At 40.0% G+C, this 144,179-nt stretch overlaps 4 protein-coding genes across 8 annotated transcripts in view; 2 read left to right on the top strand and 2 right to left on the bottom strand.

The window, feature by feature from the left end:
• Window positions 1–4,073, bottom strand: part of TOMM7 (translocase of outer mitochondrial membrane 7) — a 4,969-nt gene extending 896 nt beyond the window's left edge. Inside the window, exons 1-2 of the mRNA XM_082044662.1 lie at window positions 3,880–4,073; window positions 584–632 (exon numbers count right to left, since the gene is read on the bottom strand). Coding sequence (XP_081900788.1) covers window positions 584–632; window positions 3,880–4,060 — 230 coding nt within the window. The 5' untranslated portion in view covers window positions 4,061–4,073. The remainder of the gene's footprint in view (window positions 1–583; window positions 633–3,879) is intronic.
• Window positions 4,074–29,566: 25,493 nt separating this feature from the next.
• On the bottom strand, window positions 29,567–76,156 carry HYCC1 (hyccin PI4KA lipid kinase complex subunit 1). 3 transcript variants are annotated; one of them, XM_082046957.1, is made up of 12 exons: window positions 76,077–76,156; window positions 52,700–52,778; window positions 51,870–51,971; window positions 48,446–48,625; window positions 46,049–46,129; window positions 45,506–45,621; window positions 45,079–45,174; window positions 41,908–42,024; window positions 41,081–41,168; window positions 40,388–40,547; window positions 32,925–33,139; window positions 31,838–32,001 (listed from the first exon to the last, which is right to left on the bottom strand). In XM_082046957.1, exons 2-12 carry the CDS (start codon window positions 52,748–52,750, stop codon window positions 31,987–31,989), a joined length of 1,221 nt encoding a protein of 406 aa, XP_081903083.1. In that variant the 5' UTR covers window positions 52,751–52,778; window positions 76,077–76,156; the 3' UTR covers window positions 31,838–31,986. The 3 variants fall into 3 exon arrangements, with proteins under 3 accessions (XP_081903081.1, XP_081903083.1, XP_081903082.1); XM_082046956.1 differs by having other exon boundaries at window positions 31,864–32,001; window positions 32,845–33,139; XM_082046955.1 differs by lacking the exon at window positions 32,925–33,139 and having other exon boundaries at window positions 29,567–32,001.
• Window positions 76,157–98,766: 22,610 nt separating this feature from the next.
• KLHL7 (kelch like family member 7) lies at window positions 98,767–125,989 on the top strand. 3 transcript variants are annotated; one of them, XM_082044239.1, is made up of 12 exons: window positions 98,767–99,114; window positions 102,880–102,982; window positions 104,301–104,394; window positions 105,538–105,662; window positions 107,442–107,617; window positions 112,057–112,231; window positions 113,657–113,799; window positions 119,003–119,243; window positions 122,165–122,366; window positions 122,654–122,751; window positions 124,711–124,785; window positions 124,957–125,989. In XM_082044239.1, exons 1-12 carry the CDS (start codon window positions 98,995–98,997, stop codon window positions 124,992–124,994), a joined length of 1,590 nt encoding a protein of 529 aa, XP_081900365.1. In that variant the 5' UTR covers window positions 98,767–98,994; the 3' UTR covers window positions 124,995–125,989. The 3 variants fall into 3 exon arrangements, with proteins under 3 accessions (XP_081900365.1, XP_081900364.1, XP_081900366.1); XM_082044238.1 differs by having other exon boundaries at window positions 124,711–125,989; XM_082044240.1 differs by lacking the exon at window positions 98,767–99,114 and having other exon boundaries at window positions 105,576–105,662; window positions 124,711–125,989.
• Window positions 125,990–127,062: 1,073 nt separating this feature from the next.
• Window positions 127,063–135,314, top strand: NUP42 (nucleoporin 42). The gene is made up of 7 exons (XM_082045696.1): window positions 127,063–127,225; window positions 128,539–128,785; window positions 130,048–130,142; window positions 130,421–130,497; window positions 132,625–132,711; window positions 134,422–134,506; window positions 134,639–135,314. Exons 1-7 carry the CDS (start codon window positions 127,108–127,110, stop codon window positions 135,205–135,207), a joined length of 1,278 nt encoding a protein of 425 aa, XP_081901822.1. The 5' UTR covers window positions 127,063–127,107; the 3' UTR covers window positions 135,208–135,314.
• The last annotated feature ends 8,865 nt before the right edge of the window (window positions 135,315–144,179 follow it).

The following is a 144,179-nucleotide window of genomic DNA, read 5'->3' as shown; positions in this document are numbered from 1 at the left end:
CATAAAACTCAAGTACCACGAGTATTACTAACGTCACAAAGATGCAGCACTAACAAACAGTCCCACAATAAATAGGCAACATGAGAAAATACATTTTGCTTCATGACAATGACAAATATTGAAGGATATAGCCCTTTACTTCATGTAGCACTTACGCTGCATTACTGTCCTATATGCTAAGGCAGAAGGAGACTGGGTTTTGTTTTAAATTCATGCTGGAAAGATGAAATGTTATTCCTCAGTGCAGAAACTTGCATAAACTAGGTCTACAACAGATTAGCATGGCAGCTTCCACTCAAAACATACAAGAAGTCTCATATATTAAAAATCATGCAAGATTAAGAGAAAAATTCTAAGATCCTTCTAAGAACTTGTGTTTTGCTATCTGGATTTCTTAAAAAAAACAAGCAAACAAAAAAAAACAAGAACCACAACCAGCTATGCTTCTACCCTAAGCAATTAAAAACACTGGATGAAAGCAACCTTCACAACTGTTGCTGTCCAGGGTGGACAAGCAGAGATTATAGCCAAAATGGCAACTACCTGCATTGGGCTTGCACGTACCTCTGGAACGGATACTTACCTCCAAATATTTGGCTCAGGCATTCCAGGATCTGCACCTCTCTTAAAACCTGAAGTGAAACATACATTACATACATATATATAAATATGTATGTGCAGACTCCTATGTAGTTAAATCACTATAAAATTATTCCAGCCCATTAAATTGCAACAAAAATAAAACCCTCTGAGTAGAGAACAGTGATTCATTAAGTTGTATACTACCTTAACAAAAAGTATGCATTCTTATCAGGGTTAGATAGTAGAGAAAATACATATAAGTGTACAGATTTGTGTATATATTTCTTTTTTTTTTTAAAAAAGTCTTACCTGCATCTTTATATGACTTAAAATTCAGGGACAACTAGCTATGTGAAATGAAGGAAGTAACCTATCCCAAAGACCAAAACATACAAACCTATACACACACAAACATGCAGATTTTAAATATTATTCAGAAAGCAACCTAGCAAGGCAGTATCAACAGTGACATCTGTAACTGGTATAAGCGACCACCTGGAGTCCTAAGGGGCAATGTTCTGTAACGACATCTGAAGCAGAACTTAAAAATAGAACCATTCACCTGGTTAGGATGAGAGAAAAGCTACCTGCTACTAAAGCTTACAAAGAAACAAGACATATGTCAATCTACTAACACCCAGGAAAATTAAAAGAAAGTTAATTACAAAGAGTGCATCCCCAGCTAATGCCTCAAACACTAATTCACTGAGGAAATGTATGCTAGAGGGGCAATTCAAGGTTCAGTATATCAAATATCCTCACCTACTTGACAGTAAATTTAAAGTCTTGAAGTAGAATCATACAATTCATGCACTGTTCAACACACCCTCTCCTACACTTTCTATCTAGAAACTGATGTTATCTGAAAAATATATTCAATCCCTTGTTTATAGAAAATAAATAATTAATTACAGTTTGCCTGAAACAGAGGTCATGAAGGTTAATGGAAAAACTCCCATTAACTTCACTGGCACTGGGTTAGCTCTTTGAAGATAACCTTGTGTGATTTGAGACTATTAAACATCCTGACCCAATTTCTTTGCTTACCATACTTCCAGCAAAATTGCTTCAAAAGTAATGAAGTTGTATTAGGAGTCATACTCCGCGTGTAAATGTTTCTGGATTCATGCCTCCACATCTGTGTCAATCTCCCACCCATACTTTTAAATAAGCAAGCCAGGTTTAACAAAACTGTACTGATTTAATTTACCTACTTGAAAGAGGGGAAGACACTTCAAAGCAAGTTTAAAAAATATGAAACAAAAAAACCCGACAAATGACCTATAATTGCATTCACATACCTGGTTCCCTCTATATCCCCCAAGCATCCCATCTTGACCTAGAAAGTCTTTCACAGAAGTTAAAAGCCCAAAGTTTCTGATAATTTCCTTGCCTGTGTTTAGTTTAGCATGTACTTCATACACCCAGGGGTCAACACAAAAATGTACCTTGAATCAGTGATGACAAGGATTGTGTAGCCTCTTGCCATTCCACTGCATCACACTTTCCCTCCCAGATTCAAATGTAATCCCAGTACAAAAGAGGCTCTTCCAGCTCTACAGACTTTGAGTGTATGCCACCTCCAAATGTTTATGGCAAGCAAAGGTGGCACCTCCATGTTCCCCTCCCATCTGCTTCCACTTAATGTCCTTTCATTACAGCAGAAAAGTTTATAAGGTGGCAATGTAGATGCAGAACAGCACACTTATTTTCTGGAGGTATGTACTACTGCAACTTATTTTCTCACTGCTATTTAACAGAAGTATACTAGGCACCCTGATGTTAGTGCAACCATAAGCGCAATAAGATGGCTTTATATGACTTGTACTTCAGTAACTTATGTAATTTCCTCTAGTGTCTTTCAGAACAAAGACTATATTTTTTGTACTAGCATAGAAGTAAATTCAAAAGAAAATTTCAGCAAGAGCAGAAACAGGTCACAAAACACTGCTAGAATTCCCCCACGAAATAATCAATTTAAAATAATTTATAAACTAAAAATGGAAATGTATTTGAACTTGAAGCCTAATACAGCTGATTAGTTTTCGCCATAATGTTTGAAGTTACTTCTTTTACTTGTAGTTGTTGAAGTATGTATGTAACTGTTGAAGAGACCAACTTTTTCCTGATTGTTATCTATTATGTGAACAATCAAATCCCTTCATATTGGACACTGCACTCCCCTCAACTAATTAAAACAACCTATCAGCTTTGATGTAAACCCATCAAGGTCCCAACCCTCCTTCATGTTTCCATTCAAGGCAGAGACACCTGCCTGTTTTAGATGTTTTTCCCAAAAGGCCCAACAGAGTTGGGGCAGAAACTAAGCCAGATGACCCCCAGGGATCACCCTTCCTGGGACCCCGTGTCATGAAAGAAGCAAACAAAAGTGTCCAGCCGATTGCACATGTGCCTATCTTAAGTAGGTCAGTCTCTTCAACAAGGGCAGCTGATGGCATGGAGCCCAAACTCAGCAGGAGAAACAACCATGTGGTAGCAATGCCCAGCCAGCCCCATGACAAGACCAATTGAAACACATCCTTTCAGGCATAACATCAAGGCATCCCTTGAATGCTCCCCAGCAGTTCAGAAACAGGAGCCACGCCATTTTGGGGGAGGCTGTAACCTGTAACTAGCTGGAAATCCAACATCAGCCAGAGACCGGCAACCTCCTTAGCGCCACAAAGCAGAGCTGCCAGCTGCAGCCAGCCTTCTCCTCAAACCCCGACTCCCTGCTGCAAGAAGCACTCAGGCTAGCCTGCTAAAGCAGTCAGTCACTGATGGAGGATTACAGCTCCGTTTGCTGTTAAGCTGCTCCACTGCATGCTCAGCCTGCTCCCCAGGGAGGCCTCCTCTCACTGGGCACGCAGGCCCAACCCACACTTCAAGCGCGGGAACAGCCTCCAGGACGGGAAAGGGGCAGAAAAACTTTCACAGAAAAAGGAAATAAAACCATCTAGCAGTGCTGCCAAGTGCAAGTTCCCACCCGTGCTCCGTGGGGCCCACAGGCCGCCACACCGGGGCCCAGGGGCCTCTAAGTCCCCGCCGGCCCCTCAGCGCTCCCGGGCCTCGGCCGGTGGCGCATGCGCGGTGCGGGCCGCCGAGTCCGGGTCGCGGCGGAGGGCACGTGCAGTTCCTTCTGACCCCCCGCGCCACAGGGAGCCCACGCGCTGCCAGTAACGGCCCAGGCGGGATGGAGGGCGGCGCGCGCTCCTCCGGTTGCAGGTTCCCCAACGGTCGCCCCGCGCGCCCGGGCCGTCGGAGCGCCGTGCGGCCGGTCCCCCGCCCGGCACTGACCTAGGTAGAGCACGACAGGGATGAAGCCCCAGCGGATGGCGAACTGGCCGCCCCTGAAGAGCTGCTGTAGCCGCTGCTTGGCCTCCTTGCTGAGCTTCGGCATTCCGGCGGTGGGGAAGAGAAGAGGAGGAGCCCAGTCGGCCTCGTAACGCTGCGCCAGCGGCAGTGGGCGGGACTCCATGGCTCCGCCGCCGGGTTGCGGGGAGGAGACACCCCCCTCAGCAGAGACAGCGGCAGCAGGCGGTCCTTCCGTGAAGAGGGCGGGGAAATGGCGGCCGCGGGGCGGCTTCCGCTCGTCACCGCCCGGCGGGCGCGTGCAGCGCGGAGGTGGTGGCTGCTGCGGCACGCGGCTGTTAAAGGGCTGCCCCGCGCCGTCACGTGAGCCCCGCGAGCCGGAACCGGGGCGTTTGTCCCAGGGGGATGGGGTTACAAAAGCTGTGGGATCTCTTCATCTGCCTGTAGGTCCCGTATTTATGTGTTTGTGTTTCTTTCCTGGAGCTCTCGAGGTATGCGCACACTTGGCATTCCACCTCTGGAGCCTGGGAAGTGCCTTTTGGTAACTGAAAACTAGAGATAAAGAGCGATTAAAAAAATGTTTCTGCGTGAAATTGGAAATGCCTGGCAGCCAAGAGGGCCAACCGTGTCCTGGGTGCAGCCAGCACAGCATTGCCAGCTGGGCGAGAGAGGTGATTGCTCTGCTCTGTCTGGTGCGGCCTCACCTGGAGCACTGTGTGCAGTTCTGGGCAACCCAGGATAAAGAGGATGTAAAGGTACTGGAGAGTGTCCAGAGGGCAGCCATGAAGTTGGTGAAGGGTTCAGAGAGAAAGCCATATGAGGAGCAGCTAAAGTCACTTGGTTTGTTCAGCCAGGAGGAGACTGAGAGGAGACCTGATGGCAGCTACAGCTTCCTCACAAGGGGAGGTGAGGCGCAGGTGCTGATCTCTTCTCTGGTGACCAGTGACAGAACCTGAGGGAATGGCAGGAAGATGTGCCAGGGGAGGTTTAGGTTGGACATTAGGAAAAGGTTCTTCCCCCAGAGGGTGGTGGAGCATTGGAACAGGCTCCCCAGGGAGGTGTCACAGCCTTACAGTGTTCAAGAAGAGACTGGACAACGCCCTCAGGCACATGGTGTGAACTGTGGGGCTGTCAGATGTAGGGACAGGAGTTGGACTCGATCTTTGCGTGTCCCTTCCAACTCAGGATATTCTATGATCCTTGAAACCAGACCATGTGATGTCTTCAGTCTGTGGAAATGTGGAGTTCTGGGGGTGAAAGCTTGACTGGGAATATGGGGAGAGGTGTTCTGGTTTTAGACCTAATATCTAAAATATGCCAATACAGAGCTTAGCGCTTGTTGCCATTATGAACTCTGAGCCAGATGGGTACTGAGGCACTTTCTTTCCTACCTTCTATGTGAGTAGTATTTAGAAGAACCCCTTGCAGTGCCCTAACCACCAAACTATTGTCTGATACCACTGCTTAGTAGTCATCTTACTGCATGATGTCTGCTGCATTGACTCAGACAGTCATGTCATGTCTACTGTGTTCTCCTCCTTTCTGAGGTAGTCTGCTGCCTTTCGCTGTAATGCCAGATCCAGGTCTTGAGGTTCCTAGTACCCTGTTTCCCTGAAAATAAGACAGGGTCTTAAATTAATTTTTGCTTCAAAACTTATTACTTTTTTTACACGTATAGCTGCCTGGACACTATTTACATTGACTTTTTTATGAAACGTAACTAGGGCTTCTTTTTTGAGTAAGGGCTTATATTTTGAGCATCCTCAAAAATCCCAAAAAATCATGCTAGGGCTTATTTTCCAGGTAGGCCTTATTTTGGGGGAAACAGGGTACTACTAATGTGTCTGCAGTATTATTTAATGTTGGCAGTCTACATCATGTCTGCTAACTATATCAAACTCCTGTCATAGTTTGGAGTGAATTTAACTGCATATGGAACTCAGGAAAATCTTCTTAGGAGTCATTTCTTGTGACAGTGCAGAAATCTACACAGTTTTGTTCATAATCATGATTTACTGACCAGACACAGTTAAAGTTCTGCATGTTATTTATTGGTTTGCCTAAGGCAGTTACTTGCAATTCTGTAACTGTATTGTCATATTAGGAATGACAAAAGGTCAGTGCTTTTAGGTTAAAAAAAAATCCAGGACTACAATAAATATCGATTTTACAAATATCTAATTTTCTCTTCCAATGGGTGGATGCCTGATCCTGCTGATCAATATATGAGTTTATAACTTGCTCCTTGCTTGCCAGGTATAGACAGGTAGCAAGCTTCAAGCCTCCTGAGGGATTGTGGCAGGCCACAGCTTGCTTGTGCTACAGTCTACCAATGATTAAAATGTGGGAGATTGCCGCGATTGAGAGACGGGGACGCGACTTGATGCATAAAATGTGGGAGATAAGAGAGTATTTTGGTGATGTAGTGGCACAAATGTGCTGTCATGCTACAGAATGCAGAAACTGCCTTTCCTTATGTAAACCATGTGCTTTCATATGCATTAAATGTGTTGATGTGATACAGTATTTCTGGTCGTGAGACTGACACATCTAATAGTATCTAACAAGTAAAGCTGAGGTTTAGAATATGTGAGTGGCTGCTTTATAAACTGAATAGCTTATCCCTAAAGAAAGGTTAGGCACCAGTGCTGTAGTTCACCAGCAGATGAACATTAGTATGAAGCTTGGACTGTGAGTCTACACATTTGCCAAGAGAATATGCCTTCATGACAAACAGCACATGACATGATCATATGTCATGTTTTCTTGATACATTCTCAGCCATTAGGGGTGACAAAGCGTGCTCCAAATAATGACACACAATAATGGAAGCACTTGTGCAAATTGTCTTTGTAAGAGTTAGTTTTGCTTGATGAAGTTTTCGAAGAATCAGTTTTGGCTTACTACAGTCTTTCTGCAGCAGTATTTCTGGTCCTGAAATTGAATACCATATAACTATTATTAAATTATTTTAGGGATAGTATTTTATTTGAGCTGGGAATTCCAGCTCGAAAGTGAGGTAACAAGTCTTTCTATCCTTAGGTTTGCATTAGCTTTCCATTTTTGGGTATGTCACTGTTGTCAAATTTTTCAAATTAGTACTCATGAGTAGAACTGTACAGACATTCAAAATGACAAATTTACTATTCTTCTAAACAAGTGTAGTGCAAGAGGCACATTCATTTGTCAGTAATGACTTGTCTTACTCAAAAGAGAAAAATCTCAAACCAATGAACCTTCTTTTCTGATCCTTGCAAAGGAATAGAAGTGGTTGCTGCAGGAACCTGTTTTTCAGCAGTTTGCATTAACTCAGTTTTTGTTTGTAGATGAGACAAAATCAGATCTATTTCCATGATGTAGTTACAGTTACAGCTTGTTCTTTCTAAACTTGCAAAACCAACTGCTCATTACAGCACACAGCTTGTTAATGATCTCTTGAAGAAATTACAATAAAATGTGACCCACTGTATTGGAATTAAATTCAAAAGGTATTTTCCTTAAATCTCTTTAAGATTTAGTGTAAGTGGAATTCAGAAAATCAGCTGATTGAAATAGTTAAGCAGTTCTGTCTCCTTTGAGTATAAATTAGTTTAACAGTGTCAGTTGTGGTACAGTATACTCTTATTATGGATGTTCTTGAGAAAGGGTGTTCACAAAAGTGCACTAGCTGCTTCTTTACTTCACACATCAAGTGTAGGAATAATTTTCAAAGCACAGAAACTTGCCTTGAGAGCTCTCATTTTCCATGTCTGCTAATTCTAATATTTGACTAAAAGCTTGTAGGTTATTTCCTTTATTTAACTTCAGAAGCCAGGAAATGAATAGCAAGAAAGTTAGTACTTCTGTGCATGGTTCTCTTGCAAACAAAATCAGTGCTGTGGCCTAGAAGAGCACAACCACGTGTTTTGTATGCAAATAAAACAAAGTTGATTCTGTATAGCTAAAGGTCTATATTTATATAGTACTACAGACTGAAGCTGAGAAAGGATATATGTAAACCAAGAAAAGTAACTGGAGAACAGCACTTCTTCCATTGGAACACACACCTATAGACTCATACTGTCCAAAGTATCATATTTGCAGTAAAAAAAGAAAAAAAAAAAGAAAAAAACCCCATACCCAAACGACACAAAAAAAAACCCAGAGCATGCCAGCATTGAGGGTTTGTACTGACTCTAAAAGTTTTCTGTGCCCTTCTTTGGCTCCTGTTGCACCAAGGATGTCAGGTGGCCTAAGGGTGCAACACTCCTTTGGTAACCTGGTGACTCAACCCAAGGGCGAAAGAGCATCAGTCATCTTCCCTGCAAGTTCCCGCTCGTGGGACAGCTCTATTCAAATAATTGAAATACTGAAAATTGGTCCCTAAAAACAAAGGTGCCTATGACTGGGCATGAAACAGTGAGCTGTTTTGAAGGGAGAAGGACTAATACCTGAAGAAATGGGCACTGTAAGAAATTGATGGAGGCAGCTTTGCCTGGAGAAAACAGGATGATGCAGGCGTGCTGTGGGTACTAGTTTATGTTTGTAATTTACTGTGGTAACACTTGCATGAAAAATATCTATTTTACTTTATTTTATTTTTTTCTTATGACTGATGATGAAGACAAAAGCACTCAGAATGGTATATCCATTAAATAAGAAAATCAAGAACCCCAGTTGCTGGCATGACAAAAGAAAATTAGTAATACCATACGCGTTGGAACTTTTTTGTTACAAAAAACCTCTTTGAATTTCTTTTGTCTGTTAGTTCAAGTGATCAACAGCAAAATAAACTGAAAAAAACTTGCAAATACGAATACATACTGTTTTATTAACTTGATTAGCAGTAATTCTGCACGTGCTGTGTTATCATAGCAAATAAATACCACTAAGACTCATCGTAAACCAGCCAAATGTTTCCGTTTTATGAGTGACGGAGAGAACAGATTTTTACAGACAAGATTGAATCACTTAAGCACCAGTCTCTGGTTCAGCAAAATAATGTCACTCAGTCTGATGGCTTTAGCTTGTCTTTGCTGTTCAGTGCGAAGGGTACATTTCAGGTCAAAGAATTCCAAATCTCTGGAGCTTTATCTCAACACACTGCAACCTAAAGCCATGCAACAGTGCATGCAACTCAGAAGGCTGAAGGAGACAAAGTGACATATTAAAGTCTTGTGAAAAATCACTGTAAACTCTGCATAGGAAATCCATGCAGATGTGTTACGCATTTGCCACTCTCACTTTTGACATTTCTCCTTCAATTTACTCTCAAGAAACTGCACTAAATTAATCTGCTTTAGGAGGATTTTCCTCTAAAGATGTTGAATGTAAACCATTTATTTGTCAACAGGTCTCAAATAGATTTTTGTTGCTGAAGAATATGTCATAACAGCACACATCAAAGTTTTTAAAGGACTTAAGTACACTTGTTTTAGGCAAATTTTTACTGTGAGAAGAAAAAAAAGGCAAAAAGAAGGACCTTTGAGTTGAAATATTCCAGGTGGATGAGGAACAGGTCTCTGCGGGTTTTCTGCTAGAATGTGAGTTCGTTCTGGTTTTTATCTTGTCACTGTTAAAAAAATATATTCTTTCAGTTACTGTGTATATCCTTAAGTATCCTTTTCCTTTGGTGTATGCAAAACAGGAAAAAAAACTATATTTTCCAGCTCCTGAGCAATGTTACCTAGTCAACAAAGGAAATGTATCATGTGAATGTATAAACTGAATCTTCCTCAGTATATCTAAGGTTGAACAAATTAGTTAGATAAACTGAATGTAGGTATTAATTTATCTTGATTGTTCACTCTGGGTGAATTCACTTCAGCAACCTAAGGACAACCCTTTTGTCATATTCCTAATTCAGCATGGCCTAACCATGACCAAAAGGTGAGGAGCAGCTCACACCTTCTCTTGCCAAGCTCCTTCAGAATGTGTTGCATGAGCTTCCTACTGAAGGTCATGCTCTGCAAAGAACTGCCTGTCAGAGCTTAAAGTCAAACCAATATTGACAAATGTATCAGTATTTGTTTGTCTTCATTTTTCCTATTTCAGTAGTTCAGTTTTCACTGAAAATTCTTTGAGATCTTCAGCACATTCAAGATTAGAATCAGTAATTTAGTCTTACAATAAGGAGTAATTAAGGCCTCTCATAGATACCAGAAGGTGATCAAGGAAAGCCCTTTTCTTCCTTTGCAAGTCTTGTGTAGTGCTAGCAGGATTAAATGAAGCACAGCTCATGGTTAGTGAAGTTTTTACTGTTCAGTTAAAATAAAACTTACATCTCTTAAAAATGCCTTTCATATGTAATTTCTGTCTAGACTTTGGCTATTTTAGCACAATCATATGCCATATTTAGCTCAGACAAATGTTTTTAGATTTTGTTAATTTTAAACTATTGTCAAGTAGGTATGGGTATGCAAAAGTGTCTTCTCTAGATATTGACAGCCTAATTCATGTATCTGATACTGGTTTTTTGATGCGCAATTTAATATGGTGATTTGTAACAGTACAAGCTGGAGTGATCAATTATATTTCAGTAGGTTTTTGCATTGCTTCCTACCTAAAAAACAACAACAACCACCAACACAAAAACAAACAAAACAAAACAAAACCAAAAACAAACAAACAACAACAACAACAAACACAACACTAAGGACAGATTAGATGTGTGTCTTTCACTGTTTCCTGTAAAATGTTATATGAAGTCCTGAAAGTTTTATTTTGAATGATAGCAATTTCAGTAAGAATTTTAGTAGATGTAGAGGACATTAAAGGAATTTCTGAAAGTTCCTATGAATCTGACCCTGATTTTCAACCATTTGAAAGGTCCGAGTGACATGACATTTCTGTAATACTTTTCCTCTTTCCTTTTTTGTTTTTTCCAAGTGTACACATCTGAAGAAATCACATTTTACTCCTTTATTTTAGGTTTAAGTAGCAGTCACAAGAGAATAGACACTATTAAGTGTAACAAAGCATGAAGATGACAAGATAAATGAAGCAGAGGCTTTTCAGCTTGATCACATCCTGCAATGCATAATGGTACAGATTTTGTATTCCAGACACAAATGTCACCTTGGGATTGAAATCTTACTAGATGAATCTATGTGAGCAAGTATAACTACAATAGCTTTATTTTTTTCTCCCAGATACCTTCCTACTTTAAATATAGAAAGGAAAATGAGTGCTCCTGAGCTAAGAGATGAGTTAATTGCCTGTGGGATTCGTGATGGAAAGTTCTCTCTTAAATAAACACAGTAATACAAGTTGTTCTTTCCTTTCACATGTTAGGAGGAAAGACTACTTCTAGTGACATAAGACTAGACTAGACTGATACCGTTCTCTTTTAGGACATTAGTACTTGATTAGTACATATGGCACCACGTATTAGAGTTGTTCATTGCATCATAGCAAAATATTTTTCTGTAGTTTTTTTATTACACATCTTTAAAACCCTGTGCAGAATGTTAGTTCCCATATTGTATGTTAGTTCCAGCAACTCTGATATGAATGATATGCTGGTGGGCTTTGGAGATCCTGAGAATAAGAATCTGTCAGGGAGCCTAGATGGGATATTCAATAAGAAATTTACAAATTATTTAATCACTATTAAAAAAAATAAAAGGAAATTATGACTAAGGTTTTCAACTGATAAATTGTATCAGCTTCTATTAACTTAGTTCTTCCACTTCATTACAAAAAGACGTTATTGATCCAGAATTTATTAGCAGTGTTTCATTAAAGCCAGTGGAGGGCAGACTTGAACCTCAAACTATTTTTGCTACTTCAGTTGAACTTAAAATACCAGATAGTCCCTTGAGCTCAAAGCTGATGACAATCTCATCACTTCTCTACTATTCTAATTACACTTGTGCTGGATAAAAGCTTCTCTACAATTGCTGTTTGACAAAATGAGCATTTTACTATGTCGCAGTAAGAATAGTGAATGTTTAAATAAACATGCTAATGTGAAAGTGGATAAGTCAGTGTATTAGCAACTGTGTGTTATTCACAGGGGACAATCCACACTGCTTAATAATTAACCGTGTATATCATAAAATGGTTTTTAAAAGCTAGTAAATATCATTACCCCCACTTCACAGAGGAAGAAACTGAGGAGTAGAGTGGTAGCCTTGCAAGTTATCCATCTAGGTGATCTACAGAAGCAAGAACAAAATCCAGATTTCTGAGATTTAGTCCAGTGCTCAAGAATATCGTTTGTACAAATAAACCATGACATATCTAATTCTTTCACACATCATGGAAATGATTGCTAGCAGCCCCAGTTGCTGGATTTGAGGAGCTTACACTAACAAAATAGGCAGCTAAGCTGACAGGCAGGTTTTTGCTCTTCTGAAGAATATTCTCAAGAAGATGTGTGACAATGAGATTAGATGGCCAAAGATCTGCATTAAAATAGGGATTTATTATTAAAACAAGTACACTGTATTTTTTAATATATTTGTCATTCTTTAAGTTAGGTTGTACTCTTTCCAAGGAACAAAAAGCCTTTCTATCTAGATCTGTAAAACCATTCCAATCTCAGTACTAGGAAATGTATGGTTAAAGAGTCAATTTGCATACAGGTAAAGCACTAAGATACTAATAGTCTGTTCCCCCCTTCCTTTCATCTTTAATTACAAAGGTTTCAAATTATGAGATACAATAGACCTCCTATTAACTCACCGAGTCCACCCTATTTACTGTACCCATGGGTCAGTAACATGCATGGGATTAGTGTGATTCATCATTAAGTGCCCTTCTTCACTGACACTAAGTTGAATAACTAAACATCATCACTAATTTTATTTTATTATATCTATTCCATTTTATTTAAATGCTTAGGAGATCACTACCCATTGTAACAGCTTTTTAAATTACAAAAATACACCACATTTCTAATCAATAGATATCAGTATAAGCTGTTTTTTCAGTTTCTAGAAAAGACTGGAGGCATGCTGTTACAAAGTTTGCTATTCCTGAGACTTGTCTAAGATATACCACTGAACATTTGGTGCTGCATATTGAAAACTCCATTTGTAGAATAAATGAGCACATTGCACAATGCATTTTTTTCCTTTTTTTTTTACTGCTAATTTGCGGTGGACATTTGTTGATGGCAGGAATTAATTATTGGTTTATATGACTCCAATGAAAAGGTCCACATTGAAAATGATAAATTAGAACATGAATGAGTGGGCACTTAGAGTTTGTACTCAAATACTGTATGACCTATTGCTGTGTAATTGATTTTTGGTATATTTCCAGAAAAATCATGTTAAAATAGGAGTCAGAAATATCTGGCAGTGATTTAAAGTAAATTAAAACAATGTGGCAAATGTTCCAAAACTTATTACTGTAAATTCAAGCAATGAATTTCAGGTTACCCTTCAAAGAAGTAAGTTCAGATACGGGGACTTTATAATTCTATACCTCATAGAGAGCTGACATCTCCAAATATTCATCACTTTCTCTAAATTACAGAGGCCTGAAAATGTGATTGTCTCAAAAGGGAAAAGATTGATTTTCTCTTCTGCAGAGGGTAAGCTCTCCTCTTCTCAAAATAACCACTAATTGAAGGTGTTTATTTACAGACTGATTTTTTAGTAAACCACTGTATCCCTTAGCTCAAGAACAAGCAAGAAAGATAATGATGTAATTAACTAAAACTGCTGCTTTGAGAAATGTGCTTCCCAGTGTTAACCTTATTTAATTCATCCCTGATTATAAATTGCTACCTATAAATTTAGAAGAAAAAAAAAATCATACTCCCAGGGCAAGTGCTAGAATTTTGGGAAGGATACATGTAATATGCCATATTTTGAGTCTATAATTAAACCTTAATTCCAGTATAGCACCAATGTCTTCCAGAATTTTTTAGAAGTGCTGTACTTCAGTGTGAGGAGGCTTTTGGTCTCTTTTTAATCCCCTCTCTGAGTCTCTTGGAACAGCGCTAACATGTTCTTCAGTCTCAGTGCAGAAGCGCAATATACTGGAAGAACAAGTGCATTCTCCAGCAAGAGAGGAAAGGTGTAGGTTCGTGGGAAGGACGACATCCATCTGCCCCCTGGATAATTCTAAGCCCACCTTCCCAGCCTGTAAAAGGCTCTTTTTACATTTTGCTCCATGATAAAAACCAAAACTCTCCATGGTAAAATTCACTTAAATTAAAACCATAGACAAACCCATTCTGCACTCTTGAGTTAAATTAAAGTATTTTTGCAAATAGCTTGTGACCTATAAACATAAAAAATAATGTACAAATAATGTTGATAAAGCAATTATGTGAAATAAGGTGTATATGAAAATGAATATTAAAAATGTCCTGAATATGGGGAAAAATGAGAGGAGAGTTTCACTGTACTGGTTACATCTGTTTAATACGTAGAGATAAAAGAGAGTTTACCTTGTTGTTACCTGTGTAACTGATTGTGTCTTTCAGTTAAAACCATGAATAGTTATTAAGGAGAAATAAGCCTGAGCTTTTGGGAGCAGAGCAAGTTTTTCCTGCTGTAAACTCCACAGGTTTACAGCTCTACCTCCGTGATGATCTTTTCTTACACTAATCCTAGGTGGTGTGTATTCTATTTTGTTTGTATCCAGCTTTCCCTTTTATTTGTAATATATACATGAAATGTTCAAAATAATCATGATTTAAGAGCAGTTAAGATATTACTACCTCACAAGCATGTCATTGTTATGTACAGGTGTGTTTGTTCTGCTGAGCAGGCCCAACTCAGCTACAGAGAGAGTTGCAGATAAATCAAAATAACTGTCTTGGAGTAGTAGCTGTTGTTATAGGCAGACTGGTCAAAAGCCTGTTGTTATATTGCTTTACTTGGAAAAAAAAATGGCTAGGTATATACTGCCTGAATAAAGAACATGACATTGTTGTGTGTCTGGGACAAAAAATAAAATAGTATTTTATTGGCTAAGGATACTTAGTTTAGGAGGGAAAAGAAATGGAGTATGCCATGTGTAAAGCTTGTACAATTGTATTTGATTCAAATCACTTACTCTGGTAATGCACTTTCAGACATGAGAGTTTTAAAGACAGTGAAAAGATACTTCTATATCTGTGGAAATTAAAGCTTGCTGCTGTCAAGCTGCCAGGACCCTCAAATGTGTGAAGTGTCTTTCTCCCTTCTAGTAAATTAAGCATGTTTATACTTATTGTCACAAGTAGCAGAAAAACACCAGCTATTGCTTCCATGTTTAGAGCTCTGGGGAGTCTACTACCTGTTAGCAGCCTCTGCTTAAATTGTCTGAAACTACTAATCACTAATCTCATTCTTGACTTACTTCAGCCTACAACAGTCTGTTGCAACTTCTGTTACACCTGCTGGGAATCTATGTATAGCAATTTCTTGTTCTCCCCAGCTGGCTCCAAGCCAGAAATAGACCCATTTACCCAACTGCTTCTTAACCTTGTACACATTGCTGATTTTCACTTTTTATTTCTGATGCTCTGGTTGTTGTATGCTTTTATAGTAAATTTAGTACTTGTGGGGTTTTCTCTCTAGTAAACCAGTGCTTACGATGAATTTCCTAAACTACTGTTTGTTTCACTTCAAGTGCACTGAATAAAATTATTTCTCCATGCTCATTTTATGGAAGTGTTACTGTAACATAAGAGTCCTAAACGTTAACACATTTAATCAGCTATCTGATAAGGTTGTATTCTTACTACTCAATGGAGCATAAGGCCCAGTTCACAGAGGAGGTCTTCAGCATTTGCAGAGCAACCAGTGCTTTTGAAGACTGAAAAACTCTTAAGGCTCAAACATTTCTCACCAGCTGCCTGGCAAGTTGCAGTGTCCCTGCCATCAGTAACCTGGTTGTAGTAACCCTACCTCATAGGGAAGGTTGTGCTTGCTGCAGGAATGGTGCTGGTATCCACACTAGCTGTCCTTAAGTTAATTCTGAAAAACCTGCAGCTCACACACGTTTGTACATAGACACTTAGGCATGCATTATATGTACATAAATGTACATTTACACTATAGAACTGTTGGTTTATCTGAATTCATTTAAAATGAGCCAGCTTGGATGTTAATACCAACACCATTACTGAGCATATATGTTTATGCAGGTACACATATATGCACATATAGAGAACCTCAGCTGCAGCTTGGAAGTACTCAATGTTTCAACCACCTAGAACCACATATACCAATATTTGACATTAGAAAATTAGGACCATCGTTAGCATTTTGATTGGTTAGGTTGATACATTGAATTCTGTGGTAGAGCCATTGACAGTCCTCTTGCATTTTCTGATTCCACCTCCCACAACAAGTTAAAAAAAAAAGGTCTTTCATGCAGTTACTTTACAACTGTGATGAATACTGTCACAGAATCACAGAATGGTTGGGATTGGAAGGGACTGCTGGAGATCATCTAGTCGAACCCACCTGCTGAAGCAGGTTCACCTAGAGTAGATTGCACAGGAATGTGTCCAGGTGGGTTTCGAATGTCTCCAGAGGAGGAGACTCCACAACCTCTCTGGGCAGCCTGTTCCAGTGCTCTGGCACCCTCAGAGTAAAGAAGTTTCTCCTCATATTCAGATGAAACCTCCTACGCTTCAGGCTGTGTCTCTTGCCCCTCATCCTATCGTTGGGCACCACTGAAAGGAGTCTGGTCCCATCCTTTTGACATCTACCCTTCAGATATTTATAAACATTGATAAGATGCCCCCTCAGCCTTCTCCAGGCTGAACACACCCAGTTCTGTCAGTCTCTCCTCATAAGAAAGGTGCTCCAGGCTCCTAATCATCTTTGTACCCTGCCACTGGACTCCCTCCAGTAATTACTTGTCCTTCTTAAACTGGGGAGCCCAGAACTGGATGCAGTGCTCCAGATGTGGCCTCACCAGGGCAGAGCACAGAGGGAGGAGAACCTCTGTCGACCTGCTGGTCATACTTTTCTTAATGCATCCCAGGATACCATTGGCCTTCTTGGCTACAAGGGCACATTGTTGACTCATGGTCAACCTGTTGTCAACCAGAACTCCCAAGTCCTTCTCTGCAGTGCTGCTTTCCAGCAGGTCTGCCCCCAACCTGTACTGGTGCCTGGGGTTATTCCTTCCCAGGTGCAGGACCCTACACTTGACCTTGTTGAAATCCATCAGGTTCTTCTCTGCCCAGTTCTCCAGCCTGTCCAGGTCTCACTGAATGGCAGCACAGCCTTCTGGTGTGTCAGCTCTTCCTCCCAGTTTGGTATCATAAATATCTATCATAAATATCTACATCAGAGTCCAAGCCAAACTTTGAAAAAGCCAGAAAATATGCGGTGACAAAAATAGTCAAAGATGATGGCTCTATGACTGCATTCTTTGTGTCGAACAAGTATGCTACATTAAGATTGTAATGGGACAACATGTGGCTTCTCTTTATACTTTCTTCTGTGGGATCTTAACTACATTTAACTTCACTTTTTAATTAGATCTCAACAGTAGAAAAGAAATACAAATTCTAACTTGTGCAAAATTTGGTTTATCTCCAACTCAGATAAATCCAGCCTTGCAGCTTTCAGTCCTCTGGGCTGTACAGATACCTGTTCCAAGACAACATTACTCTGCATTAGTAACCGCGAAGTAAACGTATCAGTGAAATTTTATTCTCTTTATGGTATTGCATAATGCATCTGCCATGTTTTTTCTCCCTTTAAGGAGCTTTCAGGCTATCCTGCTTATCTGCATCCCTGTTGCAAGTCACTGACATAGGAAACACATCTCAGCCCCAGTGTCACAAATGTTACAGAAAGAAGAACAAGGTTACTGAGAGAACAGATCTCAAGATTCTACTTCCAAGTAATGGCAAGTAGCTAAAATAGGGCTAAAAGGCAGGAGCGTGCAGGCTCCTGCTGGTCAGGTTTCAGCTGATTGCCATTGGTTTTTAATAACTAACTGCAAAAGACTAATCAGTGACTTAACTGTGCTACCCTACGTTTCAAAGTGCCTAATGCTACCATGTAGCAGCATACTCTTAACATTGGCTGCTGAGTGCAGAGTCACTTCACTTGCCTCTTTAGTCAGCACGGACTGAGACTTGCCAACAGCTTCAAGATTTAAGGTAAAGCCAGGATTTCACCTCCTGTCAGTGATAACATATAACTTCCATTGCTGGGCATAAGCTAGAAAATATTAAGCCACGGATGGTTTGCTTTTCTCTCACTAACAATAAATTTAGAGCAGTAACTTCACAACGCCAATGGGAGCAGTGTGTTCAATCCTCCATCACATGTCATGAGAAATACATGGTATCAGATTCCCATTCACTATTTTGGCAGGCATAATTTTGTTATTTTGCAAGGTGTTTATATTGGCCACCTCAGTGTTTTAATTATTTCACATGTACTTCAGCATTTTAGTAAGTCAGTGGATGGGGGGATGTAGCCCTCCCAGATTTTACAGTTTTCTTTCACCGAGTATGATACCTGAACGTTTACAAGCTTCATTTACATTTCAATAGAGCATTCATCTATGTGCTGTCAAAAACTTTGTGTAGCATTAAATTATATATTTTAGAGAGAAGGAATATACAACTGTTGAGATTTGTAAGAGAAAAAATGAAGACTGGTATGAATGGAAATGTGTGCAAGCACCAGCAGGAACAGCAGAACAGAAGATTGAGAGAATGGACTGTTTTGTTAACAAAGGAAACCATTCCCAGCACTAAAATTAGGAAATTGTTCTGTTGATGTCAGGGCTGAAAGGTCTGCAGGTCGAGAACAGCCACAACACAGCTGACCTGTCAGCAAAAGACCCAGCATCCTGACCCCAGGAGGACGGTAACAAGGCTGCAGCATCAGGTGCATTTTGCCTTTCCTGTTAGCCTGTCAGGAAAACACATACTTTAATAACAAGGAAAAACAGGCAATGGGCAGCAACCTGAATTATCCTTCATGGAGACCGAAGCAAGCAGGATTCTGAGGTAAAAGATGACCTCAAACCAGCTGATGCCTCCTACATGATATGAAAGATCTGTCCAGAAACTACTTTGTTGTCCTCAGTAAAGGGGAACCTTGGACATGTATTGAGGTCTCAGCCACTGGCATTCCTGCTCCTTTGTGTCAAACTAGGGGCTCCTGGCCAGGCCACTTGGACACATATGTCTTGGTGCCCGTGAGTGTGTGTGTCAGAGTGTGAAATAATCAAATCTATAGGAGAATGAGTGTGAGTGGATAAAATCAACTTGCTTAAAGATTTTGTGAACAAATACCCCCTTCCCCCTTTCATGAGATCTCATGCAGAACTTTTTCACACTCTGTTACAGCAATTTCCAGCAATTTCTCAGTGACATCAGTGCTGTCATGTCTTGCTTTAGCCTCTTCACCTGGGATATTCCATTTCCCCGCTCCACAGGAATTGTAAATAGCAGCTGTTCCTTATGCAGAAGGACTCCTTATGTCTTTGTTTTCTGTCACTGCAGTTTCCAAGAAAGTCTACAAACAACTAGATGGAGACAACCACCATTAACCCAAGAACAGTGACCAGGAAGAGCGTATTCCCATGTAATTCCGTGAAAGATACCTACATTGCAAAACACTACATTTGACTCATGAGTAAAATGGAAAAGGTGGAACGTGTTGGTTTTTTTTCCTGCCTGACAAAGCAGACCTGTACCATAACTACACAAAGACAAACACAGGAATTGGGATGCATGAACACTTACGTTTTTAGCTCACATAAATACCAACATTTCTGGGCATGCTGCCCCGAACAGTCTGGTGCTTGAGTAGATATCAGCTCTTGGACAGATTTCTGTACTTTCAGAGATAAAAATGCCTCTCAGAATTTATATTCATCTTGGCCCTTTGGAGCAGAGCACCCCAGAACAGCACTCATTGGGGCCCTAATTTTCTGCTTGTGGCTTCCTATGAGGGCAAAGGTGAGAGGCAGCATCCAAGGCCAACAGCAGTCAAACTACAGAAGGCACTTATGCCGTAGAGGATGTATATATATATATAAAGCAATTGACCTCCAAGTAATAATCTGCATGCAAGGGATGCTTATTTATGAAACTATGTACCCAAAGAAGGAAGGGTAAGGTAGGTGCAATAAAAACAGACAATCTAGGATGAAGGACAATGTTCTGCTCTCTTGGGCATCAACACCACCATTCTTACTGAATTCAGAAGTCAAGATGTTTGCTGACAGAAAAAAGAACATCCACTTTTATTTCGGGTGAGTGGAAATATTGTGAAAGGGTACCGGAGCCTCCAGTTACATGGTGTAAACACTGACAGAAGAAAGCAATGCTGTATTTGAACTATGCTGTGCCGATTTGGCTAAGTTAACAAAATGTGTTTTTTCTGCCTTACATGGCACACGCTGCAATGTCTTCAGCGAGACTCTGATCTATTGATATCAGATCAATGCTGTGCTGTCCTTTTGGAGCAAACCTGTCTGGCTGCAGCTGTCCTGAGAAGAATGTGGCACCAAGGGCTGTGGGCTAAATGGACAAAGCATTAAATAACCTTTAATTTTCCTTCCATGCTTTTCAGTCCTTGGTGTAAACTAGTGTGAACATTTAGACAGGTGCCTGACTGCCTGTTTTCCAAACGCAGGTGGATAAGCGAACATTTAAGTGGTGTGCTTTTTCCTCTAGCTGAAGGTAGCTGGATCCTTTCTCACCTTCAAGCAACCAAATGTTGTAAAGACTACTTCCCTCTTCAACAAAATACCTCACGTTATACACCAGTTTTTATTCTAGTTAATAGGGAATAAAGATGTTTAAACACACTGGCTATGGTATGCGCAGTCTAATAAACTGGACTAATAATGGTTTTCCTAGCATCACAAAATGTCCCATTTTTGAATGCCGTCCAATATTGAGCTATCTGAAGCAGAACAGAGGACATGACCGATCTGTGTTGGGAAGTGCTTCCCTTTCACAATTAGCCTAGCGAGCTTCATTATGCCTGCTTCTCTACCACGCTATATTGTCCTTTATTCCAAATACATACTGTTACATTCTGATTTATCCTCACAGATGAGAAGTGCCTACACAAGGGAAAGTTAGAGGAATGTCTGGGAATATATTCTTTATTATCCTTTATAAAGATTCTGGTAACTGTGCCATTACCTCTGGTTCCCAGTGCCTGCAGCTTGCAGCCCCGGGCTCTATCACCGCAAACAACTGGACTTTGCCTTCATTCCCACACCTGTTTTTGGTACCTGCACCTACACAGGTCTACAGGCCTGAAAAACCATCAGGAGAGGTGGGACACTACTTTGAAAACCACACTTAGTTTCTAAGCAGTAGTTTAAATCAAGCACAAGTATATTATCAAATAGAAAACAAACATTTGAGAAAAGCAGTCTTTTAGACAGCTCTGCATTTTTCAGTGGGCAATCAAAGCTGCTATACATTAAATGTAGCCAATTTCCAGATACTTTGAGACATTAAGTCAGTTTGGGACAGCTCTGCATTGCTTCAAGTCTACAGGAAAATTGTACTTGGCAATAGCTCTTTTCTCAGTAAGTTTGTGCCTGCTCATAGGGGATATTTCTACCACTTCATCTATTTTCTTTCATATTTAGGTCTATTGATAGTAGATAGCAGTAGTAAAAAAAAATCATGCACTAATATAACACAACAAATGTATGTTAGTTTCTGGTAGGATATTTGGTGTAGTTTTAATTCCTAAACTTCAAATGAAGATTAGTTTTGTGCAACACTGAAACCAGTCAGGCTTCTGTAAGGCATTTAGTGCAGGGGTATCGCAACTTCCAGCTCCACCAGTGCAGTGATCAATAACATGACACATCACTGTTACGCCAGAGCAAGTGACACACGGCCAGGTAGCTGCACATTATAATTAACCACTGATTTACAACAGAGAGAGGATAGACTGTTACACTCAATTAACTCACCTTCCTTCAGCTGACAGGCAGCTGAGTGCTGAACACTTAATATACTTTTTTGCAAATTTCCTTCTCCACAAGCATTATAATTGCTGTAATTAGTACGGATCAACCATGACAGCAGAACTATAATTTCATCTGTACAATGCAGCAGCTTATAAGTTAGGATTTATCAGTTTTATTAAGTAGCTAAGCAGCATTTCTCTTTTATCATACTTTCTCATATAGTATCACTTAGTTTTTTCAGGTAGTTTCAGGTAGTTCAGTCACCTTCTATATAACTTGACAGAAAAAGAAAAATTGTCCAAGAAATATGAATTGGGATGAATTCCCCTGTTGGCACTCACAGGTACATGGGAAGCGGTACGAAGGCTCCAGGTTTGCTGTTGAATGTGAGTCCGTATTTTCTGTCACGCTGTTGCTTTTCCTACAGACTGTGTATTAGTCAGTATCTCTGCTGCACAAGTGGTCTGTTAGTCTTGCTACAGAAACTCCTTGCATTAGTAAAAAGGAAAAAAACCTTCTAAGTCGTGTCACACTGGCCAAGCCAGTGAGACAATCTACAATTTTTCAAATTGGAATCTCTCGTAGAGTCGGGTGAGCAGCTCGGTCTTTCTCTGGGTGGACAGATGAGCTACAGCATACCACATGGACAGCTTTGCTCCTCCACTGCACCAGACCTGCCATTTCCATGTACCTCGTGAACCACAGGCTCCTCATTCTTCTCTTTGATAGATATCTGATAATTTTTAGAGGTCTTCACAGCTTCCAACCCCCCATCCTTATTGACTCCTCCTTCACACCTTGTCAGGCTACATCTGACCAAGGGCTGCAGCCTTTGCATTGTCTCTTCTATGAACTCCCTCAGATATCCAGCTGATAGCCAGTACATGCACAAAATCTTTTAATAAAGTTTCTTCCAGTTTAAATGTCACCTCAATAGCCAGACTAGTGGCCACCCCCTTTAGGAAAGTAAAAAAATTCCTCAGATCACTCCTTGTCTGTCCTCCTTTTCTTCAGCCCTCTGACAGAAACAGCCCAGAAGCTCCTGACACTTTGGGTTCAGGAACCCCTCATGCATTTCTTGACACCAAAGCATGGCAAGAAAATCATCAATGCCTAAACCTATGGCACAGAGCACAGCTGCCAGTTCCACCCACAAATAGCATCATTGTCCTGTGTCTGTCACTGTGGTAGTGCCAGCGCTCAGGTTGCTCCCCAAGAAGGAAACAGAGGCACAAGTTTCAGGTGGAGGAAGGGAAGGGGCATAATACGGTAGCACAAGCCCTGTCCAGTGGGAGGATCCCTGTCCCTGGGGGCAGGTGGGAGCCATGGGGAAAGAGGTTTCCTCCAAAAGCTCCCCCTGCTTCCGTGAACTCCCAGCTTGATGCCTCTTCCATTGGGTGCGGCTTCTTCATTCATTCAAATCTGCCAAGCAGAAGCACACTAGACATTCTGAACTGCTTTTCAAGCTTCTGCTTCAGTCTCCCATTCACCTGTTTTCCCACAGCTTGGTACAAAGGGTGCTTTATACAACGTGTTCCTCCTTTCAAGCATGAAACAAAACTGTCCCTCAGTATTCGTGCAGTACAGCACCTGCTCTTATTAAGAGTAGGAAGGAATAATTACAGGGATTATGAATGCGGTACTGAACATCCAGGCGTATTAAAGCTGTCTGTATCTCAAGATGGAACAAAGATTCTTCCCCTTAAGTCACTGCTTTTCTGACTGAAATTAAATTATGGCATCAAATGCCTTATAAGTGGATCTACCAAGTAAATAATTTTGTTGGTGTATTTAAGAAATTACTCATCTCACCATTACCAAGATGCTTCACTGAGCTGGAGAAGACTTGAACACCTGGAACACAGTCAGGTTGATGCTAGATTTAAGGGCAACACTTTTGCACCAGGGCTTCCTACGCTGGTAGCAGGAAAAAGTTTTCACAGATAACCAGAGTTCAAAGTTATGAATTTGACACGGTCTGTGAAGCAGTCAAGAAGCTCCTTCCTAGGCTGAAGAGTTAAGAACCAAGCCTCAGATTTGTCAGATGATTCAGCTAGAGCTTAATAAGTACTGCAGTTATAAGAATGCTTTAACAGCCTTGCTGCTATTCTACCTTTAAATCCAAAAGCTGCTAAAGCTATTACACAATTTTAAGTGAGATCCTGAACAAAGAATGGCAGAAACAGGAATGCTATAAAAAGATTTGTGCCCTGGTTCTTTTCTTCTTCCCTGCTTTAGACATTTTGAAATGCAACTACTTTGTTATTACTCAGAGAATCTGAACAGATACAATTTGAATTATAGCTCTCAGTACCCATCCCCATTATTTCAAGCAGATCTTTACATCCTGACCAGCAGAACTACTAAACCAGATCTGTTCTTCCTAGACGTCTGCCTGCTTGTGAGGCTTTCGGTACAAATAGGGCAGCTGCTGACATTCGGAGCTGTGCTGAAGTGACTGATGTGATGCTAAAGCTTATTTAGACTTTATGCAGCAAGAAGGGGGATGTGTGGATTCAGGTCAGTGGGAGCAGTAAGGAGATGGCAGTGCTAAGCTGGTCATTCAGGATGAGAAGCGAGAGACGGAATGAACCCTTTCCAAGTGTCAGAGAGGATCTCCCTGCCTCAGGATGTGCTTAACCAGTTTGACAGTGCTCTTTGTCCAGTCAGTACAGGGGGAGCTGAATTTAGTAGCTTAGATAAATAGCTGTTGAATTGGTTTTCTTTAATTGCTGAAATGAGTAATGTAAATCCCAGTGAACTAAGCAGTAAACAATCTTCTGGGGAATATCCATGCTGTTACCTTTCGAAAATCTTTCCATTTTGTGATTTATTACAGCAGGCTTTTCAAACATCACCATCTTAGGGGTAGGACAGTCTGCTGAAAGCTGACATTTGGTATGACAGTTGGCTTGCACTTCATTCCAAAATGGTTTTGTATATAACGTTATCCCAATTCAATTTTTCAATCTGAATGATTTGCAAAGTCTGAACTGCAGGTTATTAACAATAATGAAACCACAATGCATTTTAAAAGCAAACAAAAATATGAATAGTGTGATTTTCTTTTGACATATTTAAGCAATAAGTGCAAGATTCTTTACCATTCATATTCAAATGTTTGCTCTTGGCAGATAATACCAGAAGGAAAACACTCCAGTGAGAGCACAACTGTTTAGTACCCAGCAGTAATATGTTTATTTTAGATGGTATCATAGGTCATCAACATCAGTCCTGGTCCAGGTCTTTGTCAGCTCCAACAGTCTCCCCAACAGTTCTACAACCAGCATACCTTGACTAGCTGAAGAGGAAACCATGTACATGTGTATATATGCATAAATGTATATACACCCACATACATAACTTATGTTTTTATATGTATGTTTTAAATGAGTCCCTATTCTGTTCCTACTTTGATAGGAATTAAAAATTATGTTCAAGTTGCACACTTGAGCAAAGTATCTTTTCAGAAGAAGCACAGAACGTTCATTCTTTATTTTGGTTCACTATTTGTATTGCGGAAATATCAGAAAAATCACACCCACGCTGAGGACTCCTTGTGCCAATGCCTGACTCTCCTTCATTTACTTTGTTCATCTACTTCATTGTGTGTTGTGGAGGTAAAAGCTGCTATTTCTTCTCACCTCTGAAATCTGCCCCCTCACACTAGAAAAATCCACCATCATAGTCCAGGCCAGGGGACTCTGCACAGGGCACTGCCAGTATTAGTCAGCACTAATGACAAGAACAACCAGGCAGCTTGTCACAAGTATGGTGTGACTCAGGCCAACTTCCACGAGTCTTTCCACACCATTAAATTTCAGTATTGTCCCAGCACATTTAGAGTAACAGATGATTAAACACAACCTCATTTTAGGGATCAAGTTAATGAAGCGAGCACTGTGCAATGTAAAGGCTTGTTTCACAAAGGCTTCTGGAGTCACAGTGACATTTTTCCCCACTATCCTGAATTAGCAGACATATTTATTACCCGGCAGCTGTGGGTTGGGAGAAAACCCCCATACTGAAGTCATCTTTAATACAGAGCTAGATTAACATAAAACATGAAAAAATTATCGCAAGCTTAATGCAGGCAAGTAACTGTAAAGTCTGTAGAAACAGACGTAATTTTTGTAACTGGTTACTAATGGTTTTAATTACCTTCAAACCTTCTTCTTACTGCGAGCCATCCAGCGGTGTCTCAGGTCCTCTCAACCTCCATTCAGGGCTGTACTTTGGGATACCATTACTTTCTTTTGTACTCCCTACCACATTTGGGGAAGCGAGGAGGTATTCAAATTCACATGGTCTTTCACTATCAACAACACTTGCAACCTAAAAACATCTAAGAGCCTGTTCTAAGCATGGCCTTTTACCCACTGTAACTGAAATAGCAGGACAATCACAGCATCAAGACTAATTTGGACTCTTTGGAAAAGAAATGTTTTTTAAATTATTTAGATGAAATATCAATAATCTGAGATTTCCGTTTTCACTCATTCATAAAGATAAATTGAGTTCTGCTCATTCAAAAGAATAGGTTTAAGATTGACATTTGAGCTTAAAAACAAAAAGAGAAAATGCACAGTCTACCCAAAACATAAGTTCTCCCACTGCTGCCACCTACAACAGCTCTTCCATTCATCCAGATTTCTCTACAGTATTGCACCAGAGACTGCATTTGTGAGGGGAAAGAAGGAAAGAAACCTTGAATAAAACTCAAAATCACAACCTTGGACCTACAGAAGAACAGAACTTGTTGCTCAGGGAATCTGCTCAGCAGCCGTCCAAGGGAGACCACCCTAGAGAGAAGAGGGGCCCAGGAGAGCTGGTTGATGTTCATAAACCACCTCTTCCAGGCTCAAGAATGGTCCACCCCAACACAGAGAAAATTAAGAAGAATCTGTAAGAGGCATGGAAGCATGAACAAAGAGCTCTTGACTAAAACATGAAAAGGAAGTGTACAAGAGGGGGAAGCAAGAGCAGGGGACCCAGGTGGATTAGAGGCACTACACAAGCACACACAGATGGAGTTAGGAAAGACAAAGCCCAAATGAAGTGGAATCTGGCAAGGGAGGTGAAAGACAACAACAAAAACATTAGCAGACACATCATCAGCAACAGGAAGAGTAGGGGAAAATAGGGCAGCCCTCAGGAATCCCAGGCCTCTGAGCACAGGACATGGCCTCAGTCCCCAGGCTCAAAGGGCTGTGACCAGTGGCACAAAGCCCAGCTGGAAGGCCTGGCCTTACTGGTGTATGCCAGGGGTCAATACCCAGGCCAGGACCATCTAACATCTTCCTTCATTAATGAAGACGGATGACAGGACAGAGCTCACCCTCAGCACGTTTGCAGATAACACAAACCCAAGAGGGAAGGTCGATACAGGCACAAGACATGAGCCAACACGTGAATCTCAGGAAGTTTACAGGCCAGCGCCAAGTCCTGCCCCTGGGGACAAACCCCCCAGGCACCAGCACACACAGGGGTCAGACAGCTGGAAAGCAGCTTTGCAGAAAAAGCCCTGGAGGTCTTCACGAACAAGGGGAACGTGAGCCAGCGACACAGAGCCTTGCAGCAAAGATGCCCAACAGGCCGCAGCTCACACACATGCAGTGAAGATTGCTGGATAGAAGATCTAATAATAAAGAAATAATGCAGATAATGGCTCTCTATCAAACCACCATCAAAACTACCCAGTTGCCCAAGTAGTGCAACATTACTGACAGGACAGACACCTACTTCTACCATCAACAAGTTTACACATCCATCTGCTTGAACTCACCTTCCTCCTCTCAGTCAGTGTTTCTCAGACAAGTGGTTTATGCATGGTGTCTTACCTGACAAGGCTGCATTTGCAAAGCCAACACTGTAAAATGGGTATTTAGCAGATTTTAAGTAATGTGGTCAACCTTACTGTGACTTCTAGATATGTACAATGAAAGCTGAACAAATTTGTTATGTGTATTTCAACAAAGCCTATAAAGAAACAGTGAAATTTTCTGCTGTATGAAGTACTTACAAAAGCATATGACTTCAAAAAAACCCCAGTTTATTTTACTGCCCAAATTATTAAACACTAAACAAGATAACCTTGTAGTTCATACATTAGGAATGTAAGTTTTCATGTAAAATTAAGAGAACACTTCACTGTAAAAAAGGTAGAATACTGCATTACTAAAACACAGAACAGTGTCACACAATGAACTGAAGAAAGTGAGAAAGTGTGGTGCACATTTAAACTTGGGCTTTCAGGTGGAGACAAACTTCTACAGACTGATGCAGCTATTCCACAGACTGGTGAACATTAAGAAATGTACACATCCAGTCTGCAGTCTTAGAATTATACAAAAACAAAAGGCAATATATTATACACCTATATACAGCACTGTAAGTCTTAAACACTGACAAAAGGTATCAGACATAATAATCTAGAAATTTCTAGAGTCCTCACAGAAATCAGAAGAGACTTCCTCAGAGATGTGTGGCTCAAATAGGTATTTCTGTACCTATCTGTCAGGTATTCAAAGCAATTCAAGAACATGTCACACCCTTCAGGAGTCATTGCACTTCTGCAGCAAGTGGCTAGAGGCCATACACTTTTTGCACAAATATTTTAGATTCTCACAACAAAAATAATTCTTTTCAGCTTCTATACAGTTTTGAAAATGTTGCTGCTCAAAGCCATCATTGAAAACAGTGCTTTTTTAAAAAATACAGGTCAGTTTTAAGGGTGAGCATTAAATTAACTTCTCTTATTATGACTTGAGATGATTAATAACATTTTTCCTGCAGAATGTTGCAGCCGTGTATGATGTTTGGAGCATATTTACCAGAAGTACCCACTCCCGGGCAGACTACAATATGGGATGTCTTAATAGGTTTTCCTTACACTGTTAGAAGACCACTACTTCTTTAAATATACATTTTTCATTCATCAGTCTAAAGTGATAATGCTCAAAACCCAAGAGCTTGACAGTTTTAGAAATATTGTGAAAGAATTAATATATCTGCTTCCTGCCCTACTACTTCCTCCCTTTCCACCCCTAGTACTGCACATGGTATCTGGACAGCAAATAATTCTGCCCTCCCCCTCCCTGTTCTGGTGGGTTTTTTGTGGTGTGGGCTTTTTCTGTTGTTTTTTCTTTCCAGTTTTAAGAAAAGAAAGAAGCACAATGGAAAGTCTGATTACTTACATTAGGAAAGAAATTATTTAGACTCAATCGGTATCAAGGTGTGATGTCAGTTTACAAAAAACACACTCATTGTGTAAGTTGCTCCAGAGACCAATACATACATATTTATATGAAGCCACACAGGTATAGAAACAGGAGTGTCTAGTTCAAAGAACCTTTTCTTCTATCACTTTCTCAAAAAAGTATGAAGCTTTATGTAATTTTATTTGTACCAACATGAGTTTGAAGTCTTGGGTTCCAGTCAGACCACAGTATAGAATAGTTAGCTGGATAAACTAACTTTACCTTAACATAGATTGACTTCTAGTCAACATTGTAAACATTATGTCAGAGATCTACATTTTATGCTGGTTTAGATACATCAAAATTCTAATTATTTATAGGTCAAGTGACTAAATCTTACCAGTATAATAAACGCCTTTTAAACCAACACCCACTTGAAAAAGCATATACTGTGGAGACAACTGAAACACTAATGGACTAAATTAACCAAAACAAAACCAGTAGAATTACTTACAAATTCTAGTTAGTGAAACAAATGTGCCGTCTAATGCATATTGCAGAAAAACCTATAGAAAAAAAGGCAAAATTTTCTGCTGTACAAAGTTTTTACAAAAACATACAACTTCAAAGAACCAGTTTATTTCACTGGCCAAAGTATTACACGCGAAACAAGACAAACTTGTCGTTTATACATTAGGAATGTAAGTTTTCATGTACAATTAAGAGAACACTTCACTGTAAAAAAGGTGAAATACCGCGTTACAAGGAATAGAACAGTGTCACACAACAAACTGAAGAATGTGACAAAGTGTGGCACATTCATTTAAACACGGGTTCTCAGGTAAAGACAAACTTCTACAGACTGACGTAGCTATTCCACAGACTCTGGTGAATATTAAGAAATGTACACATGTAGTCTGCAGTCTTAGAAGTAGAATTATACAACTGCCTTGTCTCTATCAACTATTTCTCCTCATCTCTCTTCATTAATTAACCAGCTTATTAATTTCTATGAACCTGAATAATGTTAGCTGCTTAAAAGTTATTTGTGCTTCAGTTTAAGTCAAAAAGGGCTATCTAAACTTTTCTGCAGGTAAACAGGAAAGTCTACCAGAATTTTAGTGTTTGTTCTGTTACAAGGTTCTTGACAATAAGGGATCACTTGCTGCAAAAACCTGGACAGCTGGGAATGACTATTTCTTCTGTTTCCCCACTCATAATAACACATTGTCAGTTTAGCAGCTATTCACTGTTCTGGAGTGGTTTTGTCAGCTATTGCTTCTCCAAATTTCTGCATAATCAGTTTTAATGTCTATTTTTAATTAAAATCTTAATGTTATAAAAGTTGGTATCAAACAAGGTCACCAAACTACCCGAAGGTTAAAGGTTAAGTAACTTTGAACAGGCTGCTGGTTTAGAATATTAAACTAGAAAAATAATGGATATAAAAGACTAGCAATTAGAGCACTAGTTACATTTACATTACAGTTTCCCTTTGTGCTTGCAAGTTACTGAAAGTACACATCCTTTGGTAGTATTCTCTTAGTTCCAAGTAAGAAGTTCTTGTTAAACACATTCAGACACTCCTGATTTTCTTGAGTCAGTGCAAAGGGCTCATAAACTCATTTTATACATAACGTTGTTACATAAGCACAGCTCTTCTTCATAAATAATAAAAATACTGATGGCAGCGACTTTTCAATGAGTAGCTTTGTGCCTGATATTTAAGAATCTGAAAGACAGTCTGTCACACAATTTATAAGTCTAAGGAGCGACTGATAACAACTGATAAGAACTCCCATTCACAAGTACTGCTGCTGTGTGACTTTTGGCCCAGTTTTAAAGACTTACAGAAAACCAAAAATGCATCTGTAATTCAGATTCATACAGGTGGCATGAAGAACAACATTGCAACATGTACTAACTACCATTACAAAACCTGCCAAAACATCAAACACTGAACTGATGCTTCTAGTTTTAACCTTACACGTAAGCACAGCTTTCTCACAGGTAACATAACAGAATGTTTATGTTCTTACAATGCTGTTCCACAATTTCATGCCCATACTGCAAGATTCCTCTTAAATAAAAGTACTTGCAGTTTTGCCTATGTCAAGTGGTAGTAAAAAAGCAGGTTCTGGGCAAGAGGCTCTATTTGTTCCCACACTGTGCACTTATAAAAAGCCACATCTCGGTCAGTGGCTAAACAACCGATCAGTGCTTGTTAAACTGGTGAAGTTGGAAACTTCACATGAAGCCATAAGCAATCAGGTGTACAAATATAGTAAGTCAAGAAGAAACTTGATGAAGTTGATGCAGAATGATTACAACTGTTGTCTATTCACTAATACTGTCAAATGTGAGCCAAATAAGAATTGATGGGCTTGACATTCAAGAAAATAATGTGTAGCACATTAAGGAGCCTCATGTACCAGTGTACCAACATCAGCATAAACCCTCAATGTTTTATTTTTCATACTTGTCAATTTACAGTATCAATCTGTTGACAAAGTTATGCTAATACTAGGAGGTCGCTGCTGATTAGGTTGTTTGCTTAAAATTGGAAGATCTGTTCTTTCTGTTCCATATATCAGTTTTTCCTCCTGAAGGCTGCAAGCTGAAAACCTGTTTGCTTCTGTACCAGACACACCACCACGATTATTTGGAACTGTGACACCACTGACCTGTTCAAAAGATTTACTAAACACAGTAGTGGTCGTTCTGGCCAGACTATGGCTGCCAGGCTTAGGCAGGGACTGGCTAGTTGTCAGTGTCAGTCTTTTCAGAGAGACCAGCTCTAGATTCTCACTCATGGCTCTCTGAGTTTGTTTTCGGGACAAGTGTTCTCTGCAGGTTTCTCCTTCTTTTTCTTTGCCTCCAGCTTTGTTTCCTCCAGACCTTCGTTGGCTCTTCCCTAACAGGTTCTTACTGCTCGTGTTGCTGCTGTTAGATAGGGCAGATTGACTTGTACTAGAAGTAGCCCTAGAGTAAAACCCTTCATCAGTTTCAGATATTTCTATCAGTTCATCTTGAATTGCTAAATCGGTATTACCTGCATGGTAGAAAAAGAAATAGTGAATTAGCAATTGACTTTCTCACATTTATTGATTTTATGTATTGCTAGATTTTTATATTTACAAGCATGAAGCCATAAAGCAACAGAATGAAGAAGACAAAACACTTACCTATTCCATTATATTTTGGAATTAAGGTTCATTAGGATATAAAGTTACAGCAAATAGTGCTGCATTAACTAGATGAAAGAGCATGCCCACAATCTCATTTTGCAGTGATTTTGAAAATAAAAATGCAGTCTTGTTAATTCATGCAGGAGATTAGAAACTTATAGATTAGAAGATACCACATAGAACAAAGAAAGTGTAAATCTTATTTTGAGCAAGTGCTCCAACATACGATTTTGTAAAGCTCGTTGATTATAAAGATATGTGATCAATGCCCCAGGACACCCAATATAGCACCTGCCCATCTAGCAACCCAAGAATGCTTTAGGACTGAAAGGTCACCTTCTGCATCACAGGTCTGGTGATACGAGTTGGAAATTCAAGCACAACATGAGATCTCCAGTATACCATGAAAGGTAGAATTTGGTAAATCTGAGGTACACAGTGAGATACTTTTCACATCCATTTTGATGGATTCTTCATACCATTGATCACCCAATAAATATGCCTAACAGACTCAAAGGTATGTTGAGTCTCACAGTGTATTTTCTCCAGATTAGATGAATCTACTTGTCCGTATGTAGCCATTGTCTGTGGCACAGACAGAGCTGTGTGCAATACATGCATTTGTGTTATTACACATGCAAATATATTAACTGCATACTTTAATTGTCCGAACATGCAGCAGTGAACCTTTCAATCAACAGTGATACCTTCGAGTGCAGCTACAAGTGCTCTGCTAAAACTGCACTCTGCCAGATGAGTTTAATCCATCCTCCATCATTTTTCTTACAGATTTTTGTCTCCTGATTTCTGGCATGCCTTTGCTGTCAGTTCTAGGATCTGTAGCTGTCTCCTGTACTCCCTGTAAATGCTGAACATCATTCTCTGCTAGTGCTCTGCTCTTTTCCCCATTCCCGGTCCTCTCTCCAGCCACACTTGTGACACTAATCTCAGGTATGATAAAGTTGCCCAATTCAGTAGCATCATTACCATTCTCTGGTTGTTCTAGAATTAAAGATGGATAAGAAAAAAAAAAAAGTCTGAAACAAAACATGAAACAAAAGCCAATACCATACAGATGACTAAAGCATTATGAATTAAAGCAGATGTTCACACATTAACCTCTTGTTAATTAGCAACAATAGCAAGTATGGAATTTTGCTTTATTTTTAAACTGTAGGCTTCAATCTTCAAATTATTGGCCTGCACACACATACTGGAAAAAAACATGTTTGATCCTTCAAAACTGAAATTTCTGAGGATTGTGAAACAAACGTTCAGAGAATAACAGAAATCAAAGAACTCTCCATAATTCACTTTTACAAATATATTACCTGGATCATCATGCTAAAGTAAAACTTTTTTTTGCAATGAAATGGCACATCAACTTCATTTGTTATCATGTAAGACTAGAAATTCTACACATACAGTGTCACGATGCTGCACAGTGGTCAGCCCAAAAACTTATAACGGAACAACTAAGCCAACTCAAGCACACTTTGACTTCCATTTTCTTTTTCTGCATTACAAAAAAATCCCTTATTTTCAACCAGAAACGTATTTACAAGTAGGAAAATTCTCCAGTTACTAAAATCAACTTACTCAGATAAAATCTATAGTATTTTACTGCAGTTTTTACCACTTACTAATATTATAACATAAATGTTGATCTTCTCAGCCTTTCTAAGCTTCTTGTATGAGCTTGTAACTACATTGGTTTGGAATGAACTTATTTGTGTCACACAATTCAGTTACTAAGTATAGTTGAGAAAACAGGGATGAAGCAGCTGGGGGGAAGGGAAGCACCAAAACTTTCCATAGCACTGGGTGGCGGGGAAAAAGGCAAAACCCAATGTAGCTTGGTTCTAAGATTACTTCTTTTCATCTGAGTCATCAACAGCAGATACACAAGTGCCCAGCCTGGCCAAAAAAATATTTCAAGATAGTCAAAGATTCTTGCAGACATTGCCAAAAATCCCCAAGCAAACAGAAAACTCCATTGCTACTCAGAGTGTGAGAATGATTGCTGTGAGTACAAGAGATTCAATAATGATATTTAGTGAAAAGAATGCTGGAGATTCTAAAAGGGGTTGGTAAAACAAATCCCAGCTCAAAAGACGCCTGTCCACATTAGATGAAGACAGGTTTGAGAAGGGTAAACTCTTGAGAGGAAAAAAAAAAGGGAAAATGAGAATTTAAACTTAATGGAAATTCCAAGTACATGCAATTAAGAAGTTACAATCCCAGCAGCCCGTCAGCTCCACAGTATTTTAAGTATTCTCAGTGACTGAAAGTTGTCTAAAAAGGTATTCAGAATTGCTTTATCAGCACTAGCTCTAAAACCACAAAACTGCATCTAGATGACCTGGAGAAGAAAAAAAAGCCATCAGTCGCAGACAGTCACAGCACACCCTCCAGCAAGATGTATACCATGCAAACACAAGTGAAGAAGAGCAAGACCTACACTATATGCTATATAGTTATTTTACATATATACCATACGCAAACACTATGGCCGCAAACTTGACAAGACTAAAATTGCACTAGAAGTACTGCTCAGAATAAAGCTTAACTGAATCCCTGTGCTTTATTCATATCACAGCTCATTCAGACCTGAGGATTAAGTAAGGACCGCTCAGATGATGCTGCCAGTTTGCTACTGCACATGACACAAGCTGGCAGCACAGACATTTCACTGACAGTACAAAGTCTAAAAGCAGAGGACTTTATGATGAGATGATTTTTCACAGCAGCAGCTCTAATGCTTTTAGCTGGAGGGGATCCTCTCCTTTCCTTTCCCTGGGCCCCACTGAGAACTCTTGTGCAGCTACAGCGCTGGGTGTTTTGCTGGCATTTGTGCTATCTGCACTTAACAGGACAATGAAATCAGCCTCAGAGCTGGAAGGTTATTGTGGCAGGGACAGACACTACTGTCCACCGGTGTAAGAGCTCTCCCTGCCAATGCTAAGTATCAACTAGTCAGCAACTGGTGAAAGTATCTATTTAACAATTTGTACTATCCAAACAAAGTTATATTAATAATTGCTGCTATGAGCCACTAACTTCCTGATATTTGGCAGGAAAATCAAGTTAGAACTGTTTCCAAGTGTTACTCCTTCTAACAGCGCTTTCTGCGAAAGCCCTCAGTCGTAACAAAGGAAACAACTGAGCACCTTGAACTGCAATAGTAATAATAACAAATAAAACAATACCACAATCAAATAAAGTATTTTGTTCCTAAGAACACAGGAGCAGAAAGGTTAGCAAGGAGAGAAGATCAATGCTCTGATTGGCCTCATTGGTCTAATTTTACTAGGGTGAGGTACCTGTGCCTTCCCTATGGCAACCTCAAACCCCCTCCTGCTACCATCATGCCAGTGCAGCTACAGGCATCTCTTGTCAACAGAACTTCTTCCCAGGATCCACTTATCTCCATATGCACAAGTCGATTCTGCTGGAAACTCCATTTAGAGCCAGGACACTAGAGAGAGAAGAGGGAGCAACAGACCTTGCTGTCAGTCCCTTCCCCACCCAGAGCAGAAAATCACCACGTAACCTCACCCAGCTCCAAAGAAAGGAGGCTCAGAGTGCACAGCAGAAATCGGAGGAACAGGGGAAGAATTTTTTTTACAGATTTTGTATAATAGCTGTACTTATTGTTGTTTGGTGGTGTGCATTTCTAAATGTAATATCACATTTCTAAATGGGATATCAGCACTTTACCCATCACTGCTGCATTCCCATTGCTGTGTAACCATTACCACAATGAAAAAATGTGGAAAAAAATGAAAAACTTAAGGGTTTTACTCAGCACAATTACGTCTAATCTTTTAGTTAAATGCTATTAAGTTTGTTTAATGAAAGGGAATATGCCTTTCTCTGAGTTTAACATTGAACTACAGGAGGAAATTAATGAAAAAATGGGATACTGGGTATTCTCAACTCCTGTTAATACTGTCTACTAGATCATCTACAATCTTGTAGCAAGGATAAGACCACACAATCCATGTTCTTCATAGTAGCATCCCCTCCTCATTTTAAAACTTTCAGTAACACCTAAACCAAACCTTTCTCTTCGTAGTGCTTGGTTTTGAAGACAATAATGCTTCAAGCTGGACAACTCTGGGGGTCTATCCTTTGAGAAAGAGATATAAATACCCAGTGCACAAGGCAACATAGCAAAAGAGAAAACAAAGGACACCACTAAACAGTGTAGAGACAAAACCAAATAATTATGTCAGTTTGAAAGTAAATATAAATATGCCCACAGTAGATGAAGGAAAGTGCACTTGGAATCACATTTCTGAATGCTTTGGTTAGTACAACCAATCTTGATAAATGCGTTTCATGATCACTCACTAAGAATTGATTCAAAAGATATTTCAATCATAGTTTACCACATTGTTACAGTTGACTACATCATATATCTCAGATTGCACAGGCAAACTGCCTATTTGGATTGTAACTCAATTTTAACCACCGCAAGCTCAAGTTGCATTTCTTGCACAATGTTTGCATTTGGAATTATTCACAAAAGCATCAGCCTTTTATCCCAAAATTAACATTCAGTCCAGATTCCTAAAAAAAAAAAAAAAACAACTTTTCCAGAGATTAACACTGTTTCGAAAAAAGTAAGACGACTCTCTCCAAAGAGACTCTAAAACGAACCTTGTGTACTACATGAAAGTCAGTTTCTGCAAAGAGGAACAAAATAACACCTTGTGCTTCTTCTCTAGTTGACGTCTTTGGTTTTGTGTTATGTATCCTACCAACATCTGCTTTGCTCTTCTTACTCAGTCTGTTACATCAGAGTATTTCACTTACATCCATTACCTCTACACACAGGAGTTTTTCCCCAGCAACCCTGGGGTGTTCAGCAGATTTTACATTAATAAGGAAAGCATTGCTTTCGTTTTTGTCCTACTTTCTATAAACACCTAAATGAATGGTTATTTATGTCCCTTACACACTGTATGATTTTTCTGGTTTCTTCTATTTGTGAACGGAAATGGAGATGCCATTCAGGGCTTGTTTTTAAAACATGAATGCTACAAAAACTAATACCAGACAGAGGAGCTGGTGCTCCTCTTTTTAAAGCTTCATGATTGATAGGCAATTCTATTTAACAGCCCTAAATAATTTGTTGGCAAGTGGTGGCTAGTGTCAGCTGACTCTATAAATACTATCATTTTGTGATTAGATGGATCCATTTTGCAAATGACCTTCACCTTTAGTATATCTAAAGTACCTACCTTAGAAGTCCAAATTTACAATACAATTTGGTTTTAAAAAAAGTTCTTCTAAGTAAGAGTTCTAATGAACTACCTCTCAGCTGTCTCCTCTAGCTTCCTAATACATTTGTACAACTCATTTTTATTACACTGAAGCACAAAAATAAAACTCCCAAAGACATTTTTCCCCCTTACACTGTGTGAGAAAAAACCATGGTCAGGAGGTACAAGGTCTGTCACCTGATTTCACCAATTCAAGTATTTATTTTAATTCAAACAAGTATCTGTAAGCACAGGCCTCACTCTTGCTGCATGCTGACCCTGAAGATCTACTCCATATCTTTCTTTCACAAGGAATTATAAGGCACTGAATTAGGTTGTTAGGAATTTTCAAATCAGACGACCACTCTGACTTTAAAAGGCTTTTCAAGTCACAAACAACAATTTTGTTAGTATTTTATAATGCAAATTTTGAGGAGATCAGCTGAAGTGGTGTATACATGGAACATTTACCACTTAAAACAAAACAGTTGGATAGTCAGTCAAAGATACCATAGACTCAGTTTTGGCTTTTAAACTAACCTAATGTTTACATAGCCTTCAAATTTTCAAGTACTCCCATAACCTGCTATAAAAGTTGCCCTACACCAAGTGATTTTCTTTCTCTTCATTAAATCCTGTACCGGCGAGGCAAATCCAAGTAAAGTTTTCCCAAAAACCCAAACAACATGTTGACAAAAGCTTTTTTGTAAAAGCCTTTAACCTTTCAATCCTCATCCCTAAACACTGACTACTCACTTGGGTCATACTATCTAGATTATCACTGTTTCTGACAACTTGTCCTGCTTTATGAGACTCCCATAAAACACAGCATTCCCCCCATTTCTGAATCCTGCCATTATTCTCATTTCCCTTTCACCTTACTTTTATCTGTGGTAGTGCACACTTGTACCACCCATTTTCCTTGAACTTCACCAAACATCTCCCCCGCAAGAGGACAATAATTCTAAAAACTTCCAGATCTCTGTATTTCCTGAAAAATTTGCATTCTTATAAGGATGGTTCCAATACCAATTCTTTAACATTTTTATTTCATTTTTTTTCCTTAAATCTAAAGATAAAGGGAATGTTTATTTTAATACATTTTCAATTCCTCTGAACTAGCACTCACTAACCCTAATCTGTGTTCCCCTCCACCACCTCATCTGAACAAGCATCAGAACCACTCAAAAATAATAGCTGACAAATTTGCCAAGCTTCAGAGGGCATTTGGCCATTTAAAAGCTGAGCTATCATACAGTTTTCTTGCACCTGGTCAATAATCCCTGCTTAACTGTAAGCCTCAAGAAAGGAAAATAAATAATAAAGACTAAAATGTTCCTTACCAGTCTTGAGATTTCAGTAATGACTTGCTACTGGTCCTCACTCATGTTGTTTTGCTGCTCAGCTTTGTCTGACAGTTTTAAGCAGTTTTTAATTAATGGAAAAGAACTTGGGTTATTTTACCTTGCTTCGCCCCTCGCCTCCTCTGGCAGCTTTCTATTGGTACTACAACCACCAATGTGTACCATTGCTGCTCTATGGTTGTTTCAAAGTCATCTTCTACCAGCATATTTATAAATAATTTTCTCAACACTTTCCTGAATTACCTCTTGGTCCTTTACAATTAAGCCTGGCAATATTTTTCTAACCGAACTGTCCATATGCTACCAAAAGCTCATGCAGTACACATCATACCAATTTTTTTATGATACCATTTCAAAATCTTTACTGAACCTATTAAAAGAGCATTCTTGTCTATGCTCACTTGCTTGGTCTGTCATCAGAATTACAAGCCCAGCAGTACAGGCCATTGCCAGTTTTGATAGCTGGTCCAGCATATTTTTCCTCATCTGAAGAGAGTAGAAGAAGTGGAATATAATGCTTTTCCTTTTGCAGTACATTCAGCACCATTTTTTCTACTTCTAAGCCCAGACCTACGTTCTGCTTTGTGGAAGACCTTATATTGGTTTGCCCAAATGTGCTGGTTTTGGCTGGGATAGAGTTTATTTACTTCATAGTTAACTAGCATGGGGCTATGTTTGGGATTTGTGCTGAAAAGAGTGTTGATAACACAGGGATATTTTTCTTATTGCTGAGCGGTGCTTACACAGAGTCAAGGTCTTTTCTGCTTCTCACACCACCCCACCAGTGAGTAGGCTGGGGGTACACAAGAAGCTGGGAGGAGACAAAGCTGGGACAGCTGACCCCAGCTGACCAAAGAGATATTCCAGACCACACGACATCATGCTCAGTATAGAAAGCTGGGGAGAGAAGAAAGAAGGGGAGGACATTTGGAGTGATGGCATATGTCTTTCCAAGTAACAGTTACACATGATGGAGCCCAGTTTTCCTGGAGATGGCTACACAACTGCCTGCCCATGGGAAGCAGTGAATGAATCCCTTGTTTTGCTTTGCTTGTGTGCGTGGCTTTTGCTTTACCTATTAAACTGTTCTTATCTCAGTCCACAAGTTCTTAACTTTTACTCTTCTGATTTCCCCATCCCTCTGGCAGGTGAGCGAGTAAATGGCTGTGCAGTGCTTAGTTGCTGACCGGGCTTATACCATGACACCAAAACATAATAATTTATCCCTCTACTCTTAAAACCTATTTTTATTTAAGTAATTTAAGACAGATGAGGCTCTGCAGTAAAGTTGTTAAATATTTCCTTTGTTTCAGGTACTATACACTACTTTTCAGAAGAAAACAGGAATATTGGCCTCTTTAAAGAATCAACAACTTTCTACAGCTACCTTTAACAAAAACATTTTGTGGGTTTGTTTGTTTGTTTTGGTTGTTAACATGATTAAGGAAATAAAGAATATACTTCATCTGAACTGCATTAAGATTCTCATTCACCAGATAAGAAAATAACCTCCAAACTGCCGCTTGTTTACTAACAATGAAGATGTGCAATAGGACAATTCTCAATATTAAACACATGTAAAAACCTGAGAATTCATTGCAAAATGGGTTTCTTACCATGCCTTTTCCACCTATGCCCTCGGATAGACATGCTAGTAACAGCATTTCTTGATATTCTGGATGAAGTAGGTGTAATTTCAACTTGAATGCACCTTGTACCTTCTTTACTAGATGTCATGGCACCCTGAGGCAGTGAAGCTTTTATTGCATTAGCAACCTAGAATAGAAAAGATGCAGTTAAGTTCTTAACATGAAAATCCAAATTTTACAAGAATTCTGACAGGGGATTCTTATTGCTCCAAGAAGAATACTGTGTACAGTTCCAGTTTAAGGTCAAAAAGCACCCTAGCGTTTTGCATGGGTTATAAAGAAGGCTGGTTGCAATTACCTCTCAGAACGAAGTTACTTTCAATATGTGCCACTGTGTTTTAAACAGCTTCCAGTTTAAAGTTGTGCTATCACTTAACATGAACTGCAGAGTGCCTCTGCACTATCATCTATGCTTCCAAGTCTTAGAATTGTTCTATTGAAGATAGGCTGTTCACTAGGGAAGATGACAAAATGACGAGGTACGTTGAAAGTATCTCTGTGTGCATGTGTAGACTTGCAGATATAGCTATTCACACAAGCACGGCCACATAGACTCCATGGGATTCAGGTTCCTGGTATGATGCTGCATCATGCACATTGGCAGGAAGGATTTCCTAGACTAAAAATTCTACTCAAAAAATGATGAAATATAACACCTACCAGCAGAGGTTCTGGATACAGTTCCAGCTGTGCTCTATACAAAATGTCATCCATAGCTTTACGAGCCAGATCCCATTCTCCATTATAACTACAAAGGTAAATATATACATAATAATAAGTATCTAGATCAACAGATGAGCCTTCTTGGTTACATAACCTTCACGGATTTGGGTATTCCTTGAGAGCATAATTTAAAGGAGTGGAACTACTTGTGCCCATTAGCAGTAAGTCTGCTATTTAGAGAACCTGTTCTGAAATAGCATCTATGGAGACAAATTTTATTTTCATTTGCCACTCTAAGCAGTTTAAAAATTATGCAACTAGTTATTGACCAGGTAGTCATGAAATATTCTGAAATTCAAACAGGATTGTTTTAATATTACTCTGCTTTTTGAATATTCCTGTGTTACTAGTCTCTTAATTATTTCAGTTAAGAAGAGAGGTTCATACATTGACGTGACTATCAAAGGTAGATGACATCAGCATTTCACAGAAAAAATTAGAAAATCTTTTTTCCTTAACAAGACTGATGTCAAAACTAAGCATGCAAAAAAACCAGCAATGGTTGGAAGAGGGTTTTTTGAAAGATTTTTTACATTAGCTGTTATACCTATTAAGTGCTGTTCTAGCCCTCCTTCTCCAATATTAAATAGGTAACTTCAACTAGCTGCAGAACTATTTTCTCTTCCTGAGGACCTGATTGCTAGACACAGCATCTGCCCACTAGAAAATAAAACATTTCAAAGGTAGCATACCTAAATGAGTGAGAAAATCAAGCTGACATTTCTCTTATTTTGTATGCATATTAAAAAAAACCAACAACTTACAAGGCATAATAAATCCCTGTTAGCATTTGCACCATGAATTCAGATGAAACTGGAATCCTGCTGTTGACTCCCTTGTACTTTCTCACTTGTTGGCGAGGATATCCACAGACACAAATTCTAAAGAAATCATGCATTTGTCATTAGCAAACAATGCAGAACCACCTCTGTACAGGACAGTACAAAGCTTGGTGTTCAGTACACATTTTAACCCCAAAAGACCCCATCAGCAACCCTGTGCTGAAGCACTCATTGTGGAAGGAGGGTATGCCCTCTACTGGCAGAGTTCAAATCCTTCAAAACAGAGGCATCCTAAACATTCCTGTCACATTTATACTACAGTGGAACCTGAAATAAAAGTGCCAGTAAAAGTAATTCTGATTCCACGCATTTGCTGCAGAACAGACCAAAAGAAAAGTTAATGGTATTTAAGGAAATAAAGCAGAATAGCAACTATTAATATTACAGACAGAAGCATCAGTACCACTGCATATAACATGGAAGCTGCATACAAGTTTTCAAGCAAAGAGACCGGAAGTGTCACATTCATAAAACCAATCCAAAATCCAGTAAAAGTCAGCTTTAGAATTTAGTTCTGAACCAAATTCCACATTAGGTTCTGCAGTCATCACATTCTGGAAATCAAAGATACTGGGTAGTTAAATATTCGATTCATTGGCTACTACTGGAATTCTGCAATGACCTTTAATGACATGAATCAAAGTATTTCCTTCTCCAAAACACAAGTTAGAAGGTTTAGTCTCAGAAAATTTCAATTCTTCAGCTTCAATACCAGAGATCTTGTAAAACTATTATGAAATATATTTTTTCCAGAAAAAGAATGAGTTAAGATTGTACTGCAGTACTGTTCAAATAACATCTGTAATAAGATATTTCAGCAGACTTTTTCATTAATACTAACTTTACCACTAACCTACTGCACTTTTTTCCTCTTCTCCTCTATCCTGCAACTCATTTTCTGCTTTGGCTATTTAAAAACCCAAACAGATCAAACAACAAAACCAAAACGTACTGATATCAGGGACTGCCCCAATGCAAGTGCAGGATCTTGCACTTGGCCTTGTTGAACTTCATGAGGTTAAGATACCTATAGGTATAGGATAAATACTCTCTATGCCCTCATCTGGCGTTGAAAGGAATTCCACAAATCCCGGGCTTGCGCTGCCACTTCACAGAGTTGGTCAACAGCTGCTCTAAGCATCAGTATTTAGTTATAGTTCTTACAGAAATTTACAAAGCTAAATACAAACTTCTCAGTCTGGCTTAAACAAGGATTTAAATGACTGAATTCAACAATTCAAAAAAATATTTCTAAAAAAAAAAAATTTATTTTGCTTAGTTTTGAATTTTTATTTTCAAAAGTAGCCAAACATTAATTTGTAACTAACTGCAAGTTTTCCCTTAAATTTGATAGTGTTGTTAGCCAGAAGCACAGACTAAGTACTCTTTGATTATTCACTCAGAATTTAAACTCCAATTTTATTTTTGTTAGAAATACATTACTTCTGATTGCATTGCAATTTGTGTCTCTACTATTCAAACAGCTTAAAACTATATTTTTAGAAACCAAAAATCAAATAAACTTTTCTCTTAAAAATACATAGAGTGCACCTGCAAATTATACCCACAGCTAGCTAAAACAAATCTTACTTCCAGTTAAGTGAATTAAATTGACTCTTCTGTTAAATATGCTTAAGATATTGGAACCAAATTAGTTCATCTTCTCGTATTCCATTTTGCCCATACATGGTAAAAGTTAAAGCGTGAATGCTGGTTTTCCGACTCTTACCTAGTCCTAAACCACACGAGCCAATTACTGAAATTAAACAGGCTGAAGAAGTCCCTCACAAAAATCTCATCCCATTTTCCTCCTCTTTATCCCCCAGAAGAGGCTATTATTATGCAACTTGGGCAATACTTCAGGTCACAGATAGTCCATAATTTCTACCAATAGTTTGGCTCAAACACTTATGATCCACTAAAATAATAAGTATTTCAGTGTTATGCAAAGCCTGAGGAGTGGAGGCAGCAGCACGGAAGTGTCCAGTTTAAACAAAAATGCCAATTTACATTAAAAAAAAAAAATCTAATCAGCTCATTTTTATGCTGATGTATATATTTATGCATTCACTAGATGTTACTGTATAGGCATACAGTAAGTATTTTGGGGGGGAAAATAGTGAACTCACAGTAGGAATGTGATCGGTTAGCACTGACAGTTATATAGAAAGGGCCTTAATACAGACGCTCTATTAATGTCAGTATTGATTGGTTTTAAAAAGCCCTACTCTAACCTGAGTCACTTCCTCTAAAAAGGCCAAAATGACATCAACAGAACTGCTTCACTTTACATCATAGTAAGATAATATTCTTATGAAAAGAGACTTAGTAACTGGTGATATCCAAATGCAAAAAAATCTGTATTTACAACACTTGAGATCAGCACAAACTATTTGTGCTGCAGTTGTCACATTTACAATTCATGTTTGTAAATAAGTACTAGAAGCTTTGCTTCTTTAGAAAAGTCATAACAATTGAATTAGACTTGCTAGAAGAATGCACATTCATTGTAGATTGCTTTCACACAGATCTTCCAAGGAAACCTAAATTGAACACTCCTTGAACACTGGTTTGTTTTTTTGTTTGTTTGTAGGTTGGCTTTTTGTTTGTTTGGGTTTGGTTTGTTTGTTTGTTTGTTTAAATAACAGCAGGGTTTGGAAACACAAGTATCTGTAAGAACAAATGTATTTCTAGTCTCAAGATCTGCTATAATCACAAGTATCTGTAAGAACAAACGTATTTCTAGTCTCAAGATCTGCTATAATTTCAGGAAAGTTTCAACTTGCACAGCATCCAAATGTATTTAGTAAGCTTGCAATGCAAAATTTACCACAATTTTAGAATACCTTTCTGATTTTATTTAGTTAAAACTCCTACAACTACCTTGATTAAAAACAGTTCCCTTGATTTGACTTTTCCACTTACCAGTGCTGCCAGGTCATTGCTTCCCATTTTGAGATCTCAACCCAAAGTTATATGAGATACTTTAAAAGCAAATAATGCAGCTGTAAACACTTATGAAAAAAAAGTTTAAAATTATTGCATTTCAAGTTGAAAACGCTATTTTAAGTGTAATCAACCTACATATATTACCTTGAACAAATTTGACACAAGGACTGAAGAGAAACTGCAGGCATGTAGCTTAAGGCAGCATTGTAACAGAGCAGGAGGAAAGTCAGCACTTCAAACCTGGGATTTACAAGAAACATTAGAATTACATTACCAATTTTATTTTCTAAAAGAAAAGTTTACATATAAATTTTCAAGAGATATTTGAAGAGATTGGGGATTTTATTGCAATAAAATTGACGACTGAGTAGTTTGGTTCTGCAAAGCTTTTCTTCATGTAGTAATACTCACTGCTAGTCTTTCTGCATCTATACTTACACATGTTTAAAAACAAAACACCACAAAACAAAAGCATACCCCTAACCACCTTCAGTCTGTAACTATATTAAAAATTATAAGCAGTCACGATTCATTAGTGATTCTCAAGCAAAATCCTATGATACAATTTCACCTGTTCTGTGCTGTTAACATCTCCCTCTGAGGATGAGGCCCACTGTACACAACTCTGGACAAACCATGCTGTGACAGAGCTCCTTCGGTGAGAGCCATGGAGCCAATGCTGGAAGGCTAAAGGAAAAAGGATCATTCAAAACATGTCCACCTGAAGTTTTGCTAAAGAGCAAGTGAAAATAGACAACGATCAGCATCACCATATTTGTACATAAATTTTCAATGGGCTTAAGGTTATCTAAATACTTAGCTGTCTTAGATTTGAAAAGTTATTTTACACCAGCTAAGGTATATGGCTTCAGAACAGGGAAAAAACACCACCACCACACACACAGATGGTGCATGGATGTTATGAAGTTATGACTATTCAGTCTTGAAGAGGTCACACAGACCAGTTAGTAGTCCTCAGAAGACCAAGAAGAATGTTGCTATGTCATTATGCAACACGTTAAAACTAATTTTCATTTTTATTCTTAAAAAACAGCCCCCAGAGCATACTGCCTTTTTCAATCAGTAAGAGCTTTATGTTGTAGAAGCCACTTACTTCATGATAGACTGAAGGTTTGGACAAAGATGGAATTGTGAAACTCAGCACTTTGCTGTGTCCCTCTTTGTTAACTATCTCCTGAAAAAGCCAGAAGATACCAATGGTTAGACTGTACCACATAAACCAGACATTCAAAAATGTTATAATGCTAGATAGGGCTGAATGGATAAAAAATAAAACAAATTGTTACCAGGATAGATAGGGATACCATGGCAATCCAAACTACAAGCTAGAAATTATCTCTGTATTTGCTTTCTATCACAGTGCATTTGCTTTGTTTATGAAAACTATTCAAATGACTTAGTAAAGGGCACATGCGTTTACATACATAGTCTACCTTAGAACCAATAACTAGAAATTTCAGTATGTTTTAACAGTGCTACCTTTTAAAAATTATACACTGTTTACCAATTGTGAAGGTTAATGCTCAGTAATTCTGCTCTGAAAACTATTTACACATCAAGTAATGAGTCTACACGTAATTTGTTTTGGAAATATTATAGCTCTGGAATGACTGCAGCCTCATATGGTTTGATAGTAGCAGACATCATGGTATGTGCAAAAGTCCATTTTTGATAATTCCATACTTAGAGAGAGCTAAAAGAAGCATGGATTCAAAGCTTTAGAGAAGCTACCTTCCTGTAAGATATCACCATAGCAGTAATTTGGCAGAGAGCACTGAAGTACTTCAAATAAAAAAACTTCACAGGTTCCAAAGCAGACCTGAGCAATAACCAACACCACACGAGCGATTTTTTTTTTTTCCTAAATTTCAGCAGCAGATTTCATATACCCAAACGTAGAGATTAGAGAGGAACTTCAGTGTCTCCTAATATCCACACCTTGGAAGGCTGAATGACTAACTTCACATAGGAATTATTAAAACTCTTGGGTTTGAAAACATAAAGTAGCTAGTTTAAGAGAAAATAAATATCTGAGCAGGTCACCTACTACCTTTTCAACATTGTATACTGAAGAACAGTACCATCTTAGGTCCCTTCCAATCCCTAACATTCTGTGATGTTATTTGTTTGAGTTACAAACTGTATACAACATCAACAGAAGGGAAGAAGTCAGCATCAGTAACATGGCATTAATTTAGAATAAGCATTTATTGGGAGGTGGGTTGGGGTAAGGAGTGGAATAAATGTCTCCAAAATCAGATTGATCTACAGCTTCCTATAGAAGCTTGCTCTAAAATTCTTAGAACTTCAAGCAGCTGGAGATGGATGGCTATGTTACTAATTGAGTAAGAAACTGTTCATAGCTAGGAGAAGATATGACTGGACTGGTTTCAAACTTAACTGTAATCTCTTCTAGGAGAAAGACAAGTGATTACAGCCATATCCATCACCTGTTTAAGATCACTTCATCATGGAAATAAAGGAGTGAATTGACTTAAGGCATAAGATATACCACATGCTTTCCAGGAATGTTTTTTTTTTCTCAGATACAACTAAGCACAAAGAAAGCACATGAAACATGTACTCTGCCTAAAAAAAGAGTTGAATATAAGAGCTCAAGTCTTTTTACATAGAATCCTGCGTGAATAAATGTTTTCACTTGCTTGGTAAAGACATTTAAGATTATTTTTAGAAGAAGGATGGGGAGTTGCCTTCTCCAGATTTTCATGCTGGGAAGAGGAGACTTGAAGCTCATCATTGTTTCACTTCCCAAAAAGCCTTCCTAAAGTATCCAGAACATAAAAACTACATTGAAGAGAAGCCTAAAAGACATAATAACTCTAAGTTTTTTATAATAGCCATAAAAAGACTACATGCATTTTGCTGTAATAATTAAAAGATGGTGCTCTTAAAAGTTCCTTCATAATCCTGTCCTTCAAGCAATAATTTAGTAACAAATAGTATCTTTTCATACAAAATATGAAAAAGATGTGAAGGTTATTACAAAATGAGACCTTTAACTTCTCAAGGCTAAGCAATCTGTTCAGCAATTGAGTACTAAGAATTTGTTGAAAGTGATTTTTTGTGTTTTCTAGTCAAGATAGTCAAAACACCCCAGAAAATATGGGCAATCACTTCAAAAGTAGTATCACTAAAAGTTCTCAAGCAGAACCTAAGTTTAATCACCATGCCAAGAATTAAGTAACAAAAAAAATAAGAGGACTCCTTTGCATCCTTCAGCCATTAGTGCATTAACACTTTCCAGGAACCACAAGAAGAACAGGGGAAATAATTCACCAAAACAAAAGAATAAAAGTTCAGGTTGCAGATTTCCAACAAGGACATTAATTTGAAGATTCAAAACTGAGATACTCAATCCATTTCAATTCTGAAACAAAATTGTTAATTATTCCTCAGTAAAATACTCTACAGTATCCCCCAAAAGCACACTAATATTTTTAGGTCTGAATAATCACACACAAATACAAACCAAGTTATAAACTCCTAGGAGAAGAGCCTCTATGCATCCACTGCTCTGCAAATCTCTGCTGGCCGAGACAGAAAGATAGCACCACATCAACTCCGGCAGAAACTGCAGCGTAAACCGTAGTAATTGTTGCTCACCACTGCGATAGAACTCAAAGAGCTGATGGCAAACGGGCTCCAGAAGCTGAAATATAAATTGCGGTTGTGAATGAATAAGACATTACAAGAAACTGCAACTTTGCGTGGATCTATCCTTTGGACAAAACTGTACACTGATAAATATTACATTTTAGCTATTAGAGAGTTACTGATGCAATAACTGCCCAGGTCACCTTACACACTTCTCATCCCTTGTAATGTACTTTCAGATGATAACATTAGATCCTTCCATCCCATGTGCAGAAAGAATTCCAATAGCTCCTTTTAGCCATTTTTGGTTCACATCCTCCAGCCTTCCAGGCATAAATAGAGGATATTTGTTATCACCACACCTCATACCATGCCTTCAATACCTCTAATATACAGGAAAAGCACCTGAACAAAAGGTCTTGCTATTCTAGAGCTCCAACAGTGCACACACAAATTGCTGGAAGCTTTTGCCCACTGAGAAGAGCTGCATAACACTCAAATTCAAAGTACTACAATAACTCAAATTCAAAGTACTACAATAACTTAGATACAGCAGAATTAGTTCACTTTTCCACTCTCATTAAAATCTAGAAACTTCAGTGGATTTAGAGGTTTGAGACAGAAATGGGAAGCCTCAAGAGTAATCTTATAATCAAACCTGCTAAGCTGATACAAATGGCAGTAATACATTGAACTGGAAATAATACATTGAGCTAGAATAAGTTTAAAAAAAAATCTTAAAAACAAACAGCCTGCACTGTGTTTCTGGATTTAATGCACATTCTTGTGCTACCACCTATCTCTGCCAGAGGACAAAACATAGTGTAAACCATCATGTGTGAATATATGGAAGTTATATTTTTCTTTTGTCACCCTAGATAGGAGATTTCCTAACCCAAGTGGAAAATGCCATCAAAACCAGTAGGCACTTTCAAAGCCAGCTGAACTGGACAGTGAACTTCCAAGTAAGAACTCAGAAGTATAGACTCAAAAATACTTTTTGGCAGCAAACAATCGCTAAGAGTTTGGAACTATAAAATAATTTATTCTAAAATAAAAAATGGGGTGGGGAAGGAAAAAGGGGGATTTTTAATTAAACCTTCTAAATAAGTTACTTGCAAATAATAACAAATAGGAGAAGCCTATAATCTAAGAAACTACACCTTGAAAAAGAATCAAGGCCGCTGATGCACTTACATTAGCGAACTTTAAAAATGAAATCTGAGATTCCAGCTGTTTAGGATTCATTTTATCAGCTCCAGCTAGTATATTAAGAAAGCATTACATAAAATGACATATTCTCCAGCTGCAAGTCTCTGAAAGACAAGATTCAAAGGTAACATACCTAAAGGACTAATATTGCTACCTGGTTCCTCACCTCCAAGATTTAACGTCCTAACGGTTCGTCTACATCACTCACAGAAACAGACTCTAAATTCATTTCAAAACTAGGAATGTTCAGGCTAGTAACAGACCTTCACTGAAATGTACTCCTGCACAAAATCCCCAAAAGTTTCAACCTGAAAATGATGGAGTACAAACCAGCCAGACATGCATTTTAGAGACTGCACTGAGAAAAGATACCATAACCATTAGAATTGCCACTGCACTTCAGTTCAGAAAGCAAAGTATTACTCAACACCTTTCTGAAAATCCTTAAAAACTGGAATATAGATGTCTAATTTATTGACAGTAACATGCAGATCACAATTTCCATTTTATTTTAACCACAATGCTCAGTTCTTTGGCCATTTCTCTGGGTCACACCTTCAGTTTTTTAACAGAGCAAGCTTTGAAAAAGCTAAGAAACCCCCTCTTCTATATTTCTTCCCTTTATTGCAGCAAAGGAGGCAACATCACCAGAAGAGCACGACAGAAAATAATCTGCTTGTTTTCTCAAGTTTTTCCTCCCAAATATAAACAAAGTTGAGTCAAAATTTCCTACCCAGCAAAGTTACTTCTGAACCCAAAGGATCTTAGAAGGTTTTAGTTCTTTTTAACAAGTAATTTGGGACAATCTGATCCATTCATACGAAGAGGAACTTTTAGCTTCTAACAGATAGAGCTTCTTTTTGGGAACGACTTGTGAAAAAATCTACAGTAAATGCCAAAAATAAATCACGCAAAGCTAAGCTCATAATCAATTTTAAGAGCAAAATATGGAAAAGCATTCTAGAAAACTTTACCATAAGCACAAGTACTTGCCATCTTCAGCTTACATATTTCACATAATTTGCATGCTCCCTTTAATGAAGTATCAGTTCAGAATGATGTGCTTGAACTTTAAAAGCCACATAAATAGCTATGACAGGTATCCATGTTCACATCATTATCTCAGTCGAGACAGCTTCATATTAGCACATTTAAATGCGTAATCAGTACAAAACCAGATTTTCTTCCTCAAAATGCCACCACATGCTACAACCTAATATCAAAAAGCACTAATGATTGTTGCTGTTTCAAGATATTGTTTTACACTATACCAGTTCTAAAATGGTGTCTAGACTGAAACAATATTTAATGCTGGAACAGGAAAAATTTCAAGCAATTTCATCCCTCTTCCTTTTAAGCTGCATCCAAATGTGTTAGACACTCCAAACACTTTCTATTTCCTAATGCAAATGCCTGCATGGCTACTATCTACAAGGACAGCAATAGTGCTTTAGGTAGAAAGCAAAACCTCTTGAATCTGTGAAGAAACAAACCTCAGAATTTTTTTTTTTTTTTTTACAATTGCACTCATGAGTCAAATGTCCTTAAATCCTCCAGTCTACTGAAGACTCCCCTTGTACTGAGTGACATTTTTCACCTATCAGTGGCCTAGGAACCTCAAAAGTAACTAACAAAGCTACTATAAATTGCCTATTTCTTTGCTATAACAAACAAGTGCCTCATTTATCTCACAGATTTATTATTAAATTTTTGGCAAAGCAAACAAACAAAAAAAACCCCATATGAAAAGCAAATATGAACCAGTAGAAAATGCAGTCACAGATGCAAATACATACGGTTACTTTTCAAATGTTTAAAAAAAGAACACATCCATCCCCCAAAACAAGATTAACCATGATGTTAAGGTACAGATAATTATTATATTAGCCCATGATCTACAAGCTTAGTTATAAAACTTATGAATTGTCTCCATGGTAGTTCGTCATTGCTAAGAGAAAACATTCTGAGGGAGACGCTTCATGTAGTTCTGTAGTTCACGTAGTTAGAACACAACTAGCAAGCAAGGTCTTATTTTGTTCTGCTGGTGTTATGTCAGACATTTTGTGTGAGAGATCCGATATACTCACTTCATTCTGTGGCTCCTGAATTACTTTGTAAAGAGATGAAATCAAAGCACTCTTGTCTTTCAAGTTTGTAGCATAGCTGGATATGGATGCTTCTGGCAGTGTCTGAAACAAAAATATTATATGTACTAGAAAAAGCAATTTCTATAATTAAATATAAACTGTTATTTCAACAGTTTTCCATTACATATTATTATTTATCAGTTTACTATGAACTAAAACTTGTTTCACAAATAAATCTTTACTACAGAAATCAACATGTTTTCAGGACAGCAAAATGGCCAAAAGACACACTACATTCTGTCACTGCAGACAGTTTAATACAGAATGTAATGACGGTGGATGGGAAACAGATAAAAACTAAGAGTTTCACAGGTACCACCCCTCTAAACAGATTTTCTGTCCATAATCAAGAGGGTAAAAATCTAATCTTTTTAACAACCCTTTGGAAGATGTACATTTAGAATTATTACACTATTCACAGCTTTTACAACAGTCCTTCAAAGGAGCTCATACTCCATTATACAGATAGGAAACCACGTTCCCAGTGTATTTAAGTAGACAAGGAGCAAAACCCATAGTCAAGTCCATACTTTAACCAACAAGACCATTCACCTACGATACCCACTTTCAGCCTTTGTATCAGAAAGTATGTAATCCCAAAGAGGACAAGGAAAAAAAATTCTGTCAAGCAGACATTTGTATATATCACATTATCTTAGCAAAATCCACGGTTACTATTTTTCTTCACTTTCTACAGTTATTGAGTACTGTTGCACAGTGCTCCAGCAGTGATTCAAACACCATGGGCTAAATATCTGACAGTATATTACCTTGAACTCTGATAACCACTCCTCCACAGTCCCAGTATCCACAGCTAACATCTTCCAGCATCCGCTCCAAACCTTCAGCCTGAAAGAATGAGTAAACAGTTTGTGAAAACTATGTAACCACTGCATTAAGCAGATGATGAAAATTAAGTTCCTGGGAATATTTTTAAAAATTTTATCATGCTTTTACTTGTTTAACATTTCACATACTGACATTACTTTGAACTTTAATTCTACCTAACTTAAGCAAGCTGCTGGAAGCATTCAGCACGGGAGTCTTCACATACAGCAGTTTAATAAATTCCAAACATGTATTGCGTGGGAAGCTCAATAAGTCAAAGATTTGCAGAAATGGCATTTTGAAAAAAGAAAATATTACCTTCTCAATTTCAATTTATTTTTCAGCTTACAGAACTCGAGAGAAAACTGTATGGACTCCCTGAAAAGAAATAACTGTTCAGGTTTTTTTCTAGTCAACTGCTATTCCTAACTTGGAAAAGGTCACTGAATAAAGGCTGATGGAAAAATCTTTCAATCCTCCCCCACCGTGGCAACTGCAAGACAACAAGCCTGCTGCCTCAGCATGGAGCCTATGACAGACTCCCTGCCCAACGTCCTGCACAATCTCAGACACAGTAAGTTCATCAGTACTAAGACTTGAACATGAGACAAGCAGAGTGGCTTTTGAAACTCATTTCTGATTTCTCTTAGTTTTTGAGAAAACACTTTAAAACAACTGTCCTTTGGAACGGCTTATTCTGAAACAAAGACCACCATATCACTAAGATACCAAAGTAATAAAATTTAAAATAGTATGCTGTGGGGAATTCCCTAGGCATAGGTAAATTATCACAGAAACACAGAATTTTAGGGATTGGAAGGGACCTCATCTAGTCCAATCCCCCTGCTGGAGCAGGAACACCTAGATGAGGTTACACAGGAAGGTGTCCAGGCAGGTCTTTAATGTCTCCAGAGAAGGAGACTCCACAACCTCCCTGGGCAGCCTGTTCCAGGGCTCTGTCACCCTCACTGTGAAGAAGTTTCTTCTCATATTTAAATGGAACCTCCTGTGTTCCAGTTTGTACTCATTACCCCTTGTCTTATTATTGGTTGTCACTGAGAAGAGCCTGGCTCCATCCTCATGACACTCACCCTTTACATATTTATAAACATTAATAAGGTCACCCCTCAGTCTCCTCCAAGCTAAAGAGCCCCAGCTCCCTCAGCCTTTCCTCATAAGGGAGATGCTCCACTCCCTTAATCATCTTCGTTGCCCTGCGCTGGACTCTCTCCAGCAGTTCCCTGTCCTTCTTGAACTGAGGGGCCCAGAACCGGACACAATATTCCAGGTGTGGTCTCACCAGGGCAGAGTAGAGGGGGAGGAGAACCTCTCTCATCCTACTGACCACACCCCTTCTAATATACCCTTATTCAAAAATGCACATTAGCTTACCCAAATTGTGACCATAGATTTCAAACAATGACAAGATTAAATACTCATCTGAGGAAAAAAATAACACTTACTCAGTGAAATGTCCAGTTACATGAGATATCCCATCAAGTTTTGTTTTGCCAGTTTAAAATTAGTTATGAAATACTGATACCAAAGTATGGGCTTGTTGATGAAAGACAAACAAGGAAAAGAGAGGAAGGAAGAATTGCATTGTATAACATATTTTGTTCTGAAATCAGGACTGTAGTAGAATATATCCAAAGAATTTAAAGAAGTTTAAAAGGAGAAGAAGCAGATATTATAATAGTGAGAGCTCACTATAACCCTCTAAAGCAAGGAGAAAAAAAATACTCAAGTAAGACTTTAAGTAAAGAGAAACCAAAAAAACTCTCTCAATGCATAGGTTATGAGGAAACCAATATTCAGACATGAATGGCAAAAGAAATAAAATTGAATAAGCTGTCCAGCAACTTCTTGAATAATTTTGATATACAATAACAGTGTAAGCAGCTGTAGATTTTCATACCTCCTTACTAGCACCATCATTAAATAAATGACCTGGTCAGGTGAATCCATGGGGAACCAGGTAGGGCAATCTGCTCTTACAACCACAAGAAGACAGGCAAGTCTGCACAAAGCATAGAAGACCAGTGTTTTCTGAGGATGAAAGGGCAACAAGGAAGGACTAAGAAAATATGAGCCACACTGGGCTAGATTTAATTTCTGGGAACAAGAGCAGTAGTAGCTGTAAACACCTAGGCGATAAAATGTAGCAGCTCCACTAAGAGGCTTCTGGCAGGAAGAGATTGGGGCAGCTCTGTGAGAAGTATACCAGCAACATCAGGTGAGGCAGATGACAATGCACAGCCAAATGAGGAAAGTGACAGACCAGGTTGGCAAGCAAAGGGTAATGGAGCTAACCAGCCCCCCTTTTCCCCACCTCAAACGCAAGCACTCAAACAAAGCACTGCCTGCAGGACAGCGTGATGGAGGAAGCTCTCTCACCTTTTCTAGCAAATCAGCACAACTGAGTGCCCCTGTGAAGTGCCCATACACCCACACACATGCAGCACAGAGACCGAGCAGGAGGAATTAGTGGTCTGAGTGTGACTGCAGGGCTGCAATCTCAATGGTATCATCAAGACACCACAGCACAGCTCACACAACCAGAGTACTGCCATGGCTTGATATGGGCTCTGTAAGGACAGTCTGGGATTGAGCTCTACCCTGCAATGGATGATGAAACAGCTGAGAGCCTATGGGTCACAGATGAGAGGGCAAGCAGACACCTGTAAATGTCATCCATGTTGGTCTACTTATTACCCAATCAAGACAAAATATGCGAGACCTTATTCACATAAGAAGCCTCACATTTCCAGGCACCTGGTCCTCACGTAGAACATGAATTAACCTGATATCTCCTGGAAGGGCAACACAACAGGTAACAAGCAACCCAGGGGGTTTTGGGAGTGCACTGATCTTAAATTCCTGAAACTGGTTACTGAGGAGCCAACAAGGGCTGGCACTCTGCTGAACATTGTAATTACAAACATGGAAAACTGGGCAGTGATGTGAGGATCAGAGCAGCTATAGCTGTACATAATAGAGCACAGGATTCCAAGAGGAAGAGGGATCAAAGCAAGGAGGATCAACACCAATCAAAAATGGTTCCCAGGCTTTCGCAAAAATACCATCAGCAACAGGAAGAGTAGGGGAAAATAGGGCTCCATGGCTGGGTGGAGCAGAGGACCTGCTGACAAGGGATATGGGAAAGGCCAAGGTACCCACTGCAGACTTTACCAGCAAGAGCAGCCCTCAGGAATCCCAGGCCTCTGAGCACAGGACATGGCCTCAGTCCCCAGGCTCAAAGGGCTGTGACCAGTGGCACAAAGCCCAGCTGGAAGGCCTGGCCTTACTGGTGTATGCCAGGGGTCAATACCCAGGCCAGGACCATCTAACATCTTCATTAATGAAGACGGATGACAGGACAGAGCTCACCCTTAGCACGTTTGCAGATAACACAAACCCAAGAGGGAAGGTCGATACAGGCACAAGACATGAGCCGACACGTGAATCTCAGGAAGTTTACAGGCCAGCGCCAAGTCCTGCCCCTGGGGACAAACCCCCCAGGCACCAGCACACACAGGGGTCAGACAGCTGGAAAGCAGCTTTGCAGAAAAAGCCCTGGAGGTCTTCACGAACAAGGGGAACGTGAGCCAGCAACACAGAGCCTCACAGCAAAGATGCCCAACCAGCAGATCACCAGCAGGTCATGGGAGGTGATCCTTCCCTGTACTCAGCCAGGGTGACACACATTTAGAGCACTGGGCTCCCCAGCAAAACAGACACATGGACATATTTGAGAGAGTTTGGGAAAGGGCCACAAAGCTGATGGATGAACTGAAGCATCTCTTACATGAGGAGAGGCTGGAACTGTTAAGCCTGGAGAAGGCTCACAGGGACTTTATGAATGTAGATAATTACATGAGGGGAAGGAATAAAGAAGACAGAGCCAGGTTCTTTCCACTGATGTCCTGTAACAGGACAAAAGGCAACAGGCAAAAACTGAAATACACTACAAGAGGGTTTAAATGTAATTTCATGTAAGGGTTATTGAACACTGCAACTGACTGCCCAGAATGGTTGAGAAGTCTCCACCCATGGAGATATTCAAAGTCCAGTTGGACAAGATCCTGAGCAACTTATTCTAATTTTCACTACTTTGAGCAAAGAAGTTTGAACTTGATGATCTCCAGAATTCCATTCAAACCTCATCCACTTTGTGCATCTACAAAGAAATGAGAAGGATTGCAATGAAGGAAACTCATCTAGCTAAATACCAACTCTTTCTGACAAGCACTGCTGGTTTCTAAAGTATGATGATGACAATACAGATTAGTGGCCTCTATATGGTATAGGTCATGTGTCAAACCCTGCTGTGAAGTGAGGCTTTTAATGATGCTGCTCTTGCAGCCCAGAAAGCCAGCTGTATCCTGTGCTGCATCAAAAGAAGAGTGACCAGCAGGTCAAGGGAGGTGATTCTCCCCTTCTGCTCTCGTGAGACCCCACCTGGAATGCGGCATTCAGCTTTGGGGCCCCCAACATAAGAAGGACATGGACCTGTTGGAGCAAGTCCAGAGGAGGCCACAAAGATGATCAGAGGGCTGGAGCACCCCTGGTATGAAGACAGGCTGAGAGAGTTGGAGTTGTTCAGCCTGGAGAAGAAAAGACTCCAGGGAGGCCTTATAGTAGCCTTTCAACATAAAGGGGACGTACAAGAAACCTGGAGAGGGATTTTTACAAGGGCATGTAGTGACAGGACAAGGGGTAATGGCTTTAAACTGAAAGAGGATGGGATTTAGATCAGATATAACAACGAAATTCTCCACCATGGGGGTGATGAGGCACTGGAACAGGCTGCCCAGAGAAGCTGTGGATGCCCCATACCTGTAAGTGTTCAAGGCCAGGCTGGATGGCACTTTGAGCAACCTGGTCTAGTGGAAGGTATCCCTGTCCATGGTAGGGGAGTTGGAACTAGATGATCTCTAAGGTCCCTTCCAACCCAAACTATACTATAATACTGTGTGCTAACCACACAAAGGCTAGTCCTACTACAATTACTGAAGCAACAACTTTCATCAGTTCCTACAGAATCACACACTCTACTAGCCCTACTTTCATTCCTGTGAAGGCAGACAAAGGTCTTAGCAATGTTTCATGCTTTAGAAGAGCTGACAATAGTAACCATTCCCTACTGAGCCCCATTAACAGCACAAATGCCTGTGCTAATATTGACTGTTTAAAGCAAGAAACTCTTAATTTAAAAGTGTTCACAGAAGTCCTGGATACTCCAGTTCATAACTGACACCGCATTTATGAAAGAGATGCATTTTTTCACCTATTTCTACTGATTCATCAAGAATTATGTTCAGATTAAAGGTTCCCAGAGAACACAGGATTCATTTGACCAGTATGAACAATAAGAGCATCCTTGACTGGCATTATCCATTGGACTAAGGACAATACTTCTAACTTTTATGACAGTATATTTGAAGGCAAGTATCTCTTTATTTTTTTTCTCAAAAAACATGAACTTTTGAAACAAAATCTACCAAAAGCTGAATTAAAAGAAACAGGACGAAGTTTTTGCTGAGCAGGTCATTGATTTTTAAAGTAGCAGAGACATTCCACTGAGAGTTAAGACATTTGAGCACACAGAAAATAGACTGTCCTTATTTTACCTTCAAGTACTAAAACATGTATATACCCTTCTGAATACACTGTTTAACCTCAAGCACATATGCATCCACAGCAATACACATTTGAGTGTCACAAATAACAAATCTAATTTTATAATTATTTCCCCTGAAGACAAAGATTAAGATTATCTGTTAGATTGATCTCCCCCTAGAAGGAAACAAACCTCAAGTCCACACATCAGGTGTGTGGGATCTGTTAAAACAGGCAGACACTTCTTGTTTTGCTGAGGATTGCCACATTTTCTGCTACCTAAATAACGTTATCTTGGTCTGCAACAATATATGGAGAGAGTCAGCAAACCCAAGACTGTTCTAAAGAAAGAATTAACAAATTTCAGTTAACAAAACAATTTTTTCTGAAGCCTATAGAAAGTTTGCAAAAAGTAACTCTGAAATGGATTTTTTAAACACAAAGTGGATCAAAATAAGGCCTAATTCATAGCATTTGTTAACATTTTACAGAAAAGAAAATCCCAAAAGGATTAAAAAAGAATGCCTTAATTATAGCTCCGTTTGAGTGGATTCAACTGCAAGATATAGGCCACCGTAAGCATTAGATGCCCCAGTTACTATGGAATTAAAGCAACACAAAGCGGATAAAGTAAGTGTATGCTACTTTGAAAAAAAGCTGTAAAATTTTATTAAGTATGTACTTTATAAATACCAAAATCATAATGAAAATTCAAACAATACAGCAAGCACTGCACAACATTTCCCCCCAAAAATAAAGATTTATTTTAAAGTATATCAGCATGTAACTCCCTTTCAATAGACTTTTTTCCCTGGTCTCTTGCTCTTGAGTCCCTGGAAAGAGCTCAGATGAGTGAAGTTTGAGAATTTCTTTAAAAATGAATTGCTTTTGTCCCCACAAATCAAACAATACTTTAACTAAAACTGACAAGCAGCTTCCAGTGCTCCTCATTTCAACAAGAATTCAACTCTAGGTGAACCTGCTTTAGCAGGTGGGTTGGACTAGATCATCTCCAGAGGTCCCTCTCAAGGCCAACCACTCTGTGATAAGGATCAAGCCCACTCCCTGTTTTGTGAAATTAAGAGGCAGAGTCATTTGGATGTCCTGATGGAAGACAGTTGCAGGAAAGAGGACAAAGTACCAAAGATTCAAATTATACCACAAAATTAATTGTGATGGATCTCAGTAATAGTCAGGTTGCCTCATCTCTGTTGAACATGAAATAAAGCAACTTTAGGTGACACTCCTTCATTGCAGGTCCCACAACATTACTTCACATTTGCCACCTGATGAAAGCATGCATATCTACTGCAGCCCAGCTAACACATGGCAAATTTATGTGTGTGTTTATGCTCTGTCAGTTAAGAGCACTTCGGAGTATTTTCCACAAGACTCTCAGCTTGGATTAGCAGCAAGAAATAGGATTTATACTAAACAATAATTAACAAACTAGCTTTCCTAGTAGAACATCTATTTAAAGTAAGCACACATAAAGCCATAGAGCCCTTACTAATCTCTAACATTGGAATGCTAGGACATATGCAACTTGAGCTCTAATAGCAACAAGAGGAAAATAAGACTAACTTACATTCCACTCAAAGTCTGCAATCCATTTTGATATAGCTTGAGGTAAGACTGTTCTCTGGATCTGTTTCCAAGTAATAAGCAGCCTCTGAGAGCTGTAAATTGATCTTACTCTATTCTAATACTATCATAAAACTCTTATTACATAGGAGATATCAACTTTTGCTTTGTTCCAAGATGACTAGTACAACTGGAATAAGATATCAAGCAAGTTTATCTGACAAAAGCAAGTCTCATTTGGAAGAGACTTGTACAAGGTCTCTACAAAGACTGTTCTGTTTTCCATTACAGTACAAATACAACAGGACCTTACTGAACTTACTGTTTTTAATAGAGGGGGGAGAAAAAGTTGCTATGCAATGAGCTGGTGGAGGGCGAGTCAAGATGAATTAAGATGTATTCTCTGGTAAACTCACTAATGGATCTACCTACTTAAGTGGCTTCATACCTGTTTTTCATACCTGTCACTCTAGACATTTTTAATACAATAATATCAGATCATAGCCTTGAATGAAATCACAGAGAACACATGCACAGGTCGTTCTTTAAAAAGAAATTCTCACAAGAGGTGGCTTTCCTATTCTTTAAAGCTACCCAGCCTTTGTAGAATTCATCCACATAACACGTGTGTAAATGAAATCTGGATTAAGTACAAGGAGGCTGGACTTGGACACAGAATGAACTCTTCAGTTCTGCAGAGCTGACCTTCTGGAAACACAGCATTACACATTTGCTAGTGGAAGTTACAGAGCTGGAAAAAACAAAACCAGGAGCCAAAAACCGCTCAAGTCCCATCCCCTGGGAATTGCTTGAAGAAGATGGAAAACATATACTGTGTCCTTACCTAATCTGAAAAGTATCTGCTTGGAAGTTTGTACTATTTGCTAAGAACATTTTTTTTAGCCTAAGGGAAACACAGAGCAGAAAATTAAAATTTTTATCAACTATCAGCCAAATCTGTCAACTCATCCCAGAAGACAAACGAAGTAAATTTATGGGCATTGTGTTAGGATGTATTAGACCCATAAGAGATCAAGTCTCTGGTATACATTGATCTTGTATTCTATAGTAGTTTGTATACATAAAGTAGGGAAGGGCCAATTAGGACTCAACTTTCCTTACCCTTTGAAGTGGTACTAGTATTAAAAACTTTTTAATCAGCTCTACATCATGCATCAATTCCACTTAAGGACTAGAGTCTATACTTAAAATTTACATTGCTGAAACCTTTTCTCTCCCAACTTGTTTCAGAGACAATGACACAATCTTTGGTAAGCCTCAGAACAGTCAACAGCACTCAGCAAGTATATTATTGAATAAATTGCCAAAGAAGAGAATGTATTTTCCTGATGTTAATGCACAACTCACTCAAGTGGTACAGTGACCTGTTCATTTACTATATAATTTTGAATATCGTCAAGCTAACCTGTTCAAACAGATATCTGCAGGTGCAGTAATGGGTAGCAAATCATTCAAAGTCTCTTGAGAAAAAGAAACCAATGCTGCTGTGGACTCCAAAAACCACAGGTTCTGGCCAGTTTCAGAAACCACAAAGCTCAGGTCTGACTTCTTGACATTTTTCAAACTTGCACAAAGAAACAAAACCCCCATTGTGTTAAGCCTGAAACAGTCACATGCTCTATTCAAATACACAATGCAAGCAGTGCTCAAAGACTCAGTATCAAAATTTTCTGATAATTGCTATCTTCAGTGTAAAATCAGGTAGTGTCAACAAGATAGCTACAGTACACCAAGCACCACTGACTGAGGCTCAAGCAAATTCCTAAAATGACAAGAGACGGCTGTTCAGCACCTTCTAAAAGAGAACTAACAAGCATTAGCTGAAACTATAGGTGAGAGGCTCAAAACAAAGAGAAGGAGTTACCAAAAGCAATGCATTGAGTCCCAAGACCAAGTATGTCAACTTTACCTAAAAGCACAGTAAAAAGAAGCCTGCATACATTCATGGAAGAATTCATCCACAGCCCCTATATATATGTAAGCACTTCTTCCAGTTCAGAAAGTTAAAGCCAGAAGTTACTCCCCCAGAACACTCTTGGAGCTTCCCCTGCCAGTTCCTTTCTAGGCCTCTATTAACAACCACTGTTAAACAATGAGGTTTTAGAAATTCTGGTCTGATTTGGTATGGTCATTACTGCAGTTTTCTTCACAATACGGCAGTGAACCTATACAAAGGTAATGGTTTTAAACATGTTTGTTCCCAGTGGTCTGTAAAGGTTACTGTACCTTAGGAACTGAAAATGCAGTTAATTTGAATTTCATCTTGCCAAGGGCATTTTTCAGTTTTGCTAATTCTCCCCCACCCCACCCCATTGCTGCCAGAAACAACCGCCTTATTTGCAGCTTACACTTTGGATCACAATGTGGAACATCAGCCTCCAAGAGTCAGAGGTCAATGGACTTTTCCATGACATAGATTTAAACGAGACTTCCTGGGATTGTGCACATATGCTTCTTGAACAGTTTACACTTGGAATATGACAAGTGAGAGAGATCTGCACATCAAATGGAAAAGTCCTCCTGAATGACAACTGTTAAAAAGTTTTAAAATCATAGGGCTCATAATATTCAGCCACAAATGGACGACAGACATCAATTCAGTTTTGATGCCAGCAAATAAGTAAAAAACAAAGTTACTCTAAAGAAAGAAAGTATACATTACCTAGACTGTATAGAAACTATAAATAACTGTCTTAAATAAGTTGTTTCTTCTGCAAAGGATCCAGCACCATAGAGTACAGATGCTTTGCAGCCCAGAAACCTACACAGAAATATGTGGCTTATCAAACTGTAACTCAACCTTCTACAACCTTGCAATTCTGCCAACAGGAAAAACAAACAAACAAACCAAAACAAAAAACACAAACACCTACAGTTGAGGTCATAATGCCATTTACGATGCTGGCAAATAGTCATATGGGCACACATGACCCAAAACATTAATGCTTTCTAAAAAGTTTCGAGCAGAAGGTAGGATCCCCATAAGCACAGGCTTTTGAAGATTTTAATCCTGATCTTTGACTCCAGGCAATTATATTTGCTCAATTTCAGATTAAGAAACAACAATTACAAACCACCTTTGTATGTAACTAACCTTGTACTTGCCCTTTACCAGAAAGGAGATAACTCTCTCAAGACAATCAAATGACTCGTGCCAGCTGAACAACTCACTGAGATAGACATATAAGATTACACATTGATATATTCACTTGAATTTATACAAGCCATAGTAAATCAGATTTATATTGTTAAAGCAGTACAAAAGCAGCCATAGCCATACAGTGCCAAACTGAAGAGGAAGTAATTTCTAGAGCTTGAATGTTTTTTTTTAAATCCTACTTTACTATTATTCCTTGCCACCTTCCACACAAAAGCACACTGTAAGTACAACTGCCATGCTGATAACCACAGAGTCAGTCAAAACTGACCATCTGCAAGCCAACTTGCTCCAGTTACATCCCGTTCTGCAGCTTGCAAAAGCCCTACTCTCTTTCAAACTATTTCATTTGCAGTGTATCCTCAAGGGTTAGCTTTTCTATCATCTGTAATATACCAATAGTTACATTCATTACAGGAAAATAAGAGCTATTACTTTCAAAACAGTTTTTCTTAGCAGATGAAAAATACTTGTTTCCTATTTTCTTTTACTCCATGCAAACACTATTGTTTACATCTTGTTAAATCTTTAAGAAAGAACAAATATAACCAGCCTACTCTTAGATAAATAAAACACAGGTAGTTGAAAAATCTTGTCTTAAAGTATGTTCTTTTTTATTCTGGATTAAAATAGTTAACAGTTTAACATAAATTTAAAAATCAAGGTAATAACTATATGCATCAAAAGGAAAGATAATTTAAAGTAGCATTAAAGTGAGTACAACCACAAGCTTAGCCAAATATATGTGAAACAACAAAAAGAAATGTGTATAAGGGAACAGTGTGCTAATACTACAAAAGTGACCTAATCCACATAGGTTTTCCAGTTTTTGCTTTAGCCACAAAATCCCCTAGGATTAAAATAAACAAAATTCCATAATAATAAAATAAAGGTATCTTTATGCTTTGGTAAGAACAAACTAGAAAGCTTTAGAAATGTTGTCTGTTTTCTATGTATCTGCACTTCTGCAACTTGTGTCAAGGACATCTCTGAGCCTGCAATCCTGCAGCAGATGACACAGCACCCTCACCACTTCTGTAGGGAAAGCAGCGCTGCACAAGTTCACCACTCACAAAAAACTTTCTCTACGGAACCCCAAGCAAAGCAAACTTACTGTTCTCATGTGCCCTAGTTTCCCTAAGCCCAAAGTATGCTGCATCCCAGAGAAGTCACGAAATTCCCTTAAGCTTAAAGACAACTTAAAATAGTGAACTGAAATAAAATATTTGGAGAGCATAATCATATTGCAGCTCTTGTTTCAGTGTTGCATACAAGCCCTGAACCAACCAATGGACTTTTCAAGAGCGTAGACCACTATTTTGGTAGCAATGCCATGACCTCAAGTTCCTTGCCTCCTCAAACTTTAGTGCTACTATAGTATACCTTTACTGGTAGTTAGTCATTTAATCTAGCTGTTTGTGAAGTCTGTTTTCTGCAAGCTAGTTCTAAAAACATGTTTTCCTTTCTAAGTGAAACCTGCAAGTCATCTCAAGTTAGAGTTCACTCAGAACTTTCAGCCACATATCAAAAAAAGGTGTCAGGTAATTCAGCTTGCTGGAAAGACTCTCAGTGTACAGCATGCATATGCAGATGCTGCACAAAAGCTTGAGTTGACCTAAAAAGCATATGGAGAATTGAGCAGAGGTTGTACTTCACCTCTGAGCATCAACTGTTAAAGGTACAATTCCAACACCTTCTACCATTACAGCATGTTGTTGCAGCTAAAGCATCCAACTAGCAAGTAGTTTAGCAGTGACTTATCACAAGGAAAAGACTCAGCTCACAAAGTACGGACGGAAGTTTGAGCAGGCTCTTCACCTTCCATTTTTAATACTCTCAACCTTCTACTTTTAGTAGCAACATCAAGAATGCAACACTTTTGGCCAGAACTTCCCAATGCCACTGGCCAAGAATGAGATTTCAGGATATTCTGCCTATTTCCAATGCCTTTCTAAGTTTCTGCACCTCGTTTAACTAGAAAGGCAGAGATGCCTACCTGCAAGCCATGGACTGACTTCAAAAGATACTACACGAGCCCCATGAGGAAGAAATTCAGTAGCAGCTCTTGGGACCTCATTTCAACTGAATCTTCCTTCTGCCTTCACAAAACGTGGGCAGCTCCACAAACTAAGAACTACATTACAAAAGTTCAAGGTGCTTTAGAAGTGACTTATTTTTATTTGCTAAAAATCAGTTATTACAAGTTCTAAATACTTTTTAAATAGTATTACTAGCATGAGAAGCATTTAAAGAGAATTCTGTCTGCTTTGAAATCATACCCTCCTTCACCAGACAGTTGCACATGTCTAGTTACAACTTCCCTCTACAACCTGGTCTCCTACTCTGCAGGCATTCATAAATTTTCATGTATCCATCAATATGAACTATCCTTTCAAAACATTTCCACTTGTAGCTGAGAAAATCCAGCACATTGCATCTGAAATAGGCATTAAACTATGCTTTTGGCATAAATCCTTAGACAGGTCAATGACTTGGATTTCCTGGAAACAGGCTTTAAAGAACTTAGTACAAGGAAGAATAACCCTTACAGTGTGCTTACCAAGAGTAGATCTACAATGTAGTGTAATAACATCAGACATGATCAAATATGACTGTAAGAGTTTGATTTTACTTTTACTCCAAAGCACTTATTTAAAATAAGTGCTATGATACGTCCCATGACCCTAACCTTACTAATGCAGCAACACTAGCACTCTTTATAACTTAATATTTGCAAAATATTATCTCCAGTATACCATTCTATCATATCACTAAAGATCATGAGGCAAAAGCAGGAATACACCACAGACTTCATAGCAAAAAGAGGTTTATGGTAGTCTATTCATCCACATTTTAGTAGCTCATTTTGACAGAAATAAACTATATTAAGGTGCATTTTCCAGAGGAGAGGTATGAGGTTTAACAAGGCCAAATGTTGAGTCCTGCACTTGGGTCACAAAAATCCCAATTCAATGCTCCAAGCTCGGGGAAGAGTGGCTGGAAAGCTGCCTGGTGGAAAAGGACCGGGGGGTGTTGATTTACAGCTGGCTGAACATGAGCCAGCAGTGTGCCCAGGTGGCCAAGAAGGTCAACAGCATCCTGGCTTGTATCAGGAATAGTGTGGCCAGCAGGACTAGACAAGTGATCGCCCCCCAGTACTCAGCACTGGTGAGGCCCCACCTTGAATCCTGTGTTCAGTTTTGGGCCCCTCACTACAAGAAACACATTGAGGTGCTGGGGAGAGTTCAGAGGAGGGTGACCAGGCTAGTGAGAGGCCTGGAGCACAAGTATGATGAGGAATGGTCGAAAGATCTGGGGCTGTTTGGCCTGGAGGAGAGGAGGCTAAGGAGAGACCTTATCACTGTCTACAGCTACCTGAAAGGAGGTTGTAGCACGGAGGGTGTTGGTCTCTCTTCCAAGTAACAAGCGATAGGACAAGAAGAAATGGCCTCAGGTTGTGCCAGGGGATATTTAGCTTGGATATTAGGTAACGTTTCTTCACGGAAAGGATTGCCAGGCAATGGAAGAGGCTGCCCACGGAAGTGGTTGAGTCACCATCCCTGAAGATGTTTAAAAGACACATAGACAAGGTTCTTAGGGACATGGTTTAGTGGTGGACTTGACAGTGTTAGGTTAATGGTTAGACTCAATTATCTCAAAGGTCTCTTCCAACCAAAATGATTCTATGACTCTATGATCAATACTGAAAACAACCTTAGGATTTAGTTTGCTTTGAGTGGTTTTGGATTGCTCCCTGTTAAGTTACAGAATTAGAATGAATCATCAATACATGCACATAATGCTGTGTTAAACAGCTTCAGGAAAAATATGCTTTATCTCTCCATGGCAGTTTTCTTCCTCGTATCTTTCCTTCCTCCCCCAACAACAGCCTTCCTGCACAAGCCTGTTATACTCACAAGACTGGACATTTTAATTTGAAAAACATTTCAGAACACCCAAGAAAAACTTTGTGGTGGTTTTGTTTTGGTTTTTTTTTTGTGGTGTTGTTTTTTGCTTGTTTGTTTACATGCTTTATAAGCAACAGAAAAACATGACTTTTTTAGTAAAACTTTTTAAAAGTAACAGCAGGACCCACATTTCTGTCTCATTCAGAAAAGATACATCCAACACATTAAATGCTCTATTATCATATATAATTTCAATGCTGTAGTACAGACGTGTGCACAACTTGAAGTCTCAGACAATTTATTACCCTGTACGTCTTGCTCTGTATTGTAACGTTTTCTAAAAAGTCAAATCCCAAAAGCATAATAGTGGCAAAGCAGAAAAAAGTGTTAATTGTCTTACATTGTAGGGCATATTAATTTAGACTGAATTCCTATTAGAAGAAAAAGCTTTTTAGGTAAAATGTTCCCACTTGATGAAAGCATCTAAAGCTCAGAATATTAATTATTCGAATAAAGAAATACAAATCTAATGAAACTCAAGTTACATAGGGTCTGGAGAGACTTTTATTTGAGCAATTCAGTACAGATTTCCAAGATAAATGGTAATCAAGTAATCTGCCATTGTTCCAAAGCCATAACAAAGTTTCTACTGGATTTATATTGATATTGCTTAGGTAGCAGAAAAGAGTTTAAGATTAAAAATAGTGGAGCAAGCATTCATTTTCTTTTCCCGTTTCTTTTATTTGCATTGTCATTAAATCTCAAGATGTCTTCTGCTCAAGACAGGCCTGGTGTCTAAGTGCATTCTTTAAGACCTTCATATCTAGTATTTCTAGAATAAGTGAGCAGTTTTTCAATATTCAGTTATAAATTCAGAGCCCTGGTCTAGAGCACAGACTTCAGGATTTAGAGCCCGACAATTATTTCTGTAGCCTAACAACAAAGTAGTCAAATTTTTTTCTATAATAACCTGAAGTCCACGAACTTGCAACTTGATTTAGCGCATCCTGTTTAAAAGCAGCAACTGAAAAGTCACTTGAATGGCAGATGGAATTATGACAATACATGCAAATTGGTCATTGACTACACATGTATTTGGGACACAGTGGACTCAAATGAACCAGAGCCGAATGACATCAATACAGCTTAATAACCCTAGGAAGCAATATGTTGTGTTCAAAAATAAAGGTCATATCCATAGGAAAGGGGAGTTGTAGTGATCCAAGAGCAGAGTAAAAAAAAATAAATATAATCTCAGTGAAGAGATTATAAACAGTATGACATTCGAGGGGTGGGTGTTAATAACGGCACAACACAGAAGGATCATATTTATCATTTAAAATCAGCAGACACATTTAAGGAACCCCTTGAAGGGTAAAAGTGGCATTATTTGGTTCCTGTTTCATCAGTTAACTTCCTGCTCACACTTTTGTCAGTTCCTCTGTCTACTGCACAAGCAGAGACCTTCTTTTAGGTGTTCCTTCTTCCCTTGATGTCAAACTCACATCCTACTGCTGCTACTGAATTTATATAGGACTTTTACCACACCAAAAACAAGTTGTAAATGGTTAAGTTAGTTAGTCCTTGTCACTGTTTCACTAGATTGCAGCAACTTTGTGAACGTAGGTGAATTATCATCCACTTATTTGCCAGAATAGGACAAAATATCTAAGACACTTTTAAATACCACTAAAATGGGAAAGAATCAAAGATTTTCATTACTTTCTTAAGGAACAAATGAATGTAGACATTACATATGCAAAGGAACTGCATGGTATAGAGACATTCTCTGATTATGCTAAGTTTCAGGTGGAAAATCCTTATCAGTTTTCCTTGTACAGCTACAGCTTGCCAGTAATATCAATTTGGGATAAAATATCCCTGCATAAATAACCACTACATTCTAGTAAGAACTCTTGGTAAACAACGAAAATGCACATGCTTCACACACTCTTAAATCTTGGTGTAAGACAAAAAGAATAGTATTGAAAATATGTAAGCCAAACAAAAGTTACTAAGGCAGCAAAAATATTAAAAGTCATAGAGATTGCTAATCTGCTCAGTCAATCTCTAACATGATGCAAAAGTGCTGGAAGGACAGATCTGCTGTATTTTCACACATTACAGAAAATTCAACAAAACTGCAACCAATTCTAGCTTAAAAAAAAAAAAAAGAAACACACACAACACAGAATTCTGATACTTCAAGCAGTATCATTGAGTACTCTGCAAAACAGATGTTCCCTTTGTTGTGTTTCACTAAGTAACATGGCAAATTTGATTGTCTGAAGTACAGTGTCGCAAAAATACCCATCATTTACAGTACTGACATAAAACGCTGCAGAGAAAACAGGTAGAAGGGAAAGACGCTTGATTTTTTTCCCCCCTCAGCTTTACAATTAAATATAAGTCTCATTCTCTCAAGACAGGCAGCAGGAACTGGTAAATACTATACCAGCACTGGCAAAGCTACAAAATGCATGTGTAAGCGGACGCACAGAATTACTGTCAAAAGCCTCCCACCTGCTCCCCTGGCTGCTGCACTGGGAATTTAGTTCAAAGCAGGAAAAAAAAAATGCAGGAGCCTATTAGTCTTTCTAGACCTGACATATGGAGTCAATATAACTGGGAGTATGAGAGACATAAGTGTAAAGACTACAGCTTATTGAGTCTAAAAGCTGTAACTGAGTAAAAGCAGTAGCACATCTGCAGCATGTGACATGAAGCAGATAAGTATTTTGGCACAACCCAAATTAAGTAAATAGGGAGGGTATTATTTTAGCTGAGCAGACAGTAATTGGTTCAGCCAGATGTGCTACTAACCATAAATTGTAGAATAATATTCAGAATTTCACTTGTAAAATCCACTCTAGAGCTACTGTAAGAAACATAAAATTGTTGCTTTAGCATTAAGTACCAAGAGCTAAGGAATTCCTAAACATCACTCCTCCCCACGATTTAAAAAAAAATTCCTTTTATCAGCCTAACACAAAATATATGATGTTGTAGTCTGATTTTGCAACTTACTTCAACTCTGGAAAAGTAATACAACATCCTTCAGCCAGCAAACACTGAGAAGAAATGTTACTGGAGAAAAAGCTTTTAATTTTGTATCTGGAGATCCTATAGCCTGCTTCCTCAGATAGAGATGTTACTATAGTATACCCAACATGTCTTTCATAATAGACTGTTTGAAAATATTCACAGTAACCTAATGTTCAAAGATGTTGGCATTTTTTAAATATTTATTTAATCACCTTAATGCTTTTACATGTATTCCAGCCACTTCCTTTAGTACAGAAAATACTACAGGATTAAAAAGAATTTAAAATACAAACCAATTGTCTTTATATGAGAACAGGGTTCAAGTACTTGAAAACAAACCACAAAGATATTGTACAGTCTTGTCCATTAACCAGACATTCATGAAGACCTTATATTTTCCAGCACTAGCTTCAATACTCAGACTGCTAGACAGATTAATTATTGAGTATTAGATTTCTCTATTGCGTATTTAAAGTGTAACGGGCTTCCTGCCCCCTTTCTAAAAACAGAATTGCAGTAAAATATAGTAATAGTACTGATTCATGGTGTTTAGTATTAACAAAAATATTAATGCTGCATGCACTATTCATCAGGTTGAAGTCAACGTCTTGCTGAAGCATAAATATTTATCCAGAGCAAACAACAGGAAACCTTAGGAGACAGCATGGCTTTAAGCACTGAAAGGAGTTAATTAGTATCCAGTTCAGCTTCAGAGCATACTACGCTATTTTTAATTAAAGGTTAGCTTCCAAATAGAAAAAACTAACAAAACGCAAAGGATATCTTATCTCTTACCTAAAAGAACCTTCTTTAGTAGCTATCAAAGGTGTCCAAAATATACAGTTTCTGTCACTAAATTTAGAATGAGAGCTCTTATGTTAATTAGGATGTAAAACAAATACTCAGCGACATTTGCATCAGGAAAAGGCATGTTTTACTACTCAGCTAGTATTGCTTTTACCTAAGTGTCTTTGTTATGCTTTGATTGCCACATAGCATTTCATCTCACCAGGCGTTAGAGACGGAAGAAGACAAACATACATCTGTTTTGGAGAGATAACCCATTTCCAGTCTTCGTCTCAACAATCAGATGATTCTCCAGCAATAATGGTCATTTAAAACAAACTTAAGAAACTTTTTTCATCCACACCCTCACTTTTCGACGGCATTCTCCATACAGAAGAGTGACAAGTATTAAGTATCTGCCCAAATTCCACATGCTTTATTGATGCCAGTTCTAATAAATAGTACTCCTAGTAACAACTATTTATCAAACCCACTTGCATTAAATTTGTACACCATTTAGAAGTTACACTAAAGGCTTACATGAAACCCTTAATTCATCACACTGAATCAAACACACCAACATCCTCCCATTTCTAGTACTGCAATGACAAGAAAGGGTTACTTTTGGACAACTTCAGTACTCATTTGTCCTGCAAGCAATGCTGCTTTTATTCACTACCTTTCCAGCTGTTATCAAAGCACGTAAGTTCACGTGGGGATGCGTCTAAAGAAATCGCTGTAAATAACAGCCACCCTCCCAAACTAAGCTGCTATTCTATTTTTATTCTGCTGCTCACGAACATGGTCCTAATTAGGACAAGGGCTTCACAATGCTTGCACCAGAAGTACAAGAAAACACTTCATACCCTGCATTATTTTAGATGTACTATACACTGAAAACTATTACAGTTGTTGGATCTTTCTGATGTTGCTTTTCTTTTTTTTTTTTTAATCTAATCCAGAAGTATTTGAGTTTTCATGCTAACAAAGTTCCAGCACAAATTGTAATAGAAAACCGATGATTTACAATAAGAACAAACGCAGAAGCATTTCACCCCTTCAACCTCATGGAAAACTTCTTAAATTTCACCAATGTTCCAAGTAACTTCAAATATTTAAAGTGTCAGTTATTTATAAGGAAAATCTTGAGAGCATGCAGAGCACTTCATCTTAAAAGTGTGTGCCTACACTTACAGTATACATTAGAGTATGGGAAGATTCTGCTCAATGCAGGAACTAATAAAACACTTTAATAGCATGCAGAGCTTGAGCAGCCTAGAAGCTTTAAACATGGTCTTGCAGCAATGTGCAGTTCCCACACATTTGAAGTATTTTCATACTTTAGCACTCTGTCTTCAACAACACGGATCTGACATAGCTTTCAGTCCTTGTCCTGACACCACTTTGTTATTGCCTTCCAAGATTATCTCAAGAAGCATTTCAAATAAATTAATCCAATTTAAGTTCCTAATTAACTGATGCTAATAAAACAATGCTTTAATTCCAACACGTTCTCCACTCCCAAACGTGCACTTAATAGGTCACCATTTCAATCCTGGCAAATGAGGACAGCAAGCTGCCAAAAGGGCCGCTTTTTTTTGGAAAAGAAAGAAAATATGGATTTAAATAAAAGATATCATGCACACAGTTCTAATTAAGGTGTGGGGTTTTTTATACTCACATAATTAAACACAACAGCATTAACAAATCAAAAGCTGTAATTTTGTTGAGCAAGAAAACTATCAGATTTCAGTAACACAATAAATAATTTCAAGTACATCCTACCAAGTACAAACCAACACACTGAAAATCACTGCATACAAAGTAGAGGTTTTAAGCACATAGTATTTTCATAATACCATGCAAGAAATCTTAGATATTACATAGAGTCACTCCAGTCATCAAGCTATTATATCTCAGAAGATAAATACAAATTGGCAGACTTCAATTTTTCTGAAGTGTAACAGATTCAGACTCTAGTTCTCCTCACTTCACAGACAACAGAGCACACACACAGTGAAGGTCGTATCATCTGTGTTCTCAGTTCCTATCCAGTATGATGGGGTCTCCTGCTTAAACTTCATGCCTGTTGCTCCAAGAATAATGACTGCTTGGTAACTGGTAACCCCGTGATACACAAGTACAGTGATTCATATGCATTAATCTCCATCTATGCCAGCAAAACCACCCGCACAAATCCTATGGTAGACTTAAGTATAAGCTTTGTACCCAATCATGCATTTTTTAAGAGAGGAAGCGTGCCAGGTTACGCAGACAGCATATTTGCCTAAGTAAAGCCTTGGGAATGAAACCTGGCCTGGTGATCCACCTAAGAGATTTAAGTCTAAGCTTGTATGTTTGTAGAGTGCCCAGGTGATCTTTGTTAAGAATCCAAGTGCTACTGCATTTTAATATTCTCATCAATGTAAACATTTACACCTCATCAGAGTTTCATTTAAAAGCCTCAAATATAAAGAGTGCTCCATAGGCTCATAGTCCCAAATGAAAGCCTGGGAACTGTGACTTTTCTCTTACAAATCACACAGATTTCTCACACTATGCATCTTCTAAACAACCTGAAACAAACAGGTGTCACATCAGGCCATTAAAAGTATGTTTATTTTCTAATTAAAATAGCCAGACATTAGTCAACACTAGATAACTAATAGGTCTCCAGAACAAACAAGCATTTTCATGTTGCATGGATTTAAAGTCACAGGTTAAGAGAAAATCAAATATTTACATTAAGGCAGGATTTAATGATAATGCATTTCCTGACATGAAAATACAGAGACGGCAGAAGATATTGGCGTTTTACACTAACGTGTACTAAGAATTAGACTAACTCGGCAACTTACTGCTAGGTTTGATAAAGTCATAACATGCATCAGTAAATGATCTCTTCTCCCAGCTCAGAGCCAGCCCCATTGTGCTAAGTAAAATATAGATGACACATGTCACTGGTAGCGCCCAGCCTTGCAATATAGCACGCACATGCTTGTTTGTGATACAAGTCCTTGCAAAATTAGAATCCCAGTGACTTAACTAGCCAGCTATGCCTGTGAACATGTCTACCATGGACACTCAAGTGGAAGAAAACCCTCTCATTCAGGAGACTGTGGCTGAAGTTCAACGTAATTCTGCCTGTGAAAGCCTTTTTACTTGTAAGAAGCATTCTGAATAAATTTAACTTGTACCTTCAAAACAGTTCAACACTGAAAAGCAAGCAAATTGCTACAGTTAATAAATCATCCAAAGCAATACTGAACTTCCTCAAAACTGTCACCCCTCTGACAAAAGGCCTGTTAAAAGTACCTTGCCTCACAAAGAGGTTATCACAGAAGAGAAGCAGATGAGCTTTGCATTTCAAAAGTAGTATTTTCATATTGTCTTCTTACTCTGGAGGAAAAATATGTCCAAGAACAGTGCCAGATAGATCTAAAACTAAAAGAATATTACTTTAACCAAAAGTATTTCACTGATGAAAGTAAAATAGTTTGGAAGTTACTTTGACTAAGCTTTATAATGCTACTTACTTTACACAACATAAAAGAACTTGTTGAAAGGTGGAGAGGACAACAAAAGCAAAGCACTATCATAGATGAAGGCATTCTGTGAAAAGCACAAGCTTCTGAAAAGACACTTGGCAGCATCTAGCTGCATTATTGGAGGGAAAAACTGTAGAAAAGCCTTTTAGATGCAATGAAAAGCAATCACCAATGTCACTCTACACTTTGCTACATAAAACTGCTTGTTGCTTCTTTGCAGTGCCATTTGTTCCAGTTTTCTTAAAAGAAAAAAAACACACACAAACAAAAAAAAAAACAGCAAAAAACAAAAAACCCCAAAACTAATCACCAAATCTGAATTTGCACCTAATAAAACTTCCTAACAGCAATCACTTAATAGCAACTTTTGTATTTTGTTCTTCTGTAGTTTTCTCCTCACACACTCGCAGTTTATATTAAAAATGATGGAAGATCAGTGCTAACAAGACTTAATAATCCCCAAGTAGGCAAAGCTTTTCCTTGTGAACTTAAGACTCGAAGAGCTTTATCAGGATAGAGTTTGAATTCAATGGGACTGGACGCAAACATGATGGTTTTCCGGATTACAGGGGAACATGATCAGTCCACGAACATCACCTTTGCTTTTACCATTACCTTTAAAACACAAAGCACATAGCAATTTAATTTAACATACGTGTAGTTAAATAACGAAGCCTACACAGGCACAACCCCCTGCAGTCTGCGACACTTCCTTCTTAGGAACCTCAACCGCAAACTCTCAGTAATTGCAACTGTTGCTGCCACCTCTCGCATCCCTACCCACGGACACCGAAGTCACTGCGGCAGGGGAAAAAAAAATAACAAAATAAAAACAACAAACAAACACACACACAGAAGAGACGGGTGAGAATGAAAGCATTTCACAGCAGGCAACTAAACTATGTCCTACATCTCCCAGGAGGGCACACGCGCGCAGCGGGAGCAGCGGGCAGGCGGCTGCCGGACACCCCGCTGGCTGCCCCTGCTCCGCCGAGACGAGCGGGAGCAGCTCCTTTGTCTCGCCCACAGCCCCGGCTGCCTTCTCCCGGCGATACCAGTGCCCGCTGCCCCGCCAGCCCCGAGCCGCCCCGGCGGGGCCACCGCTTCCCGCCTCTGCCCTCCCCGACCGCCGCTCGGAGAGACGGGGCGCGGGAGAACGCCGGCAGGCGGCCAGGATGCCGGCGGCGCTCCGAGGGGACCCGCGGGAAGAGGGGAGCCCGAAGCCGCTCCCCGGAGCGCCACCCCGTGGCCCCGCTCACCCCGCCCCACACTGGGGGCACGGACCTGCTCTCCCCGGCTAAGCGGGAGGAGGCCCGCCGAGCCCGTCACGGCCCCCCGCCCTGACCCTCCACCGCGCCCCGGGCACCGGCCCGTCCCTCGGCCCCGCCGCAGCAACTCCGCCGCCACCTCCCTCCCCACGCGCGAGGCCGGCGGGTAACGGCCGCCCCAGCGGCGCGCCCACGGCTGCCCCAGGGCGGGGCGGGAGCGCCCGCCGCGGGGTCGGTGCGCGGGACCCGGTGCCACCGGGCTCTCCTCAACCGGCCGTTAGTTGCCCAACGGCCGCCAACCGTCCCGACGGCGCAGAGCGCTGCCCCTGCCCCGCGCGGGAAGAGTTGGCTCGGCGGGAGCGGCCGCCGCTCACACTCACCCCTCCCGCCCGACAACGGCTGCGGCGCCGCGGCCGCCCGCGGACTTACTCGCCCGCCGGGAGCGACAGCGGCGACGGCGGGCAGGGGCTGGCTGGCACCGCCCGACCCCGCTGCTGCCTGGCGGGGGCCGCAGCCAATGGAAGGGCGAAGCGCGGTCACGCCAGCCAATAGAATGGCAGAGCGGACGGTGCGGGCGCCCGCGCCCTCCTCTCCCCCAATGGGTGGTGCTGCCCCGCTTCGAGGGCGGGCGGCGGCGGGGCCGGGCGGGAGGGGGCGTCCGGGCTGGAGGGCGCCCCGGGAGGGCGGGTGCCACTGCGTCCCGCAGCCGCAGGCCCCGGAACGTGAGAGGCGGCGGCGGCCCCGGGGGGGCGAGAATAAGTCATTGTCTCCCCGCCGGGGCTGAATCAGGAACGTGATTTCAGCGCCGGGCAGCACCCAGCCCTGGCCATGGGGAAGCCGAAGCGGAGCCCGGGGCGCCGGGGAGGGTCGTGTCCCGAGGGGGGGATGCTGCGGGGAGTGCCCGCCGTCGGAGCTGTCACACGGAACAAAACACGCACCGGCAGCGCTTGGGCTATGTTCGAGGCTGTCCGAAAACACGCACCCCCTCCTCCCCCGGCCCTTCGGCTACCAGCGCTAAGAAATGACAGCAGAGCTGGCGATGGGCTGACTAATGAGCCTGTAAAGCAAAATAAAGTCTTTAACTTCCCCAGCCCTAACAAAGAGACGATTATACCGGCTGACAGCTCCGCAAGGGATGTTTCCAGGCACCTAAATGAGAATGTCTCATAATTCAATGCCTCTTAATTTTTAACAGGCGTTTCTTTATTATTATTATTTAGATGCTGGATTCTTATCAGCCTTCGCAAAGTGGAGCAACTGAGGGCAGCTCTCAGTCCACAGTAGTCTAAGGCCTTTTTTTCAATTACTTTCCTCTTTTTTTTAAGGGTTGGGGTTTTTTTTTCCTACTGACTTCATCCTTGGATTGCTGAGGAAGGATCTTGAAATAAAAATGAATACTGCACACTTAGCTACTTTTTGTTTTAATTAAAGTTCAGTTTACATTTTTTAATACAACCAGAGTTTCTCCACAAGTATGCTTTGAGGATTAGGTTTTAATCCTCAGAAGCACATGCTTATGGTAATCTTCAGGATTAATAAAGATTAAATTAATCGGTAATCTAATTGCTGTGTGGTGAAACCGAAGCAAGGAGGCTGTGATTTGGTCAGTGTCAATACCATGTAATGACAGAGCCAGAATTAGCTCTACCAACGCTGTCACGAAGTGTTGCCCCATATAATTAGTCATTTAAAAATCATGCTCTTCTATTCATTACTAGTTGTAATTTCCTAAATAACTTTGTACAGGTAGATGGCCTGGTCACCAAAAAGTTTGACTTCCCTGGAGCCTTGAACCTGGGGAAATGGCAGGTTCAACGCATTTCTTCAAGATTTCATGGCCATCCTGTCCATGCACGTTGGTGCTTTTCTGTCTGAGCTGTATCTAGACCTGTGGTGATGTACCATTTATTTCCAAAGGTATCTAGTGTATCCTTTGAATGTATTGACAATAAAATGCATGCATTCTTTTCAAGGATCTTTTAGAATACAAATTATAATACATAAAATCTGCTTTTAAAATACATCTTTCTTACTAAGCCATTTGTCTTCAGAATACTCCTGCTGTGGTACAATCTAAATTCATTCTGGCATCAGTTTCTATGACACTGGATAAAATAGGTCTGTTTTCTCAAAATGAAAGATGATGATAGTTCCAACAAAGGTGTAAAAGAGCTTTATTATTTTACTAAGATGAAGAGAGACAATTAAATGCCATAATCTTGGGAACAACCAAATGGAACTTTATGAGTGAGATAATAAATTTCTACCTTAGAAAGAATATACATCTGAATCACAGCCAGAATACTTAATAGTTTGGGGGGTTTTAAGCTCTTCATCCGAGTTTCTCTGCACTTCCACCACTACTTCTGCCAAAAACAGTGCAGGCACATGCAGTTCCCATCACAGTGTTTTCCATGCCTGCTGCCTGGACCTATTCCTGAGCCCCTTCTGCTTTTTGTCACTCTGCAGTTACACAAAACACCAAATCACTTCAGTTTGTAGAGGGGCAAATAGAAAAAAAGCCAAGTTTTTTTGAACACGATTCTGTTCCCTGAGCTGGTTTAATGCTCAGTCCTGCAGTTGCAAGAGCAGCACAGACCAAAGAACAAGCGGTGGGAGCAAAGACAGAGCTGTGCAGGAGGAGTTTGTTAACCTGCATCCTCATATTCACTGTACGTACAGTGTCAGGAGGAGAACTGGGCACTAATGTGGCCTGTGACACACACAACATACTAAGTAACCCTGATAATTGCAAAGAGAGGTACTGAGATCATACTGTCATTAGTTATTAATTTTACTGTTATTGATGTGTTATGACTCTAATGATTAGTAAAAATAATGAATCATCCACAAACAAAAGGCAGGCAAATTCTTCACATGCAATGTGAATGTTCTGCAATGTCAGGTCACATTGTCAAAAGAAAATACTTCACCTTATATTACTTCCACAGATTTTAATAACTCCTGAATTATTTTAATGTTTTAGGCATTCTTACCACATTAGCCTTAAATATTCTAAATGCACAAAACTATATGCAATACATTTTTTCATGTGTTTATATTTCTGTGCATAGATGTTCACATCATTTCCTGTCTTTTAGTCTCGCATTCATGGCAGGTTTTTTGCCATTAGCAATCCATTTCAAATTGCCCTCTAAGAGGAGGGTTACAAAGAATCAGAACTTCTGTTCCATTTCCCCAGTCAGGGCTGCTCAGAGTTGTTTCAGAAACAGTATTTCCAGGAAGAAGTTTCCTTTACATTTCATAAAACATTCTCATTGCTCAGGAACATAATTTGGAACCTACAGCTTCTGTCTGCTTCGTTATTTTTGCTCTGTGCATTTTAAGTTCTTATATTTAGATTGTGAACTATAATGGAGTTGTAAGCTTCTTTAAAAATAGAAATCCTTTATACCAATTGTAATCTCTGTCATAGGACTGTGTTCTTCAAGCTCAATTCAATGCACAGTCTGTTTTTAAAAGATAGTGCATCTGGACATTGGGAAAAAAACAGCGGTTATTTCCAGCGGTTATTTCCAGCAAATCCGTGGCCTGTAAGACACCAAGACGGGACTATTTAGGGAGAGAGACTAACTCCAGAAGTGACATTTTGTTGGTCCCCTGTCGCGGTGCCAGCCTAGGCCAGGCTGGTTGTGACCATAACAACTGCACACACTGCTGGATGGATGGCAGCACGTCTGTGCAGCAGCTCGTCTTTTAGTTAGGATGGAGTAACGCTCACTTCAGAATTAAGAGCGGTCTGTAGTCTTGATTAGAAATTCAGTTAACATTCTCAAAGATGCCCAGAACTCGCATTGCTCTCGTACAGAGCCTTTGATAACTCCACTAATTGGGACTGCGCGGAAGTCGTTCTTCCAGTCAGCAGAGTTCCAAGAGCTTTGTATCAAACACAGAGGGCTCTGGAGACTCCTGGTCTGGCATTCTCCATGAAAACAGTTTCAGTAGCCAAAGCATGTAAAAAGGCAGGGGGGAGGAAGAAAAAAAAAACATGCTGACCTGGGAACAAATACCAGATATTCTGAAACTTCCTTTCAAATAGAAATAAGAAGCCAACACTTCCTACAAAAACACAAATTCTGCAATTTTTATTTTGGGAGCTCTAAAACAACTGACAAATAAAATATTTTGACAGTGTCAGAGGTTTAGTTTTGATTTATGGTTTTCCTCTTAATATTCTAGTTTCAATCACAAGTAAAATATTTTGAAAGCTTTCTCTTGAAAACATAAAATGTGACTTTTTGTAGAAAGATATCAGTTTCGTTTATGAAATCCATGTTTTGATAGCAAACGGCTCTAACAGAAAGCTCTTCACCATATCTTCCAGGAAAGTGAAAAAATCACTAACATCTGTTTGACTCTGAAACACTGAAGATCTCTCAGTCTCAGATTTCTCATATTATCACAAAACACTTAAAAGAAAGATGTTTAAGAAATAAGGCATCTATCAACATTTTGTTTGTCCATTGATTGAATAAAGTCCTTTTAGTAGAATTTCAGGTTTTTTAAAAAATCATACACTAACATAGAACTATTAAAAAAAATTGTTTACTTCGTAGTTTATGATAAGTTTTATTTATTCTAAATAAAGATAGCATTTAGCTTATGTTTTCTACTGGCCTGGAGTTCTCTTTAGGTCTCCTTAGTTTTTCTTGGCAAAACTTACACACAAGCATAATACTACTATGCCTTGATTCGCTAATATTGAAAAAAAACAAAAAAATTGTTATGAAAACACTATAGCAGAATTAAAACCAAAATAGTTAATTTATTCTACCATTCCAAGGCTTTCAAAAATTTAAATTCACATAACTCACTTTTTAAACCAAGTTTGACTTGCTGTTGAAGGCCAGTTCTCTAAACATGTTCTGTATCAGTATTACAATACTAGTGAATAAAACATAAAAGCCCCTGATTTTGATCAAGTTTTAAGGAGAAGCTACTATGAGGATTTGAAAACAGAAAAAGCTTTTTCTTACTGTACCAGTAATGTAAGGCAAAATTTTAAAAACCTAGCAACCAAATAATAATAAACGTAAATAATGCATCAGCTGTCCTTACTACATGAGAGTTAGGAAAACCATTACTACTTCTTCCCCACACTTTAAAAGCAGAGGTTAAAAGCACATATGCAGGTTTGTTAGTGCAGCAGTTCACAAGATTAATTGCTTGAGTGGAAAGACACAAGCATTGCATCAAAGCTCATGTCCTCCAGAATCCTAGAAACAAGCCTAGAGGTGAGGAAGGGGAAGAGGAGAATTACATGGGGGTTTTTCTCATAATAAGTACAGAAATGAGAGCAGGAAAGGCTGTATTTGGGAGGGGGAAATGGGAAAAATGTGACAAGGATCCAGCACAACACCTCCTGGGAGTTCTGTAGAACATTCCCTCTGTATCACCACAGCCCTTCCTGCTTACTGAAGTATCAAAATAAATGCTGCTAACCACCAGGCCTTTTATGCAATATCCCTACGTTGGTATTAGCAGCTCAATTAAAGTATCACAGCTACTTTAATTATCACAGCTGAGCTGGATTTCCTCTCCCTAACCGCAACTGTTTGTGGTGCCTGACTGGGAAGAGGAGCAGGGAGGGCTGATGGAGACGCTGCACAAGTAAAAGTGAGAAGAAAATGATGTGGGGCAATCCAAGGATTTTTACATGTTCAGATGGTCACTAATTGTCATTCCTACAGAGAATTCCTCTCCCAGCACACATGTGCCTGGGCATGCTGACAGTATTTTGAGTGTGTGTATTTATTGTCTCGCTGCTGGACTGCGGACAATGAACAGCTCAGTTTACAAGGGCTGTCAGACACTCTGACCAGCCCAAGAGCTGCATATAGTTTTCAGGAGATACTTACAGTCCTGCAATGTCTCTCAGCGAGCAAACTAGCCCATGGTGGGACCCGGGGGATCCCCCATGAGAAGCCCTGTCCCCCAGGGCAGCAGCTGGGCCAGGGCAGAGCTGCTCAGCATCTTGGGGTGCTGGGTTTGCAGGAGGCCGGTCGGGCTGTTCTCACCACTTCCTCCCTCGGCATGTGGTGAGATGATGAAGAGGGTGCGGTTGGGCTCAGAGCGACCAGCTGACATTTCATTACTGCTTGGTCTTGGGTCAGGCTTGTCAGCTTTTCCTTTGAATCACGAGAGCTGGAAGCATACGCTTTCATAAAGCCCTCCCTTCTGGTGTAATCCCATCAGCCCCAAGAAACAGGGTGCTAGAGCCAAGCCTACAGAGTGCATAACATCTTCTGCTGGCCCAGAGAAGCAGCCTGATATCCTGCTTGGACACCCTGACACTGGCCTGTGTTAGTAAGCCCATGGCATGTGTACTGTGTTTGCTTCCCTACAGAACTGCTGGAAGCAGCCCTGCAAAGCAGCATCAGTGTCTCCATACAGCAACATCTTTTCGGTCTGACCCATGCCCCATCTACCCCCAGCTGTAGCTCTTCCGGGGTGCAAGAACCAGTCTGGAGACTCCACATGTCAAGCAATTCCCCCCGGGGGAAAGTTAAGGCTTCAGCTAGATTATGAAGTTTCATAACCCTGGGAGAGGATAATGTTTATTTTAAAGCAGATAAAGTGACAAATTACAGGGCTAAGCTGCAAGGGAGACAGAAGATGAGCATTAGGAGGTCCTGCTCTAAGTGTACAGATAGCACTGCAGCTGGAGCAGGTTTCTGGAAGAAGATGTAGAATTACCATCAGCTCAGCTTTCTGGGAGCAGATCAGGTATATTTGACCCTGCTTTAAGACAGATACTGAGAACTGAATGATATCTCTGTGATTATCTTCTGGTCTTCTGGGCTTTTATCAGCTGTGCTTACTCTCTCTTCTCAAAGTAATGGGTTACAGACTGAATATTTTAAGACTAAAGTGAAACTCAGAGTGCTAAATTACAGTGTTACAAAATGCTTTTAGCATAAGTATGAGAACACTGTGAATGGGAACATAAGTATTCTTAAAAAGAAATATATGTCTAACAAAAATATCACATATTTTAAGCAAAATCCAAAGCAAACATGAGGTAGGCAGTTATCTTTGTTGCCTTTTCTGATAGATTATAGCTACGTCTCCTGCTTTTATAGTCAATAGCTGTATCTCCCCAGTTCCTAAAGCGTTATTGTGGGGGGTTTTACAGTTTGTTTTCATTATTAACTTTGATAGTAAACTACCCTAAATTTCCTGAGGATTAATACCTGCCTTCCCCCCCCCCCGCCGCCCCAGGTTTTATAATCGTTTCTACTTTGACAGTGCCAAAATGAGATGATAACTTATAAACAAGTGCATTCTTTGCACTCCTCTCATTAACCCATTTATTTTAATATAATTTTACGGGGCTTTTCTGAACAGCCAGACAGATGTCTGTTCTTGCTCTGTCAAGAGCATCAGCTGCTTTGTTTTGATTAACTATTCTGTTTTCCTGCCAGCAGAGAGCCTTTCCACTGGGTCAAGGACAAAATTCCAGCCAATGTTTTTTTTAAGAATGTGAACAATGAAAAAAACCTTGCCAACAAGACTTGCTTTCCTCTTAGTGTGGTAGGTCACAAATTTGGTTTAATCATTTGGCCATTTTCCCTAGAATTTCTAATGCTGATCACAGAGACTCGCTTCGCTCTCGAAGACTGGACTGAGGAGGAAAGTCAGACTCTTAAGTTAATCAGGCCATTAGTGCTCCACTTTCTTGCTGTCTACTTCCCCAAAGCCTGATATTTTAAAGAAGAAAAACTTATTATTCATAGGGCTATGATCTAGATGAAAGAGAACATTCAAATTATGGACTTGTTATTTGATATAGCTGTTGATTTTTACAAACTCACATTTCAGCTCAGCAGCTTTCTTGCTTCACTTGGCTCAGCTTGTGCTCTATTTTATCTGATGACATCTTACATATTATCATTCTGTTACGAAGAACACAGATGTGGCTGAAATTAAAAAGGGACAACACACACTAGATATGTATCACACATTCAATCAGAACTGTTGGGAGTTTGAAGGTAGGAAAAGGTGTCTGATTTTTTTTTTTTGTAAGCCAGAACTTCATGATCTTGCCTGAGAAACCCAGATCAGCCATTTAACAACAGCTAAACATATGTTTTTCAAATTCTTTTGTAGGTGTATATGTTGCAGCCTTGGAGCCCTTGTGCATGTAAAATTGCCAGTGAATGACTTGTGTCTTGCCTTTTCTGAGGGATTGTTCTGTATTTGAGAGATTAAAATTATACCTAGTAATAATATAGGGTTGTGGATTTACCACTCAAAAGCCATCATTCGCTTGGCAGATATGACCCTTAAAACTGACTGGGCACCCAGCAGCTCAGGTGCTGATAGGTGTGGAGAGATTCATTCTTGGTAAAAAGGAAGGAGGAGGATTTGAGTTTTCCTTTGGAGAAATCACTTCTAAAGAGTACTGGGGTGGAGGAGGGGGAAGTGTAACAGAAAGAATGTGATCACTTTGAACAAGGGCTGTCATACAAATGAAACTATATAGTTGAAAAAAAAAAAAGGCAGTTGACAAACCTAGTATTGCACTTGCATGTGTGCTCATATGTATATATATTTATGGCTACCTTCGGAGCACCTAAACATCACTGCCACGGACCACAGCCCTGTGTGACCTGACTGGTGACTGTGTTTTAAGAGTCACCCTGTTTTTCGAGGCATTACACAAATTAAAAGCTCTCTATAAATGCTGAGCATTGAAAGAACAACTTTGTTTTGACAGTAAAAAGTCTGTTAAAATAAAGCTTTTTTCTTGCCTTAGCACAGGTCTCATCACCAGTATCCCCAGCAGTATTCTCCATTGTCACAATGACATCTACTGGAGGGGATGGGGTTCAACAGAGATTTCTCTATCCAACTGTTGACACTTCTAACCTCAGCCTGGCTGGTGCAAATTTGCACACTGCAGTATTGAAATGTGTAGAAAGAAATACGACAACGTTAGTGTTCTAGATATTTTAAATTGCAGCTCCCTCAAGAGACACGTGATAAAAAAGGACTAGAGGAAGTGATTCAAACCTCATCTAATGTGTGTAAATAAAAATGGCCCAGCCAGATAATTTTAAATTATTACATGAAGAGGAAATAAAGTTGTTAAATATTTATTGAAAGATACAGATAAGCATTAACTTTAGAAGAATATGTATTATTGTGGCACTCCAAAGATATACAACTCTGAAACATGGGTTTGTTAAAACAGATGAGATATTAGAAATCTACAAAACAGCATACATTGAAAAGAAAACTGTGTCGGCCAGCACAGGAAGGACGCAGGAACAACCACAAAACCACCAATGAAATGCAGAGACTAAATTTATTTTTGTTTCCTCGCCAACCAGGGGATCCCTGAAGCAGCAACCAGGTGGGCAGAGGCACACAAGTGGGGATGAAGGCACCGTTGAGCTCAGTCCATCCTAGAGGATCACTAAACCTGCTGTTTTCACCTCTATTTCAGGGATTCATGCAGGCAGTGTTTACCACTGTGCTTTGATCTTTCCCACAGCAGGGCAGGAATCTCAAACATGTTGATAAGGTGCCTCTAAGTCTATCACAGGCCTGTGTTGCCTAAACACAAATGTTCTACTTGTCCAACACACGAGGTTAAACAACAATCAGTATGATATATATGTTTTTCTCAACCCCAGCTGCAAGTCGCTTAAGCATGTTTACAATCCTCCTCACCAATCTTCCATTATTTTCCCACAAAAATATGCGCAGTGCTCTACATATGAGGTTTTTAATTTTGTCAACAATAAAAATACCATATGTTTGTATGAAAAAATAGTTTATATTCTTGCAACTCTTATATTTTGACTTTGTACTTGCAAATGCAAATAGATCACATTAAATGAAGAGAAGAATTGAGAATGAACATGTTTTCTGAAGCATCATGTAGAACTTTTTTTGTTGGAAATGAGTTTCTGCGATTTGTTCAGATGAAACTGGAGTTGCCAACCATTCAAGGTGCATTCTCAAAATAATTTTTTCAGGGAAGCACACTTGTTTCACTTTCAGCCCATTCATCACTGCTAGACTATGGCTGCACCCCTGCCAGAGGAGGTCCAGTGTCGCAGAAGGGATGGCATGTGCCAAGTCATCTACCTCTTGTTCACTCTGTTGTGTTCCCTTACAGTGGAGAGGAGCAGAGAATAATGATGTTGGGGCAATGCTGTGTGCCAGCAGGTGGTATCTGCAGGCTCAGGCTGTGTCTGGGATGGTCTCCATGGGTGCATGTGGGTTCTGGCTGTTGCTTCTGGGTAAGTTTATAGAAGAATTTCCTGGGAAAGAAGTGCACACACTGGGCCAGATTTTGCCACAAAACCAAACCAAACAAAATCAGTCCTGGTCAAACAAATCTGCAGCCTAACGCTGCACAAACCCAGACTCACCGGAAAAACAAAACAAAACAAAACAAAACAAAAACTAAAACAAAAAGGCTTAAATTTAACAAAAGAAGGTTGTTTGCCTCCTGGAGTTCCCCGTTCCTTCTCGCACAGGAAAAGAAACAATAACAGGTGTCTGCAGATGAGCACATGGTCTGCAATTAATGAATTCTTCAGAAAAAATACAATATACAAAGTCAGGAAATTCTTCCACATGAAGGAAATTCACTGGAATAATGGAGATAGGTGCGGACAGAAGAATAACATGAAGAAATTGTTGCAGATGGCATCAGTGGTGAGAGAAATGTGGTGGAAAGCAAGAGGAAATGAGGCTAGTGCGTGTGTCCCATGGGGCTTTGACAAGAAGGCCCTGAATCTTAAACTTGACAACAGGCAGAGATACACTGAAGGATTCAAACTGCAAAAACAGCTCTTGCTACTGACAGCAATGGGAGATAATGCAGAACAAACTGGAAAGAAGCAATGGCTGTGTCTGGGAGGCCAACAAGGAAAAGCACCGTGGATGAGCTGTTTCTCAGTCTGTGAATGGGCAGGAGCCTGATCTGCCTTCTGTCAAACTCCCCGAGTGTTCCTGCCCTACATTTCAAGACATCTAGAAATCAGAAGACCATTAGCAAGATAATTTGGCAGCAGATGACTGCCGCTAAAAACAGCCACCTACTGCCCAAGGTATTAGGTCTGGCAGGCTAGAAACACATTGCAATGCTCGGCAGCTTAGAAACATGCTGCAAGGTGCCAGTCACAGGGCTGAAAGAAAACCAACACACCCCTGGTAAATAACCTACCTCTATTAAAAAGGAAAAAAAAAAAGATGCTTCAAAAGGATTTTACAAAAACCTTCTTCAAACAACCCCACTTAGCCAACAATTAAGTTAAATCACACTTTTAGGAAACACTAGTGCCTTTTCTTTGAAGGACATCCCCCACATTGCTGAAGTAGTAGTTGCAAGAGCTACTTGTACATGCAGCTATTTAACACCCACATACATAAAATACTACCCTTATGAGGAGGCAGAAAGAGGCGAAGACACAGCCATGGAGTAGCAAGAAGACATGAAGGGAAGAATATAGTCTTTAAAAAAAAAAAAAAAGGGGAAGCTGCTTATTAGCATTGCTCTACTTGGAAAATACCTCTGTCTGAGCAGGTATCTTCCTGCATCCCAAGCCTCTAGCTATCAGCCTGTGTGTGTGTGATGACGTATCATGATGCTTCTGCTTCCTGCTGGGGCCCTGTCTGCACTTTCCACACTGTTAATTATGACTCCCCTAGTCCTTCATACATAACTGTACCTCTGTTTTCCCTAGTATCGATGGCAGAAATGATGAATGGCCAGCTTAAATCCTGCTATTACTTGCATATGAAAGATAAAGATATCTCTACAACTGTGAAAATGTCCACATGTGCAACTGCGAAGCTGTCCACATGTAAAACTGCTAGGCTTGCCATGCACCTGGTATAGGAAAGCTGGAGGTATTTAAATTCTCTTCACAATCTCTCTTCTTCTGTCTCTGTCAGTTTGTCTCCATAGGGAGCTTCTGAAAGGTGAACTTCCCCTCCTGTGTCTTCTTGAAGGGTTTGTAAGTGTTTTGACTCCTTTTGATCTTCAAGGTCTCAGACTGAAGTTTGTTTCTCCTTGGAGACTGCATGCGATGTCCCTGAATACTGCTAGTTTTCACTCATTATCTTTTCAATGTAGGCTTGTCTGTTCCTGTGTGGGAACAATTACATGCTTTTTGTTTGCTCTTCCCACAGCCTCAGGCTAAGCAAGACAAGGATGGGACACTCAGAATTCCTCCTGTACACAAAGTGTTTTCCCTCAGTGATTCAGTCCTATCTGTCATCAAATTGTTGCATCTCAGTACTAAGAATTTTATTGTATGTCCTCATTTTTGTCAGTTACCCATTGTAAGCATCCCAAACCACTGTCACTCACACTGCTTGGATCAAAGATCAGCATAAATGTGACTCGGCACAAAGAACAACATCAATAGACCCTGATTGCTGATGTTATGTTGTGCTCATGTCAGCTTTAGAAAGTCTGCCTCAGTAATCTGTAAATACTTCATTGTATAACTTAAATGAAGATTAGAACTGTGGACATTCGTACACTAGCAGAATTTCTTACTTACACAAATGTCCATGCGGAAACTTGTTTTGACTAAATTAAAAGAAATAATACCTTTCCTCCCCTGAAAGATCCTGTTCATTTATCTACCGTTTCAACACAGATAATTCAAATTCCCGAGACACACACAACTTTAGTGGGAATAACTGGAGTGCAGCTCCCATGCAGCTGCTCTGATTAGGGAATGGGATCAGCACAATCTAACCTCATGTAGACATAGACTATCAGAAGTAACTTCTGCCAAAGGTCAATCAACTCGCTCCACCGTACTTCAGGCATAGCGGCGTTGGTCTGGAAGTTGGTGCTGAAGCCACTAGAGATCATTACACCCTCTCAGCACTTCCTCCATTCCCATTTAGAGTTTCTCTTCTTCTCAGCAGAACGAAGAAGTCTTTGCAATCAGCAGTGACCGTTCTTAAGCTTGAACTTCTGCAGTGCTGGTTCTCTGCTTCACTTAGACGTGTGTAACTCAAGGTCTATGTCGATGCGACTAAGGCTTTTAGACACTTTGCAAGATCAAGCCAGAGTAGACTGCATCTTGTAAGATTACAACTCTTTTGAGCAGCCCTTGAACCTTATAGATATGCCTCTTGCTGGCCATATAGAGCCTGCACCTCTTGAGTATGCTTCAGAGTTCCTGCATTGTGGGATGTCATTTTTATTGGGCCTTTGAGGTAGAAAGCTTTATTTCTCATTTTACAATCTCACACATTTCCATGATGTAGGAAGTTCATCCAGCCAGACTAGAATCTCTTTCGTAAGGTAGAGAGCTGAAAGTATCCCTAACCTGGCACCAGCAGCTGCTTGACAGCACGCTTTGGAGCTACATGAAACAGGGAAAAACACATCTAAAGAAAAACTCAGGCGAATTTTAGATAGATAGAATGCAATTGTTCCAGTTAAATTCATCCAGAAAAACACAAGCTGGACTTGCTGTTTTGCTAAGTGGTTACAGCTATGCTGACGTCAGTGGATTTGCAGCTGTTCACAACAACATGAATCTGGCCTTGGATCTAACAATTTTCATGTTTGCAGAGGGGAGAGAGAAAGGTTGTTTGTTTCAGTAAAAGTGGGTCGGTGATTGTGTCACAGCCCTGCTCACTGTCCAGTGGAAACCAGTAAAGCCCCTATTATATCCCAGTTGCATGTGTATTATGGGGGAGAGACTGACACATTGCCATGCCTGGAGAAGTGAGATACTGTAGGTGAGTATGTAATAGGCACTGTCTGACCTCTACATACTCATACATACTTTTATTAATTTGTCTGAATTTTGGATTATTTTCTGAAGGGATAATACGATTTGCTATTGAAAGCAGCCGTTCCGTTCCCAGTATCTCTGCAACATGTACTCACTTAGCACTATCTGGGCTTGGATCCAGACAGATCTACTGCATCTTATAACCTCCTGTCTAGTGTGTCTTTCAACCCTCTCTTGGTCACCTACTCTGTCACTCCCCTGTCACCCCCCAGGGGTTCAGCTGTCTGTGCCAAGGATCCAATCTGACATGGCTTTTCTGCATAACGTTGGCTCATACTTCTGAGAGAACTGCTAGGTTGTGACAAAAAGCTGTGAGAAAGTCCAGGCAAAATAAAGAGCAAATCGTAGAGGTAGGATTGTTGAATAGGGGTAGTTAAGAACTCCAAGAGGGTCCAAGAGGAAGAGCAATAAAAAGGAAAGGCATAAAATATTACAGGTAGGGAAGCAGGGAGATACCGCGGTCACTGGAGGACTCAGTGAAAGACAGCAATCCAGCAGCCCTCATGACCTGCTCCAGAAAGCAGCTACGATCGACTGCAGAACAGCTTCCTTTAATCATCATTAATTGTTTCTTTCAAAACCAGCCTCCTCCTACCTACAAAAAAAATACCTTGTCAAACGAACATGATCTATACTTCACTGTCATTCCAAGTGACTACTCAAAGCCAGTTGCTCCCTACAGCGCACATGTTACCAATGCCAAGGATCGCTGCTCCTGCAGCAGTTCAGTGCCCAGGCTGCTCCCAGGCTCTCAAGGTCTCCCACCTCTGTGCTATAAAAAACCTCCAAAAAACTCAGCCTGGTGGGTGACTGGGGAGGTGAGAGTTGGAGGCACTATGTATTTTGTTTTCCTCAAGAAAATACCAAAAGGACGGAGCTTGTCTGTGTAGCCCCTTTGCTAACCCATGTTTTCTGGGTTCCCTTCCACAGCCCTTCTTATTCACCCCGTGTCCTGTTAGTTCTCTGGAGAGTGTGTGAAGTTGGGCTGATCACTCATGCTTGTGCTGGCTCCATACAGCACATGCGCGCTGTCCCAGGAATGAAAGGAGCAGCAGGACCTATTCCAGTAGCAGGATGGAACAGCAGCAATAACAGGAAAGTATTACAGCCAAGCGGGGGGCCTGCTGACTGGACATATGGATTCCATACTCCCTGAATTTCATGCATCAGGTCACACAGAATGATTTTGCCCTTCCTAAACAAGCTGTACCATTTGTTTATAATTTGTTTATAATTTGCAAGACCCTCCATCCCACACCTGCAATGAGCAGGCTCTAATGTATAGTTACGTCTTCTCAAACCTTTCTCTCCTTGCATTAGTTCTCCCACACCTCACAGAGTAGGGGACTTGAAAATTAGAACCAAGAGGCTGAGAAACACAGCCAGAACTAAGCCCATGTATGACTGGGAATATGTGAAAAACTGTTCTAAAATAGTATTTGCATAATACAGAAAGGTACACAGAAAAAAAAAACAAGCCACACAAGTTTGTGAGTGCTGCTGTGTTACCCACGAAAATCCATAGTGAGCTCTCCATCTACTCTGAGGTTCCCACAAGAATTAACTCTCAGAAAGTATATTTTACATTCAGTCATTCAAAGAAGTGTTTAATGAGGAGTAAAAGTTTTATGAGTCTTAAATGATCACAGGCTCATACTTTTTTTCTTAACATAATCCAGAACAAACTATCACTGAAATGGCATTTTAATCTTCCTGTGATGTTCTTCTAACATCAACAACTCAACATTAATTCTTACTGTCATAAACAAAAAAAAAACCCAACAGATTGCTTCTAAGGCCATTGGGCAATTATGTGAGTAACATAATACTGTTTATAATTGGATGTTTTAGTTGGATGTACATGACTTTGTTTCAAAGGAGGTGCCTCAATTGCACGTCTCTCAAGGATGACTCACACATTGTTTCCTTTAAGGCATCCCATTCCAGGCAGCATTTGGAATGGAAAAATTTGATTTGTTTAAAAATGTATATATAGAACTATCATCACATGTATTGGCGGGGTGTAGAGGCAGTGACTTCCTTTAAATAACGATGGACTCCAACACCACTATGAAGACAGTTCTACTATTCCTAGCGTGCTTCTAAAAAAATTAAAATTTGTATTCCCTACTCGAGGGCAATCCTTTCTTCTTTTTTGGTCTTTGAACAATAAGCAATTCATTGTCTTATTCGAGTAGAAGGGTCTCAGGAATATCTCTTGTTCACCTTGGGATATTGGTAAAAAGCTGTAAATCACAACCGCTGACAACAACTTTTTCTGTTGACGAAATCCAACATTTGCGAGCCTTCATTGGTAGATGAGATGGCATAAACTTCATTCAACTGTTATTGTTGTGCTCCTCTGCTCTTCCTCAGTTTAGCTGTGGGTAAAGCTCACAGGGGCAAAGGTAATTCAGATAAACTCAGTCTCTGGCTTCACTGTTTCTACATTGTCCTATATATTCCTCCTTACAAAAACAAACAATCAAATAAACAAACAAAACGACAAAAAAAAACCTACTAAGTTACAAACACGTTGAAAATAATCACATTCAAAGAGTTCAAATACAGATTTTTTTTTTTTTTTTCTGGAAGGTCAGATGATGTTTGTTATTTGGCTGAAAATAAATCTCTGAACTGCTGAAACCTTAGCTGTGGAGAAACTGATGCTCTCTATAACACAAGGCATCAGTTCTACCCAGTGATTTGGACTTTGGCACAAACAGCTCTACTGCCCCCGATTCTGTTCCCAGTTGGGACACTAACCTAACTGTGAGCTTAAACAAGTTCAGACACTTAAACACATACTGCCTGAATTCCCCTACTTAGCAAGTAGATTTCTTAACACTGAGAGACGTTCCCAATAGGAGCTATTTAGGTGTAGGTAATCCTTTTCCTGCTAGGTTTCTCCCAAGGAAATACTAGTTCTCAAGAGGGGAAGACGGCCCTTGGGAGGACTCTGGTTGCTGGAACTTGCAGAAGGGCAGAACATGATGAGAGAAGACAGGTAATATTCTATTGTATGTTGTCACTTTAAGGTTATGGTAGTTCAAACTCACTAAAAAGAACTCATGTTTAAGTCTTCATCAAGTTGATGCCCAGTGACTTTAAGCAATAAAATCAAGAAGGGTACTTTTTTTTTTTTTTCAGTTAATCCCCCTGTGGACTTCATTTTTTTCAATCCTGTGGTTATTATGAGCTTGCTACGAAGTCTCCCTTGCTAGGGCTGCTTGCTTTTCCCTCTCATGGGCAAAGGCTTTTGCAGTATCCAGACACTTGGCAGCAGGTTCAGGCTCCGCTGTCCCAGATCCTGGCGAGCTCCCTCAGGTCAGCTCTGGAGAGCAGCAGCCTCTGCTACCGGCTGACAGCGAAGCCAGCCCCAAATCCTCACACTGCAGTGACAGGCTTGCGATGTTCAGCTGCTCTGCTGCTGTGTTGATACAACCCGTGCTACAGCAGTTGCTGAACTGGCTTGAAGACACATCAAACATTACTTTTTCCTTGAGGAAGAGGCAGAGAAGTGGGTTGGATTAGAAGTGTTGTAGACAGTCTAAATATTTATCTTTCTTCAGCGTGGAAAAGCTAAATGAAGGAAAAGGTCTGGAATTAGTTCCAAACATTACCAAAGCCCGTGAGATGTATTCATCCTACGGCAGATGTTAATGACTTTGTGCAATGGCAGAATTAACTTCATCCCACCCACTAGCTGGGGTCAGCCAAACAGGGATCCAGGGAGTCCTCTGCCTTCCTTGTCTTATTTGCTTTATCTGTTCCAGAAAATAGTTTTCAGAGTATTTACATGCATTTGTCACAGTTGCCTCTTTTGGTTGGCTCCAGCAATAAATCATTCTGCGATAATCTAAAATGGAAGTGCAGGCGTGAAAAAGAACCGGTGCCTGACAAGAAGCACATACCAACCTGGGCTGCCAGGACAAAGATGCCCTTGCTCCTTAACCCGTCACGTCCCCAGCCTCACCAATGAAACACGTGTGAGTTATATTACAACCACAGTGCAATTAAACACTTAATTCAGCTTAGGAGAATGTAGGAGGTACACTTTTGAAACCAAATACATCAGGTGTTGTCTCGCTGGAAGAACCTCCCTCATCCAAACCGCTGGGGCCCTGGGCAGGGTGTGCTGCCCTGAACACCCTCATCCAGGATCCCTGCCTGCTGCCCCAGGGCTGGAGGTCCTTGTCACCTTGCCTCTTCTGACAGCCACTGGACCATCGGCAGGTCCTGTCACCACCCCGGCCCTGCTCGGACATGGGGGACGGTGCCCTGACAGGCTGGGGTCTCTTCAAGTGGTGGGCCCACCCTGGGGCAGCCCCGCTCTTCCCTCCCCCCAGCACAAACGTGCTGCTTTTGGGTAAGCGTCACCGCTTGGGGGAACAAGCAGTAAAAATCAAACAGCACACACAGCAGTTAGACGATGTGAAAAAGAATCACTTTGCCAGTTGGGGGTTCACATGTAAATTATTTCATGGTCCAGGTTTTCAAAGCGGACTTTAGACTTCAATGCAAAAAGGAAGCAAAAGACCCCCACTTCCTTACAACACACATAAGCAAATAAAGTGTAAATCCATTTTAGTCTCTCTTCCCTCTGCTTTTAATGCTTTAATGCAATTGATGCATCTCTCATAACAGAAGATGTGAGATGCCAGGGGATGTTGTAAGCCACAGTTCACAGCATGGTAAGAAAACGAGTCTCCACTATCACTGAAGGCACATGAGAGAAAAAAAAGAGGAACACTTTCATTATGCAAAAATAAATAAAGCCATGTGAAAAGGGTACTTGGACTCTAGAAATAAGCAGCAAGCAAGTCTTAATTCAGGTCATTAAAACAATTCTCCAAGCCAAGACATCAGAAGGACCTCTAGTAAACTGTACAGGATGGAGTATTCTGGAAATACTTCAAACATGAGGAAACAGTTCAGTCCAAATTCTCCTCATGCTCTGGCACAGCTTGAAAGGACTAACAAAACGTGGGACCAGGCATCCTTGCCCAGAAGAGGCCACTGGCACCCAGTTAAAACATGCTCCTAAGAAGACCAGCAACAGTTAAAAATGTGCCAGTCAAAATCAGAATATTGATTTCAGGAAGTCTAAGTTCTCCCACTGCTCTTGGGAGTACAAGGAGATAAATATTTGATCTCCTTAATGCATACAGTAAGGCACACTGGCTAATGTGATAAGCCCATTTTATCCCTGAAGTTTACGGCTCCTGTGAGCATCAGTGCTATGACTTGCCCTGGTGCTTCCTCTGGCATAACACAGTTAAAATTCGTACATGTAGCTGTTTGGAAAACAAAACAAAACAAAACAAAACCAAAAACAAACAAACAAACAAACACCACCACCACCACCACCAAAAAAATAACTGATCTGGGATAAATGAAGAACAACCTTGAGGTTTTTTTAAAACTAAAAATATATCTGGTATGAGTTAAGATTAAAAGAGTCAGAAACATTAACATTTGGAAAGTATTTTGCCATTTTGTTAGATAATAGACCCAAGACCCACACGCAGTCCACTTAAAAAAATCAAATGTGCTGACAGTCCCTGGTTTAATACTATGCCCAACTAAGCATCTATTTTCATCTTGGATGTATTTCCGCTAATCCAGTAGTGTCTGATCTGAGTGCTTGTCATTGATCTTTTTGCTCTCTGCTGTGACTCCTTGGCTCATATTTCTCTAATCTACTGAATATGAATTGATCACAAACTCAAGCGGAAAACTGATTTTAAAAGCGGTGTCTGTTAAACATATAATCAGGGCCTCATCTGGGCAATTTTTCTTTCATGCTGAATGTGCCAGCTGCTCTTCAGTCAATATACTCTGAACAAGACCTGTTACTGACCCCAAGTCACAGGTTTCTGTTGGATTTCACTGCTTCACCTGGGCTGTCAGCTCTACGCACGACAGCAGCACCGCTTGCACCCGTCAATCATCCCCGCGTAAGCAGAGGGCACCCGACCTGCCACAAAAGCTGACCCAAGGCATTTGACTCTTTGGATACAGTACCACTTGAAATAGGATCGGAATAGCACTGAGTGTCACAACAGCGTTAAATCTTCCGGAGAGGATCGCTGTGCTTTCGAAGGGAGGTGGTTTGGTGTGGCAAGCAGGGATTTCTCCTGATTTCTGTGGGAAGAGCGGGAGGCTCCCTGGGGAAGCCTTCCTTTCATGGCAAAAGCTGCACTGCAAGTTGCCATGAGATGTTCTCCACGTTCACCGTAACCCTCCCCTTCTCTCTTACATTCCTGCCAGAACCCACAACTCTTCTCAGCTTCCCCATCTTCCCAAACATGTACATGTTGCCGATAAAAGGCAGAGGCACTGCTAGCAGGAAGATGGGAAAGAAGGGAGGGACCTTGGGAACAGTGTTGCTTCATCTGAATGAAGGGTGAGTAGACCCAGGCCCAAGAGAACAAGATATAAAACCTGAATGACAGATGTATCTGTGTTGTGGCAGCAGTTTCCAAACTGAGTCCAAATCATATGCGACATAATGAGATACCACAGACATTTGGATTCAGAACTCGTATATTTTTCTGACTTTGTGAATCGGAACAAACAAGACAGAGGTGAACTGTTACCCTTCATAGACAATATAGAACAAATTATTAACGCCAAGGAGAATCAATCTCACCTGAGTGCCAAAGTAACTGAGGAGCACTCCTGAAGCACATTAACCCCTGAGAAAAAAGGATGCTGTAAATACTCTGAGTCTTGGTCCCAATCCAGCCTAAAGAGCTGAACACAGCTGGTAGGTACCCTGTGTCCTTCTGAATTCATACTGCACAGCCAGGCCTTGCTAATCTTCTACATTCCGGCCTGATAGGCTCATTACTCCAGCTTCTTGATGGAAACATCTCTACCACACTATGGATTAGAGATTATTGGATTAAGCAAACAATGTTCACTAAAACATTTCAGGATATCCAGCTGTCCTGCACCAGTCTGTTTAGCAGCATTAGCTGATTGCTCAAAATGTAATTTGATACAGTTTCAAAACCACAATGGATACGACATTGTTCATGCCAGGCCGATGATTTCCCTGTCAAAGTCAGAAATAAAATGTGCTTTAGAGAAGAAGATAATCCTTTTCTATTTTTAATTTGAACCTCAGTTTGTGAATCAGGGGATAAAATATCATTAAACTGTTAATGTTTGTAGAGCACTTTGGGAATTACAGTGTGTTTAGAAGAGACACAGCACATTATGATGCTTTCATTTGTATTAAATCTGTTACAAAGTGCCTATTCATTTAAATGATTTGAATTTAATTTCTCAGATTTCACAAGGACCTAATTCTTCTTCTTTCCAGTCCTCATCTCAAAATTCTGAATAAGAGATTTTTCTCTGAGAGTGAACCATTTTGTGCCACCCCTCCAAAATTCTGATACCTTGGACCTGAAATCTAGGACTCCCATACATTTAATTTTTTAAATCGTGATGTGTTCTTCCTTTGTGGCCTTGTTTAATTACACATGGCAGTGCGTGTATGTATGTACAAATATGTATACACACACATCAATGAGAGCTGCTTTTCATCAAAAAGGAATATAGAATCTCAGGCAAAATGATACTTAATCCTAAGAGCATTTAATTAAGCTAAATCAAGAGCTCTCTTGCATAGCATGCCAGTTTCTTGTGGGTAAAGCACCTGCTCCCACCCGCCTTGGCATCACGTTCTGATCCCACCTCACCACCCTTTTTGGAGCAGCCAGCCCTCGCTGCTCCCCCACAGGCTGTTCATCTTGTGCTGTGACCTGAAGTAGTGAAAACTTCCCCAGAGACACGGGCTCTGTGGCACGTCGTTGCCTCTTGTGGAACACAGAGGTTCCCTGCCTCACTGGTCACCCTCGGTCTGAAATCCCAGGGAAGCTGCTCACAGAGTCTGGGTAGAGCTAAGCCCTCATCCAGCCCGATGGGGACACGGGCATCACTTGAGCTGCCTGCCTGTGTTACAGACACCTCCTCAGTTGTCTCCTCTAACACTGTGATTAATGCTACAGGACTGCACTACTAGTGCCACTATGCTACATGACTGTGTGAGCACGACTAATGCAAATTAGTAATGCTAATGATTAGGTGAGTTAATGCTGCCCACCCCAGGGAGAGTGCAGTACCAGGGCAGGTGGCACGAGAGTGCTACCAGTGCGCTGAACCGCTCACGTGCTGTCCGTCACTGGAACAGGAGCCAGCGGTAAATTCTCTGCTCAGAAGCTGCTCCCCAAGGAAAGCAGGGGCAGGCCCTTGCTCTTCGCTTCCCTCAGCACACCTCTTATCAGCAGAGCAGCTGACCTTGGGCACAGCAAGCTGAACTCCTTCACTCAGCCGACTGAGCTCCCAGCACAGCGGAATGCACTCGAGGGCCCAACACAGCTATTTTTGTGTATCTCAGACATAAAGCAGGCATCTTATGATTGCTTTCGACCTAAAATTAAAAATACTTTACACTGAAATCTGAAAGTAGCCAGATATGCATACCCAGTTTTATCAATCTGTCACTAAAACAGCTCCACTAAGATTTGAGATAACCAGCTATTAACCTGGCAAGCGAGGTGCAAAGTTCTCATTTTTACTGTTATAAATAAAATATGGAAAGTCAACTGATAGCTGTGTCAGTGTGTTTACTTCAATGAAATAAGGGATGTGTTAAAATTCTTACTGCTTCTATGTAGGAGTAATTATAAGATGGCAGAACAAGATAATACAAAGTCTGGTTTATTAAGGCTTACCATAAGGTATGCAACATCAGCAACAAAACAGCTCATTGCTTTAATTAACAAAGCCTTACTTTATTGCCTGCATAAATCTGTCTCCCTTCAAGCCACTGTTCAACACCTTGCTATCAGCGGGATTAAAACTGGACACACCATCCAAACAGCACATTTACACCGGAGTGCAGCTTTGGCTATCAGAACCCTATTAAAAAAACAGGGACCGAAGCACCAAGTACTTGGTCAGACGCATTGTTTCTGGCAGAGGGGCGAGCGCAGCCGCTAAGAAAGGGAAGTGGTTGTCTCGGGTTCACAGTTTTTTCCCTTCTCAGTCCATTCGAGCCTGAGACGTGTCCGCCCTGTCAAAGCGGCCCGAGGGGCTCCCCAAAACACTCCCAAAAATACCCCCGGCAACACGGCGCGTGAGGCGCGAGCACGCTCCCCAGCGCGGACCCCGCCCCGCCCCCCGCGGCCGCAGGAGCGCGCACGCGCGCCTCCCCACGCGCCACGTGACGCGCCCAAACCCCGCCGCTCTTTGTTTATCCCGCGTGGGGGCCGCGCGCCGGCCGATGGCGTCAGTGCGCCTTTTCCCGCCCCCTGCGCGACGGCCGCTTCCGCCGCGGCGAGCAGCGTCGCGGTGCTGAGCGCTGCGAGTCGGGGGTCGCCGCCCAGCAGCCGGCGAGCGTCGCCCCAGCGGCGCATGTGCTCCGGTGCGGGCGGCAGGCCGCCGGTGTCTGCGGTGCTGAGGGCGGGGGAGCATGGCCGCCTCCGGCTCGGAGAAGAGCAGCAAGAAGAAGACAGAGAAGAAGCTCGCGGCCCGTGAGGAGGCGAAGCTGCTGGCGAGCTTCATGGGGGTGATGAACACTATGCGCAAGCAGGTACGGCGCCGGCGGGGCCTGGGGCCGCCCGACGGCTCCGCGGCGGCTGCAGCGAGGAACTCGGGGGTTGCGGCACCGACCCGCGGGCGGCCGCTTGTCGCCCGGCTCCGCTGCCTTGTCGGGCTCCCACGGAGCCGAGCAGAAAGGTCCTTGTCGGGGCCGCCCGATGGACAGAGCCCGTCTCCCCGGTGGAGGCTGGCTGGAGTTTTCCGCCTGGGTGCAGTGAATGCTCAGGGGAGGCTGAGTGCCCGAGCCGCTCCGGTGGCCCTTGGCCACTGTGGAGGGTAACTCCGGAACGCTGCCTGCACACTGACACAAGCAGTGTGACACGTTCAGGTTTTACTTGCGACAGCTTATTGTTGGTGCTGAAGGCAAAGACGCGGTGGATGTGCTTCCTCACTTCATGATGCCTTGCCTATGGTAGGTCTGTGCTCTCGCTAGGGTCAGTGTTAAGCTGTGATTGCTGAGATCCTCTAGTTATTCACATGGCCCTTTTCAAACAGAAACCTGAGGGCAGTTAAAAGAAGGTGGTGCTGAATTTTAACCAGGAACTGTTCCATGAACATGTTCGCTGTGTACCCCTGTGAACACTATCCCAGTATAGCAAAGCCGCAGCAGGAGGAGTGTCATGGCTGTAACCACACTGCAGTTTTACAGGTAGCATTTCTTCTTGTGCTTCCTCCTGACTACACCTGCCTGACTCACTAAGGAGCCAGTGGTACTAAAGGGGCCTTGGTGGCCTCATCTTTGCAAATTCTGACCTTTTTGGCAGATCAGATTCCTAGATCACTAGTCTAATGATCATTAAAGGTGACTCTTCTGTTTACCAATAGAGCAAGAGTGGCAACCAAAATTATAATTGCACAAGTGGATCTCAGCTGACCTGTCCAAACTGAAATAAATGCTCTCCGCTCAGAGTTCTGGTACAAGAGCAGGAGGATGATCTTTGTAACTCCTTGCATATGAAGAAATCTTTCTTGTGAGAGGAGGAGCTGGCTTGATTTTGGGACTATGTTTCATTTTAAAACAGTGACAGGTAGCTGGAATTAAAGCTGACTCTGAAGCCAGCTGTTCAAGAACAGTCAGGGGCTTCAAACTTGGCACTGTCACGTGTTGTATCTTCTAGGGTTTAGCTGCTTGTCTCCCAGTACCAGTCTTGCCAAAGGTGCAGTCCAGCTTTTAGTGATGTGGTCATCAGCAGTCTGGGTCCTGCCCTAACAAATGACATCAGAGTGTTGATTTTGCTTTTCTCTGTTATGTCAGCCCTGTTGTCTCAGTAATACACAGTCAGTTGTGTAAGTGCAAAGGCAGAGAGGCAGTCACAGCCCCAAGCTTGACAGTGTTCAAGGAGAGACTGGACAACGTTCTCAGACACATGGTGTGAACTGTGGGGCTGTCATATGCAGGAACAGGAGTTGGACTCGATACTTGTGGGTCCCTTCTGACTTAGGACATTCTATGATTTCATGCAACTAAGCTCCTCTATGGAAAACCAAATTGATTTCAGTTATTTCGGTAGTGGAGTTGAGACTTCGGGCCTATGATGTACTTTGTCAATGTAGGCTTTGTTTCTGTTCTAATTGGGTAAACATATTCCAAGGTGTAGCTGAGTTCATAACTCTGCTCGTCTCTGTTTACCTCCCACCTCTGTCATTGTTGACAAGGGAATGCAGATGCTTTTATACTTTCTAACTAGATAGAGGAAATAATGCCCTCTTTCAGATGTACGTACAGCCCCTAGTACAGGGAAATCACAGTGCTTTACCATGTCACTACTCCAGTATGTGGCAACATGTTGTTATTCCATGTACATACCTCGTCTCAGTAGAGTGCCAACTCTTATCTAGTTAAAAGTCACTCTAAAAAGGTAGAGAGAGGATCACAGTTAAGTGCTGTGAAATCTGTGTGTACTTCCCATTCAGATTTCAAAATCTGTTGCATTCAGATGCAACTCTGAATTTCTGCCTATCAGAGTTTTCTGGAATCTTCTGATCTGACTTCAGATGGTGGCTTTGCATATCCCACCCAGTGCTGACTGCTCCAGAAATTCTTACATAGTTTATGACACTCATGCTTCTTTTAGGAGTTGTTTGTAAGAGGAGGTTAACTATTATGGGGGCAGGCAGGGGGAGGTGTGATTATATAGGATAAAATTAGGAAGTCACCAGAAGCCACAGGAAAATGTAGTCGTTCAGCTGATTAGTTGTGCTGAAGTTTAAGAGGATTTATAGGCAGCTCTTTCTTGTGTTTTGTTAAGTCAAGGGCTATGGTGTGGTTGTAAAACCTAAATATGGTAAAGTTAAACATTTCTTGTGATGGAAGTAGCAACATGCATGTGGAGCACTAGCTATTTATCTGCATTAGTTTAATGCTGTAGGAAAACAGGCCAATTGGAAAGCACAGCTAATTTTAAAGAGGCTGCTTTTTGTGTGAGCTGGTATCTAGAGACATCCTCCATGTGTATGGGAGTTTAAACTATAGACATATCTGCACTTAGTGCTGGTAGGATGTTGGGAGCAAATGTGTTTAATGCATGGAGGACTTCTTGCTCATCTCCAACACGAGATGGGCCATGTCGTTGAGGTTTTTAAAGAGCTATTTGACAGCATGTGCATAAATCCTTTGTTGCAACCTTACAGCTGAGTGGAGATCAGGTGAGAGTGAAGTAATGAGAATGAAGCTGTGACAGAGTTGCAAGGTGTTGCTGAACCTGTTATTTGGAAGATGAAGCACTCTAATGCAATTTCACGCTTGGGTGTGTCCTTTGGTTGATGTAGCACCAGTCATCTCTTGCCTCATTTACATGATTCAGTGACACCAATGGGTCTTTCTGGAAAGAAGTACAGAAATCCTTAGAAGAGCATTAGTTGAAACAGAACAGTCACATCCAGAAACATCACAGCGAAAGAAATGAAAATGATGGTCTGTTTTGCTTGATGAATATTTTTTGCAACACCCAGAGCGGCCTGAGGTGCTTCAAATGATGGGCTGAGGCACTAAAGGTATCTTAAAAGCGCAGTGTGAAGTTCAAGCAGTAGTTGAAAGTCTTAGCAAAGCTTGACCATGGGGTTTTTTGGTGTCTGTACTGTTAGTTTCCAACACTTGTTTTGAAGCAGATGTGCTAGGAGTTTCAGCTTTAAAAGATTTCCTCTGAAACTTTTCTCAAATATTCCCTTTTTTGTTGTTGTTTCAGTCTTAAATTGTTGAAAGCTACAGATGTACAAAGGAAGCTGTATGTCACACCATCTAACTTTGAATTAAAACTTAAAAAAAAAAAAAGAGTATTATTTATATTTTGTCCCATTCATGCCTCTGAGTGTTCTTTCCTTTAAAAAACTGAAAATTATGTTTATTTGAAGGGGATGCATATATGGATTCACAGCCTTGTGAAGCATGCCCTAGATAATACTGTCTATATGTGGAAAACATTCTTATGCTGTTCTAAGCAAGTATGTACTTCCCACAGTAGAAATGCTCTCTTCTGGGGTCAGTGTCGGCTTGGGTGCAGATAGGCTTTTCTGATAGTAGTTTCATGAACTTATGGTAGTAGTCGAAGATTAATTCATGTTTTTATGAAGCAATGCTGCTCCATTTTTCTTAACTTTGTCTTTCCAAAAATCTTTTTATTACATAATATTCTTGAGTTGTGTGGATTTAAAAAAACCAATGAATTTCCATAAGCTATTTTTACAGAAATATTGTTGAAAGATTTTTGAAAATACTGATCTTTGGTTTTTTGTTTGTCTGCTTTTTCCTCTGATTTAGAAAACTCTGTGTGATGTCATTCTTATGGTTCAAGAAAGAAAAATCCCAGCTCACCGTGTAGTGCTTGCTTCAGCCAGTCATTTTTTTAACTTGATGTTTACTAGTAAGTCTTTTCAAACTTGCTTGATTATAAGCTTTCATGATGATATTGTGTCATACCAATACTTAACTCACCACAACTCTTTGGGCCTGACCTTCCAGCCAGTTCTTTACCCAGTGTGTGAGCCAATGCAAGGAGGTCGCAAGCACAACCAGAGGCCACGAATGCAGTTGCAAAGAGCAAATTTATTTTAGTTACCTCGCTGCTGGGGGATCTCTGAAACAGCACCTAAGCTCCTGGGCAGAGGTGACGCAAGTGGCGACACAGGTGCTGCAGAATTCAGCCTTGGTAGAAGATCACAGGGCCTGCTGAGTTTGCCTGTATTTCAAGGCTTCAAGCAGGCACAGCCTTCTGCTGTGCTCTGCCCTTTCTCACAACAAAGCAGGAATCTCAGGCATAATGATAACGTGCCTTAGAGTTTCTCACAGGCCTATGTTATCTAACACAGAGGTTCTACTTGTCAAGCCCACAAGGTCAGTAAAACAATTAGTGTGATGTGTGTGTTTTTTCTACAGCGTAGCTGCAGTTGCTTGAGCGTATTTACAATGATCCTCCTTGCCATTCTTCCGCTATTCGTGTATACCCAGCAAAGAGTACAGCCATCCAAGCCATGAGCTGCCTGTTTCTCCAGGAAAATGCTGTGGGAAATGGTGTCAAAGGCTTTACTAAAGTCCAGATAGACAACATCCACAGCCTTTCCCTCATCCACTAAATGGGTCACCTTGTCATGGAAGAAGATCAGGTCACTCAAGCAAGACCTGTCTTTCATAAACCTGTGCTGACTGGGCCCGATCGCATGGTTGTCCTGTACATGCTATGTGACGGCACTTGAGGTGATCTCCATAACCTTCCCTGGCACTGAGGTCAGACTGACAGGCCTGTGGTTCACCAGATCTTCCTTCCTGCCCTTCTTGTAGATGGGCATTGCATTTGTCAACCTCCAGTCAACTGGGACCTCCCCAGTTAGTCAGGACTGCTGAGAAATGATGGAAGGTGGATTGCTGAGCACCTCTGCCAGCTCCCTCAGTACCTTTGCCTGTGTCTCAGTGGTGTAGCAGGTCGCTAATCATTTCCAGTACTATTTAATACAGTTTATAATCATTTACATAATACAACCACACACACCCCCCTCTTATTTTGTTTGTCCCACTGCCTGCTTTATTTACCGATTTGCATTGTAATCCTGGGAAAACAGCCATCAACTGTGTGCAGTCTTTGGTAGGTTCCCACTTTGTATAACCACTGTATTATTTACTGTGTGCAAAATGTACAATAACTAGAGTGGCTTACTGATGCAGTTTGTCTTTTAATCTATTTGCAGCAAATATGCTTGAATCAAAGTCCTTTGAAGTGGAGCTGAAAGATGCAGAACCTGACATTATTGAACAGCTCGTGGAGTTTGCTTATACTGCAAGGTAGTTTTGTTATTTAAAGCTGACACTTTTTCTAGGAAGCCTGCCAATTGTAAATGATAAAATCTTAAAATATGATTCATCAGTTTTGTTACTATTACAATTAATTACTCTTTTTAAAGCCTGATGTGATTAGACCTTCTATCCTTCTTCCATTTACCTTTTTATTTAACCAGTAGGAATCCCTGCAGACTAAAGAGAGTGGTAGTTGTCTCCAGAAAGCAACTGAAAGCACTTCAATCTTTTGACTTCATTGTTGGAGTTTTTCTGAAATTCAGGCCCTTATTGGTATCAGCATGGCTTTTCTTTACGGTTGTGGTAGCTATTGCACAGAACCATTTCCAGGAGTTATACCTTCATCTCAGGACAGGCAAGGTGGATGACTTCTATGAACAGCCTTTCCCTCCTATCTCAGGCAGTCCATGTGTGTGTGTTTGGTCTTTAAGTGGAGCTTGTGCAGATATTTGATTGTAAACAGTACTTCTTAATCCGCTCTCATGACTGATGGATGGCAGGCCTTTTGTCTTTGTACTAATGGGATTAACTCTCCTTAGGAAGGCTTTCTCTTTTCTTTGAGAGGAATCTTGGATACTGCATCAGTGGTGAGAGGCAGGCAGTATCAGCACTGCAGCCATATGGTTGCCTCCCGTGGTGCCCAAGCCCCTGTCTGTGGGCTCTGTGCCTTCTCCTGAAGCACTGCCAATCTAGTTGTTCTGTTTCTGCACTCTAGGCCAATCAGCCAGAGCAGTCTTGACAATGAGTTTAGACAGATTATGCTGATGCCTGTTTTGGGAGTAGGAGACTGTGAGGAAAAAAAAAGGTTCTGTTCATTTTCTGTTTTCTGAAAGTGGTTAATCACACATATCAAAGCGGTAGTACGATACTGAAGAGGGCCTGCGTTAAAGGCTTATTCTTCAGAATCGAGGACTGTTTACTCTTTGCCCTTCCACAGTAAAGTAGGGCAAATGAAAGCAATTTGGAAAGATCATGAAGGGAGGTTGTATCTTCAGATGGTGTTTGAAAGATTCTTGGGCAAATAGCAGGGAAGTAATTTTGCCATTTATGTGAACTAGTGTAAGTTGCTTTTTTTACTACAACAGAGTAGGTAATTTTAGTGATGCTAATTTTACACCTTCTGTTTTGCAGAATCTCAGTTAACAGCAATAATGTCCAATCTTTACTAGATGCAGCAAACCAATATCAAATTGAACCTGTGAAAAAAATGTGTGTGGACTTTTTAAAAGAACAAGTTGATGCTTCCAATTGTCTTGGTAAGAGAAATGCGGACCTAATTTCCCTGTTTATTTTTTAACTTTGCTGTTCCTGAAAAATAGATAGTATTGTCTAAAAGACAATAATATTCGGCTAAATTCAGGTATATAAATAATTTTGCTCTGAATCGGAACTGTCATCCCTTGCTGTGGACAAAACAGTCTGACAGTTTTCTTTACTAGTATCAGGGCCCACTGGCTATACTAGGTCTTGTCCCAGGTTGGCAGCACCCTGGAGCTTCTTGTTTGTCAGAGAACCTCAGCTGCTTAGTAAGGTGGAGTTTCAGTTGTTACTGTACTTGGAGACAGAATTTACACAGAGTTGTGATTTCTACAAAACAAGCATATATTCTAAAAATATGAACATGATAAGTTTAGGTTGTTTTTGTTTTTAGTTGGTTCGCATTTTGACTGAAATCCATTAATGTCATCTGGGTAGGTCTGATATTTAATATGTTCTGTAGCTCTAATGCGAACTCAGTGTTACAGAAAAGGGAAACAACAAGAACTAAATGCTTTTTGATGCTTAAGATTTGGTGCATTTTAATCTCTGATTAAATTTGTTCATAGGGTTTCTTATTGACATTTGTCATGTTATTCTCCTAGTAGCATCTCAGTCATGTTACAGGTATTTATAATGTCAATATAAATGTTTTGCGGAGTGTCTGAATTATAATGATTCAACTGACACTTGAGTGCAGAAGGAAGACGTTACTTTCTAAGGAAAATGCCACTTATGCTTGCTTTGAGGCATATTCCTTCCTCTATGTTTTTTAACTTGAAAGTTAATTATGCTCTCTAACACTTGCATATTTTGTTGCTAATTTATAGCAAAAAGGGAGATAAAGATTAGATCAATTTTTCCTCAAGGCTCTGTTTACAAGTTGAAATATGTTCTGTGCAGGCTCATAGGCAAGTCCACGGTTCATTTAAAAAAAAAAAATGATAGAAACCATGGCTTATTTTTAATCTCTTGAAATTTTGTCAAGAGGTTATACACTTGGCTTTTATTTTTGTAGTTTTTATTTTACTACTTAGAGCAGCTCAGGTTTGTTGCAGCCAATGGATTGGTGAGTTGCTTCTATCTCAAGTACTATCACCAACATAGAAGGAAGATGACTGTAGCATGATGAGCGGAAGTTGCTGCTGAAAAACTGTGTACTTGCCTGGTTAATAATGGGAAGACTGGAAATGGTAGCAGTCACCATGCAAACCTTTATGCCAACCTTCTGTCCTCGCAGCAACATCAGCTCAACTTTTTTGTGTTGGTCTGCAGCTGACTGTGCTACCTGTATAGAAAAGTCACAGTTTTCTGTGACTCTTGAAGGAAATTGGGCTTGGTTGGTGACTGATGCTGCATGAGCAGGTCAGGGGAGGTCATAAAACCTGGGTCCAGTTTCTCAAGCTGTTCTGCTTAGACTTTATTGGGATATGGCTCAGACCTGGTTCCGGTACTGCTATCTGCTTTGTAATAGGGAAAGAAACAGTGATGAAATAGTGCTGGAGAAATAGTTAATGAAGCAAGTGCTGCAGGCCTGACTCTCCAGTTACTTCAGTAGGGATAGGGATCAGAAGCTTGTGCTTTTCTTGGTTTGCCTTAAGTTGTAAGTGAGTTATGATGACAGTATCTATTTTAAAGGAAAAAAACCCTGTGGTAATAAATGTGGAACTGGGCTTGCAAGTATCTCTAAAATTACAGTAATTTTATTATATTTTAATATATTAAAGGTAATTACAGTTCAAGTTTGGAAATGTTTTTTCTTAATTTTTCCTTCATAGGTATAAGTGTGTTAGCAGAATGCCTAGACTGTCCAGAACTGAAAGCCACTGCAGATGACTTTATCCATCAGCATTTCACTGAAGTTTACAAGACAGATGAGTTTCTTCAGCTTGATGTTAAGCGTGTGACACACCTCTTGAACCAAGATACGTTGACAGTGAGGGCAGAAGACCAGGTGAGGTCCCTGTTTCATATCAGCTAAGAACATTGAACTTCAGTATATTTTTTAAATCAAGAGCTAGTTTAAAGTATCTCATTTCTGATGCTCCTACAGTATTTGATGCACATAGTGCATACATAGATGCATACAGCTGGCGAGAGGGGTCAAGGACAGCAAAAAGAACTTTTTCAAATACATAGCAGATAAAACTAACACCAGAGGCAATGTAGGCCCACTGATGAATGGGGTGGGTGCCCTGGTGGCAGAAGATACAGAGAAGGCAGAATTACTGAATGCCTTCTTTGTCTCTGTCTACTCTGCCGGAGGCTGTCCTGGGGAGCCCTGTACCCCTGAGACCCCGGATGAAGCCAGGTCAATGGAGGAGTTTGCTTTAGTCGATGAGGACTGGGTTAGGGAGCAATTAAATAGTCTGGACATTCATAAATCCATGGGTCCAGATGGGATGCATCCGCGGGTGCTGAGGGAGCTGGCTGAAGTCATTGCTGGACCGCTCTCCATCATCTTTGCCAAGTCTTGGGAAACGGGAGAGGTGCCCGAGGATTGGAGGAAAGCAAATGTCACTCCAGTCTTCAAAAAGGGCAAGAAGGAGGACCCGGGTAATTATAGACCGGTCAGCCTCACCTCTGTCCCTGGGAAAGTAATGGAACAGCTTGTCCTTGGTGCCATCTCAAGGCATATCAAGGATAAGAGGGTTATTAGGGGCAGTCAGCATGGCTTTACCAAGGGTAGGTCATGCTTGACCAACCTCATAGCCTTTTATGAGAATGTAACAAGGTGGATGGATGGTGGCAGAGCGGTGGATGTTGTCTACCTTGACTTCAGTAAAGCCTTTGACACAGTCTCCCACAGCATCCTCACAGCTAAGTTGAGGAGGTGTGGTCTAGACAATAGAGTAGTGAGGTGGGTTGCAAACTGGCTTAGGGAGAGAAGCCAGAGAGTGGTAGTCAATGGTGCGGAGTCTAGTTGGAGGCCAGTATCTAGTGGAGTGCCCCAAGGGTCAGTGCTGGGGCCAATATTATTCAATATATTCATTAACGACTTGGACGAGGGAATTGAGTGTACTATCAGCAAGTTTGCTGATGACACCAAGCTAGGAGGAGTGGCTGACACGCCGGAGGGCTGTGCTGCCATCCAGCGGGACCTGGACAGGCTGGAGAGCTGGGCAGGGAATAACCTGATGAAATTTAACAAGGACAAGTGTAGAGTCCTGCATCTGGGCAGGAACAACCCCAGGTTCCAGTATAGGTTGGGAGATTACATATTAGAGAGCAGTGTAGGGGAAAGGGACCTGGGGGTCCTGGTGGACAACAGGATGACCATGAGCCAGCACTGTGCCCTTGTGGCCAGGAAGGCCAATGGCATCCTGGGGTGTATTAGAAGGGGGGTGGTTAGTAGATCGAGAGAGGTCCTCCTTCCCCTCTACTCTGACCTGGTGAGACCACATCTGGAATATTGTGTCCAGTTCTGGGCCCCTCAGTTCAAGAAGGACAGGGAACTGCTGGAGAGGGTCCAGCGTAGGGCAACCAAGATGATTAAGGGAGTGGAGCACCTCCCTTATGAAGAAAGGCTGAGGGAGCTGGGTCTCTTTAGTTTGGAGAAGAGGAGACTAAGGGGGGACCTTATTAATGTTTATAAATATGTAAAGGGTGAGTGCCATGAGGATGGAGCCAGACTCTTCTCAGTGGCAAACAATGATAAGACAAGGGGTAATGGGATCAAGCTGGAACACAAGAGGTTCCACTTAAATTTGAGAAGAAACTTCTTCTCAGTGAGGGTGACAGAGCACTGGAACAGGCTGCCCAGGGAGGTTGTGGAGTCTCCTTCTCTGGAGACGTTCAAAACCCGCCTGGACATGTTCCTGTGCGACCTCACCTAGGTGTTCCTGCTCCAGCAGGGGGATTGGACTAGATGATCTTTTGAGGTCCCTTCCAATCCCAAACATACTGTGATACTGTGATAGTGCTTGCTAAATTGCAGAATAAAGGATGCATCGTAGCTTGGTCAAAACCAAACATTAATGAATATCCACATTTCAAGTGTGGTTATTTTATGTGTTGTTTCAGCAAACTAGAAAGAAAGAGGTCATAAGGGGAATAAGCAAAAGTGTTTTCTCTATCAAGATAGCCATAGGGCTTCTGATTGCATACTACGTGACCTGAATTAAGTTTGATGAATTACAGCAGTTGCTCCCAGATTGGGATTCATGTGCTATCAGTGGAAGTGAATTACTTTGAAGTGGTAAGGAAACTACATGTTAACGGCTGTGTCTACCAAAGTATGGTCTCAGCCCATTTCAGAGAGGAGTTGCTTCTGAGGGAAACGTAATATAGGAGCATACACAAGTTAAGCTTGGGGAACTGATGGACTTGGAAGCAAGATGAACAAAACACTGAAAGCTAGATGCACTGACAGTGGCACATTGATGGAAGGTGCTTACTTAGGGAGTACATACCAAAAAAGTGTAGGTGGCTGAAAGAAGTCTGTAGTTTCAGTCAATTAAAAGTTGTAACCTGTGATAGAAATTTGTTTGCAGCTGTCCTGTTTGATTCAGCTTATAGCACAGCCCTGAATGCTTGGTCAGCAGCTTGTTATTCCCACTGCATGGAAATAAGAAGAGCATAGGTGTGTCTGCACTGCAGCCTCAAGAGGTGATGGTTGTAGCTGCTGGTTACTTCTTGCAGCTGCTGGGTACATTTTGTAGCTTCTCAGTCAAATCTGTTGAAAGCGAACTGAAATCTTGCCTTTCTAGCTGTGCTGTTCTGGTGCTTGAACTGGGTAATTTAAGTTTGAGTATGTCACCATGAATTGACTCATACATTTGAAGTGCAACAGAGGGATTGCATAGCTAAGATGGCATGTGTATCCAATTAGAAAGGGATGTTTTCCTGACTGTGTTTAGCTTTCACAGAATTAATGTGTTTTCTTCATTGCAGTAAAAAGCTTAAATGTAAATAAGAATTACTAAGAGTGGGGGATAATAGCAGGTGATTGAATATGATAGTTGGCTAGTTACAAACACAAATAGAAGCTATGCCACAGTTCAGCTTTCTTGCCATAAGCTGGGAAAAGTCCAGGTCACAGGGTAACATTCACAAAGCTGGAAGTGTTTGGCTTGTAGCCAAAATGACACTTTGGAATTTACATTCTTGAATTTCTGTTGGTAAGGTAGGATGGCATGCTTTAACTTGGCAGCAGTGGTAGAAGTTTAGTGTAGGCAGCATGGCATCATTAAAATACCTTTAGGAAAGTGGCGGTGTGCAGTATGAAACTGCAGAAGTTTGCCAGTGATACTATAGGAATCTCATTTCTCAGGAGTACTGCTAGCAAGTTGACATTATACTCTAACTTTTGTATTTGTGTAAAGCATGTTTACATTTAGCAAACAAAGGAAGGTAGCTTTAGTTACTATCTGTCTTATTTTTCCTGTATGCAGTAATGTTTCTGTTGATGAAGAGATACAATGTTCCCGTCACAGTCATTCTGCTGAATTTCGTTAGCTGATGGAATTGAGCCTTAAGTATTTTTTTATTTCTCTACTCTCCCTCGCTCTCTGGTCATTTTGCAGAATTATAGCTGAGGTGGTTTAGCAGTCCTGAATAACTCTAATTCTGCCATTAAATGCCTTTGCATGTTATATTTCAGTTACCACTGATTGCTCTGGTATTGACTGTGATATCACTTGTAATGAAGTTGGTACTGACTCCGAAGTGGCAGCTTAGTAGATAAGCTTGCTGTGTCTGAGAGCAGCATGGGAGTATCTTAGTACATAGGTAACATTGGATTTTCGTTTTCATCTGCCCCCTAAGAAAACTCCTTATCTTTTCCTATAAAGAGAAGATAGAGAGGAAGCGCTCCAAGTGGTAAATTTGTGATAGTCTGCAGCTAAAAACTTAAATGGTCCCTAAGACACAACAATAGCAGTATATTTGGATCCCCAACACTATGATTTGGTAACAGAAGTAGTTTGTAAGCTTCGAAGACTATATCAAGTAGAAGCTATTTCAGCATTTCTGGTGAAGTGTTACCTGTGTTTGTGATGTGAAACTGGAAGCATATTAGTCTTAACCTGGTACAGGGGTTATCCAGATTAATGTGAATTGCAGATTCATGCTTCTCATTTGGAGGAAAAAAAATAAGGCTAAATAGCAGAAGTAGTGGGTTGATTTTTTCAGGTTTATAGATGGATTTTATTCTGTGGTTGTGCATTTGTTTTCCTTCATGTCTGAACATTGTCTTTTTTGGTGTTTGATTGGTTGTTTTGTTACGGGGGTTTTGGTTTTTATTTTGGAAGATGGTGGTGGATCCCCACATACTAAACTATTAGTATAAGTTAACCTCCAACAGGCAGAAGAATCAGTTTGGAGCATTAAGGCTTCATTGTTTGTCTTACTGTGTGATGATGTACCTTATTCTTTTCTTCTCTCTCATTTAAGGTGTATGATGCAGCGGTCAGATGGCTGAAATATGATGAGCCAAATCGCCAGCCATACATGGTTGACATTCTTGCTAAAGTCCGATTTCCTCTTATATCAAAGAACTTCTTAAGTAAAACAGTTCAGGCTGAACCACTTATTCAGGATAACCCAGAATGCCTTAAAATGGTGATCAGTAAGTTTACCTCCAGCTGAAATCTTTTATGTTCTGTCTAATAAAAAAAAATGCTGTGGAATTTTTGAAAATTATTTGCTTTAAAATGCCCTGACAATATTTTCATATTAAATTAATCTGTGTTCCCTCTAGCATGCTGCATTTAGTTGGAGTTGGATTAGCAGATTATCATGTAAATAAAACCCAGTTTATATAACAGAATGTGACTTTCATTTCTTTTCTCCTAGCAAGTGACATCAACTCCATGAAGAGTAAGGAAATAGAGATTTTGCTAATGAGTCATTAGGGTAATTGGAAGTGTTAGTGTGCCTTTGGGACAAACTAATAACTTCAACATTGTTCATGTTCATATGTGAATTAATGAAAGAAATACTTTGTGTCAAAACTTTGAATATTACGAAGTTTCCCTAAGCAAATTAAATTGTTAAGCATATGTTGTGCTATTTTAATCTCTAATATATACTGACCATTGAGCCAACAGTTGCATTAAGGTGCAGATGAGACAGGGAACAAGCTTCACTTTTGTTTTTAGACACCATTTGCGAAACTTTATCACGTAAGAAAGAAAAGCCTAGATGTTGATAAATATTCTGGAAGGAATTTTAAAAATATCAGTAGTGGTTAACTAGTTGGCTTTATTTTAGTGTACATCTAAAAAACTGTATGCAACTGTTTTCCTTCAATCAATGAGCAAGATTCAAATTAACCTATATGTTGGTAAGTATTTGCTGACCATCAACATCTCAGTCATACTTCTTGTGTGACATGGAGTTGGGTACATTGTTTGAGAAATAAGGCTTTTTGTTTTCCCGGTTTTAGTGGCTTGTAGTGTCACTAATATTTTTTCATTATTATGAAAATTTCTTAGGAGGATGCTTATTTTCTTATACCAATTGTAACCAATATTTTGTGTTGTCAAGCTAAAAACAGAAGTGAGAGGTTTTCATGAGGTACAATATGCTAGAGGTACCTTCCTTATTAATCAGAAATTGGGGGTCGAGGAGGCAGGTGTGGTTGACTCCTCGTTGCATTCAAGTCCCTTCTTTTAATGTTAGTATTGTCCTCTTGAGGCTCACAGTTCTGCTGTTCCTTTTCTTTGGTTTGCTTCCTTTTGCCTGTTTCAATGCAACAAACTTAGTTGCTTGTTAATATTGGTTAAATAAGCTGATCAACAAATTGGTATATAACATGAGTCCAAATCCATGTCCTGTTTTCACATGGAGCAGGCAATTTGAAGTACGTTTTAAATCTGGATGTGCTGCTGTGCATTCTTCCCTTTTAAATCAAAGTTGTAATAGGTGTAATGTAGAAAGCTGGTTTCCTCCTTTTCCATCCCATCCCTCTCCCCCCCATCCCTGCCTCTGAAACATCCTTGCCCCTGTATGAGCTACATTGAATCTGCAACAGTTGTTGTCTTCCTTCCAGGTGGGATGCGGTACCATCTACTTTCCCCAGAAGACAGAGAAGAGTTAGTGGAAGGTACACGGCCAAGAAGAAAAAAACATGATTATCGCATTGCTTTGTTTGGAGGCTCGCAGCCCCAGTCCTGCAGATATTTTAATCCAAAGGTAATCGTTACCTCAGAATGCATTAAGATTCACTGTTTGTAATCTTATGTGTTTTATTTGCAGATGATATTAACTAAGACATAATGATCTGCAAAATGGTATTAGGAAGGATGTGTTCCCTGCCTCTTGAGTATAGAATTGAAAGAGTATGATTAATTGGGTATTTTCAAATCTATGCACCTAGATGTAATAACTTCATTTTTAATAGAATGATTGTGTGTTTGTTTATTGGCAATATTAGATATGGAGTCCAGATAAATCCATCTGAGTTGAGAATCAATTGGTATGTGCATCCCACAGCTGGAATAAAAGGGCATCAAAACATCAAGCAATTGGTTAGGAATATATAAAAGTCTGTATGCATGTGCATGCATGTATATGTTCAGAGAATAACTCGAAGCAATTTCCTTTTAGCACAAGTCAAATTATTGGCTCCTATGTTAGCATAGAACCTAGTTTTGGAGTGCAAAGTGGTTTTTGAATGCATTTATTATGAATATGTAACCACTTATTCCAATGGTTCACAATTTTGTTTGTTCTTAAGAGTATATAAGGAGAAGAATTGGGAGGCAAGTATTCTCTAAGTGGAAAAGGGTGAGTTTCTACAACAAAAAACTTAAAAGATGACCAATTTAAAGCAAGCAAGCTTTGCCTGAAATTTGTTTCCTGAATAAATCAAGCCCCGGGAATGGTGGATGTTTCAGCTACATAGGCTAAATGGTCTAGAAACAGCAGCTGCATGCAAAAGGATTATGCATAGTCTGTTTTACCAGGCAAGAACATGCAATAATACAGAAGTAAGTTGCTACATAAACATCAGGGCTCTCTAAGTTATGAGATCATATACATATAGTATTTTGTTGCAGAAATTCTGGTTGTTCTAACTCAGCATATTAAATGCTTGTTTTAATTTCAAACAGTTCTGTGTGTTATCTGTATGAACTTTGTAGTCAATGTGAGCCCTGTCAAATCTAATTCAGAATTAATGAGCCCTTGGGATGTGTTTTGAATTCATCATTCACATTCCCTTATGTAAGATAAAATTGAAGCTACCTTCTTTGAGCACCACTGAAGTCTTGAACAAACGCTACCAGCTTTGATGACTTAGTTTGAGAGACATTAATATGTATTTTTGTTGGGAATTCCATCTTCCTAAATAATGTGACAACCTCTTTCCTTCATACACATAATCAAGCAATAAGCAGTGCTCCAACTGGGGGTGAGGAGGTGAGGGGAACAGAGCAGATAATTCCTTCCTGTCCAAGGTCGGAGCTGGGGAAACCTTTGATCAAGGCATTCATCCTTTACAAGCAGTTACTTGGTTTTGGCATTTTAGTAAGCTGTAATTCAGCTAACATGCGCTGACCTTTCTTTTATTAGAAGGAAATCAGGTCAAAGTGTCTTTCTCTTAATCTCCAGTTATTTATGTTGGAACAAAGCTAATTTTAGGCAGGATGGAAAATAGCTTTGTGACTTTTTGTCCCAGTCATTAATTGGCAATGGTATTATCAGCATAGTGTGAAGTTGATTTCTTTGCCAACCTGATAGGTGAAATTCCATAAGTGCCTAATGTCAATGGTGATCAGAACTCAAAAGATGGGGGTTGTTGCTTCATCACTTTATAAACTAATATAAACTCCCCCAGTTGTCACCATGTATTTTCTGAAAACTTAACCTCGTTTGAAAAATAATAATAATCTCAGTGCATGCTGAGTGGGAGCAACAGGCAAAGACTTCCAACTAAAAGGAAAATTATGTATGTAGTTAGAGGATCTTCAGCCAGACCTCAACCATAATATTACACAGAAATTAATTTTGTGGACGAAAAGTCATATCTATATAAGTCTACATAAAGCATAGGATAAAATAGCTCATTTTTTTCCTAGACTATTTACCCAGGCTTAACACCAAAACAGAAATGAGTTTGGAAGAAATTTTGTAGAACTGCCTCTTGATCAAGCTTTATGGCCTTGCATGTGGATTAATGGGGAGGGGGGAGGTAGGAAGAAGGAAAAAAGTGAGTAATTGTAGATCTTGATTCTAACAAGCATGTCCTTCTTTAATGTTGTGCTAGTGCTTATATGCTTTCTTGGGTATTCTTAGCTAGCCTGTCCTGTCTTGTTGAATAGCTTTTACTTACTAAATTTCCAACCCTAAGCTATTTAAAGGTCCTTTTCTGGATGTTTTGCTCGAGTATTTGAGTTTGATCTTTAATTGTGACAGTAGCTTCTTAAATGCAGCAAAGCAAGGATCCAGAACCCCTGTTGAATTAGCATCAAGTGCATGCAAAATAAGTGTGGGATGTTACACTCAAATGCTGCAAAGACTGTATCACATTTAACTTGCTTTAGTCTTATCCAAAGGTGGTGGGAGTGTCACAGAGCAGAGAATTAAGCCTGTGTATGTACTTTTGCAAGGTTAGGACCTTGGGAAAGAACTGAAATTCTGTTTGTTGTCTGAACTGATGGAATAGTGACCTAGTCCTTCACTTTTGATTTTAATTTAATTCAATAATTTAATTAAATTCTTATCTCTCAGATAAAGAAACAGTTCAAAAACAAAGGTCATGTTTCTCCTGAAAATATTTGTGCAGTTGTGAGTGATACAAATTTCAAGAATCCTAACACTATAAAAGTAGTGCAAAAAAATTAAATTTTCACCGATTTGCTTTGCTCGCAAAATTAGTCTCTAATGTTCATTTCCTTGTTGTAAAAAAGAGTTCTTTAAATAAGAGTTGATTGGATACTATGTGTTACTTGTTGAAATTGTTAACAGTATTACTTTAAGTCTATACTTGTTGTCTTTGTTGCACTGTAACTGATATTTCTATTGATTCATGTACTTCATCAAGAGAGAAACATGATGCAACAGGACAGATGCAGATTGGTATAAAATTTGTGGAGCAACTTGGCACTATTTTGAGTAGAGATGTTTGTTCTCAGAATAATACTAGAAATCCTAGACGTCCTATTAACAGTGGTGGGAAGCATTTTCTTGTTGAATTTTCCACAGAATGTTTTAAGAAAGGTGTTGTTTGTTTGTTTTCTTCAAGTTGGGAATAAAATACTTTTTGTTTTATGAATTCTTGGGGATTTTGAGGTAGCAATATGCTTATTCTTTTGAAATTGCTGTCTCTAGTGACCAGAAATAGCTGGGAGTCTAAACTTTTTAACTGCTCAAAGTCCAGCAATAGCAAGTAAAAAGTAACAGATATCTGGCATCACTCTTTCTTGATGATGAAGGGAACCAGCATACCTTTTATGAGCGGATAGAGCTATAGTCAATAACCTTTTGGTGGGGAGGTTGCCCATATTAGACATGTCTGCTGTTTTCCCTGACAAACTTGGAAGAGGAGGTTATGAGCTGAAAATGAGGTACTTTTTCACATGGCCCATAATTACATGTGTACCCTGTCACAGGGTCTTGTGTGTGTTAGGAGTTCAGATAGTTTTAAGAAGTGATTAAATAAATTCACGAAAGAGAAAAAAGGCTTTTCAAAAACTATTAAACACAAAAGTACAGCTTCTGCCTCTGGTGTCCTGCATCACAATTTGTTGAAAACCAACATCAGCAGGGAAAGTGTCACCATATACCTATCTTGTTCTTTGTTTCCTTACTCAGCCCTGTGAAAATGAGGCTTGCCACTGCCCAGGGCTCTGTGGATCCTGACTGTGGCATAAAGCAAGTCTTCTGCATAATTCTTAAATGCGTACAGTGCCTAAACTGAAATCAGTTCTATGTGGTACAGGGTAATACTGAAGAGAATGACCTAAATTGCCTCCTGCTGAGAGAGGATACTGAGTGTGCCCAGGTTATGGGAGAACCTGTGGCTTTTCATTTGATAAAGGTGTGGATGAAATGGTAGCTATGAACTGAAGCCATAAGAGTGGGTCAGATGACAGCCCTTCATAACAAGAAAGGAAAATAGCAGCATTTTTTGTGAAAGTGCCAGAAGTTTGAGCTAGAAAAATGTGTTGATCTTGCACAGTGCACTAAGACATTTTCTTAAGATTTATGCAGCTATTTATTTTGCCATGCTGTAGTATGGCTTTCCTTTCTAGGATGCCCCAGGACCTGTTTCTCACCATAAAGGGCCACGTGCACCTGCCAGCTCTTCTTGATATGGGGGATGCTACAAGAAAAGATTGTAAGATGGTTTTGGACTATAACATGCTCTGCCTCTTTCTTTGAACCCCCATGTAGGAGTCGCTGTTCTTCTTCATTGACCAAGGTGTTTGAAGTATGTCCTTGCTAAGAAAATGTAATGATGTAACGTCTTGTGTGAACCATTACAATGAAGGTCATTCAGCACGTCTAGCTAGACCATACGGAGGTGATGCAGATAGCAGTTAAGGTCCCATACTTACTTGTTTGGTATAGGATACAAGCTACACTCATGGAACATGTGAGATGCTATTACTCAAGAAGTGTTTCTTGTGCTGTACGCTATCCTGATCTGCCATCAATTGCTGAGTTTGGTGTTCTTAAGGCTTCGGGTAGCATTACCGCCCGTATTTGATACTTGCTGGATCTGCCAATACATGCAAAATCAGTTTCTTGGCAACATGACTGCCAGTATTTGTGATGGAGCATTACTCTCTTTCTCATGGTATCAGCTGTGGATAGCTATAGATCATTTGTGTTTTGTAAATTCTGTAAATAAGCTTCTAGTTGTCATGGTAATAAAGTATGTATCGGAGCTTTTTAACTGAGTTGCTTGTCAATTTGGATATTATCTTCTCCTTTTTCCTTCACCTTTGTTTCGTACATTCTGTATTTTTTCTTTTTAGAAATAATCTGTTACTATATGTAAGATGTCTTTTTCATTGCCTATAAAAGAAAATGCAGTTCTGCTCTATTGATCACATGCATTGTTTCTGATATCATAGCAGCACGAGGTCAATTTTGTTGGAAAAAAAAAAATCTGTTTTTCAGGGAAGCTGTACTGGGTGCACACAGGGAACAAGGAAATAGAAATTGATAATGTCATGGTTCATTGCAGCTAACTATGTCTGTGTCTAAGAGAATTTTTCAAGAGTACGCCTGAGGAGTTTTCTTCAATAAACAGTATTCATGTTTGTTTTGAAAAGGAACTTTAAATCTGACCATATCTAAATCTCTGTGAAAAGCTCTGTTTGAAAAACACTCGCTATGCAGGTAAGTGTTACAATCTATTAGACATTACCTGTTCTTTGTAATGCAGGATTACAGCTGGACAGACATCCGATGTCCCTTTGAAAAGCGCAGGGATGCAGCTTGTGTCTTCTGGGACAACGTAGTTTATATTTTGGGTGGTTCCCAGCTCTTCCCTATAAAGCGAATGGACTGCTACAATGTGGTGAAGGATAGCTGGTATTCCAAGCTAGGACCTCCAACACCTCGAGATAGCCTTGCAGCCTGTGCTGCTGAGGGCAAAATTTATACATCTGGTGGTTCAGAAGTGGGTAAGACACTAAAAATCTTTAAAACAAACAAAAAAAAAAAAAAGCACAAACAAAGATACCTTAAAATTTTTCTGGTTTTTGCATGACTGTTAAAAAGAAACTGCACGTTGCCATGTTAGCCTAATGAGTTCATTTTCCCATATTTAGGATTTTATCCTTCCAACACTCTGTTTCTGTTCTGTTTTTAAAATGGTTTCACTGATTGAAATTATTAGTATTTATATTAACTAGAGCATATAGTACACTGTAGCACTTAAGAGTTTAGGGACAAGCAAATATATTTTGTGAGTGCCACTCTGCTTTTGGCTTACTTCTATAAATCCATAGAACTCATTGTGGTTTAAAATTTTCTGTAATGTTTGGCCAGAATAGTTGCATTTTGACAATGGCATTCCTTGTGTATCTTGGGCCTGATGAGGGTTTTAAGGAGAAAAAAAAAAGGAAGGGATGCTGGGGAAAAAAAGCTTTTGAAACTACTGCTTTTGGTGGTGAAATTATACCTGGCCCTGTAAAGGAATTTGTCCAGTTTTTCTCTCTAATGATAGAAGTTATCTTCTCTTAGTGTGCTAGTCTATTAGTTTGCTTCAGTAAATGGAGAAATACTACTTCCTTCAGATTTTTTTTACTCATCATAGTAAAAAAATTAAGACTACCAGTTTTTTTTTTTTCTCCCCAAGAAACCTAGTGGATGGCTTATGCTGTGTTATAGCAACATTTTAATTTATTTGTCTAAATCTGATACAACATCAGCAGTTGGAAGGAGGTATGCTATATCCATTAAAAATATAGTGTTTTTTTTTTTTTTTTAAAAAAAAAAAAAGCTGTGTTCTAGGGAAAAAGAAAACAAAAACACCACAACAAACAAACACAACAAAACCACACACCAAAACCCAACACCCAAACAAAAAACCCCTAGAGCCAGGGACAGATTTTTTTTAGTAGATCCTCTTGAGTTCTGCCTTGCTGCAGAGGTAGTTGAGCTGAGAGGAAAAAAGGTCATAGTCGGTGCTTGACATTGGTAAGTCACTTAATGGGAGCAGTGGCATTTAGGTAACATTATCTGACTTCTAAAATATTTCAGGAGGTCTAATGTAGCAGCAGATTAGACAGTTCCTAGCTGCCACCTAGTGTGGTAAATGTGAAATAGCACCTTTCCCATTACTTGAAATAGGCATATCTAAGGCTGCAGTGGGAAACTTGGAACTCTACAAAATCTCATAAACCTTTCTAGTTTCCCACATGTCAGTTCATGAGAGAGTATGATACAAACTTTGATTGTATAGTTTGTTGTCCAATACATTGTAATTAGTTAATACAACTATAATGGAAATTTTAATTTTGCTTTTAAATCCACCCTCACTGCACAGTTTCACGTTGCTTTCCATAAATAGTATTCAAGGTAGCATAGTAAAAGCTAAACATTAAAAACGGAGTTTATTTTGCTTGTACTTCTTTTCTTCTTTGGAATCCAGTGTTTGGAAAAGTCTGTCTATCCTGAATCTAGTATTTTCTAATTTGGAACAGACAATTATGTGAAACCATTAATCGAAGAAAATGCTGCAATGTGTTTAGCTGTAAAGAAATCTAAAATTTGCATGCTTTTTGCATTGATTGAAGAATTTGGCAAAAAATTGCTGTGCCAGTCCATTATAGAAAACAGGGTTCTTTCCCTCTTTTTGAGTTTGCAATAGCTAGCTGAGTTTGAAAGCTAAACATACTAAATTCTTCTACTATATCTAGGTGTATGGAAAATATTTAACATTATACTGACAGCATACTGAAAATGGAAGCTTTTCCCTCTTTTTAAAAAAAGACATTAAAGACAGCTCTGCTGTACTTCCCATGGATGAGAAGTTCTACAACTTCAAAGCAATAAAGATGTGTATTTACATCAAGAAAAAAATATGTCCTACTCTAAGTTCTTCACAATATTGAGAATGAACTGGTAGGAGTAAATGCAGAGTTAAAGTCTAGTCTTGTATTTTGGGTCTGGAAACGTAGCACTGTTTTTAGGGTTCAAATCCCAACCAGTAGGGAGTGCTGCTAGTGTGACACACTTTTTAGAAGTAGAAAGTCAAGGAAAAAGATCACAAGAGAAAGCACCTTTAACTGTTCTAGGGGAAAATATCTATTGAAACAAAGGAGAGAAGGATCCTGGTTCTTTTCTGAAGAAGTTGTATCCAGCCTTCTCTGCTTTGGCTATGGTTCAGCTCATTATCTGATCACAAGTCTTTAGGCTCCCACCTATCTTCATTAGAAAAATAGCTTTTGATTTCAGTAACAGTTTTTTGCCCTTGAGGGAGGAGTACACAGACCTTGCACTTCCAGAAAATAAGTATCTGCCAGTCCCTAGTAAGAAGGTAGCATGGTGAGGGGTAGCTATTTTATGGTTGCTAGTAATTCTAGGAGTATATTATGACATAATCAAGCTATGTAGTTCAAAAGGCAAGAAGTATTCTGGGAACTGGGCAAGTCATATTGCTTAGAGAAAAGACTTGTGAATCTGTACTAAGTTTACAAAGCTGTTTTCATCTTCATATCTGAAAGTTCAATATATTTCCAAGTAGTGAGAGCACCATGAGACGATAATATGGATCAGTAATTTATATACATGTCTCTCCAGTTTTTATTCTCACCGCCTGCCCTCCTCCCCCCCCAAAAAAAAGCCTTTTCAAACACAAATAGAATTTTTATAAACTTACTTACATATTTTGGAACAAAAAAGTCAAAAGAATTACAAATATGCACTTTCTGAATAGTCCCAAGTTTCAAGTTGGTTAGTTCTGCTTTTGGAGGTGGGAAAGCAGCTTTCCCTTTTCAGCTAACAAATAAAACATCAATTTGATAATTACTGTTAGACTCTTCTCTTGAAAGACAACCATAAAAATTAACACCACTTTGGTGGGTTTCTATTTTTTAAGGAAATTCTGCACTGTATTTATTTGAGTGCTACGACACGAGAACAGAAAGCTGGCACACGAAGCCCAGCATGCTGACTCCGCGATGCAGCCATGGAATGGTAGAGGCAAATGGTCTCATTTATGTATGTGGAGGAAGCTTGGGAAACAATGTTTCTGGAAGAGTCCTAAATTCCTGTGAAGTTTATGATCCAGCCACTGAAACGTAAGCATTGTATCAATTCTGATTATTTTTGGCCACTTGCGTCTTTGCTTGTTGTGTAAATAACTGAAGTATAAATGAACAGGGAGAATTCTATGTGGTAAGGAATTTTCCTGAGTCAAGCAGTAATAAAACAGTTATTTGTAGTTTTACTTAAAAGGTGTATTTTCTTAAGCAGCTTTCTTGTGTATTTCATTTTCCTAATGCTAAGTTTTATTTACATTTTATACTTATTTTCTAGGAACTAAATAGTGAGTTTTCCTGGTTTGTTTGGTTTTCTTTTTCCCCAGTTGGACGGAGCTGTGTCCAATGATTGAAGCCAGGAAGAATCATGGGCTGGTGTTTGTAAAGGACAAAATATTTGCTGTGGGTGGACAAAATGGGGCAGGTACTTTACTTTTATTAATTCTCAAGCTGGTCACGCAAGGCTTTGTTGGAGCTGTTTTCTTTTGCAAATAACTCATTCTGCTCTGTTCAGCTGCAAAACTTTGAGCAGTACCATAAAACATGTCCTGTTGTTGTCACATCATTGCCTTCTTTCCACTTCTGACTTTACTGTATCTTATTTTTCAGGCTCTTTTACTAATGACAGTACTGTCAAATTCAGATACGCACCCATGCTGTAGCCAGTTCTGCAGTAGTTAATATGGCTAAACCAGTCATCTGAGAAAATATAACCTTTTAATTTTTTAAATTCTTCATTATGTATTTTGATAGATTTTAGCATTCTTTTGAGATAGGTAAAGGTGTAGCCACTATTTGGGAAACTTTAGTCTAAAGACATAAAGCTAGTCAGCTGTTTTGAAGTGGCAAAAAAGTGAGAACTTTTTGACTGCCCTAGTTTTGAAATACGACTTACTGTTATGGGCAGCTTATTTATGATCTGCTTATCTCCTTGTCTTTAAAGCTATAATAATAATAATAGTTTATTTCCCAGGATAATTTAATTTTAATTACACAGCATTTCTGAAGTGCTTTTCAAAATGGAAAATTCTTGGCAATTGTTAATCATTACTTATAGTAATTCAAATATTTTATTTCAGATTAATGCTATTTTAGACTATAGCTTGCATTTCATTAGCTACTAAAACTATTCCAGCGTGATTGATTCCTCATGCAGAAATTCAGTAGACGTGGTTTTTTGCACTAACGTTTTATCAACCAGTTATAGCCAGAGCTGCTACTTTTCAAAATGTTTGTGTATTCACTGAATGCTCATTTTAGAACTCTTTATTATTGAACCAGTAATATTATTGCTGTTCATATTCTGTAGCCTGACTAATTGTTCTTATTATAACAGGAAAGAGTTCTATTTGGGGTGAAATATTCATACCTTTTAACGTTACATAAAGGTTTCTTAATCTCTCAGATCTAATAATTCAGGATTGGAAGTGAAAACTATGTGACTCATAGTACTGTTGTTAAATGGGGATAACAGGATGCTTGTAGATATTGAAACAAAGGAGGATGGAGCAAGGCTCTTCTCGGTGACAACCAATGATAGGACAAGGGGCAGTGGGTGTAAACTGGAACACAAAAGGTTCCACTTAAATTTGAGAAGAAACTTCTTCTCAGTGAGGGTGACAGAAGACTGAAACAGGCTGCCCAGGGAGGTTGTGGAGTCTCCTACTCTGGAGACATTCAAGACCTGCCTGGGCACCTTCCTGTGTAACCTCATCTAGGTGTTCCTGCTCCGGCAGGGGGATTGGACTAGATGATCTTTCGAGGTCCCTTCCAATCCCTAACATTCTGTGATACTAGCCTGTTTCCTAATGAAGCAAGTCTTAATCACAAAATCTACTTTTCTCTAATAACTTTTGATTCCCTTGGCCCTTTTGAAAGGGACTTAGGCTTTTCAACTTCAGTGATTTTAATATCGTAATGAAGGGAGACATCTGCTATCAGTAAAGTACCAATTTAGGTAAAGGTACTGGTGATCCCTTTGGAATAAAATGCCCTCACTATAGGGAAGTTTGAGGTAGATTCCTGAGTTTTAGTCACTAGTCACAAGTCCACAAGAAATTTGGCATTGTTAGTTCTTCTGTTCATGAAGTAACATGGTAGAACCTCTAGAAAGCACATAATGTGAAATTTGTTACAACACATCTCACTTTCCATCTCCTTTTTACTTTTCTCTGTTTCTGTATTTATAAAAGGATAAGCTGCTAGTTTAGAAACCTGTGGCCTTTTTTCAAGGTTTTGTTTCTTTCTTTGTTTTTTATTCTAAAACTTATATTTGAATCTAAACCTTGAAAATAAAGACTAAGTTAAATGAAGCATTTGTATGCTCTAGTTCAGTCCATATGGTATAATGTAATAAGCAGTTATCTATTTCATTGCTTTGTAGGTGGCCTTGATAATGTAGAATATTACGACATCAAGATGAATGAATGGAAGATGGTGTCTCCGATGCCATGGAAAGGTGTAACAGTGAAGTGTGCCGCTGTGGGTTCTATAGTCTATGTCCTGGCTGGTTTTCAGGGTGTTGGTCGATTAGGGCACATTCTTGAATATAATACTGAAACAGACAAGTGGATAGCCAACTCCAAAGTCCGTGCTTTCCCAGTAACAAGTTGTTTGATCTGTGTTGTAGACACTTGTGGGGCAAATGAAGAAACCTTAGAGACCTGAAGACCTGTAGGAGATGCTGAGACATTTTTCAAGGACTTGGGGAGAGATGGCTACTGATGTTTTTCTTCCATGTTTTACTGAATCTTGTTGAACTGAGTAACAGAAAAAAATGAGATGCAGTCTTTCAATTTGTATATACAGCATATTGTATAACATGGATTTTTTTTCATGCCCATGTTCTTGTCTGTTTTAAGAGATGGGGATGTGTTTTGAGAATCCACTTACCTAAGCTGAGATCATATGGCATCTTCCTTTTAAAGATACTCTGTGTTTGGCATTGTCAAAAATAGACCCAAGCCAATTATTTAGAAGAACTCAAAGCATTTGATGAAGATAAGATTTCTGGTTAAATGACACTTTACCAAGCTCAGTTACAGAGATTCTTCATTTAATAAAGGTGAGTAAATGCAGCTTGGCTCATGAGAAATATGAGCAAAACCTTTTCTCATTTATACCTACCCGCAGAAATTGTACTAGGATGTAATGAAGATTTTCCTCAGGAAGGATCAAGGATGGCAGTATAATAAAGATTTCCATGGTGAATGGGGATAGGTTATACAGCTCTCCAGATTATGATGGCTGCCCTCTTCTAGTGACTCTCTTCCATCATTTGCATGACTGCATATCCATTTTTTAAAGTAAGACAGGCCACATATAGATTAGAGGAGCACTTTGCTAATGACATCTTTGGCATTTTGGGGAGCTTTCACAGAAAGACTTTTTTTTTTTTTTTTTTTAATTATACTGAGGTAGGGGGGTGGTGGGGCAAGTCCACAATAATTGTGCACTGGCAATTAGCAAGTTGGAAATTTGGGATTAATTTTCAATATATCTTCCCAGGTGTCAGACTGTACATACTGTGGATAGCAAAGATGGGAATAGGAATGGGAAAGCAAAGTCAATACAACAACTGTATTGATTTTCTTATTGAAAATGACTTTTTTTAAAATGGCATGAATCAAGTCATTAAAGATACTTTCTAGAAGTCTTCTAAAGTTGCACATGGTTATTAATCTCTGGTTTACAAGCATATAGTTCTGTAAGTTTCCAGCCAACATGATAGTAAATTACATCCAGCACAGAAGTTTAGCTTGTCAAGCTATCAGTGTCAATACTGTGTATATCTTCCAACTTCTGGGAAACTATAAAAATGATGTATTCATGTCTGTCCTGCTCCCATGCTAGTTTATTAATATATTCATCCTCATTCTGTCACCTCTGTTCTAACTTGCTAATTTTTTTCAGATCTGTTTCTATGAGACTATTGAATTAACTTTAAAAGTTGGTGCTTGCCTACCTGTACCTTGTGCATCACTGGTGGTGTGGATTTTTAGTCTGTTTTATTTCCACGGATCCTCCAAGTTCTCATAAATAGTATAAACTCCAGTTTTCAAAGTCAATGCTTCGCTGTAGACTTCCTCCTGGTTTTCTTCCTCACCCTAACAGCTCTGCATGTACTGAAGGTAGTAGGTGCACTCCTGAGCTTAGCAGTGGTTTCTGCAATTCAGTTATTTATTCAGTAGTGAGTGAATGCTACAACACCCTTTCTTCTTGTTTCCCCCTTGCCTTTCCCGTTTTCCGAGCCACGAAACAAACGCCTCACTGGTGTTTCTGATCCTTAATTGCATAACACTGTAAAAACTGGAGTGAACTCTGCACTTTCCGGGTTGTACAGTCTTTTTTTTTTTTTTTTTTTTGTACCTGCTTTTAAAATTGTGAAGCATAGAACTTTATTGTCAAGGGGTTAATAGTTCTTGTCACAGATAACGCGTGGGGTAACACGGCTGTCGCGATAGGCGGCAGCGGCGGGACCCAGGGGGGTGTCGCCTTGCGGACCGTTTTCAGTTCGCACTTTCAGTGCGAACTGAAAACGGTCCGCAAGGCGACACCCCCCTGGGTCCCGCCGCTGCCGCTTGTGGCGCAAGGCACGCGCTCCCCAGGCCCGCGGCGCCGCCGTTAGCTGCCGTTAGCGGCCGTTGCGCTCCTCGTGACACCGGTTGTCCGGGCCGGCGCCTGACGGGCGGTCCTGCGCTCCCGCCGCGGCTCCGCCCCCGCCGCGCGGCGCACGCCGCTGACGTCAGGGCGGCGGCGTCCGGCTGGCCGCGGGGCCGCCATGGCCATCTGTCAGTTCTTCTTGCAGGGCCGCTGCCGCTTCGGCGAGCGCTGCTGGAACGAACATCCCCGCGGCGGCGGCGCCGGGCGGTACGGGCCCTCTGCACCCCACTACCAAGGTACCCCCGGGCACGGCGGCGGCGGGAGGCGCAGGGGGGCTTCAGGGGCTCGCTGTTGGCGAGAGCTGCGAAGCAAAGCGGCCGCGCTGCCGTGTCGCGTTCTTCAGGCGACGGTAGCGGCTGTTTTAGCGCTTTGCGGAGTTGGGGTCTGGCCAGAGTGCTGCAAAGTGTGCCGTGGGAACAGAAAAAACGTGCGGATAACGCAGGAAACGTGGCCCGTGGGACCAGTGAGCGAGTTTAAGCACCTGCGTGTTGCACCTTGTGAAGGTGGTTCTAACTCTGATCGGGTGTAGGTCTGTGGAAGCTTTGGGTGCGCAAGAGGCACGGTGGGGAACAGGTGGATGCGGTAACACGGCTGCAGTTCCTTATCTTTGTACCTACAGAGTGATAAAGGTCCCAAAACTTGGGAGGTCTTCACTGTTAGAGCAAGAAAGATGATTAAGGGAGTGGAGCATCTCCCTTATGAGGAAAGGCTGAGGGAGCTGGGTCTCTTTAGCTTGGAGGAGACTGAGGGGTGACCTCATTAATGTTTATAGATATATATATAGGGTGAGTGTCACGAGGATGGAGCCAGGCTCTTCTCGGTGACAACCAATGGTAGGACAAGGGGCAATGGGTACAAACTGGAACACAGGAGGTTCCATTTACATTTGAGAAGAAACTTCTTCACAGTGGGGGTGACAGAGCACTGGAACAGGCTGCCCAGGGAGGTTGTGGAGTCTCCTTCTCTGCAGACATTCAAAACCTACCTGGACACCTTCCTGCGTAACCTCATCTAGGTGTTCCTGCTTCGGCAGGGGGATTGGACTAGATGATCTTTTGAGGTCTCTCCCAGTCCCTAACATTCTGTGATTCTTTGATCTTTGTACCTGCAGAGTGACCAAGGTCCCAAAACTTGGGAGGTCTTCACTGTGCAACAGAGCCCCTGCTGTAGCTCTGTTGGCAGGAGCCCCAAATGTAAATGTGCTGCATATTTGGTTTTGGTTTTGTTTTTTTTTAATTCTGAGGTAGTTGCTTTACAAAACAACATAAATAAAACTGAAACGGTCTCTTTTCTGGGGTGCCAACGAGTTGTTGTTGGCATGCTCATGTGGGGAGGAGTTCATGTTTATCTCTGACTCTAGAACTACCCTGGGTAACTCACTAAGTTAAGTTCACTAAATAATCAGCTTAACTCGTTAGGAAAATCTACATTTTCTTCTCAAGTTTCTTATCGATGCCATAAGAATACTTCCAGGTTTTGTTGATGTTGTATTGGTAATATCTTAACGATTTAAGACTCGTGTTGTTTTGTTTTGGTTTTCCATTGGAAGGTACTATCAGAGGAGGAGGATGGGATACTGCTAACCAGAGATACACAAATGTTATCCAGCCATCGACATTTAAGTCTAATACATGGGGTGGCAGCAGAGATCATGGAAGAGGATTTTTCAGCTCCTCTGATTCTGGATCATCAGGAGGCAGCAGCAGAAATGCAGACTTTTCGCAGAACAGATTCTCTGCATTAATGAACAGTCAAAATATCACTGATGGCTATAAAGATGAAGAGGAGAGACTTCTGTAAGTTATAGTCCTGTATCACTGAAAGCATTTAGAATGAGCAGTTTAAAATCTTGCTGACTTACTAGAGTTAATACAGAGGACATAATCGTGAGGGGGAAGCTGGGACATGTAGTAAGAACCATAGAAAACACAACTTCATTTAGTTCTCTTGAGTTATGCGTGCATGAGAATAAAGCAGTCCTTGTTTTGAACCTGGGCTGGGCAGCTAGACAACTGTGATATTAGTAAGGTGGTGTGGGATTTAAGTTAGGAGCAGGAGGATAAGAAAAGAAATAAAAGATTTCACTATTTCAAAATAAGGGGTCAGGGCCCCTTGGACAGCATTTCAACCATTAAAAAAAAAATCAAACACCTCTTTGAGAAAATGAACTATTTGACTTAGTTTTCCTGACACTTAAGGTAACAGGTTGTTCTGCCACTAGCAAAACTATTGAAACCTGGTTTCACATGCGTGTATTGTGGAGTCAGTTGAGAGTGACCAGCAGATTCAAGGCAATTACACAGCAGGTGATGAAATCCAACAGCCACTAATTTCCTGAAGCAGCAAGGTTTTGGAACCACTTTCCATTTTAAGATTACATTAAGAAAATGCTTAACAGATTATTTACTCAGTTTCTCAAATGAACATACATTGTGTTACAAACATCTGAAATGCTTAGAATCTTTTCTTGTTTGTTACTATGTAGTGATCTGCTTGTCCACTTTAATTTTTACTCTATCACTGTTTACATTTGCATTTACTTTTGGTGATGTAGCTTTTATTTCTCTGGTTTTGCAATTTCTCGATTTTTATGCTTTTGATTCCTTTCCAAAACTCTTGTGTGGAACACTTATTTCTTTCTATTTTTTGTTTCTCTCTTAATTTTTTCTGAATTTTGCTGTTTAACACTGTGCATGTTCATTTATACTGTAACATCATCTACTATTGAGAAGGTTTTAAATTGTACCATAATCTACACCATCAGGGAAAATCCTGTGACAGCATACACCATACAAGGATTCAAAAATTCTTTGTGCGTTTTGGGACTTTTTTTAAGATCTGGCTTGATTTATTTGCAGTTAGATAATAAGGTAAAATGCTTTGAAGGGACATTTCTGTATCTTGCCGAATAAGTGCATTTTTTCCACTGAGAACTGAGTACTTCTCTTAAGCATTCTGACTTGTGTTACCTACAACAAGAAAATTGATGAAGTGTATCTGAATCTGACTTTGGACTGCTGGTTTTATTTTTACCTTCATCTGTGGTTTTGTTTTCTAGTGAAAGTGTAGCAAAAGACATGGAAATTTGGGAATCTTCAGGACAATGGATATTTTCATCTTACTCACCAATGAAAGAAAAGCCAAATGTCTCAGGTAGGTAATATTTTTAATGTTGCCGCGTGATGCCGCTATTTAGGGTGTGATATTTAGGTGATGATTTGCCTTGTGATGCAACAAAAAGGAATACTGGATTATGCAAATTCATTTTGGACATTCACATCCTTGAAGTTCTGTAATACATCCTTTTTGTACCTCCAGGTGTAACTGACTTACAGATCACGTACCAAGGCCCATTTCTTCATAACTATAGAGGGCAGTTGGAAGTATTAATGTATTTTCTTGGAGGTTTTTGATTGTTCCTCTCCTTACAGGATTTTCAGATTTCTCGCCAGAAGAGTTGCATCTGGAGTATTATAACTGCAGAGCAAACAATAACATTCAGAACTATGTAAGTATTTTTTAAATGTTGACTTTTTATGTCAACATGTTTCAAGACAGGACTTGTTACTATTCTTCAGGTAGCAACTCTTGACTCATATAGTTACCAAACTCTAGGAGGTTATTGGAATGCAAAAATATTTTTTAATTACTGTGCACCAAATAAAATGCAAAAATAGCTGTTAGTCTGTATGTTCTTCTGTAACTTCATGTTTCTGTCTGAGATCACAGGCTAAAACTGTCAGATCTGGGCTTCTAAAACTGGTGGCCTAAATGTCTAGAAACATCAGCTCCTACAAAAAATGGTAGCAATAAACGTTTAGGTATTCTCAGTTAAATGCAAGGTCTTTCTAAACATTAGACACTCCTTATCTTAGTCTCCTCCCTGCTCTTGTGTGTTATTTGTATAAGTTATTTGAATCCTATATGAAAAGTTTAATGCTTTATATGCTATTAATCAGTTTGATTGTTATAGCTGGATGTATAGAGCTTTAGGTAGAACACTGGGGAGGCTTATTTGACCTTGTTTTTTTCCATTCTTTTATTGCAGGGAATTAATGCTGGAAACAGCAGATACTTCTAAAGAAGTATATGTATTTATAGAAAAGAAGTAATATATGTGGGTTTATATATATAAAATCTAAATTTATATGTCTTATTAAATGTCTTTTATTTATAAATCTTAGTCCTATCAATATGAAGGAAGCTAGCACAGTTCAGTGTTGCTCCAGGAAAGGAATTAGGTTATTGGATCGATGGAAGTAGAAACTAATTTGAGCTACATTGCACTCTTTCCTCTTCACCTTGGTTCTGCATTATAGAAGGAATTGCTTTTGTTACCATTCTCTCTTCATGTGCTTAGAATTACTAGAATTGCATTTTCAGAGACAGAAGGGATTAAAAAAAAAATCCACAAACAAAACAAGCACCTGAAAAACAACTTCAGTTAAAAAAAAATAAACAGAAATGATTAAACAATACACTATGCCTGGCTATTTAAAAAAATAGTGACCTCTCTGAAGCACTGAATGCAAGTTCATGAAAGCCACAGTGTAAAGCTGACAACTGTATGATACAGTGCTCTCACAAAGAAGTACAACATGTCTTTTCCAAAGCATGTGTTTCTATTCTTAAACTGGGTCAAAATCTGAATTTTCCAGTCTGTTGTATAAGAAGTGATACCAAGAAACATGATCTTTCAGCATGTGACTAGACACAAAAGAATTATTGATGTTTGTGATCTCAGACCCTTTTGAAAAATTAAGGAATTTGTTTACAAAAAGATTACTCATTCCACTCTTGCAGGCATTTGGGACATTGTATGTTTTACTTGCTTAATTTTTAAGGAAAATTTAATTAGGCCAGGCTTTGAATAGGTGTGTTGATAAATTTAAATATAGGAAATTCAGGTTTGAAATTCCTGAAAAGTTTATTATTTAATGACTTTCAATTTTCTTGTTTAATCAGTTATCAGCTACACACAGATACTATTTATTGCTGTATATGTTCTGTGCAGTAATCTGTTGGATATCAAATTAAAGGGCCTGATTTAAATTAAGAAAGTTAATTTCTGCAAAGCTAGATATTTTAGGATGACACTATTGTGGATTATGTTTTGAAAGTGGGCATTTTTCTCTGAAAATGTTGTAGAAGCTAAGGCAGATCTTAGGACTTCAGCTTAATGAGTGAGCACATATGTGGACAAGCCAGAAAAAAAATGAGGGTTGAAGAGTTTTTTCTCTTATACTTAAAACTTACATATTTTTTGTGGTTTCTTGTGGGGGGGTTTTTTGTTGTTTGGTTTTGGTTTTTTTCCCCAAGCACTTACATCAGACAGTGATAGAGCTTAGATTTAGAAAACCCCAGGACGTGGTTTTTTTTTTAATCTTATTGTTATGTGAAGCAAAAAAATTGATTTAAGGGAAATAGTAAGAGAATTGAAAGGAATTCTGTGTTAATAACAAAAATTTCAGCTTCTCACCTTGAAGTTTCAAGAAAGCAAAAGTCTTGTTTTCTTGGCTTAATGAAGTTTCTTTTCTAATTCTAGAAATTTTCTTTCAGCTTAGTCGTCAGATCACTCTATTTTTTTAAGTATTTACCAGCAATAAAAACGTGCTTTTATTTTCCCCCTTTTTAGATCAGTTCTGTCCAACAGCTGGGAAATAAATGGAAAGATCGGCTGCTTCAGTTGAAAAATTTAAATGCATCGACAAAAGCAGCTTTGGTAAGTGTTAATGAAATGTAAAATATTTCTGTTCCTGATGTTGTTTTTGTATTAATCTTGGGCAAATGTTTTTCTTAGATTCATGGATTTTCAGACACATCCACCAAACTGTCCTGCAAATGTCAATGTTAATTTCTGCTGCAAAGATTTCTAAAACCGTGATAGTTTTAACATGCCACCTTGTTTTTAATGAAGAGATCTTGCAAATGTTCCATAGGAACTTCAACTGTTACCAATGCATTTAACTACACTGCTACTAACTTCTATATAAATAGGTGATAGGTATCGCTTTGAAGATCACGGGATACTATATTTTACAACCAAATGTACATTATTCTTTTTGGACATCCTTCTTTGCACCTAAATAGCTGAGACACCAGAATGTTTGATTCCTAGATTCATTGGCAGTTTTATGGTAGATCTATGAACTGTCCTGAAATTCTCAACTGTGCCATGTTATGTTCTGGCACTGCAGCCTTGCAAAACGTCTGACGTGAAAGTGTTTGGCTGACTGATGGCACGAAGAGTGTGACAGTCATCTTAGAATGCTCCTGGGAACATTAGAGAAAGTGGAAGGGGCGTAAGGAGGAATATTACGTAAGAGAATAACAATTGCAGTTTGAAAACTGCCCCATCTCTTAGTCTGTGTGTTTTTTGTAGGTGGTAGAAGTGTGACTGATTATTCTAGTGCTGCCTGAGTCAGGTGCATGTGGAAGTCTATGAACACAGTTTTGAGTCTTACATCCACCTTTCTCTGGAATAATGAAATCAATGAATTGCAGGCAGGTATTATAAAACCCTTTTGTTAACTAAGGAGAGCAGCAAATCAGGATGGTTCCATGTTAACAAGGCAGCAGCTGGATCCCTGGTTTGGAACACTGGCATTGCAAGCCACGTGAAAGTAACCAGAGCTCAGGGATGGGATCTGGTCAAGTATGTGCACAGTAAGAGGCAAATATCCACCCCACCTTTGCTTCCATGTGCTGATGTTGACTCTTCCAAGGTATATTCAGCAGACAAGACCAGAATTATCCTCCAGACCATCAGGATAAATAGAGCATTTTGGTAATGCCAGAATGAGAAACTGATAGATAGGTGGGAGAGAAACTGTTTGGATAAAATTATAAGATATAAAGAGTAGTTGTTCCTGGGAAGGTGCAAACGCTTGTGAATCTGGAAGTGTAAGAGAAGAATGCTTGAGTTAAAGCCAACATTAAATAATCAGGGAGGCAGAGTAAGTTGAGTCTGCATGAAGTGTGTTAAAGTTTTAGTAATACGGTCATATCCCTTGGTATGTTCAGTGCTGAAGGTGAAGAATTGGGCTTTGGCCCAGAAGAGCAGATGTGCCAAGGTGAGAGAACAGACTAAGTCAAAGCAAAGACATAGGATCATAAAGCAGTAACTGAAATAGGTAAGAGATGAGAACAAGAGCTGGAAAAGGTATTCAGGTCATTGACTGACAAACAAAAATCTGTAAATTGTAATATATTTGTGCTTCTGGAGTGTTTTACAGAGATAAGCGTATAGCTTTAAAGCATTTTGTTCACTGCTTCAAGAGTACGCAATAATGATGAAAGTGATCAGTGTCTGCCTTTGTCTAAGGTGTATTAAATTGAACTGAGCAGCTATATTTTTGCTTCAAGTATTTATTGGAAGACATTTTTCTGGTTTGGAATCTAGTTTTCATTTATGTATTTGGATTTTTTTAAGCTATCTGAATTAAAGAACATGGTCACTCAGCCATTGCCTTCCTTTGGATTCGGAGAACGGCAAACATCAAGCTTTGGGTCATCAAGTAAGTTCCTGCATTAAGAACCAACAGTTAAACATTTTATTGAGTTTTTCTTCTGCATTATTGAAACACAGCAGTGGTTTAGTATGACAGGTATGCATGTTCTAACATTTTTTATAAATTTTATAATTGCAGGCTTTCCTGTGAACAGCAGCAGTACCAGTGCTAGCAGTTTCTCCTTTAAAACAAGTTCCAGTCTCATCAGCGCATCATCTGGAAACCCCTCTGCTTTTGGGAGCTCTTCTGCTGGTTGTAATCCTCCCGCCTTTGGTGTGACGTCCCCTCCAAGCGTATCCCATTCTGTTGGTTTTGGCAGCCCGGCAGCCCCATCTGCAGCCTCCTTCTCATTTAAAACTTCTGAAACAAGTAGTGGTTTTGGAACTTCTGGGTTTTCAGGGTTTGGCAGTTCTTCTGCTGTGAACTCATCAGGCAGCGCTCCGCTTCCAGCCTTTGGAGCTTTTAATGCAGCAGTAGCAGCTTCTGCCTCACATTCAAGCAGTGCTTTATTTGGACAGACTGCCAGCGCCTCTGGACATAACATAACATCAGCGTCGTCTGCAGCCACAAACAATACTACATCAGAAAAGTTATTTACACCAAAGAGTGAATTATCAGCTGAAGAGTTAAAACAATTTGAAGCAAAAAAGTTTACAGTGGGAAAGATTCCTCTTAAGCCACCACCATTAGAACTTTTAAATGTTTAGGACTTTTAAGTTTATTCTGAAACAACATGTTTTTGTAACTTCCCTGGTGTGTCAACTACACGCTTTTGTGGTTGAGTAATGAAATAAAAAATGAAAATTAACTCAAATGGAAGCATTTATCTCTGTCTTCTGCAATAATAACTCACAGGTATAAACATTTGAACATTGTATTTTATCGTTTCTTGGTTATTTTGGAATGGACCTTTAACATCCAAGAAATGAACGAATGAATTTCCCTTTTATATTCTGTACTGTGAAAGTTTGAGCAAAAACTGTATTTAGAAAGGTTTTTTCAAAAGTAAGAATGCACACAGCCTCATTTGAGCAGAATGCTGGAAAGAACCAGTTGCAGTGCAAGACTGCTTGGACCACCTTGTCTTTTGCCTCTTATTTTAAGGGCTTGTGCAGCCTTTGACAATTGTGTTTGGAGACAGAGGGCTCCTGTGTGGTCTGTACCCAGCTACAGGCTTCTGTTGCTGAGAGTTGGTTACCTCTCCCAGTTGATGCAATTCAGCTTTTGTTAGTTGTTCTGCTTGAGGTCATAATGCAGGCATTGATTTAGTATGGGGGGTAGGACAGCCTTGGAAGCAGTCATCACAAATAAGCAGCTTGTGGTTTCCTATTTTGGCAACTCTTAGATAAAACTTTGCAAACAATTGTAAAACTACTTACTAGATTTATGTAAATTTATAGACTTTTGTTGTCTGGTTCTCAAAACTTCATGGGTGCACGTATTAGCAATACCTATTCTGAACCGTTTATATTGAGGTATATATTTTGCCAAGATGCTATAAAGCAGGGGTCAGAAGTTTTCCAGAGGAGGTATAATACTAGAGTCAGGTGAAAAGAACATTTGTTATTGAGCAGGCCCTTCCATTAACTGTGTAAAATTACCAAACCTCATATTTAAGAGGAAAGCAAAAGTTTGCTCCAGGATATACATAAATAAATCGGTTTCTTGCTTTAACACTTGAAGATAACATTTAAGTTCTTGCTACAGACACACGGTCCTACTTAAAATTTCACTCCAGCTGTGTTTCCTACAAAGGGCCATAACATGCTGGGACATGGCTTGCTGAAATACTGTGAACATATTTAAGATTTAGGATAACAGGCCGTGGCATTGTGCAGGTTTACCAGAAATCCAAGTTCCCCTGTCTGTGTGCTCAGTGTAGATGTACCAGAAACTTGCAAATGTTATATGTTATGGTACTGAGTTGCTTATAGGGATTTTTCTGGTGATAGTTTTGTAGATGAAAGAAGGCATCTGCTTTTTGTTAGTGTTGTGAATGACCCAGGGCTGGCTTCCTGCAACTCACAAACAAAATACTGATACATTGGCCCAGAGTCCCATTTAATTCTTATGAAATGTGTTTTTCCAAGGGAGGCCCCCCAGAGCAGTACTGAGAGGGGGACAAATCAATACATGTGCATCTGTCAGGGCTCACTTGGCTCTGGATCATCTGCGTCAGTTACTCAGATTTTAACACAGGAACTGAGGAACATACCAAAATCCATTATGCCACAGTAGTTGCAGATAACCCCCATCTTTACAGAAGTTGTTAAATTAAATCTTTTACATAAGACAGTATTCAACAACAAACAAAAAAGTGTTTGTTGTTTGTGAGATGAATGCCATAACTGCCTGAACTCATTCTATTAATATGACATGCTATACCCTGTCCTCTATTTCATTCGTGAAGCCTTAGTCATTCTTACACCCAAATGTATCAGAAAGCTACAAGATTTTTTTAGAAGTTGCTGTAATTTTTTATTATTATTTGTATTAAAGCAACATTCTAGTATAGCAAGAGTATATTTTGGAGTATAGGTACAGAATTAAGTCTTGCTGATAACCTTAAGGATCCTATGGCGTATTTCAGAGAAATACAGATGGTTCTGTCTTACACTTAAAGGAGTAATAGTTATGGACTCACCTGTGCTTTTTTCCTAATGCTCATCCTCTGAAATGACTATTTTAACCAAAACAAATAAGAGAGGAACATTCTGAGTCACAGTTAAGGATAGGCTACCACTGACAAATGCCAAAGGTATCTATCTTTACTGAATTGAACTGTCTTTGTACACAGGACCACTGCAAGATTTTTGAGTTTCTATACCTCAGCGCTGCTGCTGTGCTACATAAAGCAGCTTTTGAACTCACATGATGAGCTAAATCCTTTAGTCTTTCTTCAAGTATCTCAGCAGGCTGTTGCTGCTAAGCTGCACTAAGAGCTTTCAAGGCTCAAAAGTGCACAAAAGCTTCTCTAAGTGGAAGTGCTTTTGCTTAAAAAAAAGTAAGGCCATGAAAAATATTTATTATCTATCTACTGTACGTACCCAAAAGAACATTGGCTGGATGTCCTCAATCATCCTAACCTATGGGGACCTACGGGGAGAAGCAAATTTTGAAGTCTTAGGTCACCTTGTGATTAAGAAATAGAAAGATTATAGGAAGTTTTCTTTATTTAGATGACTATACATAAAGATTAATGTTTGGTCAAATTTTTTGACCAAATGCATTTTTTCAGATCATCTCCTCACACAGAAAGGAAAACAATCACTCTTGCTCACATACCAAGACTTGGTGTTTCGTCCCAAATGGGCTTCTGAGTATCTAAAAAGACGTCAGAGAGCAGCATGATATGAGTTACCTAGCAAAAGGCAAGCTGGGGATTTGGCTGCAAAAGCAGAGATAAGGACAGGCTAGAATAGAAGGAAATAGTATTGCTTTAGTGGGCTTACAAAACTGCAGAAAATAAACAACAATTTGTCAGCAGATAAAAGCAATTTTTTTTGCTGTTCATTCTGTTCTGATTTAGGTATATTTGATACAAAAGTTGGTTGGCAGTACAAAGGTGGCTAAATAATATCTTCCTTGTAGCTAAAATCCTTTCATTTTCTTAACTTTCCCATTTTGCAACTGCTTTTTTTGTTTGGCATATGGCTGTTCTCCAGAAAGTCATAATATTGTGGTCTGGCATATAAAAACACATACAGGGTGGCAGCAAACTGGCAGATCTAACTCACTGTACCTCATTTTCAAACAGAAAACATGAGGTGAACATCCAAGCAAAGAGGTGTAATGTGTCCTGATGACTAGAACTCAGTCTGTGAATTAGGCTGGAACAGTCAAGCTCCACATGATATTTTCAAATACTTCCCTTCCTTTGAAATAACAGGATTTATGAGTCACTGAAATTCCTGCAGTGCGGTACAAACAAATTATTTGAAAAATTATTTGGAGTTTTGGTTTCCAAGAGATCATGGATTAATCCTCAGGTAACAGTACTCAGGCTGTATGCAGGGGAAAAACTCTCTGCTGCCCCAACAGAGAAAGCAACCCAGCATCTAATAAATAGAAACTTTTTGCCCCTTTTCCTCCAGGTGATAGTAGCAGCACTAGGAAAACTCGAAGTTGAAGAAGAGAAATAAGGGGAGCCTTGGAATGCATTACAATTTGGTCTTAAAAGTGAATCATAGTATCCACGTGTTTTGTAGTTTCACTATATGCAGCATAAGTGGCGAGGTAGCCTTATATTGAATGAAGGAAGATGGACAGCAAATAATCAGCTGACTAGATTTAAGCCTCAGAGACTAAAGCTAAGGGCATCAACAACAGTAAATTAAGAGCAGCCAGAAGGATAAGGAAAGAAGAGCTTCCACAAACATGTCTGAGGGGAAAGGAATACAAAAAGCCTATTAATACAGGAGCACTGAAGTGAGATTGATAACTCTGAAATGGTGGAAATCTATTTTAAAGTATTTTAAAATACTTGAAATGAGGGACGGTTGAAAAAAATCGATGAGGACGTAATGCAGTTACTGATAAAAGGCCAGTAAGAAAATATTTGTGAAACGTGAGCTCACTGCGGCACCATGGGAGTCCAGGTAATTTGCCATACTGGTCAGTAATGGAATCAGCTAATGGACTTGCCATAGTTGTGATAATTATTTGAATAACTGATAGAGCACTAGGGATGTGCCAGCAGATGGGGAAAATAATACATCTTAGCAAGCAAAGGTACTTACTTTGTTGATGGTTATGAATAATTTGAAGAGATTCTAAAGACGGATCATCTAGCTTTTAGTTAGGCATTTAAGAGCTGTCAGATATTTATATAACAGTGATTAGATTTAGCGATTAGTCACGAACATTGGCAAGTGAGGGAATGCTTTTTGTTTCTAGTCCACCTCCCGTATCCTAATGTAGAAAACAGAGAGAAACTGTAATTTAATATTTACCTGGACAGTAGTGGAAGAAGAAAGCCATAGACAATTAGACAATTTAAATAGATATCTAATTGCATTTGTCCTAATATAAGCCAGCAGCTAAAGGAGAAAAAAAATATGCTACTAGTATTCAGAGAGACAGAGGAAAGCGTAGAGTTTAGGGTGACAGTAAGGGAGATAAGAAGCCACAGTGGATTAGATCAGTAAAAGGTAGTGTGAGCTGTAGGAATTTCCTTCCCTGCACTACCTGGTGATGCTGCATTTGGTTCTGGGCAGGCGGTTCCCATAGAGCTGTGTGAGGAGTAGGAGGCGATTCAGAGAGTGACCAAAGTGATTGCTGGTTGGAAATGAGGATTGAGGAGGAAACTTAAGAGCCGAAAAATTACTGTTCGGTGAAAGCAGAGGCTGTGATGTGGAATGACTTTCTTATTGAAAGGGTACCCTCTCAGAAGGGAGGACATGGGATTTTTTCAGGGCATCTTGACTAGTAACCACAATACTGCAATACTTCCTTGACAGTGTCTTAGATATGAAGTTTCTGAACTGGGTCATTTTTCTTCCTCTGTTAACATCTGGCCAAGCCAAACCCAAAACACTAGAAACAAATCCCTACCTGTCAGGACTAACAGAACATGTCCTGAGAGATGCAGAAGTCAACATAAGTAGATCTGATTCCTGGCCTTTGAACCAAAATATATGAGCACCTGTGAAGACAGTGCCGAGAGTGCAACGCTGAGCAGCCAGAGCAGGCAGCTCTGTGTGGCTGCCTCCAGTCCTGGGGGGAGCTATAAGGACGGAAGCCCTCTCAAAGCATTGAGTTTAAAGAGGTAGATTAGCTCCCCAATGCCAGCAGTGAATGTGCCTCTTGGTCTTGAAACTCTCAATTGCAATTGTCTGGTTTTCCTGTTCAGAATAGCCAAGTAAGAAAAATAATAATAATTAAAAAAAAAAAATATATATATATATATAAAAAATACTTCTCAGCAACTCAGTATTAGGCAACGTTCTTATTTAATCTGCTATGCTGTTGCAAGTTTTCAGTTTGGTCTGCAGAATTAAGCTAGGCACATATTTTACAACACTGTATCATGCAACAGGCTCCTTGGTGGGACCTACCCTCCTCCAAAAGAACAAAACCAGATCTTAAAACAGAGGGAAGAAGAGCAAAAACAACCACCAGATTTAAACGCTAACTGGCTGATCAAGATTTTTGTTTGGGTACACAGATTGCTTTGTCTTTCCTCCACAGGCAATGGGGTTTGTTCTTACTATGTCACATGAGAGACATCAGAAACAAGTTTTACGCCTTACCCTTTCCAGCAGGCACATCTGTTATGTTGGTAATTCCGTAGTAGTCATCAGAAAACTGATCTGGTGGTTTTAAAGTACCTGCAGCAATTATATCCTGTTCCACCTGAATATCTGTTTCATTATGGCGGTGCACTCTTAGCAAACTAAATGCTTTCTAGTCAGCATCAAGTCATGCTTCTCTAAGTCTTCCATGGAACCTTATATTTGCAAATCACATGAAATGTGCCCATTGCATATGCCCTACAAAGTAATTAGATTAGTTCTAGTTACACAAAATAAACCCACCCTCCTGTATGAATCAAACAAGGAACATTTGCGTATGTGCATGTAAAACCACATGCCGTATCAATTTTAAAGGGAGACAAACAAGGTACAGTTTTGATCTCTGATAGCTGATCTTTTCCGTGTAAGCAGTGCTGTTGTGTTTTTTCTCAGCCTGACAAGTATCTGTACAGCTGTGGCTTGTGATGCACATCAGAATTAAAGCACCCCTTATAGTCACATGAGATTTTGTTGTTGCAGTTTGCTTCTGCAAATACAGGTTTCTCTTGGAGTCTCTGCAATGATGAAATAGAACTAAAATTACCTAAAACTGAAATAGCAGTTTATAATAAGGGGTTGCATTTCAAAAAAAAAAGAAAAAAATGGTCTGTTATCACTTACTGTTTCCATATGATAAATGGACAGTAGATGAGGTGGAGAAGAAATCTGTGTGTTCAGTATATATTAACTTTTGAGGGGCAGAAGAGAGTCCTCAGTGTTCTCCCATGGCCCGTGTGCTTGCTCAGCAGCTCCCACGGGGGTGGAGACCAACAGGCCCTAGCAAAGCCAAGCGATGCTTGAACTTGGCGCAGCATAAAAGAGAGACCCAGCCTGCAGGCAGATCTGCCTGCCTTGAGATTAGGCTGTCTCGGATTTCGCTGTAGATCCTCCTGCCTGGAGTCTTCTTCAGACATCTCTGTCTAACCTGCCTGACGTCCTGGAGACCAAAATGCTTTACCCCTGCCCTGCATGCATCCTGCTCCCCATGAGCTCCCTGGTCCCCTGTTTTTGTGTACCAGGGGACCTGACTCTGGCTCCCTTGGCCTCCTTGTGCAGGTTTTGCGACAGGAAACGGCCACCAGAAAACCCTCCTCCCCAGAGATCTCTGCCTCTTCCTGAAGCCGACACAGAAATTCACATGTGCATACAACGCTGATGACCCTGTCAGGACACAGTATTCATGAATTATTTGAGACACCTCCAAGCCAGCCCGAGAACACAAAGCAGAGCTGTACGTCACAGTATGTGCTGGTAGCTCCAGCACAACTTGCCTTTCCAGCTGGTGCTGTTTTACACTTCTGTCCCATTAGTGAGCTTTACTCACACATTCAAACTCTATATCATACGAGATTTCTGGCAAAATGAATCCCCCCTAACCTTTAATCATCTTCTGTAACCACTGGTCATCTCCTCACACCTGTTCTTCTCAGGCTGCCTTTGCCTGTTCTTCTGAGGACCACACCTAGAACCTCCAAGATACTAAAGCTCTCTCCAGCCCCTGACAAGAGTGTGCTTCTGGTTCTCCAGACGCTTGTCTGGAACAGGTCATAAGGTTTATTTTCTCCTAGAAAAACACAGATACACTGATGAACCTTTCTGTCTCACTTGTCTTCTAGTCTCCCACCCCTTCAATAGGGAGATATGGGGACTGTCTCCATCCCGAGTTGTACGGTGGAGGAAGAGGCAGCACCAGCGTTTTGTCATCCATCAGGTGCACAATCCCAGGGAAGGAGGAAGCACCTCCAGGCCTCCACACAATAATGACTCTAGTCTGTCTGCTAACAGTTGCTTAATTGCCTGTATCTGCTAACGATCAGGTTAACTTTCTCCGATTTTTCCCTTCTGAACAATGCTGTACAGAGGATGAGGAAAAGAGAGGGGAAAAAAAAAAAAAGGCACAAAGTTTTCAGGGAGGTTTGCTGAAATCCATTATACTGCCAGGGGGAAAAGCTTGAAGATCCTAATTTTTGGTTATACAACTGAAGCACAAGTCCATCCATCTTTTCACAGTAAAACTACAGAGCAATGCCTACCAAAGAGCACACATTATTCAAAGAAGACAAGCAATATAGGTTAACCCTTGCATCAGGAAATACTTTTGCTTGCCAATAATAAGTCTATACTGAGATAACCAAGTTATGCTGGACATTTGACAACATACAAAGCTATCTTGTCTGTGCAGAAAAAAACAGGTGGCTCTCTCTGACCTTTTCTTCTCCATTTATCTACTTTCAGTTTGGAAAGATATTGGGTAATGTTAAATAGGTTAGCAGAGCATCTCAATATTAAATACAGTACTGGAGAACAAATAAATATGTGTACACAGGACACTTCGTGATCACAGCTGCAATAAACTGGTTCTGGCAGCAAAGAGATTTTCTCCTACTTAAGCGGTCACTGGACACATTCCATCCTTATGATGATCTACTTCGAGAAGGTTTATTCTTCCAACAATAACATAATAGAAACAGTCATGAACAGAGGGAGTCCTATAAAGTAACTAAAGAGTACATGAGAACAATATGTGGTGGTTTTTTGTTGTTTCTAAAAATCTGTGTGTGTGTGTGTGCGGCTGTAATTTATAGCTAAGTATTCTAGGTCATTTACTTAGGAGTATATATGTTGCAGTACTTGGCTTACAGGAAGGGGAAATAAATTGCTTTTTACAGCATTCCCACCTCTGACATGGGGTGTGTGATGATTCAGGCAGCCCTGGAGGTCACCCGGAGGACTCCAAAGCCGAGAAGCTCCAGTGCACACTGTGCATCTCATGTGTCCTGCTCAGCTCTCACAGACCCTCAGCGTGGACCTGTCTCTAGAAAAGATGCCCCAGAGCTATGATGCTGGCTTTTAGCCATCTCAAAATTTCCCTATGGAAGCAGGAGTTCCAAATGGCAATTTAAGTTTCTGACTAAGTGCACAGGAGCCAGAAAACTGCCAAGGTCCAATTCATGATATTTTCTGGTTTATATTCAAATTACTCAATTTTAGCAGGTTTCCTAAGAAAATAACATGGTTTTGATTATATTCTCTAATCATCTGTCTGTGATTCCTTCTGCACCAGTCGCTTTTTTTTAACCCCATGGCCATTTTCCAGGCACTTAAGTCTGGAAGATGACTGTATTCTCATAGCTGTAGTAAGAATTGGCAGCTGGATGAGGAAGGAGACCAAAGTTAGTGTTGCAACTGAAAGAAAAAACAGGCAAAACTCAGCTGCTATGATTAATTACTACGAGCAACTGGCTGGCTGAGCAGCACACATATAAAACTAGTGTCTAGAGTAGTTTGCCAGGCTTTTGCCCCTTTGGGGTATTACGGAGGACAAAGGGCACCAATCTATAGGAAACTAAGTTTTACATGCACATTCTGTGGGTTAAACCCCACTT

The sequence above is a fragment of the Streptopelia decaocto genome, assembly GCF_964273445.1.
Source record: "Streptopelia decaocto genome assembly, chromosome: 2".
In the NCBI taxonomy this organism is placed as follows: domain Eukaryota; kingdom Metazoa; phylum Chordata; class Aves; order Columbiformes; family Columbidae; genus Streptopelia; species Streptopelia decaocto.
This window is presented reverse-complemented; position numbering and strand designations above follow the sequence as displayed.

Coding starts and splice junctions, on each gene's coding strand:
- HYCC1 (XM_082046955.1), bottom strand. CDS start 52,750: ATGTTAGCTGTGGATACTGGGACTGTGGAGGAGTGGTTATCAGAGTTC. Junction 45,175..45,505: donor ATGTTAACAGCACAGAACAG/GTGAAATTGTAT, acceptor TGTAAATCCCAG/GTTTGAAGTGCTGACTTTCC. Junction 40,548..41,080: donor TGTATCCAGAACCTCTGCTG/GTAGGTGTTATA, acceptor TTTCTATTCTAG/GTTGCTAATGCAATAAAAGC.
- KLHL7 (XM_082044238.1), top strand. CDS start 98,995: ATGGCCGCCTCCGGCTCGGAGAAGAGCAGCAAGAAGAAGACAGAGAAG. Junction 102,983..104,300: donor TTTTAACTTGATGTTTACTA/GTAAGTCTTTTC, acceptor ATCTATTTGCAG/CAAATATGCTTGAATCAAAG. Junction 113,800..119,002: donor GCAGATATTTTAATCCAAAG/GTAATCGTTACC, acceptor TTTGTAATGCAG/GATTACAGCTGGACAGACAT.
- NUP42 (XM_082045696.1), top strand. CDS start 127,108: ATGGCCATCTGTCAGTTCTTCTTGCAGGGCCGCTGCCGCTTCGGCGAG. Junction 127,226..128,538: donor CTCTGCACCCCACTACCAAG/GTACCCCCGGGC, acceptor TTCCATTGGAAG/GTACTATCAGAGGAGGAGGA. Junction 132,712..134,421: donor CATCGACAAAAGCAGCTTTG/GTAAGTGTTAAT, acceptor GATTTTTTTAAG/CTATCTGAATTAAAGAACAT.